The 142,294-nt window shown below is 36.1% G+C and overlaps 13 protein-coding genes and 1 non-coding gene across 18 annotated transcripts; 7 read left to right on the top strand and 7 right to left on the bottom strand.

Annotated features, from left to right (window-relative positions):
* The first annotated feature begins 1,793 nt into the window (after positions 1–1,793).
* On the top strand, positions 1,794–18,501 carry LOC110740231. The gene is made up of 22 exons (XM_021920715.1): positions 1,794–3,038; positions 7,124–7,239; positions 8,514–8,722; positions 9,295–9,414; positions 10,190–10,318; positions 10,432–10,557; positions 11,057–11,112; positions 11,196–11,295; positions 11,379–11,496; positions 11,791–12,000; positions 12,472–12,805; positions 13,457–13,550; positions 14,385–14,493; positions 14,734–15,005; positions 15,233–15,360; positions 15,488–15,722; positions 16,305–16,493; positions 16,614–16,903; positions 17,037–17,241; positions 17,355–17,597; positions 17,857–17,942; positions 18,054–18,501. Exons 1-22 carry the CDS (start codon positions 2,197–2,199, stop codon positions 18,199–18,201), a joined length of 4,359 nt encoding a protein of 1,452 aa, XP_021776407.1. The 5' UTR covers positions 1,794–2,196; the 3' UTR covers positions 18,202–18,501.
* Positions 18,502–19,379: 878 nt separating this feature from the next.
* Positions 19,380–24,313, bottom strand: LOC110740232 (glutamyl-tRNA(Gln) amidotransferase subunit C, chloroplastic/mitochondrial-like). 3 transcript variants are annotated; one of them, XM_021920717.1, is made up of 6 exons: positions 23,891–24,313; positions 22,393–22,661; positions 22,231–22,271; positions 21,560–21,615; positions 19,951–20,002; positions 19,380–19,858 (listed from the first exon to the last, which is right to left on the bottom strand). In XM_021920717.1, the coding sequence occupies exons 2-6, from the start codon at positions 22,603–22,605 to the stop codon at positions 19,783–19,785; spliced, it is 438 nt and encodes a 145-aa protein (XP_021776409.1). In that variant the 5' UTR covers positions 22,606–22,661; positions 23,891–24,313; the 3' UTR covers positions 19,380–19,782. The 3 variants fall into 3 exon arrangements, with proteins under 3 accessions (XP_021776409.1, XP_021776408.1, XP_021776410.1); XM_021920716.1 differs by having other exon boundaries at positions 22,393–22,664; positions 23,895–24,312; XM_021920718.1 differs by lacking the exon at positions 23,891–24,313 and adding an exon at positions 22,766–23,847.
* A 1,185-nt stretch (positions 24,314–25,498) lies between these two features.
* On the bottom strand, positions 25,499–41,907 carry LOC110740233. The gene is made up of 19 exons (XM_021920719.1): positions 41,618–41,907; positions 41,405–41,479; positions 40,455–40,574; positions 40,329–40,369; positions 37,820–38,031; positions 35,822–37,671; positions 33,933–34,148; positions 33,248–33,838; positions 32,903–33,135; positions 32,610–32,820; positions 32,293–32,448; positions 31,672–31,829; positions 31,382–31,574; positions 30,587–30,975; positions 30,212–30,392; positions 27,645–27,877; positions 26,659–27,304; positions 26,060–26,138; positions 25,499–25,892 (listed from the first exon to the last, which is right to left on the bottom strand). Exons 1-19 carry the CDS (start codon positions 41,870–41,872, stop codon positions 25,636–25,638), a joined length of 6,096 nt encoding a protein of 2,031 aa, XP_021776411.1. The 5' UTR covers positions 41,873–41,907; the 3' UTR covers positions 25,499–25,635.
* A 1,054-nt stretch (positions 41,908–42,961) lies between these two features.
* On the bottom strand, positions 42,962–43,034 carry TRNAE-CUC. The gene has a single exon. It is a non-coding gene; the product is annotated as a tRNA-Glu (tRNA).
* Positions 43,035–45,549: 2,515 nt separating this feature from the next.
* LOC110740235 (serine/threonine-protein kinase Aurora-2-like) lies at positions 45,550–48,830 on the top strand. Its single transcript, XM_021920720.1, has 9 exons — positions 45,550–45,783; positions 46,340–46,456; positions 47,033–47,179; positions 47,273–47,368; positions 47,655–47,750; positions 47,850–47,946; positions 48,052–48,169; positions 48,254–48,326; positions 48,410–48,830. The coding sequence occupies exons 1-9, from the start codon at positions 45,748–45,750 to the stop codon at positions 48,509–48,511; spliced, it is 882 nt and encodes a 293-aa protein (XP_021776412.1). The 5' UTR covers positions 45,550–45,747; the 3' UTR covers positions 48,512–48,830.
* A 2,004-nt stretch (positions 48,831–50,834) lies between these two features.
* On the bottom strand, positions 50,835–51,821 carry LOC110740210 (histone-lysine N-methyltransferase, H3 lysine-9 specific SUVH5-like). The gene has a single exon (XM_021920691.1). It carries the CDS (start codon positions 51,819–51,821, stop codon positions 50,835–50,837), a length of 987 nt encoding a protein of 328 aa, XP_021776383.1.
* Positions 51,822–59,117: 7,296 nt separating this feature from the next.
* Positions 59,118–63,592, top strand: LOC110740236. Of its 2 annotated transcripts, none has more exons than XM_021920721.1 (6): positions 59,118–59,343; positions 59,434–60,005; positions 60,246–60,593; positions 61,250–61,636; positions 62,269–62,480; positions 62,739–63,592. In XM_021920721.1, exons 1-6 carry the CDS (start codon positions 59,216–59,218, stop codon positions 62,985–62,987), a joined length of 1,896 nt encoding a protein of 631 aa, XP_021776413.1. In that variant the 5' UTR covers positions 59,118–59,215; the 3' UTR covers positions 62,988–63,592. The 2 variants fall into 2 exon arrangements, with proteins under 2 accessions (XP_021776413.1, XP_021776414.1); XM_021920722.1 differs by having other exon boundaries at positions 59,119–59,343; positions 59,437–60,005.
* Positions 63,593–72,024: 8,432 nt separating this feature from the next.
* LOC110740237 (ATP-dependent 6-phosphofructokinase 6-like) lies at positions 72,025–81,235 on the bottom strand. Its single transcript, XM_021920723.1, has 14 exons — positions 80,522–81,235; positions 79,404–79,509; positions 77,640–77,686; positions 77,500–77,539; positions 77,200–77,262; positions 76,978–77,115; positions 76,015–76,173; positions 75,851–75,904; positions 75,444–75,512; positions 75,183–75,312; positions 74,170–74,426; positions 73,495–73,540; positions 73,232–73,386; positions 72,025–72,941 (listed from the first exon to the last, which is right to left on the bottom strand). The coding sequence occupies exons 2-14, from the start codon at positions 79,497–79,499 to the stop codon at positions 72,525–72,527; spliced, it is 1,671 nt and encodes a 556-aa protein (XP_021776415.1). The 5' UTR covers positions 79,500–79,509; positions 80,522–81,235; the 3' UTR covers positions 72,025–72,524.
* Positions 81,236–82,488: 1,253 nt separating this feature from the next.
* Positions 82,489–83,007, bottom strand: LOC110740211. Its single transcript, XM_021920692.1, has one exon. It carries the CDS (start codon positions 83,005–83,007, stop codon positions 82,489–82,491), a length of 519 nt encoding a protein of 172 aa, XP_021776384.1.
* Positions 83,008–96,895: 13,888 nt separating this feature from the next.
* LOC110740238 (profilin-3-like) lies at positions 96,896–100,051 on the top strand. The gene is made up of 4 exons (XM_021920724.1): positions 96,896–97,249; positions 97,751–97,888; positions 99,205–99,347; positions 99,668–100,051. The coding sequence occupies exons 1-3, from the start codon at positions 97,121–97,123 to the stop codon at positions 99,337–99,339; spliced, it is 402 nt and encodes a 133-aa protein (XP_021776416.1). The 5' UTR covers positions 96,896–97,120; the 3' UTR covers positions 99,340–99,347; positions 99,668–100,051.
* Positions 100,052–113,039: 12,988 nt separating this feature from the next.
* LOC110740239 (profilin) lies at positions 113,040–115,600 on the top strand. Of its 2 annotated transcripts, none has more exons than XM_021920726.1 (4): positions 113,040–113,337; positions 113,842–113,979; positions 114,709–114,851; positions 115,319–115,600. In XM_021920726.1, exons 1-3 carry the CDS (start codon positions 113,209–113,211, stop codon positions 114,841–114,843), a joined length of 402 nt encoding a protein of 133 aa, XP_021776418.1. In that variant the 5' UTR covers positions 113,040–113,208; the 3' UTR covers positions 114,844–114,851; positions 115,319–115,600. The 2 variants fall into 2 exon arrangements, with proteins under 2 accessions (XP_021776418.1, XP_021776417.1); XM_021920725.1 differs by having other exon boundaries at positions 113,042–113,337; positions 115,338–115,600.
* Positions 115,601–116,815: 1,215 nt separating this feature from the next.
* Positions 116,816–119,870, top strand: LOC110740240 (early nodulin-93-like). Its single transcript, XM_021920727.1, has 4 exons — positions 116,816–117,124; positions 117,269–117,330; positions 118,902–118,977; positions 119,394–119,870. Exons 1-4 carry the CDS (start codon positions 116,998–117,000, stop codon positions 119,483–119,485), a joined length of 357 nt encoding a protein of 118 aa, XP_021776419.1. The 5' UTR covers positions 116,816–116,997; the 3' UTR covers positions 119,486–119,870.
* A 370-nt stretch (positions 119,871–120,240) lies between these two features.
* Positions 120,241–128,232, bottom strand: LOC110740241. The gene is made up of 12 exons (XM_021920728.1): positions 127,677–128,232; positions 125,651–125,902; positions 125,482–125,577; positions 124,869–125,046; positions 124,671–124,739; positions 124,482–124,582; positions 123,517–123,609; positions 122,967–123,038; positions 122,733–122,852; positions 122,573–122,623; positions 121,162–121,350; positions 120,241–120,713 (listed from the first exon to the last, which is right to left on the bottom strand). The coding sequence occupies exons 1-12, from the start codon at positions 128,040–128,042 to the stop codon at positions 120,546–120,548; spliced, it is 1,755 nt and encodes a 584-aa protein (XP_021776420.1). The 5' UTR covers positions 128,043–128,232; the 3' UTR covers positions 120,241–120,545.
* A 5,253-nt stretch (positions 128,233–133,485) lies between these two features.
* Positions 133,486–142,035, top strand: LOC110740243 (nuclear poly(A) polymerase 4-like). Its single transcript, XM_021920730.1, is given in 14 exon segments — positions 133,486–134,066; positions 134,168–134,245; positions 134,947–135,054; positions 137,532–137,594; positions 137,733–137,894; positions 138,654–138,767; positions 138,868–138,930; positions 139,006–139,335; positions 139,423–139,587; positions 139,721–140,668; positions 140,769–140,864; positions 141,399–141,481; positions 141,575–141,596; positions 141,598–142,035. Coding segments are annotated over 14 exon segments (2,454 nt in total). The 5' UTR covers positions 133,486–133,931; the 3' UTR covers positions 141,685–142,035.
* The last annotated feature ends 259 nt before the right edge of the window (positions 142,036–142,294 follow it).

Consider the following 142,294-nt stretch of genomic DNA (forward strand, 5'->3'; position numbering starts at 1 on the left):
CATGAATGAAATTTCATGTAATGATACCTTTGAGCTTTAATGAAATAATTAAAATAATCCTAACACTTTTTTTAAAAATAAAAATAAAAATAAAAACTCTATAATATATAACCTGTAAGTTGACGTTTAATAGTCTAAATTAAATACTTTGGATAATAGTGATAAACTATCATCATAAGCTCCTTCATCTTGTACTTGGCACCAACTCATCCACTAATTTTCACTACATTTTATCAAGTCAAAATATTATTTGAATTAATAAAAAAAACCATTAATTTGATTTAGTACACGTGTCGAATTTAGCAAGAAAACGTCATTATTGATCCATACACCTACTTATCATAAATCCTAAAACTACCCGAGTTTAATTATAAATAGAATAATAATTTGTAAAACATATATAAACTCGAACTTCAACCTGAACCCATTTAAACCCTAACAAACCTTGAATTCAGGTCTTAATTTTGTGCACACCTATTAAATTAATTATCATCCCTGTTGGTTTATCACCATATGCCACCTTTGATAATAATAGGAACCTTTGTCATGTCCCTATACAATTTACAACCATTGTGCATCCCATATCCTTATTTCATATGCCTTAATCCAACTTTGTATACCTATTAATTACCCTAGCTAAGTCCCTAAAGCCACAATCTATTCTAAGTATATATATATATATATATATTTTTTTTTTTGACAAAAGCTATTCTAAGTATATATTTGTTAGAAAAAGATGCAGTGATATATTTGTTAGAAATTTTGTGATAAGTCTACATTGCCCCTCCTGCATACACTTCACAACAACATACGAAATAATTACTACAATACTTATGTTTATAAAATCAACAATAGATTAACACCATTACAATCAACTATAACATAATTAATATAAAAAAAAGGCATTGTTATCCTAAACTATTGTAACTAAATCAATTTATTTATGACAATGATATGAATTATAGTGTAATTAATAAATTAGACAAACTAATAAATTGTGCTCCATATCAAAAATTATGACTTATAATAAAATCATAAAAATATATGTACGGAGTTTACACGAGTTTTTTTTTAAGATGAATTTGCCTTTATGCTCTTCCAAAATATTGTCAAAAAATGATATTGACCATTAAAAATGATACTCCCCCTTTTTAAATATCTAACACACTTTGATTTTTAGCATAATTTAATTTTTTTTTTGTTATTATGTGAAATAAAATGTTAATAATTAAGATGTTGGATTGATCTTGATGTATAATCTTATTTATTATTTTTACAAGTACATAATTGAAGGTATTGGTAGTCAAATTATGCTAAAAGGTCAGTGTGTCGGATATTTTGGAACAAAGGAAATATCTTTTTAATTACAGTACTATTTCTAATATCAAAATTTTATTCATTGCTTTTTTTTTCTTTCTTTTTATTTTTTTATTTTTTATAATTAAATGTTTAAAGAAACTAATAACCAAACGAAAATCTTATTATATACTTATATCTAATATCACCTTCAAAACTTTATTGAATAATCTGAATGACATTCATATTTTTTTTTACACGCATCACAATTTATGAAACATATGACAAATTTAATTTAAGATGATCCATAATTATTAATTTTTTGGTATTACAGTTTACACATAATAACCATTTTCTCACCTTTCGTTAATGATAACGAATTACTTATTAGATAGTTGTAGTTAAATTATGAGTAAATTTAATTTCAACGTTACTTTAGACAATGATTCTTTCTGCCTCGCTGACTTGTTTACAATTTTTCAAACCAATTCCACTGTATTCTTTTCTTCAAGTGAAAATTAACTGTCTTAAAAACCACCTTCTTCTCTTTCTCTCTCCTCTTACCACTGTTAACCCAGAGAGCAGATTTCACACCATTTCTAGGGTTTTCTCTGGATGCTCTCTCTTCTCTAAACTCAATCTTCAATTTCCCCCAATTTCTACCCTAATTCATCACTTTTCCAGGTTCTTCAATTCGCCAATTTCGCTTATTTTGATGAAGCAGAAGAAGTTTCCGATTCGATTCGGTCTGATTTTGTCCTCTCTTCTGTTACTGTAATGGCGAATTTCAGTTCCTCGATGATATTATTCTCTCTCTTCTTATTGTTCTTAAACCCTAGATATCTGTTAAATAGTGTTCTTGAATCAAGTTTAGCTTAATCTGTTGTTGTGTTTACTGTAATGTTGAGTTTCCGTTGTTCAATGATTCCACTTTTACTGCTGTTGTTCTTAAACCCTGGATTTCTATCTCCAATTGCTTATGCTTCATCATTCTTGGATGATGGTGGTGGTGGTGTTGATGATGTTGAATTGAGTATGTTGTTATCTCATCATGATTATTCGCCGCCATCGCCGCCGCCTCCTCCGCCTCATCCACCGACTGTATCGTGTGAGGGAGATCTAGATGGTGTTGGTTCTTTGGATACCACTTGTCAAATTGTATCGGATTTGAATCTTACTGATAGTGTGTATATACAAGGGACGGGCAATTTTTTCATCCTCCCTAATGTAAAGCTCAACTGTGCTGAAGCTCCAGGATGTGAGATTGCTATCAATATTACTGGTAATTTTAGTTTAGGCGAAAATTCCACGATTATTGCTGGTACTTTTGATTTAGCTGCTTGGAATGCAACATTTAGTCAAGGGTCAGTGATAAATACCACGGGATTAGCGGGTGATCCCCCGCCCCAGACGAGTGGGTCGCCTGCTTTGTTGGATGGGTCGGGTGGAGGACATGGAGGACGGGGCGCTTGTTGTATGATTGACAATTCGAAGAGTCCTGAGGATTATTGGGGTGGGGATACTTATTCTTGGTCAACGTTGGATAAGCCTTGGAGTTACGGGAGTAAGGGAGGGAGTACGAGTAAAGAGGTTGATTATGGTGGGGGAGGAGGTGGGCGGGTTAGGCTTTGTGTAAAGGAGTATCTTGTGGTGAATGCGGAGGTGTTGGCTGATGGTGGCAATGGGGGAAACAAAGGTGGTGGTGGTTCTGGTGGGAGCATCCACATCATTGCTCACAAAATGTAAATATCTTTAACCCTTCTTTCAAACCTTGTTTTGTTTCACTTTTTTTGTTAGGTTTGTTTTCTAGCAATTGGTTTTTGAACACTCGATAATAGGAGGATACATTTCCAATGCAACTGTCTATTTTTGACAAAACATACCTGCTTGTGTTTAGTTGGTATTGCACAAAACATACCTGCTTGTTTAGATTGGTGATGTGCCATAACCCTTTTAACATTCTCTCTTCAATCAGTTTTGTAGTAGTTGTAATGCAGGTCTCAATTAACTTCAATAACTTGATTGTATCTTATTTAGCTGCAGTGTAATCAGATTTTAAAGATTTGCTGTATTACATATTCATGTTTTAGAGAAATTTTTGAGGGTTCAATCTACGTATAGTTGTGGCATTGGTTGAGGTTTACCTATCACATGTCATTTTTAAGGTTGATTGATTTTTTCTCATGAAGATGATTAGGGTGGGTAGCTTCCCTATCAAACTATCTATCAAGAAATTATTGGCCGGGTGGTGTCTTTTTAAAGCAATGTTGTTTACATTGGCAAGACCTTGGATATTAATTAGTTGGTCCAAAATAACTAGGTTGTTAGGTATGTAGCCCTTGAAGAGATGGGTTTTTCCCTTTTAGTTTAGGAAGTTCAGATTGTCCCCCTAATGTATGCATATGTTCTTTCTTAATCATTTATGCTTCCCTTTTAGCAATGTAATACATTTAAACGTGTGAGAAGTCATTGCTTAAACTTGCAAGTTATGGCTATCATACGCTTTTGGGTTTATGCTAAGAGTAGGAGGGGTGGATTTTAGTTGAGGTGAACTGGATATGATAAGGAAGATGGTAAAGGAATTCAAAAGAAGAATTATTTTTGGAAGACAAAAGGTCTCCTAAAGCTTGCTTCTTTACTTGGCAGCTGTTAGTGAAATGCTTCTGATTGAGGATGCTCTTAACTTCTTAAGAGAAGGGAATTTTACATTGTGAGCATTTATTTTGTACCTTGAGGATTCTTCTTCCCTTGTGTTTTATCCCTTTGGAATTTATCCTTAGCCTTGTTTGAGGTGAATTTGGTTCAACCTTGTTCTTTTACGGAGGCTCGTGTAGCTTAGAAAAGGAGAATGAATAAAGGTTGACTTGCTGTAGTGGAAAATGCTCCTCTTGGCTATTTGGTAGTGTACTTGGAAAGAAATAAATATTCAATCTTTTGAGGGTATAATCTTTTGAGGTTTTATAGCTCATTTTTAGGTTTTTGTATTGCTGGAGTCAAGTATTAGGCTCTGATGATACCTAATGTTACCTTATTTTCTTGTTGTAATTGCTCCATGATAATTTGAGGATGAGCTTTATATTCTTGCCTTCTTTGTACATGGGTGATGCTCATTAGTGTCTTATTAATGTTTCTGATTATTACCTAACTAGATTAGCCCCACGCCCCCCACGTGTTGCATGATTTAATTATATACAGTCAATATTCTTTATTTGGGAAACGTGTAGTCATAATCTCATTAAAGAAATATTATCTAAGTTTTGAAACTTGGAAGGATAAGAAATAAAAATGACGTGTAAGTAGTTTAGGTGGGATATTTTTTCATAAGAAGTTGACATGTGTCAATCAATGATATCTGCAGTGGCTTGTTTTAGTAATAGTTATAGATATTTTTTCCCTCTAAAGTAATGCCATTAATGGTCATAGCGCCAATCAATTATAGACTTTGCCAAGTGACCTGTCTTGTTTGATTCTGCCCATTAAGCCAATCAAGCCAGTTTCTAGTAACTATGAATTTAGAACTTATTAATCCTACCAGGTCATGTGGGAGTTAAGTGTGAGTGCTTATCATTACATTTGGGAGTTTTAAACATCTAAGAGTCTTTACTAAATCTAGCTATTTTGTTTGATGATAGTGGCTGAGTTGCTTTGACTAGTGTATGAGTTTGCACTGTGTATCAGAAGTCAAAAAGGGATTTTCTTGAGGTATTAGTGGATTCTACTTGTGAATGGGACAAAAATAGGCAAATATATAAGGCCTTTATGGCTTCATGATCCATGTGGTTTTGGGTTTGGCCATATTGACTTGTTCCAAATGCTCATCAATAATTTAGACATAACCTACCGATTCTTTTTGTGTTTAAATGTGAAATGACATTCAGTTATCGAGATAATTGTTTATAGAGTTTAATGTTGCAATGCTGATGGCCAGCTTTAGAATGATAGGTTTTTAATGTGTCACTTGCACCCTGTTGTTTTGGGGTTGATTCTTGTCTCTCCATTTTTCCTTTCACCAAGGACTAAGAATATTTGATAATGAATTACTTTTGAATGTTCAATAATATGAAACTCTAGATAGATTTTGTAATCAAATAAGAGTTTACTTGCCCACATGACACAATTTTGGGTTAGAGTTAAGAAGAGGAAAGCAACAGGGTTATCAATTTCAAATACATCCTACAAGGTTATGTAACCCTTAATGCTTTGATTTTCAATCCAACACCTGCATATTTGTCGATATAAAGTTATGAAAAGGAGGGAAAACGAGACAAGTTCATGCAATATATTGTTCGAAGTTAGACTTGAGATAAAAATTCAACAAGAAATATTAAAAAGTCAATTTACAATGTTTGTACTTGTCAGTACTTGTCTTTGTAATGTTGAAAGACCTTGATCTTTTTGTGTTGACATAATGCTTCATGAATGGTGTGTCCTCTTACGAGTGTCCTGTACTCCTGCTCTTGTAGTTCTGTTGGAGGTCTCTGAATTTTTGCTTTTTTAATGATCAATTATACATCATCCTTATAACTTATAAGAGAATTAATCTGGTTTTACGCCTTCAAGATCTATAGTGGAAACTATTTATTTTTCAAGCATTTAACAGAGTATTATAAGTTATAGGATGTACTTAGGGGTTTTTATTGATCTAAAAGTGTTTATGATTGAGTACCTTGCGAACTGTTGTAGGAGATTTATGTTTCGAAAATTCAGGCTGTGGGGTAGGGAGACAATTTTGAGAATGCCAAACCAATTTGTATTTTATATATGTGGGACTTTATCAATGATAAGTTTTGATTCAGGCTCATACTTTTCACAATAGCTCATTATTTTATATGAGTGCATATAGACAATCTAAGTGCATTTCCGTGGCGTATGCTATTTTTCAAGAATTGACATTGGTGGATGTGATATCAAAGCGCCAATGACAAGAACATTAATAGATACCAAACTATCAAAGGTCTGTAAATTGAGTTAATATGGAGTCCTTGGAGTGTATGATTGGGAAAGTTAGGGATGTGTTTGATATATATTTTTAAGATTGGGATATATGCTGCGTATAATGGTAGATTGTTTCAAATATTTGGGGCTTATTGCTCAAGGTAATGATGAGATGAGGATATTGTGTATTGCATCAATGTGGCTGGCTTATATGGACAAGCACCTAAACATACCGCATAAAGTCAAGGTTGAAGTTTATTATGTAGCTACTAGAATGGCCATTGTCTATGGAGCTAAGTGTCAACCAATCATGAAGATGAAGTTCTTTTTTGGGAAAGTTAGTTTTGGGAAAATATTTAAGATTTTGAGTGGTTTAAAAGTTTGACATAGTCAGAACCTCTAATATTGTTGTTTTGTAATTAGTAGGTTGCTAGAGTATGTTGACACTTAGGATTTAACGTGTAGGTTCTGAATTCAGAACCTGCTTGTTTTAAAAGTTTGACATAGTCAGAACCTCTAATATTGGTGTTTTGTAATAAGTAGGATGTTGTGAAATTCTTCTCAACGTGTACTTTCCATGTATGTAATTGTCATAATTTTTCTTAATATGCAACTAAGGATATACAGTAATAATTAACGGATATTTACGAATTAGTCATAATTTCAGAAATAAGTTGTAGAGAACAAGCTTTTGGGAGTTGGAAGTATAAATGTATAATCAAAGGCACAATTTTTTTTGTCCCCTTATTTTGTTACCCTTCTTTTCTCTCCATTATAGTGGTTAGGAGTTGTATGAATGTTTACTATGTGCATTCTTTCTCAAGTTAATTGACTGTATGTTGTGTTGATTTGCATATGTATGGTTTTTGGTGCTTCTTTTGCTCATATGCAGGTCCGGTGATGGTAAAGTGAGTGCATGTGGGGGCAATGGTTTTGGCGGTGGAGGTGGTGGGAGGATTTCCATTGATGTTTTTAGCTGGCGTGATGAGCCAAACACTTATACTCATGGTGAGATATCTGATATTTACTTATCTTTGTTTGATCCACTCTCACTTCATTGAAATTCTTTTATATCTTTGTTTGATTGATTCTTTTTTTTGTTTCATAATCTTTTTCTATGTTGATTTGATTGCTTCTATTTGCCTGCTGCACCTTTTGTTTTCTATGGCTCTCAGAAAAATTCATCGGCTTGCATAAGCTATCTTTGATTTACAATAAGAATTTTTGTGCTGCTATTTTGGTCCAGCCAAAAGTTGGATTTTGTGGGAGCAGCTTTTCTTGGTTATGGATGGCTGGGTCTTCCATATAATAGAAGTACAATGCTCATAAGAATCTAGTTAGGTCACACTATTTCAAGAGGTGTGTCTCATAACTATTGTGGTACCACTGTATTATATCTTGAAACGTTTGGACGTGCTTTGAGTCCTTTGACTCATCTGAAACAAGATAAAATTATTTCGAAGTAGTGTTCTGTTGGAAAATTTACTTTATTATATTCTCAAACTCATTATACCTTCAAAATTGTAACTAAAAAAATCGTTCTTTAATGTTTATGAATATTTTTTTCCTAAATTTTAAACATTTTCGAGTCTTATTCCCTCCATTTCTTATTTTTTAGTTTTTATGAATATTTCTTCCTAAATTTTTAACTTTTTTGCGTCTTATTCCCTCCATTTCTTAATTTTGTTCCTATCTGCTTTTTGCACATTTTCATGTGAGCATCAATTTCTTAAAAACGTACTTTAAAAAGTATAAAAGTTTATATTTTGTAAACACATTGAGATGAATCTAACAAGTTCCCACCTTTGATGTATAAAAGTTTGTATCTCGTCAAATGAAATATTGTAAGTAGGAACAATGTTTAGATAGGGAGTATCCTGTGGATATTGTGGTTTTCTTATGTCATTTTATATGTTACTCTTACTTGAGACTTGGCTTCTCATGTCAGACCTGAAACATCAGATCTTACTGTGATGGTGTAACTGAATAATTAATGGCTATATCTCAGATAATTATGTATGCTGTCTGTTCTGTGACTTGGTTCTTGAAGCTCCACTGAATTAGTGCCATACTTTTGATTACATCATCAAACTTATTTATGTAAACATATAGGATCAATTTTGCGGGAGAGGCTTAACTTTTACTCCATGTTTTCTGTTTTGATGAGATAGTACTGTGAAGATTATAATTACTTTTCGTGAAATGATGACTATCATTTATTTTGTTTAGAGTTGTACAAGTGTTTATTGCTAACTTGACACCTACATCATCACTGCATGCAGGAGGAATTAGTTATGGATGTTCAGATAATGCAGGTGCTGCTGGGACTCTCTATGATGCCGTTCCCCGCAGCCTTATTATTAGTAACCACAATCGTTCTACTGACACAAACACCTTGCTGATGGATTTTCCTAACCAGCCTCTTTGGACCAATGTGTATGTACGAAACCATGCGAAGGCATCTGTTCCATTGCTTTGGAGTCGTGTGCAGGTCAGTTTATTTCGTTCTTTATTTATTTAATGTAGTCAATAACATGCTTAGCATGTTTTATGAGCTATATACTTCCTCCGTTCCATTTTACTCTCAACAATTTGACGTTTGCCACTAATCACATATTTCTGTTTGACCATCTTTAGTGATTAATATGTAAGGCAAAGTATAGTCAAGTGGGATCTTGTCAGATGAGTCCTATGGTATCTTTTCATAGTATCAACCTTTTTTTTTTTTTAAAAAAAAATAAAAAAATAGATCTTTACTTAATCATAATAAAGGATATTAATGGTTGAAAGTTATGCATCGGCAAATGTGTAAATCAAATTGTTTCAAGTAGAATGGAACAAAGGAAGTATGTAATAAAAACAATGAAATGTCTCGGCTTCACTTTCATTCTTCTAATTTGCAGTGTTGGGGGACTGGATCAGTCTATGCCTGCACATCTAATCTATCATAACAGAGAGCTCTAGTCTCATATTGTGCCCTCACCCTTGGATACATGTAGCGTATTACTCTCAGATTTCAGCTTCTGGTATTACGTAAATTAAATTTCATTTTATAATTTTTAGGTTCAAGGCCAAATTAAACTGGAGGCTGGTGGTGAATTGAGCTTTGGGCTGGCAAAGTACGCTTCATCAGAATTTGAATTGTTGGCTGAAGAATTATTGATGAGTGATTCAGTGATCAAGGTTTCTGCTATTTCGGACTTTACCCTCTGGATTCATTTTGAGGAGTTTATTTTTTTTATTGCAATGTCAAATAGTTTATGTAGCAAACTAACGTTGCCAAGAATATCAGTTCTCTGTCTAATTTGAATGTTTTTTGAGTGGAAAGCATAAAAGCATCACATTATTATTATTATTAATTTTTTTTTTGAAAGAAGCATCACAGTACTTTTTAATATAAGTCCCAGGAAGTAAATCTTTTTTTATTTTATTTTATTAACTTGTTTTACAAAATGGGTATTTGTATATAGGAAGTTTAAGGTGCTATCCATTGTGGTTTTTTGATTGTTGAGAGATCTTGCATTTTGGTTTGAAAAGTGGCTATCTTTTTTAGCTAGACCTTGGATGGCCAGACTTCTTATGTTGTCATTTTTGTTTTTTTTTTCACAATTTTGTATATATATATTATGGGGTTTGGGTGCTTTGATTTATCTTTGCAAACATATATCTGGAGCATATTTTACCGAGTGGGTTGATATTCTGGTGGTTCTTAACATCTTATCTTATTTATTATGTCTTTTTTTTTTTTTTTTTTTTTTTTTTTCCTTCCGGCAAACCCTCAACAGATTTGCTTGGGCTTTTTAGTTTCCTTTTAAATTTGATCCATAAAGATATGATCTTCCTATTCCCAGTGTAGAGATTTATTTGTGGTTGATAGCAAAGCATTTTATTATTCTTATTGTTATTAAGTTACTTTCTGTAATTAACTGTGTTTTGCTCAATGTTTAATCAAGCACAGGTGTATGGAGCTCTTCGTATGTCTGTGAAAATGTTTTTGATGTGGAATTCTCAATTGCTAGTAGATGGTGGTTCAGATATCGCAGTTGCGACATCCTTGCTTGAGGCCAGTAATCTGTTGGTTTTAAGGGTACATCCTCCTGTCATGTTGCTTTTTTTTTTTTTTTTTTTTTTTTTTTTTTTTTTTTTTGGATTCATGATCACTTATCCATGTATTGAAATGTACTCTCATTTATATGCCAGGAATCATCTTCCATACACTCTAATGCTAATTTGGGAGTTCATGGGCAAGGTTTGCTGAATTTGACAGGTCCTGGTGATGTGATTGAGGCACAGCGTTTGGTGCTGTCATTATTTTATGGTATCCATGTAAGTTTATGTTTAAAGTTTGCAAGTTATCCATTAAATGCATTGCTCCACCCATGGTGGCGGAAATGATGCAAGAACATTATAGTGGGACGATCAGACATGGGGTCAAGGTTTAAATTTTTAGATGTATGTTGGATCTACCCTCGGCCATAGCAGGTTTCTGTTTTGGATCTGTGACTTGTTGATAATCCTATGCTTTCCTTTTGTGATGGTTTGGATCATGGCTTTAAATCTCATACACGGTCTCAACTGCGGGCAATGTGGGTGGCTTGCGGCTGTTGTGGCCTAATATTTTGGTCTCGGTAAGCTTGAAATTCCTAACAATGCGGTTGTGATGTGCCTGAGATTTAGTACCATGGTTTGGATTATTTTATTTTATTCAGTTAGTACTCATGATTTTACTGAATATTGACTGGTTCATTATTGTATTATTTGGATTATGGTTGAAACATTAAATTATTTTGCCGTGCAATCATTTCATTTTTATAAACTTTTGCAGATTGGGCCAGGATCCTTCTTGCGTGGCCCACTGGAGAGTGAAAAGAAAGATGACATGTGAGTTTTGTTGAACTCTTAACAGTTCAACCTTTTTACCACATCATTTGGTGTCAAAGTGGTTCATTAAGTTTGTCTTGCAGGACACCTAGGCTGTACTGTGATGACAATGACTGTCCTTTAGAATTGCTGCATCCTCCTGAAGATTGTAACGTCAACTCTTCCCTGTCATTCACTCTGCAGGTCTGTATTTTTAAATGAATGCTATTAACAAGATCCGAATATGATCGAATTTGTAAATCTAATTCACTTGGAGTTGTTGACAGGTATGTAGAGTTGAAGACGTGATTGTTGAAGGCTCTATGGAAGGGTCAGTTATTCATTTTCATAGAGCCAGGACTGTAGATGTGGGACCATCTGGAACAATAACTGCATCTGGCTTGGGTACACATCTTTTAAATTCTTCTAGTCTAGGTGTATATCTGGTTATGTGGCTGGATCCTTTTAGAGGTCTGAGATTCAGAAGAGATCCCTAAGCTATAACCTTAGGCAGTATCTGTCGTTTAGTAATTTGCGGTGGTTGATCTGAGATGGACATCAATCCCTTCCTTATATTCCTATTGCTTTCATTTTTTTCTTTATTTATTTTATTTTTATATGTTTGGTTGGGCTGCAATTGGAGGATCTACTAAGTACCCAGTCCTCTGTTTTGAGTAAGGATGTTTTATAATTGTGCAGGTTGCACGGGTGGAATCGGCAGAGGAAAGGTTCTCAGTAATGGGCTCAGTGGTGGTGGTGGTCATGGTGGTAATGGTGGGGCTGGATGTCATGGTGGTACTTGTGTTGAGGGTGGGGTATCATATGGAAATAAATATTTACCTTGCGAACTAGGTAGTGGAAGTGGAAATGATAGCTTAGCTGGTTCCACTGCTGGTGGTGGAATTGTTGGTAAGTACCATGAGCTTAGATGGTATCGTCACCTTATTTTATTGGCTTCTGTTTAGTGTTTATCAAAGCCTTATAACTTTGGTTCTCTAATGTATATTGGCAGTCCAATTTTTCCGTTATTTTATGATACTTCGTATTAGTCAACTTATGTTACATGGACTCTCTATTTCACCTCAAGTACCCATGTCGGACTCCCGAGACTCGGACATGGGTGTGACACTTAGACACTTCACTTTTAGTTCAAAATCATGGAATTTTTTCACAAAATAGCCGAGTCGGAGACTTGGACACGTACCGTGTCGGACATGGGTACCTGAGTCCATGTAACATAGTAGGCAATTATGCATATTTTTGGTTGTTAGCTATTGTAGAATTGATTAATACATTGAAGTTGCTGATTTTGTGTTGTGAGCTTTTCGAACTCCTATTGTATAGTTTTTCACTTTGTGTCCTATCGTCCTTGTGTTGTAGTCATGGGTTCAATGGAGCATCCATTGTCCAGCCTTTCTGTTGAGGGCTCACTGAGAGCTGATGGAGGAAGCTATCAAGATGGAAGTAGGAAAGCTTATTCTATTTTTGACAGCGTTAGTAAGGGTCTTGGGGGTGGATCAGGTGGCACCGTGCTATTATTTTTGAGGACCTTGACTATTGGCAATAATGCCACCCTATCTAGTGTTGGTGGGAATGGTGGTCCACTGGGTGGTGGTGGTGGTGCTGGCGGCAGGGTGCATTTTCACTGGTCTGATATTCCTACCGGTGAATTTTATCAGCCGATTGCCAGCGTTAGGGGAAGAATTATCACTGGGTTTGTTTTAGCTTCCTAATTTGATTATTTCTTTTGCATGTAATTGTAATCTTTATTGTTGTTATTGCTTTGGATTTGCATGCTCTGTTTTGTCACTGTATTGGGTTGTCTTGTGAATGATATGAATATAAATCTGGCATTTGTGTTATTTACTTCTCACTTGCTGTTATGTTATGTACTTAAGTCAAATAGTTCATTCCCTTGGTTTTTTTTTTGGTTGGCATTTACCTCGTCATACTGTCATTTTTGTTTGCATTTTCTCTTATCTGGTTTCATATTTATATAACTCGAGATGATATTTAGCAATTCAGGAAATTGTGGAGCTTTGTTCTTTTCATGTATGGAAGTGGTGCATGTTTGCATTAGAATTTTTTTTTTTTTTGTACAAACTCTCATGTAGAAAATTTTGAAACATCTCTCCCCCCCTCCTCTTTGACACTAATAAAACAAAGAAATAGTTGATGGTTTAAAGTGTGCAGTTAAATATACTTCGTTTGTCTTTCTAATTGATGATCCTTCTTTGATCTCTCTCTCTGGAGCCTGGGGTCTCTTTTGTGGTTATGTGTTTGCTGGAAATTATATGAGAGTTTTGTTCTTTCTGCTCCTTTTTAGTGTTTCCACTGACTTGGATGTGTTATTGCTTTATTATAGGGGAGGATCTGGCGGTGATGAAGGTGGTGTTGGAGAAAATGGAACAATGACAGGAAAAGCTTGCCCAAAAGGTCTCTATGGCACCTTTTGCAAGGTAAATTTGGAAGTGAAGTTCTTGCAGAATTTTCTTTGTAATTTTTATTGAATTGGTTTTACTCTTATTGCTACAATATGCTTAATTAAGTTACTCAAATAAAGTGGCTGTTGAGTCACCCACGTTGCAGTCATGAGTAAATGGCTAATCTTTTGCTAAGAAAAAAAATGCTCAGTAACTTATTAAGTGTGATAGGACTCAATTTCCAAGACATGATAGAAAATTTTAAATCGGATTGGATTGCTGCTGTTATGGAATCATAGTACCTGTTTTTCTAAGCAGTTTTTATCTTTTGATCTTAAATTAATAAAACGGAGGGGATTGGGGAGGCCCCAGCTAACAGCTTGTCTAATTGAAATTTATGTATGATATTTGATCTTTAACTGGAGTTTTGTGGTCTCTTTGGTTGTATAGTTGAAAACTACTTTGTTAGCTGCACGTCTTTTAATGTTGTAGATAATATTATGCATGTGTCCTGATAGATTTTTTTTTTTTTTCCCTTGTATGTTATGGGAAACAACTGACACCACCTAGTTGCTTTTACTCAGTTACATATTACTCATACTAAAAAAAAAAAAAAAAAAAATCATGCCTGATACAAATTTGTTTTCTGGACAAAATTAATGGACGCGTCAAAGGATGCTTTGTTTATTTTTTGTTTTCCATAATTTTGTTTAAATGCGCTCCCTAGCCATTCATATCTCTAAAGCCGTCTATGTGTAAGTGTGCCATTCACACACTAAAATTCATCTTCATTGTTTTGGAGTAGGTTGGCTGTGCACACAACATAATTTTTCTGAGTCCATTTTCCTAGATTAATGCTTTACTTTACAGGAATGCCCCTCTGGCACTTATAAAGATGTCATTGGATCTGAAGAACATCTCTGCCATCATTGTCCATCACTGGAGCTTTCCCATCGTGCTGTTTACATTAGTATCAGAGGTACTTCTAAATCTTGATTCTTTAATGTCAGCACGAGTTTTACAGTTGCTTAGCTGAATTAGTGAAAGGTTATGGCTGTTTTTATGACTGTTGTGATTTCTTGTAATTACTTGTTCAGATTTGGAAATTTCATGTTTAAATTCATTACTCCTGTGCTGATTAACCACTACAAGTTACAATATGGAGGATGTAATGCTTAGATCTTGGCTACTTCATTAATAAACTGATCCTTTCTGATAGGTGGCGCAACTGAAGCTACATGTCCTTACAGATGTGTTTCAGACAGATATCATATGCCACATTGCTATACAGCCCTTGAGGAGCTGATTTATACATTTGGTGGACCCTGGATGTTTGGTCTTATTCTACTGGGCCTCCTTATCTTGTTGGCTCTTGTGCTCAGTGTTGCACGTATGAGGTTTGTTGGGGTCGACGAATTACCTGGTCCTGCTCCAACTCAACATGGCTCTCAGATAGACCACTCTTTCCCTTTCTTGGAGTCGCTCAATGAGGTGCACAATCCTGTCTTCTGATTTTTTATTTTTTTTTGTGTAGAAAGAGAGAGGGAGGGGGGGGGGGACTGGGGAGGGGAGTCTCTAATTAAGTGGACTTGACTTGGTTTAAATTGTGATCTATGGAAGCGATCTTCAATTATCTCTGTTTTTTCGATTTATTTTCTTTTTAATTTTACATTTGCAGTGTTGATACTATTGTCTTGCTTTGCTGTTTCTTGTTGCAGGTCTTGGAAACAAACAGAGCCGAGGAGTCTCAGAGTCATGTTCACAGGATGTATTTTATGGGGCCAAACACTTTTGCTGAACCTTGGCACCTCCCTCACTCCCCACCGGAACAATTAAAAGAGATTGTGTTAGTACTTTCTTTTTTTCAGCCATTATATATTTGATCATTGGATGTACCTGAGGTGGCTTCTAAATGCTCTCCGGTGCTTGAAATCTTTTACAAACTTTAAGGGTATCTTGTTTCATATTTGCAGGTATGAGGGTGCCTTTAATAGATTTGTAGATGAGGTTAATCTTCTTGCAACTTATCAGTGGTGGGAAGGATCAGTATATAGTATCCTTGGTGTTTTAGCATATCCATTGGCTTGGTCTTGGTTACAGTGGCGCCGTAGGATTAAACTGCAGCGACTTCGAGAATTTGTTCGATCAGAATATGATCATGCTTGCTTAAGATCTTGTCGTTCTCGTGCTCTTTATGAAGGGATAAAGGTTAAGCTCTGTACCTGCTTACTTTCTTCTGTTCTGAATGTTTTTGGTGTTTTGGAGTAGGATTGTCTGTTTTTCTTTTTTTTTTCACCAACCTTTATTACGTAATTCCTGTAACAAAACTTGCTTTTTCTTGGATCATTTTGTACTGGTTGCTAATTTTTTTGATATCTTGTTTGTAAGATGTCTTTCTCAATTAAGATATTGATTTATCCGAAAGGTGTAGTTTTTCAGACTTCCTGCGTCTACGGGGTACTGGGGTAGCCGATAGGTTTGTGATAATATGACTGATTAGATTGTTTGATTGTACTCCCCCCGTTTTTATTTATTAATTTAATTTAATTTTTCAGTGTATCGGTTTACCGGTACTTAGTTTTAGGTTGGTGAGTTGAATGGAGTTAATATTGTAAAACAAAGATAGTGGTGGTAATGTAAAACTAGATAAATAATAAAAAGTAGGAGTTGGGGGGTGGGGCGACCATGTGAGGAAATATTAAATATGAGGGATCATGTTCAAAACAGGAAGTGACTTTAGAACAGGTTTTTATTAAAGCTTATTTTTGAACCCACATTTGAATTTAACAGGTTGCTGCTACTCCTGATTTGATGCTTGCATATGTGGATTTTTTCCTTGGTGGTGATGAGAAAAGGAGTGATCTACCTCCTCATCTACTTCAAAGGTTTCCCTTGGCTATACTTTTTGGTGGTGATGGAAGCTATATGGCACCCTTTACTCTTCACAGTGACAATATTCTAACTAGCCTTATGAGTCAGGTATGCCGTTGTAAACTCATGTCTGAGTAGGAATTAAATATTTATAAATATGTTTTGATGCTATGTTTTCCTTAATGTTGATCGTGTGTGTGTGCTCTTTGGGGGTATGATTCCCTTCAGTCTGTCCCTCCAACCTCTTGGTATCGTCTGGTGGCCGGTCTTAATGCGCATCTACGCTTGGTTCGGCGTGGATGCTTAAGGAAATCATTTCGACCTGTTCTTAGGTGGCTTGAAAGTCATGCTAACCCCAAGCTGAAGAACTATGCTCTACGTATTGACCTTGCTTGGTTTCAAGCCACAGCTTGTGGATATTGTCAGTATGGTCTTTTGGTTTGTACTCTTGATGAGAACCTTGAGTCTCTATCCCCTGAGTATCACGATGGGAATATGCAAACTGAGCTACCTTCTAGGTATGTTGTTTTGTTCATTCTTGTTTATTTATTCTTATATTGTTGTATATGTATTTGCACATACTCAGCCTCTGCGTCTAGTATCTTTTAGTTCTGGTGACTGTCTTGATGAATGCTTCTGATCACATAACAGCATCCGGGTAGGGAATTCATCAGGCTATCCCTGGGAAGATGCCCTCTTAGACAATGTTAGCAAAACAGATGAATATTTGATGCGACAGAAGAGGTCATATGGAGCTATTTTGGACATTGAAAATATACGAGATCTGGAGGAAAAGAGAGATATCTTCTTCCCCTTCTCTCTCATTCTTCACAATACTAAGCCTGTAGGGCATCAGGTAATGGATTCTGCTAATTAATTTTGAATTGAGTTATACTGAAAAAATAGTTTACAAGGACCTTCATGGATATTAAACTTACCATCACTATTATATGTATTGTCCTCTTGCAGGATCTTGTTGGTTTGGTTATCTCTATATTGCTTCTGGGGGATTTCAGTCTAGTGCTGCTTACTTTACTCCAGCTATATTCAGTATCAATGGTGGATGTGTTCCTTGTATTATGTTTTTTACCACTGGGTATTCTTCTTCCATTTCCTGCTGGAATTAATGCTTTGTTCAGTCATGGTCCTCGGCGTTCAGCTGGTCTTGCACGTCTGTATGCTCTGTGGAACATCACCTCTTTGGTCAATGTTGTAAGTACAAATTATGGTTTATTTCTTCTTAAAGACCTTGATCTAATAATTTAAAAGAATTTGATGCTTTAAAGAAGTATTTTCTTATCTAGCTCATCCTTTATTGATTTCTCTAGTAAAATCTTCATTAATAACTCTCTACATATCTGGCTCAACCTGCCAATCAGTTTACTTAAGAAGGGTTAACTTGGCAATTTGGATCCTCTTCAGCTCATCCCGTGGCCCTGCTGAATGCTCCCGTCTTTTTAATTGTGAACAGGTGGTTGCATTTATTTGTGGTTATATCCACTACAAGTCCCAAGCATCACGAAGCAAAATGATTCCATATTTGCAGCCATGGGGCTTGTAAGTTAACCTTTTTACTAGATGTTTTCTTTACTCGCTAATTACAGGTAAATAAAGGCTGTCGTCTGCCTGCCTGATAATGATTTCCTTTGTTGCTGGCTGTATTTGCAGGGATGAAGGTGAATGGTGGATTTTTCCAGTGGGACTGCTTTTGTGTAAATGTCTTCAGTCTCGACTGATAAATTGGCATGTTGCAAATTTGGAGATACAAGATCGCTCGTTGTATAGTTCCGACTTTGACGTATTTTGGCAGTCATAAGTCATAACATCATTTACTTTGTCTCTTGCCCAAGTATTAGGTTTTTTGTATGTTGCTCTTGGGCGTAGATGAGAAACACAAAAGAACTGAAAGGAAAAAGAAAACAACAGGAGTAAAAGAAATTATTAGGCCTAGGATAAATGTCAATTCTTTTTGTGTAGCTGATCCATTGTGTAATCTTTTGTATCCCATGTTGTACATAATTGGTACATATGTGCTTCGCTTTTTGATCATGTATGATTCTTCCTGACATTTTGACAAATGTTACCATACTTATTTAACAGAACAATCATATTAACACGGACTTACGCTTCACCCAAACTAACTCAGAATGGAGCTTTTGATTTTAACCATTGAATATGCTTAGGAAATTCATAACTGCTGCAATGGTAGATGGAAATGTTTAATCCATGTGAATATGAACTTTCTTGTAGCAAAATGGATTTAGGGAGGAATGATGATTACTACTTTCTCCTTTTAAAAATATAGTCATGTGAGATTTTATTAAATTTGTCTTATAATATTAATATTTTATAATTTTACTAAAATACAACTTCAGAGGTTAGAAAATGTGCATGGGGAATTGTGAACTCCTCTTTGACTAAAAAAAAAGAACAGGGGAAGTATTCTACTTACTAAATGCACAATATTTTACTTGCAACACTAAGAGTTTCACACTTACTAATGCACAATTAATATTTTTGTTGCGTTTTAGCAAAAATTAGAATTTAATAAATTTTAATGAAGTACAAATTGAGATGAATCTAACAGCGTAATACATGACTATTTTTTACAGTATAAATAATGCCGAAATCCTAATGTTACAACTAAAAAGAACAAAGGAAGTATGCATTTGCAACAGTAATTTCTAAAACTGTGTTACAGTTGAATTGTACTAATCTTTTATATAATTTAAGAGCTAGTTAATCACAGCCCTCCAAAAGCCCAATTCTCAAATGTTAAGCATTTCAGTTTTTTTTCTAAATATATACATGCTACGTACCGTGCGTTTCGCACGGTACACTCTAGTAAAAGTAATAATGGAGAAGATAGTGTTTGTATGATGGGTTGAACTGTAGTCTAAAATTCAAATTGGAACTTAGCAAGTAGTAACACATAGTATAAGGTAGCTCTATTACACCTTCAGTTCCAATAGCTTTGTTTCTGTTGCACCAATCTGAGCATAGCCAGAGTCCATAAACTTGTGGTACTGAACTATAGATTTTTCAGTAAAAAAAATCAACGTACAAAATGAAGAAAACAATTTTAAAGATTTCACAGCCAGAGTCAATACTAGATTGACAACGGGAAAGGAAATCACAGCTTCATAATCACAAGCTGAAACTACACTGGTTTTGGAAAAAAGATGGTCTTCACATTTTACAGGTGGATTCACTCTTAGACAGATTACAATGACTCCCTAGAGATCTGAATTTCTTGAATTCAGCCAAAACACAGACAGGCCACTACTGTGGCAATAACTACAAGTTGAAGCATTTCATTCCTAGTTTCGATTTTGTTCTTCCTAAAATCGTTGAACATCTTCAGAAGATTCTTGATACAAAAAAAACTTATCTGCTGTTACTCTTTGTTCAAAATTTTCGGCACCTTGATGTATGGTTCCTCATAACTGGGAATTGCAGCTATAATAGCTTCTCTGTACAGTAGAAACAGGAGACTTAGTTTACATAAGAAGTTGAAATTTAAGAGCAATCAAAATGGCTACGAAAAAGAATATTTTTTTTTTACCTATTGTCAAATGTTTGAGGGATGTCTTCCCGTAAATTGTCACCATCAATTTCTGCACATATTACATTTTGAAGTTGGATAGGAGATTTGTACATGTCCATATCGTTGCAGGGATATATTCAATGCTTAATCATGCAAAGTAGTTATCTAGATTATCATGTAATTCAACCAATATTCTCAGGTATAATTATGTGAAATTTAATTCTAGCAATCATAACAACGAAATTCTACATGCCAATGACACTTCAATTATTTGGTTTTCACAAATCAGCACAGATAAAGGTCCGAAAGGGCTACAAATTCTCCTAGTGAATCTTTCTTAAAAAGTCAGTCTCAAGATGAAAATTTCAATGCTCATTGCAGAAGAGGGTAAGCAAGATCATCAATATCTACTAGAACAATGTCACATTTTCTGAATCACAATACACTTTCATCAAACTAGTACATTATCAAATTTCTACAGTTCAGGGATGCGGCAAAGGGATAAACATCAGCTCTTTTGTGTGTGTGTGTGTGTGTGTATGTGTGTGTGTGTGTGTGAGACAGAACATCAGCTTTTGAAAATGAACTACAAGAAATGAATCTGACTTTAGAGCTGATCAACTGTCCTCGTAATTTCATCTAAAAAGCCAAGATGCTGATTGACATTAAAAAAAATTCTAGTTTGAAGCTTCTAGAATATACAGAAATGCAAAAGTGAGCATGTCTAAAACAAAGAACCAACCATACTGGCCTAGTGGATAAATTAGAAATTCAGCTGAAGTAGACATAACAGCAACAGGATCATAATGGTACAAAAACACACAACCACACTAAACCAAAGGATTCTTATCTCCAAAAAGACCGAGTGAGATGATAAAGGCTCACCTAGGCTATAGCAACCCAAAATTTGAAAATTAGGGCAATCAAGTAAAAATATCGTAACAAAGATGTCATTTTTCCAACATGTTTGGATGCAATTGTGCAACCTTAATTCTATAAGAATAATGAAGTAAATCAGGATAGGAGTCCTAATTCAATGAATCAGTAAAACTAATTACAGCAAATAGGGAAAGAATGGGCACACAAGTTCATAGGCAGGTGCATAGAGAATGTATGAGGAGAATCCTTGCAAGAAAAAAGCTCATATACTGTGTATCATGCATTTAGGAAGAGGCTATTCACAAAATTTCAGTAAAATGACCACATTGTTTCTTAGACAAGTTGATATATCAGTTTATAAGAGGGGGGCAGTAAAGAGGATTGGAGGAGAAGAATTAGATATTAGAGCTTAGAGACAGCAGTAGTGAAGATAGGTTTGACAAAGATGATAGTATTCGACAAAAAAAAGCATGTGTATTCTCGATAACAGGGATTGAATGCAGACTTCTTTCCACATATTATTTTTGCATAAACACTTGAAGCAAATATATCCTTGTCTTGAAACGAATTTCCACGGATACAATAGTTCTTATATAATTTCCATATGATTTTCCCAAGTCAAAATAATAATGCACTCAGAGGAAATATTTGCAATGTTCTCTTGCAAAGAAAGATTTCTTTGATTACACAAAGAAAGGGGTGTCATATTGCAGAAACTAGAGGGAATTAGAAGAGTAAATACTATTACCTGAACGAATGGATGGCTCAATACTTTCAAGATCAACAGCTTGAAGTTGTCCAAACCTAATAAATAAACCAGGAAAGAAAAAGTAGAAAACCCTGTAAGATGTTTATTACAGCCAAAGCAAATCCTTATTTTGGATCAAGGTTGTCCTTAAGTAAATCATGCAATGATGCAACACACCCAATTACCAAGGTAAGAAAATTTCCTCTTAAAAACTATTTTACCACAAGACAGCATCAATCCATGAACATTAAAAACCTCAAAGGGACAAAGACGAAACAAATAAATTCACAATCCTACGTCATATGTAGATTATTTCAACGAAAAGTAATCAGTAAACGTTCCTAGGTTAGCCTTCCTTACTTCAGCAAATGGAACAAGAATCTACATAAATTATTTATATTCCTCAACCGCCCCTCCTGCCCCCCAAAATAAAAAAATTCCAATTTGATTTTTGAAGGAAAATCAACTTTCAAGTTTCAACAGTAACCCATCACTGCAAGTTCTGAAGCTAATATGACTATGGACGATTTTAGCATCACAACAAGGAAAAGAGACTAATCAGCCATTAAAATGTGGAAACCCCGAATTTAAAAAGTGTAAGCAATCAGCAATCATAAATTACATAAGCTTAAACTGAACGAGTGGATAGTAGGCAAGGAGGAAAGGTTTACCACTCAACGACTTGCTGAATTTTAGGACCAAATTCTTGAACCTAAAACCAGAAGACAAACAGCTTAACAAATCCCGCTCAAGCCGTGAATAATTGTTAAAAGAACAAAAGTAGGTGTGACCAAACTACAGAAAAGAATGTGCTAATATTGTTTTACTTTTACCTCCTGGGGGGTGAGAGAGATACGAGCAGTTTCAGCCAACCGACCCACATCAGGTGGATCAAAAGAGGAAGATTTAATAGAGTAATTACATCTTTCTCGCTTCTTTATGAGCAAACTAGGAATTGCAGTAGTGCTTCTCGTACTACCAACTAGCATGTTTGTTCCTGTTCTAAATGCAACCATTGCTGTGCTGTAGCAGCTTGCCATTTGCATGCACTCTTTTCTTCAACACCGCTAGTTTGTGAATTGATGCCTCACCCACCCCCTAGCTATTTTCGGCGGACACAAATACAAGAACAAGAGCTAAGTAATCAGATAAAGAGCTAACAAAACAGCACGTAATGAATAATACTAACTTTCTATCACAAAATACCATTATTATAATTGTAAAGAGCCAACAAGTAACCAGTGGCGGATCCAGGATTTGATTAACAGGTTGTCCCATCATCGTCCATCGACCGCATAAAGTATCAAAAAATAGTCAAAACTTGTATAATGAAAAAAAAAACATAAAAAAGTTCATTTTATAAAGTAATGCAAATTCGTATTACGACTAAAAAATTACTAATTTTATTACAATTGCTCTCGACGAGTTTTCATATTTTGATAACGATTTACAATATCATCCATGGTAACATTGTAAAACAAATTGAGCACTAGGATCCGAACCACCTTGGGGAAAAGATTGCCCATCTTCATATTGAGGGAAATTGTGAGATGGGGAAGAATGTTGTTCACTTGCATGATGTAAAGGAGTACTTGGTTCACTTTCTTGAGAAGGTAAATCATTTTGTGGAGGAGGAGGATCATTTTGTGGAGGAGGAGGATTTAGAGTAGACACTTTTCTAGTAAAAAAACTTGAAATATCTCGAGTTGTTTTTCTTTTCATTCTGAAATTGAAGTTAAAGGTTGAATTAGATAAATCATACAAGAAGGGTTCTCTCAAGGTTATTAAAACTAATAATATCATCAAAAGAAAGCCCATTAACCTCAATTTCAGTCCACCCTTCAACCCCAAATCTCCAAATTAGCGATTCCCCACTAAATTTCAAACCCAAAACAACAAAATCACCATTCTCAATAGCTAATAAGAAGGTTGGACAACTATTATCATTTACCAATTAAACAGAAATAATACTATAAATCTATAAAGACTATAATAGGGCTCAAATAGTCAAATATCCAGCCACAACTCACATTCACAAATCACAACATTCAAGCTCTAAATCGGCTAAATCAGAGCCCAGTAAATAATACAGAAAACAATCAAATTATCACATTTATGATTTATCAGCTCTCCTGAAACACCCACAATATAAAATCAAGAAATTTCACCCAAAAAAAAAAAAAAAAACAACTCATACAGATAATCTGATAATTTTGATAATTAAACATTTAAACTGCAAGTCTGCAACATACATCAAAGTGCTGATAATCTGATATAGAATCTAATCAATTATAATCTTATTGCAATGTAATTATGTAAATTAAAACTAACCTAAAAAAAAAACGCGAATTTCCACAAAGTATGAGCCACGGACTGACGCCTGACGGACGAACCTTATACCGGCGACGGCGAGAACACGGAGTGACGGAGTACGGAGCTTAAAACCGGCCGGTGAACGGCGGCGGGGCTGCGGCTGGGGTCTGGGGATTCCGATTTAGGGGAGTTAGAGACTTAGGGTTTTACAATTTGGGGGAAATGTTCTGACTTCTAAGTTTTAATTTCTAAATCTCGAAAATTGGAAGTGAGGTTATAAAGCAAAAAAAGAAAAAAATTGTGAGTAGTTGAATGTAGTGACTGGTGCGTGAAGAACATTCAACTGGTGAGTGAAGAATGCGGGGAAGGAGGAGTTGAATGTAGTGACTGGTGAGTGAAGAAGGGCTCATCCACAATGCAAAGAAAATACAAATATTAGGAAGGTAAATAAAAAATGGAAACTAAATTTATTATTTTTCTTTAAAAAATTAATTAGCTAAGTTTCTGAAAAAACTTTTTGAGAACGGAAATAATGTGAAATTATAAAATTTCATAGATTTATTTTCTATAATGTGATTTGATATCTTTTACATTTGCTCTATTTTTTTGATTTTTTTTAAGGTTAATTCAGTTCGAAAGACTTTTCAATGGCTACATGTAATTGTAGATGTTACTATTATACAAAATCTTAACATATTAAAGTGATGGAGCAATCCTATCCATTCAATTTGTTTATTAATTGAAAAAGTTAAAGTAAGAAAATGAAATGAAAGTTAAAAACGGTTTTGCCTACTATAACATACAATAGAAAAAATCAATGTATTCACCATAATTAATAAGCATAATATTGTAATTTACGTTACAATCACTCGTTAATAATCAATTTTCAAGGGTTGCTTGTTATTTTAGTTTAGATAACAAGAGGAAGAAAATGATTAGGGGTTCAGGGTTTTGGATGAGAAGGTCAAAACCTAGTGCTATTCATTTGATATCAAAATGAACATAAATGAATATGTTCTACTATCATAGACGAAATCACGAGTGAGTGCGAATTAAAGGGATTAAGAAAGAGGGAAATCTTCAATATTTTTTTAAATTTATATGTGTAGCCAATTGAATGAAAGGTGGAGATTTAACACTAAAAATGTATGGTTCAGATTAAAAAAGATTGTAGTGGCTATAAAATAATTGTAGCTATCGAAAAATCAATATAAATTATAAAGTTGACTCATACTTTATTACTCACCAAAGTATTCCTTAATTAATTTTACAGGGACTTTACTAGCTAGACTCAAATTGATGGTGGTGATAATGCTAAAGTCATCGGAGTATTAGGCCGGTAATGTTTCTCTTGATTGACAAAAGACTAAAATTATTGCCCACGATAGCACTTATTTTCTTAGTTGGTCGAAAGGAGCAAGAACCAATAGGATAGTACTCTGAAGTTGTATTTTTAGTAATTTAAACAGCGAAATTGTGACCAATTTGATTATTATGTTACACATAACCTTAAGGATTATAAAACGAAAGCAACATTAAAAAACATTCCACATACAACTGAGCCGACCGTGTGATTTTGTCATTTGGAGATTTGATTTGCCAAATTCCAGATAGATTGGGTTCCTAGATAGACTTGCAGAAGCGAAGTAGATACTCAAAATGGAGGGAGTAGATCATATACAATGTGAACGCGAAAATCGCCTTATTTCACTCAATATATATAAATAATGCACAAAAAGGCCAGATTCATCATGTCAAAAATTTCAATCTCTTTCAGGTTCTGCGTCACTATTAAGATCAAAAGTTCTCCTTTCTGAGACAGTAGTATTATTACAATGGTGTAGTTGTTGAGCTGCGGATAGAATCTTTTGGCTGTCATTTGTATTAGGGGAAGTGTTTGCTCCCGAACTTTTACTTGCTTCAGGCAAAATGGAAGATTGTGTATCAGCTAATGGAGCGATTCCTGCAGTTTCACTACACCCAACATGACTTGCCACGCTGTCTTTACAGCCACCAACAACTGGTGTAGCAATACAAAGAAGAAACAATTGGAGAAAGAAAAGAATTTAGAAGCATGAGGAGACCATAAAGAAAGGTGGCCTTTTACCCATAGATAATACAGCATGTAGAGACCTTTTTGTCTTTTAACAATAAGGTTCATAAAATTCATCAATAAGATTTACATACCTGACTGAGCAGTTGGAACAGTTGGCATGCTGGTGGTGGAAGCCGAGGATAAGGCATTGCTTGCTTTTTTGCTTTTTGTCTGGGATAAAAGCATAGCATTAGGTAAAATGAAATTTAAGGTGCAGAACATAACGAAAGAGATTTAGTGGCTCAGGAATTACAATATACAAAGTATAGTTCTTCAAATTACTCAGATTATATCAGTTTTTTAAATCTTTTATTTTTATATATACAATAAGCATTTGAGCAGTAGAGCTCCCATCTAAAAGAAGCTTGCATAGAAAGATGTTTAATTAATAAGCATTAATGACGAGCATGTATTTATTTGAGCTTTGGGCTGTAAACGCTAGGATGAGCCTGAGCTTTGTTCTTGTGTGAGCTAGCTTAGGTTGTATACAACTCAAGGATATATAGCTTTCCCTTAAAATTTTACTCTGTATCCAATTTCATCCAATGGAAAACTTACCAAAATCTAAAAATACAAGGTCACAAGTGCATGCTAAAATACTGAACACAATAAGTTTGCTGATATGAATTATGAATGCATAATTACAAATAAATAAATGATAGCAGAATACGGCAAAATATAGTTCATGTACCTTAACATTTTCTTCGCAGTACTTGACAACAGCAGAGATACTTGGGCATCGTCCGTGCAATAGTGTGTATGCCCACATTAAAAGTTTCCGTGGTACACTCACATCGACAATTTCAACCCCATCTGCACTATGGTTAAACTGCCCAGTTGTGATCAGTCGAGCTGGAACCCAGAAGAGATTCAAACCAGATAGGAGTACTATCGATGAACTATCACGATAAAAGCTGTAAGTAGATCTCAACAGAGAATTTGCCGTTTCCAGATTTTCCTCTGAAGCTTTCTTGACTACAACATGCTCAAAATTTGACAATAATGTATTCCATTTTGTTTCAAGAATTGCAAGGTGAGCTGAATTTCCAAACGAAGGATACCAGAAATCATTGGTTCGCAAATCTAGACACAAAAGCTGCTCATTGTCTGAAGCAGTTGCTTCACCACAGGCACTAGAATGCAATGGTGTGATCTTAACAAGATTGATTACAAGAGATCTGCACCAGGCAACAGAAGCATGTTTGAAAACCCCAGAGCAGCTGCTATCATTTGAAAGTTTTGGATTTCTGCAACGTTTCCGTATCTTCTCATTTAAGCCTTCAAGGACTTCAAGCTTGACATCTTTCTCCAATGAATATAGATATTGGTGGAGATAACTGCATTAAGAGCAGATAAGGGGCCTTAGTTTAAAAGTGAATTCATGATAATTTTGAATTTGACTGCTAATATCGAGTACAATAAGGGGCCTTAGTTTAAAAGTGAATTCATGATAATTGATTACATAGGAGATAACATTAAAGTCAAGCATATTTTTGTGATAGTCTCCATGAAAAATTTAGAATACTGAAAAATATAAAATTGAAAAGGAAAAGAAACAAGCAATAGTAGCATGTAGATATCAAAATAAGCTTGCTGAAGACCGATAAAATAAATTAGTTGTTTTTTTTTTTTTTTTTGTTGGAGGGGAAAAGAAATAAGTAGTTGAACATAAATTACCCATATAATGTTCTTTCTGATAATTCTGGGCACTTAATTTCTGTCGAACTGCAAATATCAGGCCAAAGGCTTGCCTGCTCCATGAACAAAGTAAACATTTTCTCAAGTATCTGCTCAGGAGAGCTTTTTGCAGCAGTAGAGGTAGCACCATCAGTTGATGACATGGATGAGATAAGAGTCTTTAAGTACCTCCCAAGAGCCACAGGAACCAGATCTTCCAAGCATAAGGAGAACTGGATTCAAATAATTTGTTAGATAATATTTCCTTTCTTTCCAGACCAGCGGGCACCAGAAGCCCAAAAATATGTGCATGCCCACAAATGAGGAAAGGAGGTATAACACAAAGGAACCCAAAAAGTGTTCCTCCTCCATGCCGATAACATAAGTTCATGTTGACATTAACATCAAGAAGTTCAATATTTATTTTGGTTAAGCAACTGTTAGCAACAGTTCGGATATTGAAGGAAATGAAGAAGAGCTGAAAATGATGATTTTGATTTATAGAAATTACAGAGATTTGTGATAGATATCAAGAATTTGAGAGACTTGATACTCTCCCAAAGCCGACTAAAGCTAAAATCAACTTCTCAATTCTTCTCATTGCTCTCTCCCCTTTAATCTCTACAATATAAAAAGTCCCCCTTTTCCCCTTTAATCACTCGCTTTCTCTCCAAGCTAATCCTCACATATTATGCACCACCAATATTATCCCTTTCCCTACATCCAATGCAAAGCAATGGTATAGTGGAAGACTGGTCATAGAGAAGTGCGCAGGATCACACCATCACATTATCCCTCAAAAAGAACAGGACTGGAGGTATAGCATTATAAGTTAAGAAAATGATAAGTTCCTATATATACATGAGGGCAGAGTTTGTTCAGGGCTGTCAAGCAAAGGATAAGATCAGAGGCAATACAGGAATATCACAGATAGGTAGTTACTATTTCAAAGTCATTCCTTCTCTCTTCTCTCATTAGAATACAAAAGGTGACACTCTTATACGACTGAGTAAGTAGCTTTAAAAAGGTTTCACAACATTTTATGTTAATAAATAATAGCTACTCCCTCATCCGGAATTGACAGTTTTAGATGAACATTTAAGGTCAAGGTATGCTTTTGACCATCTTTAACTTACAGTCTTACATTATAATATTTCTAGTAAGTTAGTAACTTTATAGAAGATGAACCAAATGAGTTATATTAAGATTATCACTGATCAAATATTGAGAGTTACAACTATTGCATTCTTATTTCAGACAGTCAATTTCGGACCCGAGGAACATGTTTTCATGATTTGGTAAACTTAGTAATTTCATAATGTTGGACTTTTATGAGAGCCAGAAATTTGAATAACTGTGCCATCTTGACTTTTTCAACACTTGACCTGATCTGGTTTCAATTCTTATGAAATAAATTAAGAGCCACCTTCCCCGCCCCCCTCCTTTTTTAATCTCTCCCAGTCTCTAACCACTGGGCCAAGTGGAAGGCTTGGCCAGGAACCCCTAGATCCATATTCCTACGAGTAACTTTTTCAAATCAGCAATGTAGGCATAGCTTTAATCTTATAAGTGAATATTGGCATCAAAATCTCCATAACATAAACAACAGAGAAAAGAAGAAAATAGAAAAAAATCTCTACTTTGTTAAGACAAACTTCAAACCCGGCCTTTCCTTTTCCTTTTTCCAGGACTAAGGAGGAAAAAAGGCAAGAGAAATCCAACTAAATACACGAGCTATATGACTTCTACAGAAAGAACAATGACCCTAGATTTCATAAGCCAAAAATTAAAACAAGACAAAGAAGGAAAATTAAACAAGAAGAAAGAAAAGAAACTGGATTTTTAAAATTCCTTCAACTTGGGTAGGAAGCATGAATCTTGATGAAATGGCAGCCTAGGATAAAATGATGCCAAAGCCTAGGTGGAGGGGGATGGATTCAAAGTTGCTTGTCTTCATTGTGTTCGTTGGGTGCTAGTTAATGGCTGGCTCTATTAAGTTTTAAAATTCTATAACTTTTCAGATCTCTGAATCTCAGCACTTAAGGTACAGTTGTCAGTCCCTAGAGGAATAGATGGGATGAAAGCTGGACTCACACTTCAGAAACAAACCCTTTCAAGTATAAAGGATGGGAAATCGGCTAATTTTCATGAAATCAGCTCTAGAATGTGGTTGTGTTGTGTTAGATGAATAGTCCAGCTACAATTTTGGAGCATTTGCACACACCCCATGTGAGATTTGTTAGAATTTAGGAGTGAAATCTATAAATTTTATGGAGGTCAGCCTTTTCTGCTCTTATTCGAGTGAGTTGCTAGGGGCAGAATCTCAATATGTAGTAGCTTCTCTTCACAGAAGAAAGTAATTAAAACAACCCATCTGGCCCCACTCAATTGAGAATATCTCTTAATCATATGTACAACAAAGTTGGAACATTGTTGGTCTTCAATCCCAGTAACTTCTTTTGTTTCTAATTTAGCCTAGTATTCATTATAAATTAATACTAATTAAAAGGAAGAGATCATAGGCAACAGTACAACATGAGAAAACTAAAAGAATTAATCTACATTACCCGCTTATCTGCTCGGATAGTAACATATGCCCGATCAAGGGTGCAAAGGTCTCCAGTCTCCTCCAGGAGCTTCAAATAGAATAGCAAGTACTTCCTTATGCAAGTTATAAATTTTCTAGAACTTTCTGGCAAGTTAACTTCAAGGACCTTTTTGCTCCCAGCAACAGCAGGTGCTTTTCGTCTGATACCAAAGACAAGACAGGCAAAGCCCCTTTAAATGATTGTACAGCCTATAGAATACCCACAAACTTTTCATGAAGTCTCAAAATAGTAAATTGGGCAACAAATGCTAAAATTTTTACCCCACATAAATGAAAGGCATCATCAAGATTAAGGAGGAAAGGTATATTAATACAGAATGGATGGAGTTTAAACCTTCCTTTTTTTGCAGAGCTATCAATCTCCCACATGTTAATTGTAAAGGAAGAGCGTGATGACTTGAAGCAAAAAGACATCTCATCCTTTGCCTTCTGAAGATCCCCAATTCCACCTCTTTTGTAAAATCCTTGAGCAAGCATGTATCTAGCTTTGTGAAAATGCTTAAGATCCCCTTCCACACATATCTCAAGAGCAGAAAGGCAATCATTGTACAGCATGTGCCAGGGTTCATCCAATTTATGAGCTTTCTCATGGTTAAGGCCATCATGACCAGATAGGATATTCTCCTTCATATCAATTTCTGGCAACTGTGGCCTTTCTACTTTATCAAAGATATTCATTACTTTCTCTTTGGTGGTCTGATTGAAGGAATAAGCTGCGAAAACCTAGATCAAATAGAGCAAAGTCAATTTGCAAAGACTTCAAAAGATAATTTCAGAAACTGTCCAGTGAAGGCTGAAAAGACATATGAGCCAGCAAATCGAGCTTAATTAACAGTATTCCTCAAAGATGCCATGCAAGTGCAAAGACTTTGAGGAAACATGGCATGATAGAGTCAAGACCTACAAAATCACACTATTTACAGAAAGTTCACAGTTTATCAGGTAAACTTTATAAAAACTGATGATTATTTTAGGATGGAAAGAGCAAGATAGTCACACTGCTAGCAGATTAAGAAAATAGCTTCTGAACATATCCTTCCAGTCAAAACATCCCTGTCCATGCCTTTACATAGAATTGGTTGAAAAAATAAAAAATAACAGCTTCTATATAAGATAAATGAGATACCACCTTAAGATCTTCAACATTTGCCCTCTGACATGTGTGAAGTAATTTCAAGCGAGAAGCATGCATCCTATAAATCGCATCAACTGCTGATGGGTTTATAGCAATAGCCTTTTCATAATATGAGAGTGATAGCTCTGGGGAACATTCCAGCTTTTGACAAATTTTCCCCAAATAAAATGCATGTGACCAATCCTGCCTAAACCACAGATCAAAACCCATAAAATTTCCAGAACCAATTCCAAAATTAATAAAACAGGGTATAGATGATGAGGAACAAAAAGACCAGAAGGTACCTGTACGCAAAAGCCTTCTCAAAATGTTTCTTTGCATTTTTACAAAACATCATCCAAGTTGCATCTTTAATTGGCGCAACAGATCTTTGATCATAAAATGGTACTACATTCTGAAGACCATCATAATACACCAGTGCCAACATCTCGTGTATCTCACTCTGTAGTTTACATCGGAAGGATAGCAAAATATAAGAAAGTCAGACCTTGTAGGGTGCCAGTACCTCTAGAAAAAACTGAAAAATAAAATAAAAGAAGAAACTTCCTCCAACCCTCTCCGCGCCCCCCCCCCCCCTCTCTCTCTCCCCAACACCCTCCAATTGGATTGAGAAAAATTTAGTTCTCAAGATAGTATGCATCATAGACTCACTTTGTCATTCCCTTCCTTGACTGTGTGACTAACAATCTAAGCGTCATGACAATCAGATACTCAAATCGAAAAAAATATGGATACTACTACACTACTAGTAGCTGATAAACTCTTACACTTCAATGTCCCAACCTTTACACTTTTGTTTTGAGGCAAGAACACTATACATCTTGGTCAATACAAGGAAGTATGATGGTTGTCAGCTTAAGAAGCTTACCCACAAGGTCAAAGCCATGCCAAAGAAGGCATATTACCTGTTGTTCTGAAGTCTTAGCCAAAGCCAAACTCATTAATAGGCACCGTCGGCTCCTCCTCCTACTTGTCTCCACTCTTTGAGGCAATGAAGCATTCTTTCTCCATCCAGTTACATTTATATTCTTGCTCCCATCATTTAGCAATAAATCTACCTCCTGTTTCAACAAAGAGAGACATTCCTTCAATATACAACAGAAAATATCCCTTTCTTCTCATTTTTCTAAACTAACATTTGCTCATAGAATTAACAGGGGTTAAAAAAAAACTTGTTAAAGAAGGCTTCGGTGGTTTTGACAATAAAACAGATCTGTCTTACCTCATCATAAACATTGGCAAGACGCTGCCAACTCTCAAATCGCAAAGGATTAAATAATATATCATACTTTGAAACATTTGCATTTTGCTCAACATAGTCCTCCCCTTCCTTGGTGAGGACAAAGCCAGGCCATTTGTCAGTAGCACTTGCTTCCTCAGACTGAGCCAAAAGATAGTACAGGTCGCTATAAACCTCCATATAAGGCTCACAGCTGTAGTCAAAATATCACTAGTAAAGATTTATTGAAGAAGAAAGCAAGGGAATAAACTCAAGTAGCAATGCAATTAATTTACCTTCCTATTGAAATCTTTTTCTGGTTGAGGATTCCTGTATCAAGAAATATAGCTTTGACTATTGATTCGAGAAATTCATCAGATCCTGCCACCTCTGAGAGTTTATCTTCACAGAGATTTGGATCATCCAAATATTTATCAATAGGATTTCCAGCAAGAACATCATCTGGTGGCTGCGGAAAATGTTTGCGTATGGCTCTCAGCACTCTTCGGAGCTTGAGCAGCCCTGTTTTCTGAAATGAATGATATTGCAAGCAACAAACATAGAAAAAAAGAGTAGTGACAATAAGTATGCATATGGGCTATTATTTTAAAACATACAGAGTGATTAAGAAAGAAACTGACAGTTGAAGCCTTTGCATATGGCAGTATATATTTGAACACATCAGCACACTGCTCTTTGGACTGATAGTCTGCCTGACTAGTGTTTCTATGCACTGCCAAATCATCCTCAAAGCCTGATTCAGAACGGAGATTTAGACCATAAAGACAAAAAAAGCACTGATTCAAGGCATTATCAATTGCTGATTCAAGTTCTTCTCTTTCATCTTCAGAAAGTTCAGACCCGGCAGGAGAATCCGGCTTGCTTTGTTCTTCCCCATTGCTCAATTTGTTGATCGGAACATCCTCTATGCCATTTCCCTGCTCGCTTTCAGCAGAGGAATAAGTATCTGGAACTATCAATTCATTAGGTCCTGTAAAGACTTCCATAGATGAACTAATTCCTGCACTTGGCCCATCCGCAGACATCCTTGCATCATCATGAGATCCATTAGATTCTTTGCTCAAAGAATGGTGACTAGACTTAAGTTTTATAGCCAACAAATGTTTAATAGCAAGTTTAAGAAATGTTCCATCCACCCCTTCGCCATCTTCACCAACACAACACAACCCATACTCGGCAAGCACATCATGGATTGTTAAAATTAAATCAACCTGATACAAGATGGGTAAAGAACATTGAAGAATTTGCAAAATTGCATGAACCTTAGAAAAATGATCTGGAGAAGATTTTGCACAGATGACTCACTTGAGTTTTAATGGGGATTGTCAGATCCAGGTGTTGAAGCTTGCAGAATGCAATGGCTGCATTGACAAAGAAACATTTTCGCTTCAATTCTCCATGATCTGGACTCGAGACGCCAGAAGGTTTCTTGCAAAAGCTCATTCGTGCAATGTTGCACATCAGTGCCAACAACAAAGCCTGGATATCAGCAATACTGTTTCTTGGGATATTGATATCCCTCTGCAACAATAAATTCAGATATAAGTAGCTGTAAAAGTAACCTTCAAAGCTAGTAGAAGCACGCACATATACAAAAACGGATAATTACAGATTTACCGCTACCATTTCCATGATCTTGTGTATTATTCATAATTTGCATAAACAACTAAGCTAGAAAAAGTGGGTGTCATTAGGATCTAAATTGTCATATCTTAAATTGGTTGAACATTGAATAGTTAAAGCTTGCAAAAGCTAAACATGCATATATAACCACATAATGGTATCAAGATTCAACTTCTACTATGACGTGATCTGTAGATAAAGGGATCATCAATTAACCTTGAGTTGATAGACTTCAGCACAGACACAATACTATCAAATTTGTCATTGGAATTTGAGGTATCTTAAGGTTTATTAGAAAAAAGTTGCCTAGTAAAATAATGCAAGCCATAATTAAGTTGGAAAATTTACGAGTATAATTTCTTTATACACAACTAATTTAGTAATAATGTGCCTGCTACCATTAGACATGCCAGGGAGAAATGAGAAAAGGTTTTTTTTTAAGCCAACATGCACAACAAATTCAAGGCACAATGAACCACACACCCTTTCACAATAAGAAAGCAAACAAATATCTTTGAATGGTACTTTTTCTAAATTAAACTCCAGGTAGTTAATTAATAAAAAGTTCAGAACAGCATTTAAGTAATTGATTGATTAAAAAATTCAGCATCACATTGTTCTATGACAAAGTATACTGTATAGCCCAGAAGGTAATTGGCTAAAACCACACCAAATTACAAACCATCAATATCAGATTAGCTTTCCATAATATCTTTCTTCATCCATTTCATAAGCTACAGAAACCTATATCTCTTCCCACTTGCCAATACACAAGTTGATGGTGTGTATGCATATGAGGATATTTTAAAACTCATCCCAAAACCTAATAGGACAACGTTGTTATTCCTTTTTTTGGTTTGGGTGTGTGTGTGTGTGTGTGGTGGTGGGGGGGGGGGTGGTGGAGGTTGACAGGAAAGAGGGAGCATACAACACTCGATCAACAGCAGCACAAAAACTGACTTCACAAACTATTTAACTTATCTGGAAGTATGACACCGATTTCAACTCCCACCAAATGCACTTAGCTGCAAAATACTACTAGGAAGTAGAAACATGTTATGTAACATAGATGGTTTCTTACAATATCTCCTATGTAAATAAACATTTAGAAAGACCTTTCCTTGAACAGAAAATTTTAAGAATTACGAAGTATTATTTTGGTATGGTGTAAACTCACCTCCAGCGCGGCAGCGCCAAAGCAACATATATATAATTTCCGAAAAAAATCACTTGTTAAAATATTCTAATGCTCGTGTTAGGACATGATACATTATAGAGATTTGGGACATTTTAACACTATATACTCAGGTTCCTTCAAGATATCTGTGTTTTAGAATGACATAATACTCTCTTTATGCTTATCTCCTTCCACAGAGGTATTTGTTATTTTGTTACAAGTTCTTTAATAATGCTGCCCTCTCCAATCAATTATGCACAGATAAGGATGTAAATCAATAGAGACCCTCTAATCTTTTGCTCCCAACAAAATTATAGCAACTTTTTTTTTGCTTGGTGAGACTGAACACGAAGGAAAAGTATGGCAAAGGAATTAATAAGGATACGGTCATTACCAGATCTCTGTGTTGATCAATGAAATTCTTCACCTGAGATGCACATTCTGAAATTGCCTTGACTTGCTCTGCAATTGAATCAAAATAGTTGTTTGATAAAGTATCTTTTGATTCTGTTCCATAAGACATTACTTTTCGAGCCGTCTTCTCACAAGATAGATCACATGAGGCAACAAAGTCTTCCATCCCAGCTGCAACCATGAGTAATTGGAGTTTGCGTTTTTGACAATTCAGGTATACCTCCACATTCAGAGGATTGACCTTTTCACAGGCTTTGATCAAAACATCTAATGCTGATAGTTCACTAGTGGTAACTCCCTCATATTTATCAGTTGCAGGTGCAACATCCACATCAACCCCTTTTGTGGACAACAAAAGTGGAGCAAGCAAGGCTATGCAATCCATATACATTTCTTTCTCGAGCATTTCAGCAACATCATTCTTCAGCAGAAACTGAACTTCTAACAGATTAATTTCATGTAGTATTTTATCAGTAGTCAACTCTTTATTAACCTTGCAGTGAGGCAATTGAACAGAACCAGGTATATCGTTCAAGTTTCTGTTGTTTTCTAAAAGGGATAAAGAAACTGAAAACTCTTCATGAGCCCTCAATCTATTACCTTCCCAGATCGACACAAGACCGCTTAACCAATAAAATCGTACCCAAAAAGAACTTTTCTCAGTCAAAATGCGTGCATGCACTGATGATTTTGGCCGCTGAGGACAGTCAGAGGAACCTTGAACACAGTCTTCAGTAGTCTCACCATCCTTAGAGCAACCTTTACCCCAATTAACACCCAAATCCACAGGCCATTCCAGAGCAACTGATTCTACAATTTTTGATAGATGGAAGGATGCCTCATGCATAAACTCAGCCATTTTAGATGAATTGGGTGAACATGATCCCAGATCATGATATAACTCAGCCAGAAAGAGACTGCATTCAGGCGTTCTATCACATCCCCAAAGCCTCGTCAATTTTTCCATCTCTAAAAATTTCATAAATGCATCACGATATAAAAGTTCTCTTTTTGCAACCTCTTCCAAAAGCAAATGTCCCAAGTGATGAGCCCCATAATTTTTTGAAGTTTGAGTCACAAAATTTTGTACATCTTGCCATTCATTCTCCAGAGAATGAATTGAAGAGTAATCCAAATCCTTAATCTGCTGTCCACTTATGATGAAAGGTTGTAAAGAATGAATTACAACTTTCTCCATGTCTTTATTCCCAGAAAATTCTGCATCTTCCTTTCCTGTTTTCTGACTCCTAAGGCTTACCAAACGAGTGCTTCGTCTTTCATATATTTGTTCTTCAGAATAATGCAATTCTTTTCTATCAGTAATATTTTCCTCTCTTGTATCACAATCACCATTTGAGATGTTTTGAGAAGAAGAGACGAAAGGCATTTCGGCATCTTCCTGTTTTGAAGATAAGCAGATTGCTATTCTCATATTTCCAGACAAATTAGAATTTTCAACTGCTGTCTCAGAATTTGATCCATCAAGTGAATTCAAGAGTCCCAAGATAATATCTGCAAGAGCTGTCCACGAGAGTTCATTAAGCTGTAATTCAATCGTCTGATTCAACCTCTTTGGAACATTGTCCATGTCCAGATCACTGTTAGATGCTTTTCTCTTGTCAATAAATTTAAGTCTGGCATGCTCTGGTTCCAGCTTATCAATGCCTCTAGGAGCAAAAGGTACTGGTTCTGACTCTTCGATAGTTCTCTTGACGTGTGAAGCTCGAGCATGCGATGGCCAATGGCGCAAAATTAATTCTGCAACAGCAAGGCTTGCAACTTCATCTCCAATAGCAATAAGCACCTCTAAAAGTTTCTCCATGCAATTCCCTGAATACACCATTAAAAAAGGCAAAATAACGTTTCTTTCTTGACAAATAGAAAAGGCAAAAGTACTTGTAGAAGCAGCAAACCAGTTCAATTAATAGCATGTATCAGTAAAGAACGTCAGCTGTAAAAGGGACCGAGTAGTGCTTACAATTGTTAGGACTGCAAAAAAGCCCTTGCTCAAATGCCCATCGAGATATACTCAATAAACCCATGGAACAAGCCAGTGTACCCAGCTGATTCCAGACAACAGAATCTTTAGTATCAATCTCCACTGCTTGCAGATAACAGTGCAATGCACTTTCATAATGTGCAGAACCTTGTTGCAAGAAAACAGTGGCAAGGTTCTTCAGGGCCAAAAACCTATCAGAAATGAGATTAAAAAAATAATTAGAAAATGAATAAAAAATAAGATTAAAAAATGAATCAACATGGATATATCTCGTGGAACTGCTAAATGACTGGCCGGATGACATTAATCAATAAAAAAGCAATACATTGCTGCAGATATCTATTTACTCAAAAGGCCATAAACTTTAAGGAATTTAATAAAAGTGGAGGATTGTATCATCATAAAATGCTTACATTACATTTATCCACTTAATGCCTTGTTCTCCTCAGCTTATTTTTGCTAACAAAAAAAAAAAAAAAAAAAAAAGGTATTTTTTCTAAACTTAACTTACTTTTGCTGATCTTGACTCATTTTTACGAACTTATTTTCTTTGAACAAAACTCATTTTTGCAACTACTATATAAATAAGTTGAGGAGAACATAGCTTAAATCCATCATTATTTTGTCAAAACACAGAGCTATGCATCTCTCATCAACAGATTGAGGATAGCAGAATTACATGATGACGACCACTTTATACATATGGCTGAACGGTTGAACCTAAAAATTATTTTTGATGTATGAGCACAAGCTTAAATTCTATGAATATCAATCTTTTGCAGCATGTCAAATACTGCATAGGAGTAATAATCAGTAACATCTGGACCTCTCTAGCTCCCAATGCCATACTTTATAATAATTACCCTATAGTTAGCATTTCACTCTATAAACAGATAGCCTTAATCAACTATAGATTTAGCATTTCTAAGTATATTACCTGTAACTCAGTTAGACATGCCGCAATAAATTAGGGACTGTTTTGATTCAGCATTTTCTGAATTAAGAATACTATTGCAAAGAGATGGTTCCCTTCTATTATCTTTTGATTTTACTTTATTTGCATTTTTCCTCCCCTTTATAAATAATCAGCCCCACCAAGCATCATTAACATTGATTATAATCCCCACTTTGGGGTTAAGTTTCCCTTTCTAGGCAAGACAAAAAGTGAAAATCAAAATAAGAAGAAAGTTCGTCCTTGCTATCATTGCTTCCATGAAACTATAAATGACCATGCATAGGGGAGATGCAGAGGACAATACGTCAAAAATCTCATTGTGGCCATGATATTCAAGCCAACAAACCAACAATGGTCTGATGCATAACACAACTATAAATGGCCATGATCTGTTGTTTTACCATAACCCCACCCCCAACACAACTTCTGAGTTCTGATGCACCAGGCCACTATAAATGAAGATGGGCCAAGGGGTTCAATGAAGGAATTCCATCTTGAATGAGGTCATGATGGTAACATGGTCGCAAAACCACTATTGCAAGCAATGTGGATGGTTGTCCCCGCAGTTGCAATCAAATATCAGGGGTCAGAGTAGGTTCCAAAACCTTATAATGTGGTGATGCACCCAGGACCAAACCCTAGAACTTATCTATTTAAAACTTCTTAAAAAAAACCAGGGGAGGAAAAATGGTGTGAAAAACTAAGTTAATGAAGTACACAACGAATAAGCCACAAATCAGGTCACAAACTGTAGTTCTTGCTTAATAAAGATTACCTGTTAACCACGGTGAAAAAAGGGTTGACACTAATGATGGTATACTGGTAGGAGGATGAGAGAGGTTCAAACAGACAGTCAGACATTAAGAGAGTTATATACAGTTAACAATTTTAACATTATTTTGATCTAAGGGTCCAGAATATGGATCTTATCCATACTAGTTGAATTTTTTAGTTAGCTCCAGATCAATGAAGAAATGGGGAAATTAAATTCCAATAATTATATACCAAACTTAAAGCCAATGCAAGAACTAAACTTAGTTATATAAACAGCACACAACTTCTGGGAAAGGTGACTGCAAAATTTTATAATTACTGCTGGTGTCTGGTAACTGTTAAAAAATATGATGCTTCAAGTTCTAGCACCAGAGTTGCATGGGAGAGGTAAAGTCTTGCATGATTACAAAAACAAGCACTCTTCACAAGTCACAACCTTTAGAGAAGATGGAGTATGAGATAAACGATACAAATTTATAATATGAAATAAAGTAAATTGTAACCAAAAATTGTTCAATAGATTATAAGAGGATATGATACAGTTTATTTAAAACGTAGCTAGGTCATACAGTCAGTTCATAATCATGAAGAAAACTGTACAAACCTAGAGGAAAAGAAAAAAAAAGAAGGGAAAGATAAGAAGGCAATGATTACTCTAGGAAGATACGGATCTAAAACGAATTGGAAAACGACCAAAGCATACACACATTCACGCAGAGAGATATTGTGTCAGTATATTAAGGGGTTGCAACAGCTTACTTGAGTTGTAAGAGATGGCCATCACTTGCAGTACTCTCCACCTAAGGATAAAAATGACCTCATGACTCCTCATCCAAGCTTACAAGGAAGCTATACTTATATCAAAACATATGAGTGAAGAATCACCTGAGTAGTAGACACCAAAGGATCTTTGACAACAGCTTCCAGATATTCACGTGCCTTTTTATAGTCTTTAGCTTGCAACTTCAAGAGTCCATCATGATAAGTTTGCGTAAGGTGGAACTCCTGTACCGAACAGAATCATGAGAGTGAATTTTGTTTGAAAAGGATGCCTCATCTACTATGGTCAGAATTCAAGAACACAAGGAGCTAGCTTAACATAAGGAGATTTAGAATTAAAAAAAAAAAAAACTAAGTTAACAAGAACCAACTATAAATCAGCACCAAATCCTTAGGTCCTCATGTTAAAAACTAACAAGGCAATAAAAAAAACTAAGTTAACAAGAACCAACTTTATTTTGTTTTTTTCTTTAGAAAACTCATTTCATCCAAAATCCTATGCACACCAATTTTATATATATTGAAATCCCCTCTTTTAATTGAGAAAACTCACATAACTAAAGTAATTAACAGCATACAACTTCAATAATCAGCAAAACGCCCTTTACAATGATATCATAACAGCACAACGCCCTTTAAAATAATATGAGTATTATATCAGCTTATTTAAAGTCACATTGTCGGCCAAATTAGGGTTTCATCAGGAAAAGTTCTAAAATGCATCAGATGATCAGACCCAAAACAACCTAAACTGCCACAGCCGAAAACACAAGTCACCCTCAACTTTACAAGAAAATTTTCACCAACAACATATGATAATCTACCAATCAACCAGATAGCTATTATAGTATCAATCACAGAACTCAGAACAAAATTCAAATATCAAACACAAAATATAAGCAATGCCCCTCACAAATATCTCAAACATGATCAAATGAAAAAACCCAAAAATAATATAGCACAAAAAACAGAAATTAGTATAAAAGGGCAGCATAAATTGATAGAACTAAATAAACCCAGATAATAAAAAGTAATTTAACCCCAGAAAAGGGTACCTGAGCTTCCTTGGTAGGAGCTAATGGCTCCCACTGGTTCTTCGAATCTGTATCATTAATGGCGGAAATTGCAAACTGCAAAAAAAAAGGATGTTTTTAATTTTTCACATATTTTCAGCATAAAATCGATTTCAAGCCCAAATTATGATTCAGTCGATAAATTAACATGAACAAAAAATGATGACAAAATTACTAATATATGATTCAAATTACCATTGTTCCTGATGTTGTGTGATTGTAGGGTTTATAGAAATTGAACAGCCATAGTTGGAATTTGGGAATTGCTAGATTTGTTCGTAAATTTTTTTTCTGGAGTCGGGAGAATTTTAGGCGCGGAATTGAGTGCACAAAAGAGTTAAGAACTGGAACTTGGTATTTTTGGCAACTGAAGTTTTCGTCCGAAAAATTACGGGGTTTGTCTTTTTTGGGAAACAAGAGAATGAAGATAGAGATTAGTAAATGGGACATTATTTACACTAATAAGTAATAACATTATGCATCTTTATAGAAACTCTTTGGCAAAATTATCCAATAACGAACGTTTTCGTATCGGCATGTGTGAAATATAGTATCGGTATGTTTTACATGTAATATATATTGATGCATGAATTATTATGCCGACATGTGAGATGCACACGCTGATTATGAGATTATACGAAACACTATGGTCTTGCATGATTTTTGCCAAAGTAAAAAAATATTTGGTAGCTTTTAAAAAAAAAAAAAAATTACAGTGGTAGAACACAAAAGATTTCACAAAATTAGAATGACAGTAAAAGTAAGTCTACACTATTTGCTAGTTGGTGTATTCATACTAAGTTATTACCTACCTACTTGTTTGGAAACAATTACCTACCTACTTTTAAAACAATGCAATACTGTTGTAAAACAGACTTCACCCCATTAGAGAGCTTGATAACAATATAAAACCTCTTCCATTATGCGCTTCCACCTACTCCGTACTAAGAACCTCCTTATTCCATTTTTTTGGACCAAGTTCCTTAATGACAAGCTAATTAATAGTTGACAATAAGCTTGCTTTTTAAAGGCACATCGATGGAAATTGAACCAAAAACCTTTGTTTTGTTTGCCTTTATTGTAGTTACCATTGAGCCACAGTTCATCCATATCATTTTATTACTGAATATTAGTACATACGAAGTATTATTGTATATATTTTAAAGTTTATATGAGGCTCTAATTGAGACCTGGAAATATGTTTTATACTATATCATGCCCCTTTAGAAGTGTGGATACAACATGAGCCCTCTTCATACTCAGCGCTTAATATTCTATTTGGAAATGGGGGGTGAATGAGATTCGAACCTATAACCTTTGTGTCACGTTGACTCTAATACCATGTTAAAGGACCAACTCAACCAAAAACTTAAACTAATAGTTGATGCCCGAAAATATGTTTTATATTCTATCATATATTTCACTTTGACTATTGAAACTACTTCACTTTCTTTGACTATTGACACTATTTACTAATCTCATTTACTAGTTGTTGCTAAACACTGCCAGAGCCAGATTCGCAAAAAAATAAAAACAAAATTCCGTTGCCGGGACTTGAACCCGGGTCTCTCGGGTGAGAGCCGAGTATCCTGACCAACTAGACTACAACGGATTTGTTGATGACAGTTATAGTTTAATAAAATTTAACACTTAACATACGATTAATAAATATTTCTCAGATTAATATAAATTTATATAGTACCCCCCTCCAACAGGTGTTGGAAGACTTAAGAGATTATACAAAGGTTATAAATTCCTTCACACAAAGTAGTGTAATTTAATTTATGCAACATATAATTAATTGTCACTAGATTATTCATTTATATATTTATTATATATAGTGTAGTTTGAGCTATTAGTATAATGCATCGACAATAATAATTAGCATGAAATAACATAATTTTTGACAGTACAATTAACAAATTAATCAAAATACTTGGAACATATTTCAAAATCATTTCCTATTCATACACTTTTCTCACTACCACATGGCACATACAGCTTTAATTTGCCTTACCACCCAAAAAAAAAAAAAGATACTTCTTCTACAACCAAAATGAAAGGAAAAAACACTAAATCAAAATAAAACAACACAAAAAAGGGGGCGGTGCAAAAATAAAACCCTATAATATACTAAGAAGTTTGTGCTTGACTAGCTCGAAAAGTGCTATGATCAGTTGTACTACTAGTAGTAGTAGCCTCTTGAGCCTTATGTTGTACGTATTGCAAATTCTCCTTAGCCTTCTCCTTAACCTCCCAAGCCGCGTTACCAATCCTCATCCGAGCACTATCCAATTGATCAGCACCGGGCGGGTGCTTCCCCGTCGTATACTGATAAATCCACGACAAAGCCGATAGGGCCGCAACACCACACCCACCCGAGAACACGAAGCCAGATGCTATTAAAAAGGTTGTGATTAGGGCAGGAACGAGTATAGGACTAAAGAGTACTAGGACGGGTGTGGCTAATACAAGGGCTAAGACGGTGCCGGTTAAGGTGAGACCGGATAGGACTAAGAGGACGGTGCCGATGGTCGAGGCGGTTAGGAACTTGACGGTTTGACGGGTGGTTGGGCTAATTGGGTGGTGTTGGTGTTGGTGTAGCGGCCTTTGTTGTTCATAAGATGGCATGTTGGTTTGCATGTTGTTATGTTTGTGTGTTGTTTGGTGTTGGTTTTGTAATTTTGGCGAGTGTAGTAGTGTTTAAGATGGGAGGGAGTGTGAGTCTGTGAGAGGGATACATCGTAAGGAAAGGGGGTGTACGTGGAAGAGGGTTAAAATGAGGGTTTGGAATGGTGTGGCAAGTGTTTATTTGCATGCATGGGATTTTGTGGGAGTTTGACATGTGGAGGACTTGGTTCTTCCTTTGGTGTCACCATTAAATTATAAATTGTATATTGGTGTTTTTGGTGTTGGTGTGTTTGATTTTAGAATAAATGTTCCAGAGTACAAAATTTGTTGACATTAATGTATTTCCTCCGTTTTTATTTACTTGAAACAATCTTAAAATGAAAATATCATATATTCATATTACTTAATTAACCTATATTATGGTAGGCTTTTGATAGACAAATTGTCTAAAATTCCTCTTATAAAGTGCATATGGGGAAAACTTTTGTGGGTAATAAAGTAAGTCACATGCAACAAGGGCCACAAAAACACAAACTATAATTTCTCTCTCTTCTCCTTAAAAATTGTGTTATAGCCTATATGTTAAAATACATAGAAACGGAAAAAGTAATAAGTAGAGTTGTTCATCATCGGGTACCCATTTTGTGCGTTTGATTTTAGAATAAATGTTATATACAAAATCTATCGATGTAATAGTTAAGGGTGTTCATAATTAATCAGGAACCAAGAGTTCCGAGTTGTGAATTAGCCGGCTCATGACCTGACCCAACTCTCTTCATTTTTACCAAATTGGGTACATAACTCGTGAAATTATTAACAATAGAGAAACCCATTTAAAGATTTATAAATGAGACTCACTGTCAATACAACTCATTACATTCATCAAAATAAAAATAGAGAAAGTAATTAATTTTTTTAAATAAAGACATCCGACAAATTAAACTCCACTTGTCAGCATGTAAAACAAATGGAAGCAAATGTAAACCGATTTGCATTTACAAAGCTCTTAATTTTTACGTTTATCAACAATAAAAGGTTTGTCCACAAACATGTAAAAATGTAATACTCCGTATAAACCTCTAGACAAATCTTATTTAGTTCAACAATAAGAGGTTTGTCCACAAATTTGTAAAAACGTTATACAAACCTCTAGACAAGCCTTTTATTGCTATTGTCTTTAATGATACAAGCTAGATAGATCTACACAGAACTCCAAATCTTGTTTGGTTAAATCATTTCTTTCAAGATTTTTACTATATTATAGATGACTTAAGTAAATTATATTTCGGCTAAGATTTGGTTTTAATAAATTAATTAACAATTTTGAAAGAATAAATTAATTAACAATTACACACACACATTTGGTCAATAATTTCTTTGATCCAACTCAAACTCCATCACCACCGTCAATACAACTGTAAGACCTTAACAATCAATGGCCACAATACGCTAAGATCGACTCAAACACGCTCATCCTAATCAAATCAAACAAAGAAATTACAAAAAGGAAATTTGAATTGCCGAATAATTCTGATTGGACCACGTGTCCACCCCAAAAATTCGACCGTTGTAGAAAACATTCAATTTCTTCCCCTCCTAATCCTCCCTCCCCTCTCCACCGTTGAACAACCACTGTCATTTTCTCTCTTTCTTCTTTCTCTCTCTACTTTCTCTCTCTTATTTCTCTCTCTTCAATGGCGATTGCTGCGGAAAATCAGGCTGAGGAGAAGGTGAGTTAAAGATTTTGATTTTCAATTTCTCGGATTATTAAAAAGTTAGGGTTGAATTTGTTCTTGAATTGTGAAATTAGGATATTTTTGTTTGACAAACAATTGGTGATTTTTGATTTGCTTGAGATGATGCTAGGGTTTTGCAGAAATTGATGCTAAATTTTCAAATGTATAGTTTCTAATTTCTGGTGCTAATTTTGTTTCTTTGTTTCGATTTGTTCATTCTTTAGTACAGAAATTGAATTAAAAATTGGCGATAATTTTTGAAATTCGATGTATTTATTGAATCTATAGAATGAAGATTTATTGCTGATGAGTTCAAATTCATCTTTCCGTTTGATTCTATGCAATGTGCGAAAATCTGCACTTGATTCTTTGACATGCTTATATTCATTTCGATTTCGTTGTGATTTGCTAATTTCCACTTCGATTGGTCGATTTTGATGAATTGACTGATATCTAGTTTAGGAAGTCTGGAATTTTGAGGTTTATGGATTTTTTTTTTTTTTTTTTTTTTTTGGGTGCTGAATGTGTGTATCTGTGTGAGTTTATTCAGGCATCTGCAGAGGTTCCTGCAGCGGAGAAGCAACGGTGGGTGCTAAACGATTTCGATATCGGAAAGCCGCTTGGTCGAGGGAAGTTCGGTCATGTCTACTTGGCAAGAGAGAAGAGAGTATGCCATTTAATCTTGCTCCTTTTTTTTCAAGTAGGAAGTTTTAGTTGTAATGTTTCTGTTGTATGTCTAAATTGAATGATAATGCATAGACTTAATCTAACCTCGATATATGATGATCTAATCTTAATTCAAAACAAGTGTGAATAATAACTAAAATAAGCTAATTTCAAGAAATGATGATGAAAGAAAATCCACATAACTTTATATTAGGCTATTGCTTCAAACTATGGTATTGAATCTCGGCCGCATCACCCCATCACGGTGGCATGTAAATGGGAGGGTATACATAAGTTATCGAATCTCGGCTGCATAACTGCATCGCGATCGCATTGTATTGAAACTGTCAAGGATTTGCTTCTTTGACATCACAAGTTGAAAAAACACCAAATTTGAGTCTATTATCAATTACCTGTCATTAGCATAGTCATGTTTGATTTAATTTTGTTGCCTCATCCTCCATTTTTGTACACTGTGATTGGTGTTAAATGCACCTTTATTTATTATCCCTTTGACAAGATCTTGGCCTAATGGTGGATTTTGAGAATTTTACTAATTTGCTTATTATTGGAGCAGAGCAATCATATAGTGGCATTGAAAGTACTTTTCAAGAGCCAGCTAAAACAATCACAAGTTGAGCACCAGATTCGTCGAGAAGTTGAAATTCAAAGCCATCTTCGCCATCCAAACATACTACGTCTCTATGGATACTTCTATGATCAGGTACTGCTTTATGTTTATGTAATGATGTTGGCTAGCTCAGATGAGACATTGTTCCATACAAAGGTGAAATGACTCGATATATTATCTATGCAGAAACGTGTGTATCTGATTCTTGAATATGCACCGAAAGGAGAGCTGTACAAAGAGCTTCAGAAATGCAAGTACTTTGGTGAAAAGCGCGCAGCAACTGTAAGTTACTTCCATAGCATGTAATAAAATTTTGAAGTACTTGGTAGGAATGGTTCTAGGATGTCTGATCTGATAGCAATTCCAGCTCAGACTTATATGTTGTTCTTCATAATTTTCGAGTTGAGTTCAACACACCATATCTTACGTCTTTTGCAAAATTCCAAAGCTTGTTCGATAGCTATATGACAGAGGACAGCAATTGTACTTCTACTGATTTAAAGCCACTTCATTCAGCATGTCAAAAGTGCTAACTAGTGTCTTTTATACCTTTTTCATTTGTCTGCAGTATATTGCATCATTAGCCCGGGCTCTTATTTACTGTCACGGAAAACACGTGATTCACAGAGATATCAAGCCAGAGAACCTCCTTATAGGGGCACAGGTGACAAGCACAACTAGGCTTCCATTTTAGTTTTCCTCAGGCTTCCATATCCGCAAGATTTGTGCTAATATTGAAAATTGTACTGGTTTACTCTGTCAGGGGGAACTCAAGATAGCGGACTTTGGTTGGGCAGTTCATACATTTAACCGCAGGAAGACCATGTGTGGGACACTTGACTATCTTCCTCCAGAGATGGGTATGCATTCTGTGAACAATCTTGATTACAGCAGAATTTTTAGAGTGTTTATTTTGGGTTAGATATTCACATGATTTATTTTGTGCTTCCTATTTGCCTTGACAGTTGAGAGTGTAGAACATGATGCAAGTGTTGACATATGGAGCCTTGGCATCCTTTGTTACGAGTTTCTGTATGGTTTCCCTCCTTTTGAGGCTAAAGAACATTCAGACACATATAGGAGGTGAGAACATAAATGTTGTCTGTTTGAAAGAAGTAATCTTGTATCAGCTCCCATTAACATAAAAAAGAACACATCTTTCTGCAGGATTGTGCTAGTTGATTTAAAGTTTCCCCCCAAACCCATTGTATCTTCAGCTGCAAAGGACCTGATTAGTAAGGTAAGCATCATTTTATAGTGCTGATAAATCGTTTTTCAAACCTGCAATATCTAAGTGACCCCTCTTACCCTCATCATAATCAGATGCTCGTTAAAGACTCAGCAGACCGTCTTCCATTGCACAAGCTTCTGGAACATCCTTGGATAGTACAAAATGCAGATCCTTCAGGTCTTTACAAGTTCTAATACGTGCTCTTTGGCTCCATAGTGATACGCCATTATAACAAGAACAAGTACTTAATTTGTAAAATTTTCATCTAATGCATGTTTCCTAGGATGGCTAATCTGTATAATAACCATGTCTGATGTCCCCTCTAAATTTATGTAGCTGCCATCCTCCTAGGGGTGTAGACATTTTTCAGGTGAATATTATTTGTTCTCCATATTATATTGTAGCTATAAGAATTCTTTTGTTCGTTTATTACAGATCTATGCTCTTATATGTACTAAACTCAAAGGCTAGGATAATAATATATCGAATATAGATCACTCTCTCAAGTGCTTCTCCTCTATTATTTGATGGGCTATTGCTTTTTACAACCAGATCAAACATATACTGTACATTATCGGATCATCCCCTCGAGGGATTACACCTTGCAGTCATTTTCTCTAGTCCTATTCCGAGTTGAAATCATGTCAAAAAAACAGCAGATTGCTATGGATACCAACAGTATTGAGTAAAACTAAGCTACTTAAAAAGGCCTGCCACCTTAACAACTTCAATTCTTCCATGGAAAATTTTTCCTATTCTCAAACAGTAGTTTGCATTTGGGTTTGAAACTATCAGCATATCCCATTTGGAAATGTGGTCTTTCCCTTCAATTTGTACTAACGTTTTTACTTTCTCTGTTCTTACAACAGAGTTTGCTGTATCTTAAATACTAACTACAAAATTAGTATATGTAACACCAAAACTAAACTATAGTTTACACTGGGGTCTTTAGCCTATTTGCAACATAATTGGTTTCAGTAGAGTTGAATGAATATTGTAAACAAAAAGCAGTAATTGTCTTGTATGAGAATGGAACTTCTTCGCATTAGGTTGAATGACACTGAATCAAGGTAGCCCTCTTACAATTTTGAGAGCAGCATATATAAAAATAGTAGAGAAAAGGAATTCGATGCAACGAATGGACCCAATAATATAAGCACTTAAGCCACAGTGATTAACTGATTTGAAACCATTGACCCCTGCATCCAAAACCTGCCAAATGGTTATCCGACTTATCCCACAGACCAATCTCAATGAATCTGAACTCATAGGATAATGGATTTCTTAACTGTTTGAATCTTGAGAACATAACTAGGCCTTGAGTATTAACAGTGCCTAAATGCTATGTGAGTAGAAACAGGTGAGCTTTTATTCATGATGCATGCAAGGAACTATAAAATGATGCGTCCAACAAAGACTGCACAGAATATTAGAATAAGTTCTAGCAAGAGCTATTGCTATAAGCAGAAACAGAAGCCAACTCCGGGAGCATTCACCTCACAAAGGAATCAAGAAGGTAGAATAATTGATATAGGGAAGATGCAACACAAAACTATAAAAGTATATGCTCAGAATGATGGAATCTAACCTCAATATCTCAGGATATAGAGCACGAAGTATCAGATGACACCGTCATCTCACTTTCCTGCTAAATACAAGAAGGTAAAATAGACTAGGGAAGGAAGTGATAACCTGAAAATCATGAAAAAGAGAACTGCCCAATGCCTAATATCTATGGAGAATAAAGCAGGGCATCAATCAAAGCTATCAACTTAAAGAATGTATTTTGATGTACGAATTTGGTGCAGGACCTTTTACTGCACAACACATTTTGTTATTCTAAGCTCCCTTGATCTCCAACCTCAACAAACCCCCCCCTCCCCCCTCTTCCCCCTAACACACAGTCACATACTAATATACTATACTAATTATTCGAGGCACATTCGAAGAATGCTCCATCGTTTGCATAATGTTTCATAAAAAACAACAATTTATACCTACCAACTGCAGTAGCACAGAAGATGATGGCGAACATGATCATTGCTAATGCAGAGCTCGATTTGATCTAATGCTTACAAGTAGCACAATTACCTCAATTTTTTTTATGCCAGTATTTCACATAATTATCCCTCTGTTCCTCTTTACAGTTACCCTCCTAGCCAAATAAATAATAAAAACAGGTGTAAATTATTACTAAGAAGAATCCGAGATTATAAACTTGAAAACTGAATCAAGTAATCAACAATGAAGAAGCTCCTTCTATTTCATTCACTGTATTACAAAAAACCTTGACAGTTACATTTTTCAGTCTCTACACATACTAGCTTCAATTCAACAAGTGTGAAAGCCTATCATGTCAGTACAATGATACTTCTTGAGCTGCATACATCAAGAATATATCATGCAAGAACAAACTACAATTAAAGGAACTAATATCTTCCTAAATGAAGCAAAACAAGTAAACAAAAAGCTCAACCATTGCATTCACCAATCTGCACAATAGCACAATCTAAACCCTCAAAACTGGTACCGCCTACACGATTGCCACGGAACAGCAGGCTGTCCAGCACACCGAGTCAATTGAAACTCGTAAATCATGTTCCCGCTTGGCCCTTTCTTCTTAATACATGTCTGCACCTCATACAGTCCATCATACACATACAAGATCTTTTGACCATACCTTCTATCCAATGTAAGCCCCCTGACCACCCTAACCGGCTTATTCTCTTCCTTGTTATTCCACAAAGCTTTATTTCCTCCCTTAAGCTCCTGATCAGGAGGTTTCCCGGTCTTGTTCCGCCTCAAAACCCCTCCTTCCCCAATGTAAACCAGAGCATTGGGATCATTCATTTTGTCCAAATGTCTCTCACTAGCTACAATACAAGTAGCCAATCTCCCTCCACCCCACTCCATTGTATCGATATCGCGCTCGTAATGCTTATGCAGCCCTACAAAGGCCAATTCCACCCTGTAATGAAATTTATCACCAACTTCTACACCAGGTACAGCTCCAATCATCAATGTAGATTGGTTTGAAATCTTCCCTTCCTTCCTCAATTCAGCACAAGCTACTGTATTAATCCTTCTAATTCCTCTTCCACTCATTGAAATTTCCTTACACCTCTTCCTAAACAATTCCACCATTTCCAACACTTTCCCCCTTTCCCTAGAAATGTTCTGGGATTTCTTCATCTCATCCACCTTCTCCTTCTTCCTATCTCCTGCACTTCTCTCAGTAAATGCGTCGAAACCCAAACCCGGCAACGCTTTTCCCTTCACATTCTGAGGGATTTTCACAGCAACCCCATCATCAATTGGTGGTTTACTTCTCACAGCAGGCACAGAGCGTCTCCAAGCAGTGGAATTACTGCAAAATCCAGGAATTTTCTCACTCTCAGCAGGTTTTTCAGAGGGTTTTTGATTGGTTTTGGGGGAATTTGAGCCACACCCAGGAGGAAAATCTCTAGCATAATGATGAACTCTCTTCACAGTTGAAAATTCCATAAAGGGTGGGTTTGAAATCCCAAATTGTGGCGGGAAATCCCGGACAATGAAACCCTAGATCTCTTACTTCCATGGTTTTCAGCTTCCATTATTAGAAATTTTGAAAAAACAGGGGAAGGGGGAAAATGGGTATGAATTCAAACTCAATGTGAGTAAAACTATGAGAAATTTAAAGATTTATAGCTCGAAATTTTGTAAAGAACAGCGAAAACCCAATGAATAACCCAGAATAATTCCAGGTTAAATGCAAAAGTGAAGGAAATTTTGGGATTTTTCAAGTTTCTCGGTTGTTGTGTGTTCAAAATGTGTGGATTATAATAAAGGAGTGAAAATGATAAAAGTTGTGAGAAGGAATTGAAGGGTTTTCTTTAATAGGGTGGTTTCAGGAGAGAGAAAGTTGTCATTGTAAACGCCATTGATAAGAGGTTTGAGAGCTCAACAGAAGAGGAGGGAAAGAAATGAAGTGTGTGTATAACTAACTGTATTTTTGACTCTGAAGACGCAGATTCTATTTATTACTACTTTTGGCTTTTAGTGATTTTTTCTTTTTTTTTTTTTTGAGGTGATTTTTTGCCAAATGAGTAAATTGAATTTCCAACTGTCTTCCCCCCCCCCCCCCCTCAAAAAATAAAAAATAAAAAATATCTAAAAGATCGGCTAATACTCTACGCGTTTTGTAATAACCAACGTAATTAGTACTCTATCCATTTTGCCTTTAATCTTTACCTTAATGTTTCTGCTTTTCGAAACAAAAGGAAAATAAGAAAGAAAGAAACTAAACAATGTAATTAATGTGGCGATTGAGAAAAGAGAATGAAGTTTAAAATAAATTGAAATTTTGCAGGGAAAAAATTATTTAGTGAAAAATTGTTTTAAAAAATGTATAAAAAGAGAGAAAAAAGTAATAAAATTTTGGGACACTCACCAAATTGCATTAGATCATACATAAGAAAATTGATGGGAATTTTTCTGACTATATACAGAAATATTTCAAATGAGAATAACTTTTTTAACGTAATAATCAAGAAACAAGTACATAACAATTAGGAAGTATATAGTACAGTGGTGGGATAGTCTTTTTTATTCATAGAATGATACTCCCTTCATCTCATAATATAGTTCCTATTGTGTTTTTTTTTCACAATATTTACGAAATGAGAGGAGAAGTGGAAAAAGTACATTAAAAGTGGAAAGAAGCTAGACAAGTGGATAATTTAAGAGAAAAAAAAGTGAAAAGTACAATTATAGATAGAAGTTAGAGAGAGAAAGTGGAAAAAAGTACAATGCAAGTGGATAATTTAAGGGTAAATTAAAAAGTTAAATGAATAAAGTTAAAAAAATGAGGGTATAATGGTCTTTACATGTTATCCAGAAATAGAAACAAGAACAACATTTTGGGTCTCCAAAATAGAAAAACAGGAACTATATTGTGGGACAGAGATGGGGAAGGAGGAAAAAAAAAGAAAAAAAAAAAAACAAGGGTACAGTTTTGCAAATATATTAAAGTAAAATATATAGGGGTACTTAAGTTGTTTTTAGCTTAGGAGTGTGTCAAATATTAAAAATCGACCAAATATAAAAAGTGTGTTATTTATTATGAAACGGAGGAAAAGTAAAGTATATTAAAGAACAATCAAGAAACCATGCCAAAACAAGTATAAGAAAATGTAAAGGGACACTTCAAAATATTATGCTCTTATAAGACAATCCTTAAGGACTAAGAAGAGTATATATAGTGTAACTTATTGTATCGATGAAGTTGCTTTCAAACATAAGTCTTTATGAACATTCATCTTGATTTGATCTTCTGGTTATTATTACTCCATCCCTTTTTCTGGTTCAGTGACACATCTTCTGATCACATTTTGCATCCCACTATAATTATTTTACATACTTCATATTACTGATATTAGGTTTGACTTAATTTTTTTAGTTATATTTAATAATATAATGTTGTTGTATACTCCGTAATATATTGTCGTATAAGTTACAATATATATTTCTTCATAATATTAATTATATAAAAAATTTACACAAATGTTCAAGCATATGTCTCAGCATGTGAGAAAAGTGCTAGTGTATCACTTGAATAAAAGAGTGAATATGAAAGTAGCAAAAAATGATGTATAGGATAAAAGAATTTTGGTACGTAGGGTTAAGTTTGCATGTGTATAGTCTTTTTTTTATTTTTTATTTTAATTTAGAATCATGTAATGTTTATTCAAAATAAATGAATAAAAATAAAACAAAATATATGTAAGGTAAAAAAAACTAAATAATGTTATCTATTTTGCTCATATAATTTCAAGATTTTATATGTTCAGATCATATGCATACAATGAGAAGAAAAAAAATATATATATCTCTCAACCACTAAAACTTAATGTTTGGCGAAAATTGCATGGATATGCAATTAGACAACTATGTTAGGGATGTTTCATCATATTTGCAACTAAAAAAAGAAATAGTGGGTGATTGAGGTCTAACAGTAGAAATTTATGTATATAAGAAATTACTTATAAACATTGTTTCGGATAAAAACAATAGGTCCTTTGTCTAGACCTTACTTGTAGGCTGAAGATTGGACTCGGACCAAGTGATGAATGGGACAAGGGTTTCCTGCACAGCAAACACACGTAAACTGGCCTCGGGGGTTGTGCCGAGGAAGACCCCTCCGATGCCAAAGTCAGTACAGTGTTTAGAGAGAGAAAGCTATGCAAGAGAGTTAATGCATGAGGCTTGAAGTGAATGAATTGAGAGAGAGAAGTCAAGGCTTTTATATACCTTACTCAAATGGATAAATTGGGCCTTGAGGTCAAATGGGTTTGCCATGTTGGCCGGGCCTTCGACTGACTTGACATGTATTAGGAGAGTTGAATCTTTTTTTGGGCTTTGTAATTGAATCATTTATGGACCGGCCTAATTGGAATAAATTGGATCCAAACAAACATAATACTGAGTAATGTAATTAGTAAAAAGAGATGTCTAAAGTCATAACAAGTACTCCATTAAAAAATTAAAAATTAAAAATTAAAAATTAAAAATGATTTTTGTCATTTCATTTTGCTGGCCTTTCAAGGATAAGTTAGATGATCTGGTCGAAGATTTAAAGTCATGAAACACAAGTCTTAATTATTTTTTTTGTTACACCAATTCTTAATTTTATTATGTTAATGAAATTGTAGTAAAAACTAATTATATGAAGTCTCGCAATTTCAAACATACACCTAACTGGACTTTATCTTCAACAATTAGTACACATAAGTTGTGTGCAAAAAACACACTAGCACATGTAATGTGTGCGCTATATATGCCATAATATGCATGAAAGTCTGAGGACACATAAAGCATGTATTACTAATGTGCATGAAGGCCATGCACTATATATGAATTGAATTATTGAAGCTCTTAGAGGAATTGGTAATGCACCATAATAGTTGCATATATATACAAATTACTTATAAAGGGTTTCTTCCATCTTCAAGTTGCATTCCTTATCAAAATCATGATAGGTGTGGTATAGCACATAATCGTGTGTTGCTGAATCCATCACCATTCTCTCGATGCCTTAGAACCTGCATATAATAGACCATGTACAATATTATGCGCTATAAAACATTTCAAGAATCATAATCAGAAAACTTAATTAAACTGTTATATCAACATTGAAGTTCAGAAACTTTCATAATTTGATTACTAAGTACACAAGATTGTAGATACATACATATAACAAAGTCTCATAATTACAATTTACAAAGTAGGACAAATTTTTCGAACAGTAACAATACATAGATTGTGACTAGATAACATATCGTAAGTTTTATCGGTTTTATTTTCACTTTGAAAATTTATACAAACTCTTCTCATTCAGTTGCCAGAAATCGACATTAACATATATGAATTACTTAGTATAATAAATCATCGTTCATCATTACTCCGATCCTACAGCGCTAGCCTATCAAACTCCCAAACCCTTTTTGAGACATACACTAGTTAAGTTTTGTTTGGAACAATAGTTTTACAGAAATCAATGGGCTCTCATGTGAAGGGGCGTGATAGAGTATATAAATCGATCCTGGGCTTCAACTATCAGTTTAAGCTTTTGGTTGAGTTGGTCCGCTAACATGGTATCAAGAACCAGCGTGACACAAAGGTCACGGGTTTGAATATTAAACGCTAGGTATGGTGGGGCTCATGTTGCATCCACACTTCAAGCTCAATGGGCTCTCATGTGAGGGGGCGTGATAGATTATAAAACTTATTTATGGGTTTCAACCATCATCTTAAACTTTTGGTTGAGTTGGTCCTCTAACAAGATGTATACAAGTTGACAACTTTGAAGAAAATAGCACACTGGTAGGAGAAGCTGGGGCGCTGGGCTCAACCTTTAGCAAAAATCTCGGCGAGCTAGAGTTGCAAACATTGCAGTAAAACCTGCAATTAGAAAGAGAGTCAAGCCACTGTCAACAAATGATAAACGAGCCTGGCCACACCCGTCACAAGTGTTCACTGTACAAGTACAAGAAGGTTCCACCTCAAAACCATATGACAATGAGGGGAGTAGCCCCTTAGCCTTATAAAGTAGACACAACATTCTTGTTTCTTCAATATGGGATACTTTCCAACACTTTCAATATGGAACAATACTTTCAGTCACATGTGGGTTTGCTCATGGGCTCAACACTCCCCCTCACATGTGAGTTGTCCATAATACTGGCCCAAATTACAACACAACCCAACCTGAGCTCTGATACCATGACAAATTAGGGTGAAGAGAGAATAGAATGGCTTATTATTATTGATCATCAATAGGCTATTTATAATAGCAACATAACATTCGTAAATACTCTAAACCCTAAACTTCCTTATAAGATAATATTTCAATTTCAATACTTAACCTAATTCTATGTATCTTAAAATATCACAAAAGATATATTATTTTCTCCTAAATAATATCATAAGATCTGTGAAAAATATATCACAATAATATATTTTCCTATATTCCTAACACCCTCCCGCAATCGTAACGGCAGTAACACGAAAGTTACGATTGGAAATTCCACTTTGTTGAAGTCGAGATGCATGTCGCCTTCATTTTTTTTTTTCCTTCAATGATGAGAACATTCATCTTTTTCGAACTCATCAGTCAATCAAGCATGAACGTCATTCTTTTCGAACCTGCAAATATAACAATTTTGGTTTTTCCAGTGCAAAAACGAGCTCCAATCAAATATTGGTTTTTCAGAGTAAACCACACTCAAATCTCTTATTGGTTTTTCAGAGTAAACCACACTCAAATCTCTTATTGGTTTTTCAGAGTAAACCACACTCAAATCTCTTATTGGTTTTATTTTAGAGCAAAACCAAACTCATATCCAAAAGAGCAAAATCATGCTCGAATCAACTCACAAAAAATCACCCCATTCTTAAAGAGTGACAAAAGTCACGCATGTTGATGTAATTACATCAAGACATCACCATATTCACCAACAAATGCTTAAATTGCATTCACGTACTTGCGAAAATATTATATATATATATATATATATATATATATATATATATATATATATATATATATATATATATATATATATATATATATATATAATCGGCAAGGGGAAAATTTTTGTGAACGGTCCCAAGATTTAACCTGCTCTTGATACCATGTTAAATTATGGGGAAAATATTTCTCTGTATTTTCTTTTTCCTTGTATTTTCCCATTTCTAATATATTCGGCCACATTATAATATATATAGACAATAGGAATACCTAACCCTAATATTCCTTAATATCTTAACTTCCTAAAATCTATCACAATATACCACATATATCTTTTCACAATAAGATCTCATATGATATTATTCTCATAATATCATATCACAATATACTCCTATCTCAATACCCTCCCTCAAGTCGGAGGTGTAGATCTCGAACGTCCGACTTGGACAATAAAAGAAAATCTTCATCTTGTTGTCATCATCAAGCTGCAATATGTAATCATTAAACGATCCTTCAAAAATCACCAAAAAAAATCTTCTTGAACTTGAATACTTGATCATGCGACGTTCTTGATCTTGATTTCTTTTATAATCAGCACAATAATATATTTTCCTATATTCCTAATAACAAACGATGGATTTTTTTTTCAACAACTGCTAAATGATATATTTATTATTTGAGCATACTCCGAATACAAGATCGATATTTAAATTTTAAACTAGACATATGGGCATGTGTTCACAGATCGATATATAATGTCTAGTAGGCAGTGGTCATGTTGAACATTTTATACACAGATCGAGCTTAGTTATACACTTAGCTATATGTTCATCAGTGTGTAACCAAAGAATATATCCTCTTTAAAGAATATATATCATAGTTGTCAAGTGATGATAAGATCAGTAACAGCTACAAGTACATCATTCACGAGCACTAAAAACACAAAGTTTCAGCACACTCGTTGCATAATGACCATGATTAAAACAAGTTTATAGAGAGTCGGAGATTCAAGAAATCCATAAATTAAATTCTAATTGTTCAATAACACTAATAATAATATTTTCAACATTTATAAAAGAAGAAAAACACAGAAATGAAAGGAGAAAAAAAAAAAAAAAGAATCTTCCTACCTACCAGCAAGGTAACCCAATTTCTTCACTTGTAGTCTAGGGCTTTGCTTACCATTGGGCTTCGTTGCTTTCTTGGTCTTGGATTGAACCTAAAGCCTTACAAACTTACTGCATATTTAAGACACTCAATGATTAAAGCACTTGATGACAAGCACAAAATTTCATATATGAGCACCGTGTGGTCGGGGTTACTTATTCAGAGTTACTCAGCCGGTCAGGGGTTTCTTGGTCATGGCTTACTTATTCAATGGTTACTCTCATACAGAAAACGCACTAACCGACTGAGTAACCCCAAAATAAGTAACCCTTGATCAACTAAGTAACCCCTAAATAAGTAACCCCGGCCATACGGTGTGACCAGTCACACTGAAAAGCAGTTTCATGGCCTCACTCTATTTTTCCAACGGTGGAGATTCTGCTAGAGGTAGTCTTTTACAACGATATTTTACATTCTTTTATTTCTCACATCATTTTTTTAGGTAGTTTCTCATAAAATTTGGATTTTATTAGGAAATTTCCGACAAAAAAAAATCCTATTAGAAACTGTTTTCGGGATGAAAAAGAAAAAAAAAATTTGAAAAATAAAAGCTAGCAATATTGACCGAAAAGATTGAAACGTGTTGAAAGCAACCAACCAAATAAAAGCAAATTGCTTTCTTTTTTATTATTTGGGTTGGGATACTTTAAAGTGTAAGAGAGTAAGATAATACAGGTAGGAGTCTCATTAGTTAGTGCAAATTAAAGGAAGTTAAAAATAAAGAATGCCATGTTCAAGAAAAGAAGCAGTTGTTAAGCTCTTCTACAATGTCACAACCATTGCAAAGTTCTTCTTTCTCTTCTTCTATCTCTTCTCTCTCTTTGTCGCAAAGATCTTCACTTACTTTTTCAGGTTATTAATTCCTCATTATTTACATTCAATTATACATAAAAAAAAATGAAAATGATTTAACATGTACTAACTGTAACGTTGTTAATCTAGCAGAACAGAAGATGATGATGAATACGAAGATGAGATGTTATATGAAGACGAAGACGAAGAAGAAGAGGAAATAACAACAACAACGGAGGTGGAAGACGAAGAAGATGAACTAGTACAAGAGTATATGCGGTATTCATATGTGGGTGAAGAAGATCATCTTGTTGCTCATGTAGTAAATGACGGCGAGGCCTTAGTTTTCGTTCCGAAAGATAGCTTGCATGATCATAGTAACTCCGATGAGAGCGTATTTCAAGATCCTGTTGAAGTTTTTAAGGAAGAGGTGTCCTGTTTTGAGAGCTCGTCTATTAGCTCTTCAGAATTCGATGGTGGTTGTAATAATGATGATATTGTTCAGAGCAATGCTTATGAGGTTGAAAATGAAGATTATGCATTAGATTACGACAAATCCAATTATTTGAATGATCAAATAATCTCTGGTTTCCGAGAAGAAGATGAGAGCAACATCAAAAATGACCAAATCTACGAGGACTTTCGTCGAAAATCTCCAATTGAGCTTTTGAAATATGGCTTCGAGGAGAATAATAATGATGCCACTGATAATAAAAATCATGGTATGTATATATGTTCTCTGTCCCTTATGTATGTTTTTGCACGGTCCCTAGCGTATAGACTAAATTTGATTATTAATATTTTTGGTTGCGTATAAATAAGATTGTTTAATTTGTGTATATGTTCTCTATCCCTTATGTTTGTTTTTGCACAATCCCTAACCTATAGTCTAAATTTGATTATTAGTATTTTTGGTTGCGTATAATTAAGATTGTTTAATTTGACTGTCCTCGATCTTGTAGGAGAAAAGAGTGAAGAGAAAATTGAAGTAGCAAAAAAGGAAGACGCGAATTTCACAAGGGATGACAAATTTCTAATATTCGCCCCACCAAAATCCGATTCAAAGAAAATGAACGTAGACATGGAAAAAGAGAAAGAGAGGATGTTCGAGGACACGTACACGATTGGATCAACCTCTAAGAGTTCCTCCGAATGGAGAAGTTCAATAAGGGATTCGTGTACAGATGATCCCTTCTCTTCCTCGTCTAGGAGGAGCTGCCCTAAATGGGAGTCTTATGCCGTGTATCAAAAATATGATGAGGAGATGATGTTTCTCGACAGAATTAGCGCACAAAAGCTTCATGAAACTGGTATGTTATACATCAATAGTTGTTATTACGTACCAACATAATTTACTCCATTGTAGTTTAATTTTGATGGATCTATTTAATTAATTTTTTTTTTTTTTTTTTTTTTTTTTTGGTGAGAATTTATATTTTTATCCCAATTCTAAAATCCTAATTTATTTTGTGAGCAAGTAATTGTTTGTCAAGCATACTCCTCTAGTAAAAATTAAGATATCTATTGATTAGCGTGAGATTGGTATAATTGTTATAAATGTACTTCATATTTTATATAAGATCCACCCGATTCCTTATTACAAGGGATTATGTCTAAAAGGTGGTTATAATGGTACCACATAGATTCTCCTATATTGAGTAACTTGCATTTTAAAACGAAAGAAAATGACCATTTTACCCACATTACTTCTAAGTTAAGCATTGAACTACCAAAGCATTACAATAGTTTCGTCAACTTGGAACTTGTTCCCTTCCCTTCAAATAAGATGATTTGATCTGAATATTTTAAGATATAGTCTAGTATTTTAATAAGTCTATCTAATATGATGTGAATATTTCTGGTCTAATTTGAACAAAAATCTGAAATAATAAGTATATATTTGAAATAATAAGCTGAAGAGAACAAGTTCTTGCTTAATTGATTAATTTTACAATTGATTGTGTAGAATCATTGAAGTCATTCCAAGTGGAACCAAGATCAATATCCCAAAGAATTGTACACAAACTTGGTAACAAGAAGAAGCCAAGTTCAGGCGACGAAATCTACAAGAACAACCCTTATAATGAACTAGAGGTTGCATATGTTGCTCAAATATGTTTAACGTGGGAGGCGCTTAACTGGAACTACGTAACCTTCAAGCGGAAGCTCGTGTCGAAAACCGAACTAGTAGACCCTGGTTGCCCGGCTTATATTGCACAGCAATTCCAGCAATTTCAAGTACTTCTTCAAAGGTACAATGAAAATGAGCCTTATCAACGCGGTAAAAGGCCAGAAATTTATGCGCGAATGAGGGGCCATGCTCCTAAATTGCTTCAAGTACCTGAATATCATGGTGAGTTTCATTTTTAATTTTTCAAAAACTTTTAATCTTGGAACCAAATTTACATGACTTGTATGGCTTGACTAACAATTTTTAAGGAAAACATTAGCGTAACATCTAATAATTGAGAGTGAGCGAGAGATACCTCAAGTGGTTAGAGCTTCCCTTCTAGTGTTACTTGTTGGTTACTTGCCTTTTTGTGTTATTCTAGTTAAATTTGAGTACAAGGTAATAATGAAGAATCTTGATAATTTAGTGCACGGTCGATCTTAATAAAGTTTACTTCATAATAATGCGTGAGAATTAGCCTAATCATAACCAATCATTGGTTCAACACATTGATATATCCTATTGTTATTCAAGAGTACATGAATCATATATTATGAAATCATAATGCAAAATGTGCCAAGAGTTCAACCAAAGAAAAGGTTTCGTGTATTTTTAGTTTTGTACTAGCCGAGGTACAATTCTTTAGCCATATTAGTTGCTTGTCGTCTTTTAGAAAATTGAGAATTTATGACAAAACAGATAGCAAGTTGTTCAAACGGTCTAACAATTTTATGTAGTTATGTCCATTATGAACCCGAATATATTATTGCTTCTTACAGAGTAGTTCTTACATCATTAAATTGTTCAAATTACAGATTATGAAGGAGAAGAAAAGGAATTAAGTGGAGGAAGAATAGCATCAACATTGTTCCTTGAGATACTAGAAGATTCAATTCAAACATTTATGAACTTTCTTAAAGCAGATAGAGAGAGTCATTGTCAAGTTATCACTTCTTTTTTTAAAATACGTCCAAGAGGATCAATCGATCCTACCGTTCTCAAAGTGTTCAAGAAATGCAACAAAAAGGTCAGCTCAAGCATCAATATATATATGTCAATAACATATATCTATTTTTTAATAATTTCGTTAAAATTTATTTAAAGATATTAATGACTAAAATTGTGCATTCACTCATGTATTAGTGAAAGTGTGAAACTGTTACACTTATTCAAATACAGATGAATATCTCTTATTAAATTTTATAATGTTTGTTCATACACTTTTTATAAAATAATGATGCATATACGTAACATATTCTAATATATTGTGAATGTATATTTGCAGAAGAAGCTGAAGCTGAATGAATTACAACGTTCGTGTATATGCTTCAAAAAGAGGAATCTAACAAGGGAAGAAGAAATGGAGATTTTGATGAGTTTAATCGATTTAAAAGTGGTATCAAGAGTTTTAAGAATGGCAGAAATAACACAAGAACAATTACATTGGTGTGAAGATAAGATGGGCAAAATAAGAATTTTTGAAGGGAAGAAATTACAAAGAGATTCCTCCCCTCTTTTCTTTCCTGCTCATTGACCCAATTTAAATAAAATAACATGCTTTTGCTTTGGTGACTAGACTTTGCATCTTCATTGAATATATGAATATCCCTTTGGAAGTCCCATTTGCTTTTGGGTTTATCATACAGGTTATTTACCATAAATAAATTATGGGGCTGCCAAACACGTTAAACTTTTGACACATACATACAAAGACCTGATCAAGTGTGGCCCGACCCAACCCGATTTTTGTTTGGCCGGGTTTGAAAATGCGTTTTTATGCATATTTAGTTGATTTTTTAGGTCCGACACTCCGACTCGAAAAGCCCGCACGGCCCAACCATTTTGGACAGGTTTGGACACAAAAATTCCGGCCCGAAAAGTGGGCATAATGTTTTAACTCCAACCTGGCCGGCCCGACGTTTGATCAGGTCTACATACAATATAGTAAGTTTGGAAAAGCGTTATCTCCACTGACGTGTGTAATTGACACACTTATCTGTAATCAGTACCCTATATAGGTGGAAATAAAAATCTAGTTTAACCCCTTGTACTTTCTAAAAAAATTATTTTTAGGGTAACGTTATACTCTGTATATAGTCTTTACTAAGAATAAGCGTTGTATAAATTTTCTAGTTTGGCATTAATTTAAGAATGTATGTCAAAATCACGCGCAAATTATTGTAATTTAATGTTGTATTTTTTTCATTTTTAACGTCTTATATGTAGTCCTAAAGGTTGTGTACTTATGTATATCAATTTCCTTATTTGTATTTGTAATTTTTTTTTGTTTGTGGTCCACAATATAGACTTTTTTTTAAAAATGGAATAGGGAGGGATGATTTTAATAAATAATAATAGTCATTCGTCACTTACAATCATCCCTTAAGAGATCTAAATTTTCAATACAAAGATTAAATACCCCTAAACTAATGGCATCGCTTCTGAACTGTTCCTGAATAATTTTAGATGTATTTGCATCGTTATTGACGAAGCTCCATTGATGTATAGTAGTAAAAGTGATAAAACTTAATTGACCATCAAGATCTGCAAATTTGCAAAACGAATCTTCTAAATCTGCACCCCTATACCAACAGACCCACAATTCCACAAATTTACAAGATGAATCTTCCAAATATGTATCTCTGCACACACAAAAAACAAACAAACAAATAATACTAAACCCTACATGGAGGGATTAGGATTGACTATAATCACCATATTGTTGGTGATCTTTATTGGCTAAAAACAATAAATTGAAGAAGAATTTGGGGCTTACTATCGATAAAAATCGATGGCACCCCCTAAGTTTTACTATAATAGCTAGGTTTGAAGAGAGAGAATAGAGAAGTTTTTAGGGTTTTTTTTGGTCCACAATAGGTGATAAACCTTTAAAAGGAATTTTCTTGAATATCCTTACTGAATAACCCTTTTTTGTAAGGAAAAAAAAAAGGAGAAAGTGGAGTAATATATTAAGGGATCCTTCGTGCGTGCATGCCCACAAATCAAAGGGAAAAATAAATGAAGTGGATGAGATGACCAAAAAAGATTTGAAGGAATCTAAAAAAGATAGAAGAGTCGGAGTATAACTTTGTTTTGGGCTCCTTGATGATGTTCTTAACGTGGAAAGTGAATGAACATGCAAAGAGACAAGTATTGCTTTAGCTTTAGCTTTAACTTTTTTTCATAAGGATTGTTTGTTACATTTTGGATTTGTGAAATAAAAGGTTGTTGCATGTAGAGTAGTGGGAATAAATAGGTTGCTCGTGTTACACTCAAACATTAACAACCCTTTCCTTACAAACTCTTAAATAAACCTGCTAAACTTAGTACTGTCAAAAAAACCGAACCAAACCAGTTAAACCGAACCGATTCAAACCGATCCGAATGAGAACCGAACCGCTTAAAAATCGATTTTTTGAAACCGAAAACCAACCCGAACCGCATTTTAGTAAACCCGAAACCGAACCGATCCGAGTAACATTAAACCATTTAAGAACCGAACCAAATCTAAACCGAACTGAAAGGAAACCGAACCGAAAATGAACCGAACCGTTTCTAACCCGAAACCGTTTGAACTGGCATAAAACCGTTTACATCGAACCGTTAACAAACTGCAAACCGTTTTCACCGAACCGTTTATAAACCGAACCATTTATAAACCGAATCGCTTATAAACCGAACTGTTTATGAACCGAATTGCTTATAAATCGAACCGTTTACAAACCACTTACAACAACTCATCAAATCATGATTATGACACTATTAACTAAATGATCAAAAAAGAAGCAGATAATAATCTGATAGTAAAACAATAATACATTAATGCACTAAACTTTTATAATCTACTTCGTAATAAACTCGTAAGATCAGTATGGCTAAACTTGAAATATAACATGATATGTATTTATAAAATTAATGAGAATTTGCATATAATATGATGCCTCAATATGAAGTGATGAAGTCTCAGCTTGATATAAAACTTGTTAACCAACAAAAAGTTAGAAAGTAGTATAAAATTTCAAACCAAAACTGTTTAATTGTCCGAATCCAAACGACTCGATAAAAAACCGACTTTTTGAAATCAAAAACAGACCTGAACCATAATTTAGTAAGCCTGAAATAAAACCGATCCAAATAATGTTAAATCGTAGAAGAACCGAACCCGTTAACGACCCGAACTAAAATAAAACTGAACCAAAAAAGAACTGAACCGTTTCTAACCCGAAACTGTTTGAACCGGGATAAAAACCGTTTACACCAAACCGTTAACAAACCGCAACCCGTCTGCACTGAACCGTTTACAACACGAACCGAATTTAAACCGGGATAAAAACTGTTTACACCGAACTGTTAACAAATCGCAACCCGTCTGCACCGAACCGTTTACTACCCGGACTGTTTACAACCCGAACCGAATTTAAACCGTTCAAGAATAAACCGAAACCGAATCGAACCAATAATTATTTAAATCAAACTGAAATCGACCCGTAAGACATTTGAACCGATTTCAAACCGACCCGATTTCAAATCGAACCGATTTCAAACCGAACCGAAACCGAACTGTCAAACCGTTTTGACAGTACTGCCTAAACTGGTTCACATTCATTTATTGTGGATCATTAAAAAAGTCAATATGTTAAAATAAATTTATTATGTCAAAATAAAAGTTATTGTTATGTGTGAGATTATTTTGTTTTTAATGAAAGTTTTAATATATTGGTCAATATGAATAATAAAGGTCACTTTGTTAGAATTAAGGTCACTATATTTAATATAACGTCGGATGACACATATATATTTCAGGTTTACAATAATATTAAAAGTCATACAAGTTTTTATCTATTTATTTTGAACACACACAAGTTTTAAATAAAGGTCATTATATTAAATTGAGGGCCACTATGTTTAACATAATGCCACTTATGTACATATGGACCTTAGGTCCACATGCAATACAAGTTTATTTACCCCTTCTAATCCCTAAAATATCAATAAGAAAAATTAAAACTCGTAATGGTTATGCAACCCAGGTTTTACGCAAAATTAAAGTGAAGGAAATTTTGGGATGTTTCAAGTTTCGGGTTTTTTGGTGTTCAAACTTTGTGGAGAAAAATATAGAGGAGTGAAGATGATACAAGTTGTGAGAAGGGATTGAAGGGTTTTGTTATGTACAAAGGATTAAATAGGGTTTTGTTATTTACAAAGCCACCAAGGATAAAATCTAAAAGTTTGGGATTACTCGGCTAATATTATAGGTTTAACTTTGTTAGGGTAATAGAGATTACTTAGTTTGTTGTAGGTATTATTCTAAGTGTTGTAGGGGTTACTCTGTTAGTGCGTATTAAGGGGATTTCTTTGTTTTTTACAAGCGGCCACACAGTGTTGCCAACACAACTGCACAAAAAACGTGGTGAATGTTTATTCAAAATAAATAAATATCTAGATAAAAAATTAAATAAAAATAAAACAAAAATATATGTAAGGTTAATAACTCAATGTTATCCATTTTGTTCATATAATTTGAAGATTTTATATGTTCATATGCATACAATGAGAAGGAAAAAAAACCTCTCACAGTTGCTAAAACTTAATGTTTTATCTTTTGGCGAATATGTGGATATGCAATTACACAATTATGTTAGGATGCTTCATCATATATGCAACAGAAATAGTGGGTGATTGAGGTATAATAGTAGAAATTAATGTACATAAAAAATTAACATTAACATTATAATAATACTTAGCATAGTGACCAATGTAATAAGTAGAAAGAGATATCTAAAGACATACGGAGTAACAAATACAATACTTATACAAGTAAAAAAAAATAATAGTATTTGTCACTCTGTAATCATATTTATTGAGCTTGTCAGGATAAGTTAATTAGGTCAAAGATTTAAAGTGATTTAACACAAGTAATTCATAATTTTATTATGTGAATGAAATTGTAGTACAAACTTATTATATGAAGTCTCGCAATTTTTAACATACTCCTAATTGTACTTGATCTCCAACAATTACTACACATAAGTTGTGTGCAAAAAACTAGAAAAATTACCAAAGTGAGTTTCTTTAAAAAACTGGAAAAATTACCAAAGTGAGTTTCTTTAGTTTAGTATAATGGGACCTGTCACTGCCGTACCACGTATTGGGAGTCGTGTCAGTATCGCCACATCTCGGAGCGTGACGGTGGCCTCCCCAACTGGTAGATGGAAGGAATGAGTCTCCTGTCTCCATCTTTCAAACGAGCGCAGCAATTAGCGGTCGATCTATAGGTGTGAAGGCCATCCTGTGAAATCCGCGAAAACCCACAAAATCGATATAATGTAGTACACGCGGGTCGACGACCCAATCTTCTACCGCCTTGCCAATGTGGTGCCTGCAAAGCAAGAACCACCATGCTTGATCAACCTGTACAACCAACAAAATTACATTGTTAGATCAATTAACATAAAAATTGCCAAAAACATTAAAGATTTGGTAGATGAAAACTTACTGACTGCTCCCATATGTCACGGCTCCGATGGGTGCCCTGAAGTTTCAGGACAGAAGGGTCAGCTGGTCCTGGGTCAGCTCGTGGCGGTCCTTGATCGTGTCCCTCCATGATCTCTGTTCATTGCACAATGTAAAACAAGAAATCAGCTATATCCTAAGTGAAACATACACACACATATTATTAAACTAAGACATAAACTAAGACCAATACCAGTCACCGCCCGTTCGTAACAGACAAGTTCTCTTATTGTGTCCTTCCTGATGACAACGACCACATTTGCTTGGTGGACGGTTAGTCTGATCATCCATTTCATTTTGTATACGCTTCGACTTTGGTCGACCATGTCCTCGGACCATGTTCTCATCAGGAATGATTTTAGGCCCTCTGTATGTCCTCCACGTCGTCTCACAAGGAATAGGCCAGAAGTGTGGGGCATAAGTATTCATATACGCCTCTGATCGTAGGAAATTGTCCACCCATGGTTCAGTACTTAAGACACACGGCTTGAACATGAGAACACGGTAGGTAAAATATCATAGGCTTGTTGCATGTACATGTTCTCAAATTGAAGTTAACGGTATGCTTATGACCTCCTTTTCTGCCTATCCTGTCTCCCCGGTGTGTTTTTACTTGGTATATACCAAGTTGACGGCTATAAACATCCACTGTATGGTATTTTGCTTTTCCGTTATTCTTCTCCAAAATGGAAGTGACCTTAGGTGAGTATGCATATCCGTCGGCACGCCTAGCAAGTGAACTATCCCTTCTTAAATTAAAATACTTGTTAACTCTGTGGAAATTTAACTCGACTTGGGACATGATCAACAGAAAACGAGCTCCCTTCAACACATTGTTAAATGTTCCTAAGAAATTTGTAGTACATATTCCATACCTACGACCAGCGTCATAAAACAAGGACCACCTGCGAAACGGCACATCCATAATGTACTCTAGGGACTTGACACAAGATTCATCGATAGAACGCATATCATCAGTCAATTTTTTTTCTTGGCGTTGGTAAGCAGCAGCCTTGAACATATATCTCATGTTGTTGTTCTTCACATGAGTCCTCAAGTTAGAGGCCATTTGTCGAACACAAAACCTGTGAAAGGCCCGTGGCTCATGAAATCCAACATTCAGGTTAGTCATTGCAGCAATAATCCCAGCATGTCGGTCAGATATAACACATAAGCCATCTCAATTAGTAACATGAACCCGAATGCAGCTTAGAAACCAAGACCAACTGGAGGTGTTTTCCCCTTCAATTATTGCAAATGCTAGAGGAAATACTTGAAAATTAGCATCAACACTTGTAGCAACCAAAAGTGTGCCTTTATATTTCCCATACAAGTGTGTCCCATCAATAGAGAATACAGGCGTGCAATGTTAAACCCATCGATGCAAGGTTTGAAGGCCCAAAACACTCATTCAAACACCTCCATGTTGCCGTAATAAATGCCTTCAGCAATAGCTTTGTATTTCCATAAAACTACGGTGCCCGGGTTTGACTCTTGGAGGGCTTGCATGAAACAAGGAAGTCTTTTGTACGAACTCTCCCAATCCCCAAAAATTTCCGCAATAAATTTCTGTTTGGCATACCATGCTCTTCGATAGGGAACATCGAATTGAAATTTGTTGGAGATGAGATGTTGTATGAATTCAAATCTCAAATATGGATCTTTCTGCACAAACGACTTCACATAGTCACAGATTATGGAGGAGTCCAAGTGTCGGTGATCGCTGGGCGGAACTTCATTCACGCAGTTCTCATGATGTGGGCCCTTGTAAGATACGATCTTAAAGGCATGTGTGGTCAAATTTGTTTTTGTACCATGTAGCGACCAACCACACTCCCTCTTGCATTTAAGATGAAGGACATTCTCATTCGACGTCACCGTGGTGTAGAACTGATTCCGTTCTATGGAATACAATTTTACCATTTCCTGGAGCACTTTCTTACTGTCGAAAGTCATGCCCTTCTCAAATTCTCCCCCGACAACAAACGAAGTCTGGCTCCCCAGATCAGCCCAATACATGTCCACCTCATAGTTCTCGTTTATTTGAGTGAACCAAGGCAATGGAGTTCTAGCCACAGCATCATCAACAGACAATTCGTTGTTTATAACATCTTCCTCATCTCCGCCTTCACCCTCGCCGTTTGTATCATCATACATATCAAGAACAGACAATTCATTGTTTACAACAGCTTCATCATTCACCAAAGTTTGAGACAGTGTTGCTTGAACATGTTTATGCGTAGGAGAGTAATTTTGCAACTGCATCGGTGATGAAATGTCATTGTTTGAGGTGGATGGACCAGGTTGCTGCAACATTGACACCGACGCCCCTTCATGTACAAGTGCAGTAAAATGTGAAATGAATGGAATGTCAAATCGATCATCGTGTAACATTCTACTGAAAGATCCCATTCCATATTCAAATGACGGAATGTTGTATGAGGGCATTTGTAACGAGCTTGTGTTGTATGAGGGAAGATATGTAGGTTGTTGCTCTGTCAAGCGAATAGTCTGTTGAGTACATATAGGCACCATTTCAACATACAAACCAGTGGGAAGAGATCGACCCCATTGCAACGACACCCCTCAAAACCTCCAAATGGTCGTCATTCAAAACAAGTAAGATTTGAACCCCACTGACACTCTCAAACCTCATTTTAATGTTCAGTTCAATATTCGTTGGGTTTGAAGCAGTTATAGTATAAACCTTCTTCAACAAATCATTGTAAGTCATACAAGGTTTTAATGCCAACGGTTCCATTTTTCCTCCTCTATACTCGACGTTCGATCCGACACACAAAATTTCACCCCCCTAACGGCATAACAAAACAATTAATTGTGAAGACACGTTCTACATAACAATCGGAACACATATTAGATGACACAAATACACAACACAACTAAAACGACAATGATTCCATTAAATCCTCAAGCTAAGCGTATATACAACTTAGTGTTCAACAATGTACTTATTTACCTAGTTAATCAACAATGTAGTATATATTTAAATGTACCTAATTCAACAATGTAGTTCGTAAACATACTTGAAATTTACACACTAAGTATGAAGAATAATGTATGCTTCATATACATGATTTGAAATTAAACAACATACATATAAATATACTTAATTTCAATAATTAAACAACAATGTATTATGTAGTTATACTTATTTCGCATACTTGAACAACAATATAGTACATACATTATAAATTACAAACATAAATTCCCAAAAAAATCATAAACAAGTAAAATAGTTAAATTCAATACATACCTCAAATTCAATCAATGTACAGCGTAAAAGTGTTGAACAAAGAAGGAGGAATAATGTTTAGTGACTATGATGAAGATCTAAACAATGGAATGTGATGAACTTGCTGCAAATATGGAGGATTGGGCGAGCAATGAGGCGCGGGTTAGGGTTTGGAATTTGGGGGTTTTGCGTTTTGTTGAAGAAAAATGAAAAAAATAACAGTACTGCCTGAAATACCCGATACAAAAATACCAACCAGGTTGGCGTTTTTGGTACAACAGTAAAACGCCAGCCTGGTTAGCGTTTTTACCTTGGCAAATTTTCTTAGAAAATTCAGTCAAGGTAAAACGCCAACCAGGCTGGCATTTTTCCCTACACTGAAATTTTTTTTTTAAAAAAAAAGGCCAGAGTAAAAACGCCACCCTGGATGACGTTTTACCCTGAAAGCTTAGTTTGGTAAATAATTTTGCCACGCGTTTACTTTGAAAAATAGTTTCTTAACGAAACTCACTTTGGTAATTTAAAAAAAAATAAAAATAAAAAATAATAAAATTGTATGCGTGCCCAACATATGCCATTAGACCCATAGTGTGCATGAAAGTGTGAGGACACATAAAGCATGTGCCATGATGTAGGTTAGTAATAATAAGGTGCATGAAGATCATGCATGCAATCTATATGAATTGAACTATCGAAGCTCTTAGAGGAATTGGTAATGCACCATAATAGTTATAAAAGGGTGTCTTCCTTCTTCAAGTTGCATTCCTCATCAAAATCATGATAGGTGTTGTATAGCACATAACACTGTTGCTGAAAAGACTGTAGATTATGACTTGAGAAAAGACTGTGGGTTCTATCTGTTTTATTTTCACTGTGAAAACTTATACAAATTCTCCTCATTCACAAGACAAAAATCGACATTAACATATACTTCGTACAGTAAATCATCATTCATCAATACTCCGATCATACAGCCTTTCAAACTCCCACACCCTATTCAAGACACTAAGTTTTGTTTGGAACAATAGTTGTACCGAAACCAAAAGATGTATACAAGTTAACTGGTTTCAAAGAAAATGGCACTGGTAAGAGAAGCAGGGCTCAACCTTTAGCAAAAATCCCATTGAAACAGTAAAATCACCGAGCAGGAAGACAAAAGCACATTGTCTTGGTTTTCATTCCTAGCCTCTTCTTAGATTTCTTACCTACCAAATGGGAAAAGAAGAAAAAAAAGACTTATTCAATCTAAGTGACTCAAAGAATTAGGATTTGACACAAGCTGAAGTACAGGATTTTGTTAGTGTGTCATGCATTAAGAATGTAAGCAGCAGAATTGTTTTTACAGTTCTCTCCCTTCGATGGCTGCGCAACACTCTCCTCTTCCGCAGCATTGCCTTTACATATCTCTCCCTTTGATGGCTGAGCAACACTTTTCTCTTCCGCAGAATTGTTTCTACAGTTCTCTACCGTAGATGACTGAGCAGCACTCTCTTTTGCAGAATCGTTCTTACAGTTCTCTCCCTTCGGTAACTTAGCAACACTGTCCTCTTCTGCAGAATTGTTTTTACAGTTCTCTCCCTCCAATGACTGAGCAGCATTCTCATTTTCCTTGGCGTTTGCAACTTCTATGGCCCCCAAGAAGCTTGGTTGATTGGTCGATGAAAGAAGCCTAGCCCACATCCTATCGGTTATAACAACCTGATTCTGCTGCTCAGTGATGCGCTGCATACAATTCAAGGCAGCATATGTCATCCTAGATAAATTAGCTAAAATTCTACAGGGATTTGTATATGGTGGAAAAGAGCTGGCCACTGGGGGTAACCAAGTTAGCTATGCAACCATCTTTACTTAAATGAGGCCAAGGTTGAGATGCACTGAAAAAATTGAAACCTTGGCCTCATTTAAGGAAAATAAAGAAAATTGGAGCCAATTAATACTCGCAAAAGTTTTCAGTTAAACCCAAGTTTCTGAATTTGGAGAAACAGAGGTCATATACTAAATACAGAACTCACATTGAAAGGAATATATGTTTGCCTTCCATTAACAAGCCCAACTGTGAATCCTGTAAATCCTGCCATAGCTCCATGTACAGCACTTTGAGCAAGATGTGTGCAATATACATTATCAGATGCATTACTGGGAACAGCACGGATCATGTAGGTAGGATCTGCAAACAACTAGCTCAAGTCATTCTCCTTTCTGTATTTCTTTCTTAATCTGTTTCAGAATGGACTATACCCTAAATAACGAATCATACAAAAACCAAATGACTGACCTATGTATTTTAGATTTAGGACCATTTTATTTCGAGTAAAATGTTCCTACAGTCATAAACAAGAATCATTAAGAATCTAGAAGATTTAGCATAATCCTTTCATCATAATATCAAGAAATTAGTTCCTACTTCTCAATAAACACATGCATTACAGGCATAACTGAAATTGATATAACTGGTACAATTTGAAAACAATGTGGAGTAAGGAATGTTAAACATGACAACAAAGTCATAAACAGAACTTAAAGAGCTTTCATCATTTCACGAAGTAGCATTCAACAAAGTTAAATCTAACAAAATCAAATCAGGTATCAAAAAGAAGTTCTAGCGTTTCACAACTTAGCAAGTTAGCAAAGAACTAGTCCCTCGAGAATTTAAGTTAATTAAGAAGAAAAATCATAATGTGATGCAAGCACCAAAGCTGAAAACACAACATTTATAGAATGGCTTTGTTAAATTCAAAGAAACATGATTGAAATTCATTGAAAACATTGCATGGCATGTGGCATGTTCCATGTGAATATCTAGGGTTACCTACCTAATACATACTCGCTTCAACACGTAAGATGAGTATAAGATTGCAATACGCTACCTAATTATGTTAATTTAGCCCAAAAATGTTCCACTGTGCTAGTACACATGTTCCAATAGTGTGGATAACATGAAGATACAAACCTTAATTTTATGTGACATCCACAGGCCAACATCTTTCAGCAACTTGTTGCCTGAAGCATCTTTCTCATTCCAATTTTGTGATAAGAGCTCCTGCCCAGTTCCTTCAGCAATTACGATGACTATATGCCCATTTTCTTTGAGTCTTTTCTCAATGTATTCAAAAAGCCCACCCTTGCCTTCAAGATAAAAAGGTGACTCTGGAATCAAGCAACAATCAACATCTCGGCTAGCAAGAGTTGCAAACATTGCAATAAAACCTGCGATTAGAAAACCCCATGAAGAGGAGTAAGAGAGAAGGAAAGAAACAGAGTTAAGCCACGTACTGTCGATGATCGATTTTGACTATACATAAATGTTTCCAACAACTGCTAAATGACATGGGAATTATTTGAGCATGCTCTGAATACAAGAAATATTTAAACTAGACAAATGGCATGAATGATTTCTAAAAGCATCCTCTTAAACCTCAAAAAAGGATGCAAAAAAGAAGACTGATTAATGAACAGGATCAACATTGAAGATTATAAATTATAATGCCTCATTTATAAAAGTACAAGAGCCTGAAAATAAACATGTGTTTCACTAGTATTATGCATAGTAGTCAGTGGTCATGTTGAACATTTTATTCACAGAGCTTACTACACTAATTTACTTTACTCTGGATTGACTTTCTCAAAGAACCACGGAGAAAGAAAATCCCTACATAATTTGGAGAACCTCCTTTAATGATCAGCTTGAAATGCAAGGTTCTTAATCAGAACAATCTTGCTTAGGTGATTAAATAAGGCACAAGTGAGCAAAAAAATCATACGTAGTATGATATAACAGCAGATAAATGATCCTAGTAGCAAATCTTATACCAAGATGATAGCTAAAGCTAAAAGACACTAACAGATCGAGAGGTACCACCGTATCAGGAAAAGAGACTTGCAAATACTAACTTTTCAGTATTTCAAGCACACAAAATTTTCCATTATATGTCAAATAATTTCAATAAAAAAGAGATAACTAACCACTGTAGCGGCCCATCAATTTCACCAGACCAATACCATTCTCCATGCTTTCAGCTTCTACATGGGCAGCATCTATTGCACGTTGAGCTTCCTCTACAGCAGTATCAAAGCCAAAAGACCTATCAATAACCTGGAAAGGACAAACCATAACTCCATAAGGCATAAGCCAAAGCAATCATATTCAATAAAACCAACATCTAAAATTAAGACACATATACCAGCTAGAAAACAATAAAATGAGTTCCAAATGCTGTTAAGTACCGGAATGTCATTATCAATCGTTTTAGGGATTCCAGCTACTGCAACTTTAAGGCCTCGTCGTCTAATTTCCTGCATAATTACATATCAGAAAGCAATAATATTTCGGGCATACATCAAGAAGCATCTTTAATACACATTAGTCAAAATCTGAACAGAATGAACTAGGCCACCATACCATGACCATTTAGTTATATCTTAAACTATTTTAAATAAAATATATTTCATGCCAGAAAATTTTTATCATCCTCCTAGAACATCTGAGATCATTTATCAAATGTTTAAACTTTTGTTATTATAAAGAAGATAAAATAAGTAAATAACAGTATTCCAATTTGCTATCTAAAGATGCCACCATTTAATAATTGACATACTTAACAAATTAAGTCTTTGTCACTAATAAATGGTACCTCATAGATCACAGCTGCTCCTTTCTGTGTGCCATCACCTCCAATTATGTAAACCTGAATAGTTCAAAGACACATTAGCTTAGCACCACAAAATATATCACAAAGGACCACCGACCTAGTAAATGCAATTGAGCTTACAAGAAAAGCATATTATCACTTAATACCTGGTTTATTCCACGGTCTTGAATGCTATCAACTATTTTTTTGGTATCATGACCACCTCGAGAAGTTCCAATTACTGTACCACCGCGCTTATGGATGTCATTGACAAACTTAGGGTTGAAAGGAATAGTATTTTTAGCATAAAAACCCTTATATCCTCCCTAAAGAATATACATCACATTGTCAGATGATAATATCAGTAACAGCTACAAGTACATCATTCATGAGCACAAAAAACACAAAGTTTCAACACACTGGGTGCATAATGACCATGATTAAAAGAATTTTCAGAGAGTGTCAGAGAATAAAGTATTCCATAAATTAAATTCTAATTGTTCAATAACACTTAATACTTTAAAAGGAACCCCATGTTAACAACAACACAAATTTTTCAGCATTTATGAAAGAAGAAAAACACAAAAATGAAGGAAAAAATAATCTCCTTATCAGCAAAGTATGCCTTACAAACTTACTGCAGATTTAAGACACTGAATGATTAAAGCATTTGATGTAGATAAAGAGTTTCACACCCTCTATTTTCCAAAGAAAAGACTCGTATCAAAACCACAAAACTGCCACACCAGGTTCAGGCATTCAATTTATATTGCAAACATAAAAATATTGCGTATCAAAGGATAAAAAAAACATGTAGTAAATCCAAATTGTTGGACATAAACTCAAAGAAACAAAAAAAAAAAAAAAAAAGATGCAGCAAGCCAGTAACCAAGGATCTTAGCTCTTGAAGCAAAATTCATATTATCTATGATTTTTTCAGCACCATACACCCACAAATGTTCAATCATATCTAGTTTTCTTTCCTTCTTTGCTCCTTTACCTGGTTAGGGCTATAAACATGATACCATAAATTACAGAAGAATCGAACTGACTGATAAAAGACTTATCATGCTATGATGACATGAAAATCGGAAAATCACTGTAACTTATAAAAGACTTATCATACTTACGTTAATTCCAATAACTTTGCTGACACCATACATGTGGTAGAGGCCGCAGACAATTTCTCTGATGACAGTGTTAAGTCCAGGGCAAAGACCTCCGCATGTCACAATGCACGCATGCACTTCACCAGAATTAAAGTACACCTGGGCTATGAAAAGGTTTTGATTTTTATGACATCCAGAAAATTACTCCCACAGCATCTACATAACAGGCATAAGAGAATGTACCTTCTGCCTTGGACCTGCACGCCTGAAATGTATACCCCTTTGCGAATCCTTGTGAACTACTATCTAGAGAAGGAAAAAGAAAAATTAAAATTAAGCTAGTAGCTCTTCTGTTGCTAAATTTTTTTTTTTTTAACAAAAACCAACACTCCGTATTAATTTTCAAGACCTCATCCTAACATATTGTACAAATCACTTGCACGCTGTCTGGAAAATATCAGAACAGACTCTGCAGTGGAAAATGTACATATATAAACTACTATGGCTATGTGACATTGTGACAAATATATATACGGGGAATACCTTCTGTATCACCGTAGCATCCTCATGAACAAAATATTGCCTGGAAAAAGAGAGAGAGAGAGATAGATCAATAGCTTATCAACCCAAGCTTGGTAAGAAATTTCATTGGTAAAGGAGCCATCAGGAAGGAACTGGCTTACCTAACAACTGAATAGGCAGGATTATCTTGTAAAGGATTGGGGTAGGTCTGCAAACAAGGTAAAACATGTAAGTAAAACAAGAAAATCTGACTACAAGTACAAAACAATAACATAAAGTCATAGGCAAACAAATCTATAGCATTAACAATCAAGTGTCTCACTGTGCTGTAGATTAACCACAACAAAACCTTACTATATTTTTTAATTTTCATTATCATTTTGGTTATGTTTCATATATGATTCTGATTTCATACATAACACAGAAATATAAATTTTGAAGTTTTCTTCACAGTCCCAATTATGCACAATGGTTGAACATATGGCTCCTTGTGATTAAAAATTGAAAACCCCACATTCAATGATTATAATTCTCACTCTAACCATTATACTTAGAAAAGAGCTCGATGTTCAGGGCTGTGCTACAGTTATTCAAGCATTAGCTTATTCATACAATAATACAATCAATCTAGCACCAATTTTCCCCAAAGGAAAAAGAAACTATTGTCAAGGGAGACAGATGTATTTTCCTCAAGACTTGGCATACCAACGGCTTCTTTGTTATATAGGTATGCTAGAGAAAAACTCTGTTAAGAAAAGCACCATCCTCGCTAGTTAGGAGGATAGCACAATACACATAACTACTTACAAATATTCCACTACATTGTGAGACTTTACAAAGTTTACACAGTGGAAACTTTATAGGGCACAAAGTAGCAATCTCTTGTGAGCCCCCTCACAAACATTGCAACCTTTAAACTAGCAACATTATAAATCCGTACCAGTATTGGAGCACACTTTTAATCCTACAGTCGACAAAACAGAAAATAGATGCTAAAATGCATAACAAAAGCAATCTCTTGTAGTCTTGTGAGCCCCCTCACAAACATTGCAAACTTTAAACTAGCAACATTATAAACCCATACAGGCATTGGAGCACGCTTTTAATCCGACAAACAGAAGATAGATGCTAAGATGTAAAGATGCATAACAAACATTATGCTTTTAAAAGGAAGTATAATTGTAAGGGACACATTGATCATTTAAAGGGTGTTTTTAGAACCATTAAGAAAATTCACTCTAGAAAAATAGGGAGCATTTTGGAATGTTTGGACTTTGGAGGTGCAACAATCTGATAACTATTATGCACTTATACTTTCTCGTGGTCAAATGTCGCATCTCACAAATTCTCTATAATGTAACCAAAAAAAAATCTCCTAATTATGATTCAATCCACTACAATTTCGACGTTTACATAATCTTTGACATTTTTTGTGATTATTTTATGTCTTACCATATGTACCTCGATCAATTAATTACAGAAAATTAACCAAAATCCATGATAGAATTATCCAATATAATAACATTTCAATTAATTTCTTATAAAATGCTCAAAAATCCATGATATAATTAGCCATTACAATAGTCAAATCCTCAAAAAAAAAAAAAAAAAAAAAACCACCAAAATTCATATATCAGCCATTATAACAACATTGCAATCAACTTCTTAAAAACAGCACCAAAATTCAATTTCCAAATTGCATGAGAATTATTTCAACACATATTGAAGAAATATGATTAGCAATAACTAATTTCAACGATATCTCCATGATTACACACAATGCCAACTTTAAATCCCGTAATTTTGACCAAATCAACCCAAAAACAAACACAATCAAACGTTTCACAATGATCAACCATAACAATACACAAAATACAATCAAACTATAAAATTTTTTTTTTAAAAAAAAAAAAAGGAAAACGTACTGGAAGATTCGGAATGTAATCTGATAAATGAGGAACATCTTCAAGGACGTATCCATCTTCGCCATTAACGACCTTCATGTGGACCTCATTCTCCATTTTCTCTGTCCTAAAATTTTCGACGGAAATTTGTGTCAAAACAGGAAATGACGTTTTTCAGAACGCTTTAAAAATTGGGCGCCTCTTGCTGAATATTTGTATGTGGGGGAGTACTCCTTCCACAAGAAAACCAGTTGGCACTGCCGTTAAATTTTTCTTTACCATTATGGTAAAAAATTAAATTTGCTTATCCTTTTCGATAAAATTATACGACGTACTTTGTAGTCCGTACTTTGATGACTCGTGGTCGAGCTATTTGTTATGTTTAATTAAAGTTATGATTATGAAATACTCCGTACTAAATTTTTTAAATGTCAACTATTTGGTTAAAGTATTGAGAATTGTATTTAAGATCAAATTCCATTACTTATACATTGTTGCCCATATGAACAAGAAATTGTAAAAAAAAAAAAAAAATATACGTATATACATTGTGTCATAGCAATGAAAAACCATGAATGTCTACTTCACAGGACCAAAGGAATTCTTTTATGCTTCAAGATCTTGCTTACACACCGAGTCCAACCCTCACCTTAGTTAAGGCTAGGGAGGGTCCGATCCCCTTGACATTTGTTAAGTCATTACACAACAAAGATCTGTTGCTATAAAGTAACCATTGAGAGAAGTTATGGCATAGTGGTTGGACATTCAAATTTAAACTAGAAGATTAGGTGATCAAATCTATTATCTATAGACCTTATTGGTCAAAGAGTGATAAAAAAAAAATTAGGTCGAAATTGTAATTTACTTTAGGTAAAGGTCTATCAAGGTTCAAATAAACAGAGTACATTATCGCATAAAAATATAGAACAAAAAGGTGAAAAAATATTTTTACATAATAATCATACCTATACCTATGGCCAAGCAATCAACAAAAGTATTGGAAAATTTAATACTAAATAATTTTTTAGAAATTTTGACTTTTGGTATCTCGAAAAGGACCCCTATTGATTTTTGGTACCCATCTAAAATTTTATTTTATTTTGGTACTCATCAAAGTTACAAAATATAGGTTTTGGTACCTCCGTCCAACTTCCGTTAAACTTTCCGTTAGTGAGGCCCTGCCACCTTCCAGCCACCCCTTAGCCACCTTCAAGCCGGTAGCAACCAGGCACGCAGCCACCTCACCTCACCACCATGACTGCAACCACCGTTAGCCGCCGAATTAACCACCACCACCTCCAATTCGCACCACAACAACCACCAATTTGAGCGGTCACACACAATTAAACGGGTTTGGTTTTTCAGGTTGTTTCAGGTGGGTTTTAGGGTTTCGAGGGCCGACAAAAAGGGGAGGGTGGTTGTTTCAGGGAAGGAGGGGGTCGGCGAACAGGGGAGGGGGGTTGTTTCGGCGGACGGTGGTTGTTTTGGAAGGGCAACTGCTGTTGTGCGGCGGTTTTGCGGCTGAGATCAAAGGCGGGAAAGGGAAGAGGTGGGCTCGCCGGCGCCAGGGGAATGTTTAGGCACCGGCAGCCGGCGCGGGGAGGGGGAAGGGTGGCTGACGGGGTGGGGGGAGGGGTGGCAATGGCTAGTTGTTTTTTTTTTTTTTTAAGTTTTTTTTTTAAAAAAATTTATTTTTTTTAAATAAATTAAATCATTAAATAATTAGATAACGGGCCCCACTTAACGGATCTCTAACGGATTCTGTTAATTGGTATCAAAACCTATATTTTGTAAAATAAAATTTGAGGTACCAAAAGTCAATAGGGGTCATTTTCGAGGTACCAAAAGTCAAAATTTCCTAATTTGTTATTTTATTTTTGAAAACAATATAGTAACATTCCAATATTCCATGGTTGCAATACTAAGGAAAATTTAAAAATAATTATCCGCTTGCTATGGTTAGAATGGAAGGAGTCAAGATTGCCCAGGTTTCTCTTTTATTCAAAGAGGTGTTGGTTTAGATGGAGGATTGTGCCATGCATGTATTACCTCGTGTCTAGGCTGACAATTTTTTATCAAATTAAATTTAATCAAATTGGCTTGTTCTTCCATAAGTACATACCTCCATATTTGATATTTATAATCAAATAAATAAAGGAAAAATTGTCAGATATTACACGCTGAATAGGTGAAATTGTCAACAACTACTCGCTAAAAAATTTTATCAAAAAAACTACCCCTAAATTTAAAAAGTTAGAGTAGCACTACCCATTTTTATTTTTCGGCAACAAACTCCGACGTGTGGGACCCACCTTTTCATTTCCCTCCAAAAAAAAACTGAGACACCCAACCTCCCCTGCCTCCCAAAAAACCAACCTAAAAAATCAATTGCAATGATAGTAGAATACACATTAACTCCATGTTTAGCTACAAGTTTTGTAACCACATATGGATAGTGGCTAGTAAACATGGTGTGCTTTTGTTATGTATGATATGAATTATGAAATGAAAAGGTAAGCTTTGTTTTGATCCAAAAGGTTGTTTTTGAGTTTTTCAATATAATTACAACTCAAAAACAAGGGCTCTTACCCACAATCATCTTGTAAACTACTGTTTGTCAACACATGACCCAAAAATATAAGTTTCTAAGTAACTAGAGTGGAACATCAACTCAATGCATGTTTGATAACAAAATACAACTCATTGAACTAAACTTTCCAAATAGCTTGTACTTTGGCTTTAGACTTGACAGGGAAACTTTGGTTTGGGAGGAACTTTTGTCTTTGGAGGAGCTTTTTGCCTTTCCTGTTGCCTTCCCTTGAGTGCTTGTTGAAGGTTGAGATGCAGTTTGTTGTGTTGTTGCCTGGCTACTTTGAGGATTAGTAAGTGGGGCAGACTTTTTAGCTTAAAGACTAGACAGGAGTTGCTCATCTTGTTCCTGCAATAAAAGGATTTTAATGTCATAAAATACAAAGAATACACACAATAAAACCAGGGAGAAGAGCTAGGGCAGCTATTGCATTTTACCTTTCTAAGTGCCCTTTCCTTGTTTTTGTTCCTCCTAGAAACTGACCAAGCATCAGTTGAGTATGGCCTGCCACCTAAGTCAATCTCTTGGGGTGGGGGCTAGAGGATTTTTGCACTTGGTTGCATAATGTCCAGTTTGTCCACATTTTGAACACTTAAACACCCTCTTTGGCCTTTTGATAGCTCCTGAATCCTTAACTTCTCCCTGCTCCTTCTTTCTCTTCTTTAGAGATGGTCGTCCAGGCATCTTTCTCATTAGAGGAGGTAGTGGTTGAACCATATCTGACCTTTCCCACTGCTTCACCCCACGCAAAGGTTTTATGCTTGGTGTGTAAGCTTTTAGGTAAGTGGACTTGGTGTAGCACTCATGGACATATGCCTCAGGTCTTTCTCTCTTCTTAATGATACAAGCCCAAGCATCGGCACATGGAATACCATTGAGCTCCCATTTAAAGCATATGCAGGTGTTTTTATTGAGGTTCACTACATATTTGTCAGAATAATGATCCACCTCCCAAACATCCAACCTGGCTGGCACAATTGAACATTTTGTAGCTGATTCTGCCACCCATTTGAATACATTGGTGATGTAAGGCATGAATCTGCCCTTATGTTTCTGAGCTCCCTCCTACTTTTCAGCATTCCTTTTCATCACATATCTTCTAATCCATTTTAAACAAGTGATGACATGTTTATCTCTTGAACTCCTCAAAACAGCATTGAAAGTTTCACAAATATTGTTCAGGAGCATATTTGGTTTTGATGTTGTACTAAATGCATGCCTAGACCAATGTCTTGGTGGGATTGAATTCAAACAATTAAAAGCATCTTCATCTAACTCCCTAATGTATGCTAACTCAGCATCAAAATCAACCTAGATTATATGAAGAATGTTTAGAAAATGCTGGTAAATCAACTACACTACAAAAGAAAGAATAAAAATTGGATTAATTAGAACTAGGTTACCTTTGTAGTGGATTTAGCAATTCTCCAAAAATGCTCTTTAAATGTTGAGCCACTGAATTGGAGCTTAAAATTTGCCCAAATGTGCCTTGCACATAACCAAGTTTCTGCTTTAGGAACAACCAATTCAAATGCCTCCAGCAACCCCTACATGAAAAAGCATCAAAATTAGGATCAAACTCATACATTAACACATAAACTAGTAGTTAACTAATCAATTTACCTTTTGCCTATCTGAAATCACTATCAAGCCATGTCCTTCAAACTCAATGTCTTTGATTTACAATTCCAAAAACCAGGTCCAGCTGTCTTTGTTCTTTGTCTCCACCACAGCCCAAGCAACTGGGTAGATATTATTATTATTCCCATCTTTACCCACTGCCACCAAATCATCCCAGGAAAAGCACCCTTAAGGTGACAGTCATCCACACCAATTAGTGGCCTGCAACCCTTCTTGAAACCTACTTTGCAAGCCTCTAAACATACATATATCCTCTTAAAAAATGGTGGAGGTCTCTCTATCCCTTCTATGACAACTATAACTGAAGAACCTGAATTATACTTTAGAATTGCAAAACCATAGTCAAAGATCCTAGCATATTCCTCAGCTGAATCACCATACAAGATTAATTTTTCCCTTGCCCTTGCAAACCATGCCTTGTAATACCCTATATGCACCTCTATATCCTTATATACCCTGTCTAACCTAGCTAACTTCCAAGATGGATCTGATCTCTACTCATCTAAGTACCTTTCAGCTAAATAGTCTGAAGTTACTTTTGTGCTAGCATGAAAAAAGCCACTAGTGTGAGTTAGGTTCATGCTCTTAATCTGCATGGTATCTTCCCCTGGTATTTGCCTTATACAGATTTTGAACCTACACTTATTCTCATCCTCACATTTGCAATCCCTCAACTTCCCATGTTTCTTATCCCAAGGGCAACTACTACACCTATATTTGCAATACACATACACCTTCTTCTTACTATTGTGCAATAAATAGTAATCATATGAATTCTCAATGCTATGAGACCTAATTGCCTATCTCACAATATAAACGTTAGGGAATTTAAGGCCTTTACTTAACCTTACTTTAGTCTTGAAGTCAACATCTGGATTAAAAGAGGGATAAGGGTCTACCTCTTCATTTGAACCTTGCAAGCTCCTCAAATCATCTGAATCATAGTCAACTTCCTCAACTAACCCTAAGTTATCAGGTTCTTCCCTCACTTGCTCTGAATCTGCAGCATTCTGTTTCTTTTAATTTTCCCCTTCAAATCTGAGCTTGTACCCTCCTCCTGGTAAGTTAAGTATAGCTCACCACCTTCCTACTCTTGCTTATCTTCTTCGTCTAACTCAAAATTCACATCAGATCCAGACAAATTTGAATTAGACCAGTCCACTTCCCCACTACAATCTGAATCTGCACCTAAACTAGTAACCCATTTAAACTTTTCTTGTGTTACTGCCTTCCCTTTCTTCCCTCCCTTCTCTTTCTTAATTGCCTCCGTTCCCTTTCTGAACTCCCTTCACTTTCTAAACTCCCTTCCCTGGCTTCACACTACTTGCTGAAGGGATGATAGGCTCTAAGTTAGGGTTTTTCAATGGAAATAGATCTGTGGAGGGAGCTGCATCTGTAGATGTTGAAGGTCGGATCTGTTGGAGGGGAGTTTTATCTGGACTAATAACATGTGTGAGGGGAGGGGTGTTTGGTTTGGATTTTTTTTTTATTATTTGCAACTTGCCTCATGTGTCTTCTATACTCAGCTGGGGTCACCACAACAGCATCTAAGTCAGCTAATTCCTTAGCCTTCTGTGGGGACAACCTACTGCTTCTCTTGACAGGTAATTTCTCTACTTTAACAGGCTTCGTTTTAGCAGGTTGTGCATTTGGTTCTAATTTGACCATGTACTGGTGTAACTGGCTTGTTGTTGCAGGCCTAGGTGGGATATAACTCTGGTATTTGGATCTCACAGTTTATGGGCTAGTTGGTTCCACTAAGGCCCAAATAATCACCTTGACATTATAATCCCTAGAATTCACCAAGCTCATCAAGTCCTCTTCTGTTTTAATCTTCTTCCTACCATTTGTCAAACTTTTCCTTAGCATCCTATACCACACACTAAAGTTCATAGGAACGAACCTTCTGCATCACTGCCCTCCTCAAACTACTACAACTCAGCTGATGTATAAAGAAATGCATTTTCATGAACATCCCTCCCCCATGTACTCAATTTTCCCCTTATTACATACAAAATCCCCACCAACCCATATGTTAATGTCCACATATTTAGGAGGAGCCCTACAATTAATAAATTTAAATCAATTAAACCAGTGTAAACAATCACACCAAATCCATAAAATAAGGAACTGTGCAATCATAGAACACAAAAGACCGCAAGGAATTGTGCAATCATTGGAAATTCCTGGATGGAAATGGGATTGTATTTCAATGGACTTTGTGACTTGCCTCCCAAAGTCAAAGAGTGGAAATGACACCATTTGGGTAGTGGTGGATATACTTACAAAATCTGTAGTGTTTATACCAATGAAGGAGACCTGGAAGATGGAGCAACATGCAAAAGCTTACATAAAAAATGTGGTGAGATTACATGGAGTTCCAAAAGATATTGTGTCTGGCAGAGATTCTAGGTTTCTTTCAAGGTTCTGGAAGAGTGTGCAGGAAAACTTTGGTACACCACTTAAGATGAGTACAACATTTCACCCTGCCACAGATGGGCAGAGAACCATTCAAACCTTGGAAAACATGTTGAAGGCTTGTGTTATAGATTTCCAAGGGGGACGGGAAGATAGCTTGGACTTAATTGAATTTTTCTATAATAATAGCTACCAAGCAAGCATTGGCATGGCTCCGTTTGAGGCATTATATGGAAGGAAGTGTCGCAGTCCGATCTATTGGAACGACATAAGTGAAACAATGATTTTAGGGCCTCAAATGATTAAGGATACAGTTAAGCAAGTAAGGGAGATTCAAGCTAAGATTCAAGCGGCGCAAGATCGCCAAAAGATCTACGCGGACTTGAAGCATAGAGAGGAGGAATTTGAGGTCGGTGACAAAGTATTGTTAAAGGTGTCACCAATGAAAGGTGTAATGAGATTTGGAAAGAAATGAAAGCTTAGCCCAAAGTATATTGGTCCATATGAAGTATTGCAAAGGATAGGCAAAATAGCTTATAGGTTGGTCTTACCTATGGAGCTAAGTAAAGTGCATGATGTATTTCATGTATCTCAGTTAAGAAGGTATATCCCTGATAAATCACATGTGCTACGTACAACCCGAAACCATTGAGTGAGATCAAAGCTTAACTTATGAGGAAAAGACCTGTTAAGATCCTTGACAATAAAGTGCGTAGTACACGGAATAAAGAAGTTAAGATTGTTAAAGTGCTATGGTCTAACCAAGAGTATGAAGAAGCAACTTGGGAAGCCGAGGATGAGATGAAAAAGAAATATCCCGAGTTGTTTAAGTTATGGTGAGTTATGGGGACGTAACTCATTTTCTTTAAGGGAGGTAGAATGCGGTAGAATTTGGCGCTTTTTCCCTAAATTTTCAGTTATTTTTGTGCTTTTTTGCACTTTCGAGTAATTTTGATTTCAAAGAGACATTAAAGGCAAAAGTATGACAAAAGAGTACAACAATACTATACAAAGTGAGGAAAAAAGTTTGAATTTCGTTACCCAAGTTTCGGGATGAAACTTCTTTTAAGGGGGTAGACTGTAATACCCCGTATTTTTATACATATCTTAACTTAAATAAGTATTTCTTAAAGTATTTAAATAATTCGAAATGAATTATTTATGGTGTTCCATTAATTTAAAAAGAATTATTTTAATTTAAAGTTTATTTTTAATTATTTAACAATAATCTTGAAAATATTTTATTTCAATATTTTGGAAACTTTGGGGCATATTATTCTATAAAAGGAAATTTTAAAGTCTTAAGGAAAGTCAAAATACTAGTTTGAATAGGAAAAGGATCATTAAGAGTAGTAAAGGAATTTTAAGTAGGAGGGTTATTGAGAGAGGGTATAAATACCCATCATATGAGCAAAATCAAACTTTGCTCAAAGTGGAGAATACTCAACAGTAAACTTTCTCTCTCACCTCTTATTTCTTTTTTCCCTTAATTTTTCCCCTTCCCCTCTATTTTTATTTTTGTTTCAATCACCACCCACGCACACACCACCACCGGCCGGCTTCCACCACCAGCGAGCGCCAGCAGTAGCAGCACCGACCGGCAGGCGCGGCAGCAGCCTTGCTGCGGTGGTGCTGTGCGCACACCTTAAAAAAAAATTCTTCCTTTTTGATTTTAATTAAATCCACCCTTGATCTAATTATTGTTTTTGGGTTTTGTGATGAGTTTTATGATGTTTGATAATAAGTATTTTGTATATAAATTTTCAGATTTGGTTTTGAATTAAAAAGCCCCAAATTATAAACCCTAGGTTTCTAAGTTTATGTATATTGATGGAAATTGTTTATGGGTGATTTAAATTATTAAAATAAGTGTTTTAAAACACAATTACAGCAATTTTAGATGATTTAATAAAGCTGAAATTTTTATATATAAGCCATAATTATGTTTCTTGAAAGGATTTTTAATTACCCATTAATAGGGAATAAAAGTAAGGGTTTAAAATTAAATTTTAGCTTGTTTTAGAGGGTTTATGAGTGATTAATGAGTGTATATATTGTTGGAAATTTGTGTGGAATAGGTATTAATGCCTCTTTGTAATTTTGGTTTGTAGGAGGTTTCCAAGTGAGTGATTTTATTTAGTCGTGACGATTTTGAGATCATATTCAAGGTACGTTCGCGTACTTGGTAATTATTTGAATATGTAGTAGCATGCTAGGCTTTGATAAATTAACTCCAAGTAGTACCATGATAGGTGTTGGTTGGAACTTGTTGATTGGATTGATGTTGGTAAATGATTTGTGTTGTATGAATTATTTATGATGAATTGGTGATTGGAATTAATTATGTTGGCATGTTGATTATGAACCACACTTTTATTATTGGTATGATAGAGAGCATGTTTAATTAAACTAAATGTTTAATTTGGTTTGGAATGTGAAAAGGAAATTTTATTATGGTACATGTAATTTTTATTGATGCTATAAGCATGAGGAAGGAGCTATTTAAGTGTTTAAGTACACGAGGATTAAATTATATTTTTGTGCCTAAGTGCACTTAAGGTGTTTCTAACACCGAGGGATAGGATTTGCAGCGCATTATGCGTTTAAGGTGTCTTTGACACTAAGGTAGACTAAAAAGGGTTCAACATTAAAGATTATGTGGTCACTAATTATTCAAGAATTAAATTGGTATGCTTGATTGCTTGAATGAATTATAATGTTTGATTTTGTTATGGTTTGAGAGTCATCACCAAGTATAATAATATGTAAATAACGTAAAGTGAAAGAGATTACGCACCAAAACTCTTAGAACGTATATACCTTGAGTATGAACATATGGGGGGAGTTATGCGACTTTATATTTAACCATAACTTCTACTGGGAGTACGAGACGCTGTATATTCCTTTTTATTATGCGCAGGAATTCCGCCACTTACGAGTGGTTCTTTTATACTGCCACGGTTAGCTCCCGTGTTAGTACCCCTTTATTGGGGCAGGTTAGGGGGAAACTCGTTCGATGCGTAATCAAATTTATGCCTATTAAGACCTTTTTTTTCTAAATGCACCCTCCTAGAATTATTTTTTAAACAAAGAGGGCGACTTTAATTTTGCCCTTAGATTTTTATCAAAGAGGGCGAAAATTTTTGTCCTCTTAGATTTTGATCAAAGAGGGCGAAAAACTTTGTCCTCTTTGATTTTGATCAAAGATGGCGAAATTTTTTGCCTTTATTGATCTTTAACAAAGAGGACGAAAGATTATAGTTGCCCTTTGAATCTAATAGGGCAACTTAGGGGCGATTTTAAAATCGCCCTCTTTGGTCTTATTTGTTGTAGTGAGAAGCTTTAAATAATTCAAGTATTTAGAATATTCATCATTTTTCCCTACTAAAATGATAATTAAAATTCTTATTACATAAAAAGAGGAACCGGACCTCGGAGCTCAGTGAGAACGATAAGTTAAAGGCTTACAGGTTTTGAAGGTTATTTATATCTCTAAATATATTACTCATGACTTGCGGGATGATAAACGTGTTTATTGATGTATTTCTGTCATATGATTCTATATGAACGATTTTATGAATATATGTAACGCCCCCAAATCTCCCTCTACGTAGATACTATAATTATACGTACAAAATATCGTAGAGATAGATTTGGGTGTATTACCGCCACGTGAAAACGTAAGGCTTTTTAACTACTATTAATGACAACGGAAAAATAACTGACTTTATTAATAATGTAATAACCACATTATATAGTTTGAAAAAAAAATACTCCAAATAATACATGTTTTACTTGTGAATGAATAAACTCCTAACTAAGTGATCCCAATCCCGACTCAAGTATGCGCACGATCAACTTCACACCTGAAATCAAAACTACTTACTAATAATGGTAAACAGGGCAAACCAAAACAAAAGGAAAATGAATTAGCAAAAACGTTAAGTACATATAAGTGCAAGGCATGTAAATGCTTTTATTAGACAAACATGCTTTTGAAACAATTATTCCAATTCAAACTTGCCAAAGGTCACTTTCCAAAAATTAGACTTTCCAAATTTAAGTCTTCTAAAAGTAGTAACGTCCATTAATAGAAATTTTCCAATTTTAGACGAATTTCCAAAATCATTTTTCTTCACCTAAGTGTGCACACCCCCAAGCAAGTTAAACTATACTCGAGGAAAGACCAGATCATACAAAGCTCATGGTCTTACTTAACCAACCGGGTAGAGGGACAATTAAAATAATAAATACTCAGGCCCATAATGAGCTACAAGTCTAAATTAATTTTTTTAATTTAATAGCTTGAAATCCAGTGATCCATAAACAACTTTTATTGAGTTAAACTACACTTTTAAAAATCAAACCTTTAAATCGTAAAATTTATATTTTAGCTCAACATGAAAACCATTAACTTAAATCTTCCATACGCAACATTTATTCGAACAACCATTAAAATAAACATTTACTAAAACATGCATTCAAACTTGTATCAAGGACCTAGCCACCTATACATACCTTGATCACGAGAACAATTAAGGTATGACTTCTATACTTGACCACGATCAAGGGAATCCTACTACACAATAAAGTAACCTTAATTAATATAAGGTTTAACAAAACAAACACAAAATAATACTCTACTTGTGCATGAACCATCTAGATATTAATCTTTATAAAATTATTTTTTAATAGCAAATTATATATTTTATCATCAAAATAACAATCTTAGTATCATAATAGTGTTATAAAATTGATATAAATAATCATAATATGATTAATAATAAGAGTAAAAGAGAAGTATATTTTTTTATTTTTATTTTTTATCAACTAGGTGCATGCGGCAATAGGTGAAAGAAAGAAGGTGCTGTTCGCACCTTCTGGCAGCAGCTCAAGGCAGCGGCTTCCGGCAGATTATTGGCGGCAATTGGGTGGTTGCAGGCGGCAAGGATGGTGACAGCAGTGGTGGTTGTTCGGTGGGCAGCACTTGGTGTTTATTTTAGCTAGGAGGAGGAAGAAGTAGGCGTGAGTTAGGGAGTTGAAAAGAGGATTTTTCTGGCTTTTTTTTTTTTGGTGTGAATGAATGAAGGGGATTAAGAGTCTATTTATAGGTGATTAAGGGTGGAAAAGATAGAGTTCAAGAGAGTGTAGAATTAAAATAAGTTTGGTTAGTTAAGTGAATTTGAATGCAATTTAGCCTAGGTTAATTATATGGGAAATTAAATGAAAAGATGAGGAGAGAAATAGGATAAGTGTTGATTTGGTTGAAGTAAAGATTGAAATCAAGATTATCTTAGAAAAATAAAATACTATCATCCAATATTAGGCCTCAATTAGTACGTGAAATTTTCTTTTTTTTTTTTTTTTTTTTTTTGAAAATCATATTTAAATGGGTAAAATAATTGAATTTGATATTTAAATCAAGTTATTATATAAATATATAAATGTTTTAGATAATATCAAAACTAAAATTTGTTGTAAATCATAATATATATTAGGTATTATCTTTAAAACTCTTGAAATAACATACACATTGAATAAATTATGGACTGACCTTTAAATGATAATTAAACCAATATTATTAATTTAGAAATCCGAAAATAATTAATTATTCAAATGATTAAATGCTTTTATTTGGCGCCAAAATTTAAAATTCATTTTGGCTCCAAATTAAATAATTCAAGAAATTATTAAATATTTTCCCAAAATTCAGGGTATTACAATATACGATGTTTTGTTGATCTTTGGATCTCACGAAAGTATGTTATGAATCTATGAATGATCTGTGTAAAAGTTACACAACATGATAAATAATAGTGAAAGACCTAGTCCGTGTGGCAGTATATGTTTACAAGTTACTTTTTCGGTCATGCATGTACCCATGGGGCATTAGCCCAACTATGCCGAGCATCTGCTCTATGTTATGGGCACCTGCCCATCGCGAAAGACATTCCGCCATGTCATACTTGCCAGCGACTAGCATGTTAATTAAAAGGTTATGAATATATGAAATTTATTAAATGTTTTACGATATTCCATTCTCTCTGTTTTGTTAACTAAAATGAATTGAAATGATGTTACACTATTAGAGTAGTACATTACTGAGTCTTCGGCTCACCGTTTTTATATTTTTATGTTTTAGGTACTGCTGGGAATGATGGAGACGAGTAGTGGCGAGGATCTTATTTTCAGCTACCACTTAGTTGTTTACAGTTTTAAGTTGTTTAATTTGAATAGTATGACTAAATTACTTTAGTAAGTTTATGTTATGATAGGATCTGCTATTAAGAGACAAGAATAATGTTTGTAATAAATAGATCTCTATGATTTATAAATAAAGTTTGTTAATTAAGTATGATTGTTGCCTTGTAACTCTCGAGAGGGAGTTACGGCAGTGACGTCCCGACCGAATTAGGTTAATTTCGCCGCTAAGATTCTCTTAATAACTGAATTAGAGGTCGGGGTGTTACAGAAACAAGAAAAGAGATTGAAGGATGAAAGAGATTCGAAGAAAGATGATGGTGATGGTGGTCCTGTTGGAGTAGAAATCACGGGAAGGAGAGAGAAATGACAGAGGGAGGTAGTTGGAGTAGTAAATGAAGATAAGGGCAAAACTGTAATTGCGTTGTGTGTTTTGGAGGGAAATGAAAAGGTGGGCCCTACATGCCGAAAAATGAAAATGGAAATGGGTAGTGCTACCCTAATTTTTTAAATTTAGGGGGTAGTTTTTTTTATTAAATTTTTTAGCGAGTAGTTGTTGACAAATTCACCTGTTCAGCGTGTAGTTCCGGACAATTTTTCCATAAATAAATAAATAAAAATAGATAAATAATCGAGAGAGGAGAGTTTAATATCAATGCATTTATTTGTTTAAACTTTAAGAAATTAAATTATTTGTTAATTTCCTTATGATTGACTATAAAAACAAGTAACACTATCGCTTATATAGTAACTCATGCACACATTACATTTCGAACAATCAAATACTCAGAGGATAAAATAAAGAATGTAAATATAGATTGTATATATCATATAATCTACAGTTATGTAATTATGGAGTAGCCAAATAAAAGTTGGTAAAGGCAATCATTTTATATTCTTATGAATCATGACCTCAATTCCATTAAATGGACTATATGCTTTTCAATGTTTGAAGCTAGGAGTGCTTTGATTTCTTTTAATTGACCGTAACACATGAGGTAACAAATTTGATCAACATTTGGAAATTGTCAAATCCTCTTACAGTTAGTGTCACAGTCCCCACATATACCTAAATCTTAATATTTGAGGCAAATTTACCGCATTATTTTATTTTTTTCCACTACACCAGCGATAAACTGACAATATTACTTACTTATTATATATATATATATATAGGGAGGTTCCGCTAAAAACAGAGCTTATGGTGAAAACTAAAAACAAGCAATCTTAGCCATTCATTACTAGCACAAAAGATCAGACGGTTCTAAAGCTCTAAGATCATTCCAACCTTACATATAATCAATTCAACCGTTTAAAAGGTCACTACATGCTTAAAATAAGGTAACTTCATCTAAATTGACGATATTTACATAGAGTCACTATATATAAAAATAACGTAACTATATACAAAAATAGGGTAGCTATATCAATTTTTACAATATTTACATTAAGGTCACTATATACAAAAATAGGGTAACTATTTCAATTTTGACCATATTTACATAGAGGTCACTATATACAAAAATAGGATAACTATAACAATTTTTACAGCATTTACATAAAGGTCACTATATACAAAAATAAAGTAACTATATCGACTGAGTTTTTGACACCATTTACATAAAGGTCACTATATACAAAAATAAAGATCACTATATATAAAAATAAGGTGACTGAAACAAAATTTAAAGCATTTCCATAATTCTAAGGTCATTATATCGAAAATAAGGTAACTATATATGAACTTCGGGTAATTATATCAATTTGACACCATTTACCCAAAGGTCAATAAATATAAAAATAAGTATTAAAAAAGTCCATGTAGGATTCGAACCTACATCCCGTGATTACACGGTGCTCGACCAATTGACTAATAGGCTTTCAACATGCCAAAACAGCCAATAAAAGCATACCAACATCACAGACCAACATCATACAGACTTCATACAGACTGAAGCAAAACAAGCTTGACAAGATCAACGTTTTAAGGACAGAAGCAGAGGCAAATGAAAGCATACCAGGAAATCATGATACAAGCAAGCCACCTGTATATGAGGAATCCCGACAAAATGTAGATATTGAACAGGCAGGCACCAAAAATCATACAATCAGAGATAAATCTTCACAAAGGCTGAAGAAGGTTACTACACTAACTCCAGCTGACAAGGTAAGATCAGGAATGATAGAGCTCGCAATAACGCAAACTAGCATACTCGAGTTCTAGAAATAAATTTCTAAAGACACACTTCTACCATTTAACTAACATGTCCTTTACCCTGCATGTTTCAGGATGATAATAAAGTATCAACAGTTATTGAAGATCAAAGGGAAAAATTGATACCTGGTGAAGTACAAATCATGATTCAGATAACAGAAAAAGGTAAGCAAATACATGCCTAAAATTTCAAGAGCAATTCTTAAAAAAAGACTCCAATTCCCCAATAAAAGAATATACCATCAGAGACTAGAGGATATGTATCCTCTACGAGTTTCTTATCCAAACAAATCTATTCATTTCCTGTCCATATTCTTTTTTCCATTTGATTCTTACACATATATATTACAATGTTCAAACACCATTTAAACCACAATTACAAGAACAACCATCAATGTTCTTGGTTAAAGAAAGAAACAAACAAGCTTATCAAACATCCTATAGTTCATCAAATATTATCTTCCTAATATCTGATCAAGAAAAACAGATTTTCAAAACTAATTTATATGTTTTAACGAAAAAGAAATAGATACTAATCCTTCACATTTTACACTGCAGATGTCCAAGAGGAATGCGATAATAACTCCTGTAATCAACAACAGAAGCACCAGGAGCCTATAAAGATGGTAAAACAAGAGCCACTCACAGAAGATGAGTTGTTCTTGAAGTAGAAACTCATAAAGAGCTTATCAAATTCTTGAATATTCCTCAATGATTCCAGCAAAATGCAAATATCATAGCAAATCAACGCAAAAATCACAAACAAAAACCAAATCCAAACCCTAATTAACAGATCTACCAAACAAAAAAAAGGAAAAAATTAATTAAACCTGAGCAGCCTTGTAGGCTGTGAGAATACTCTCAGCGGCTTCTTTCCTCTCAGCACCAGTCTTAAACTCAGCCGCAAATACCTATGATAATCTCCCATCATCTTCAAATAAAATACCTTAGAATCACCACTACTAGCAGGAGGAATAAGCTTAGTGTCCAGAAGCTTCAAAATACCGTCACAAATATCAGAAAGCTAATTCTCAATGCGAGTGAAAAATCGTGAAAGCTGTAGATCTTCTTCTACTTAGATCTCCGTCTCATCTATCGGCGCTTCCTCTTCAATCTCCTCATACGCTTCTTCTTCCACTGCAAAAATCAATCAAATCAACAAGTTGAACTTCAAATTAGTTAACAATGGTGGAAAAACTCAACTGAACCGAACAAATCAATGAAATTAAGGAAGAAACTAAAGTTAATCGATTAGTAAAACAGGAAATCGAACTAAATTGAACAAAATCGAACAGAAAATCGCAAAATCAAACAAAATCGAACAAAATTGATGAAAATTTCAAAAACCTTAAAACCTCAAATCATGCAAAAAATAGCGAAATTAACACAAAGAACTCACCTGGTAATAGATCGTAGAGCTGAAAAATTGCTGAAATCAAAGTAATTGAAGCTGAATTTGAAAAAAGTAGCGTGAAAATTGGGGGAAAAAATGTCGAGAAATTAGGAGAGAGAAAGCAGGAGAGAGGAGGGAGAGGAGGAAGAAAATAACGGAGGAGAGAGAAATTGTTTTCGTGGGAGGAGAGAGAAAATTAGTATATAAACGTTAGATGTCATCCGCTAGATTATAATCTACGGCTAGGATGAATCGTTTTCAGTTTTCACCCTAACATTTGTTTTCACATTATCCATACTCTATATATATATATATATATATATATATATATATATATATATATATATATATATATATATATATATATATATATAATGGGTGATATGCTATGATATTTTCTAATACATCACAAGAGAAGGAAAATTAAAATTATCAAATTAAGTAGCTAAATAAAATTCAAACTAAACATCTTATGAATTACTCGAGTTATTTTGCTAGGATCGTCGTTTCACCTATAGCGATAAAAATCACATTATCTACATTAGACTAGAACACGTTTTACACTAATTTATGATCAATGAAGATGAGCTAAACTCACAACAAAAGGCAACTACTCCATATTATATCATGCAATAATTGTCACGAGTAAAACATATAAGGTCAATAAGCGTGTAATCAGTAGTGTATAAGTGATGTAACATCATATAGGTTATAATATCTACATAATTTGATCTCAGATTTTAAGTACAATCACTAAATATTTTACCAACTAAACTAGTTAACATTCACACGGATAAGCATTCAGTAAACCGAACAAATGATTGGTTCTAATTGAGCATAATCAACAAATCAAAAGAAAACCACTAACAAAAATCAAAATCAGAATAACATTTATCAATGGACTAAATCAAGATCCGTCAAAGCAACAACGTCCATTATTCCCATAATCAACTCCATTAGTTATTCTTTTTCTTTTTATTAGTGATGCAACAACATCCATCACCAAAAGAAAAGCTAAAAATAGGCAAATACATGGAAAAACTAACAATATTTACGGCAAAAATTTGGGAGTTTGTGACCCAAATCATATGTTCTTCTTACACCCTGACACACACCATCCGCTTCATTCTTACGCCAACTTTTTTGTCCCTTAATTCGAATCTCATCTCCCTCTATTTCTCTCCCATTTCTCATTCTCTCAATCTCATTCTCATTCTTATTCTCTCTCCTATTTTCAAAACAAACCCAGAAATTCTTTCGATCAAAGAAGAAGAAGAAAGATGTCGTGGCAAACTTACGTTGATGATCACTTGATGTGTGAGATTGATGGGACTGGTCACTATCTTACTGCTGCAGCAATTCTGGGTATTGATGGAAGTGTTTGGGCTCAGAGTTCTACCTTCCCTCAGGTTGAATTTTATGTTTTTTCCTTTGTTGATTTTGGTGGGATTTTTTGGATTTAATTTTATGTGGGTATGATTGTTTTTGGTTGATCTGACGTTTTAGGGTCATTTTGTTTTGATGATTATTTTTATGGGTTGGCTTTGATTTTGTTTTCAGTTTTGTTCATTTGATTTAATCGTGGTTTAGGTTTCGATTATGGTGTTTGTTGAATTTGAATTGCTTGGATCAAGGAATTGTTGTTGGTTTGATTGTGTGTGAATTTAATTTAATTTAATTATTTGGGTGTGATCCTATAAGTAGGGTGGAGGAATTGTTATATGATTGTTGAATGAATGGGTAATTACATACATTTAGATGATATTTTTGTGGGATTTATAGTTGCAAATTTTGGTAAAAAGCGACGAAAATGTAACTTGTGCACTGTCATTCTCTTATATGTTTATGTCCGCTGAAATAATTGGACTTGGACATAATTTCGATGTGGTTTGTGTTTCATGGAATTACAGTTTAAGCCAGATGAAATAGCTGCTGTTGTGAAGGATTTCGAGGAGCCCGGTACCCTTGCACCGACCGGGTTGCACCTTGGTGGGGCTAAGTACATGGTTATTCAAGGTGAACCTGGGGCTGTTATTCGTGGAAAGAAGGTATAGAATGATACTGATTGATTCTTGATGGTTTGATCTGAGTTTGAGTTCTGGTTTTGCTGGTGTTTTGTTTTTTTCTTTGCTCATACGTTGCATGTCACTCTTCGCATGATCTAGAGGCGTTCTTGGAAATAGATACTGGTACATAAGGAATCATTAGTGTTAGAGGTCCTGTTTTCTCTATCAAGATGCCACGGTATTAGATTCGGTGAGCTGAAGTACGGAGTAGCATTTATCTTTGGTTGGAATGTGTTTGAACTACTATGACCTTATTGTTATGGATTTGTGCTTTGGTAGTAAAACATATGGGCAGGCTTTAAAATCAAATAGCTTTGATGAATTTGATGGTTCTTTTGTTTCTAAATTGCTGATTGGTAATGAATTTTATGTGATCATACTTGTCTCCGATCTTCTTTGTTGAGGTATGATATAGGATTGATTATCATTGATCTGAATTATGGTAATTCAAGAAGAGTAATTACCAACAAGAGAAAATTGTAGGAAGACCAAGACCGCGAAAGTTAAATTATGGCGTAGTGCAATTCCTTGCTATCAACATAATTCTATGATCAATAAATGATGCTGGATATGCTCCTCTATTAAATACAACTATACAAGTATGATTTTTGTCGCCTCTTTTCTGTGGCAATGTTGTTTTAAACTAGGAAAAGAATCCAAAAGGTTTGCTCCACTATTAAAATTAGTGAGCACAGCCACTATAGTACGTAGCTTATAAGGAAACAAAAAGAGCTAAATCTGAAAATGAAAAGTATTAGAAATATTACGTATCTAGTTTCTATGTAACCTGAAAAATGATCCTTCAAAATTAGCCTATGGAGTTGGGAGCAGTCACTACTCACTAGCTTTACATATTCAATGCTATTAAACCTGCTTTCTTTATTTTAACTGAATTTAGATATTTGTTGCTGGTAGATTGGATAATCTAATGTATCAGACTGAAGACTTTGTGAGGTCTGAACAATGTTTCCTTTGGAAACAACAATTGAAAATTAAATGTAGATGTGTACCCAACAAGTGCCGTCTCATTAAAAGGCTTACTATGTGGGTTGTGCTGATGTTGATGATTAGTTTTGTACTAATCAAGTTTGATGCCTTTTTGTTATTTAAATCTTACTGTCTTGTGATCTGTTGTACGTAATGAAAACTGGAACTTTCTTCTGTTTCAAATGTTTCATCGCATGAATTTCTGAGGCCTCAGATAAATATCAAAAGACTTCATGATTCAGCTACTTTTTACAGAAAAATTATGATGTTAATTCCTGGTTGCTTATTGTAAGTCATTGTGTATTCTTCAGGGCCCCGGTGGAATTTGTGTTAAGAAGACCGATCAGGCTTTGGTCGTTGGTATCTATGATGAGCCTGTTACCCCTGGTCAGTGCAACATAATTGTTGAAAGGCTGGGTGATTATCTCATTGAACAGGGCCTCTAAATATTTTGGTATGCTCTCTCCTTCATACCCACCTCTCTGGAAAAATGAACATCCAATTCATGCTCCTTACCTCTCGTCTTTATTAAATCATGTTTCAGGCTGTTCAGTCAGCTCTTTTTCTAAAACAGCTGAAGTAGGGGAAGTTTTATTAAAGTAAAACATTTGTTATCCTTCCCTTACTCTACTTTGGAGGGAGCTCAGTGTTCTGGGCTGTGCTTTTCAAAGGAAAAATATTACGTAGTATATTAAAAACTGATACATACATAGTTGACAATCAATTTTGTTTCACTATCAACTGATCCTAACAGATTTTAAATTTCTTTTGAAGGTTAATATTTACATATTTGACATACACAACGAGCTTGGTGTGGATTGCTGCTCGGGATTGGCATTTTAATTTTTTTTTTTTGTTTTCTATTTTTCTTTTTCGCTCCTTAGAAGGGGTAAATGTTAGATTGTCTGGCATAAGTTTATGACAGGAAAGGTTTTGGTGTTTCTTGTATGAATTATTTGCCATTATCATGAATCATGATGTATTGATCCTTATGATTCTCATTTCTTAGAACATTTGCTTCCTAAAAAGTTTGAAAGTACATACTCTTGTTCAGAGTGAGAAATCAATGTCATGGAACTGGCAACTTTTTTGTGAATTTTTTTATTAGTATTGTTAAAGGCATAGTTAATCAAAGCAACATCAACTTTGTGTATGAAATAACATTATGCAGATGGCATTTGTTTTAATGATTGACTACTTTTCTGATCATAAGATCTATTAGTGAACAATAATGTTGATTCCTTTTGTGCATTATTGATTCTGTAAAATATGTTGGCCCAACTAATGAGATTATATAAGAAAAAGGAAAGGGAATAAATGAACCGCAAAGGAACAAACACGAAAAAAAAAAAGAAAAAAAAAAAGTTTAATTGTTTCACGTACATGTACACTCGATTGTATATATATTGTATATATGTAATGAAAGAAATAGCGTAATTTTCTTTTGGACAAGCTAGTTGATAATATATTAATATACCAAGCAAAACTTGGTGGGGAACTCACCTTGTGACTTTGAGGTCACAAATTCGAGCGCCACCAACTGCATTTTCTTGGGAGTAGGGGGGTTCCCTTACCTCCCCCTCTACTCTCAAGCGTTAAACTGCGGAGCTGGGTTGGCTTAACTTATGAGATGTGCCGAAAAAAAAAAATTCTAGTTGATAATATTTTCAATATTCTTTTTTATTGAATAATTAATGCAGTATTTTATTTATTTTATTTTATTTTATTTATACAATGAAATAATGGATATTGTTATGAAATTACTTAAAAGCTTAAATGAGAGTTTTACCATTGGAAGTTAAGTTTTGGGGGGAAAATGCTACAGATTTGCAATTTTTTAGTCTTACCATTATTATAATCTTAATGTGCATAGAAAACTAAACAATTACGGAGTATAAGAAAGCGAAAACAGCTTAACTACTTAAGTGATTTTAGAAAAGGGAATGGGATGTAAACAAATGAGAAAATGAAAGGGTAAGGTTAGACCGTTACCTTTTTTTGGTTGCATTAGATAATAAGGGAAAGCCATGACTAGACCGCCTTACTAGCGTCTGTAGCTACTAGAAAATTGGTCGTGAGCTCGTGGCTACTGTTTCGGGGTTATTTGATGTGTCCTGCGGGAGAGTTACAATTCCAAGAATGCCCTTCGACGCCTGTGCCTGCAAAATCACGAAGACTCCTGGGGGTAGGAGCTCCGCCTCCGACGATCAAGTTAGTAAAGATACGGGAGGTAGAATGCACGTAATGTAGAAGTTACTTCTCGCGTAATGGGAGAATTCTGCAATTAATGTTGCTCGGGGTAAGTGTTTTTCTTTTTGAGGAGTATTCAATGTGAACAACAAATGTTCCAGCCCCCCATTAATGAGGGTCCTTCCACTATTTATAGTGGGGAAGGGATGGTTCCCCTTTTAGGGTTTAGAGGACACGTGTCAGCAGAGGATTGGAGCCCTGCTGACCAACGGCTGGATGCCACGTGTCACTAGGCCATTGGGCCACGTGTTTAGGGTATTTTTACCCCAAACATTTGCCCCTCACTGGTGCTGACGTGGCAGGGTGCCACGTGGCGCCGGTGAAAGGTTTTTTTTTTTTATTTTTTTTTTTTTTTACAACTCTTCAGATTCTTTTTGAAGGATGGAAAAGAAGAAGGCGAAGAGTCACGACTTTTCACCTTCTGGGACAAATTCTATAAATAGGAGAAGATGTCCCCCGAGCTCTCATTTACAAACTTTGCCAAATTTCTGAAAATTTGAGAGCAGCCGGCAATTTGAGAGTTGAGAGCATTCGGAGTTGAGATTCGTTGAGAGCAACCGGTCTACAGACCGTCTGGGTCGTTGCAAGCTAGCCAAAGGTTTTCGAGAGGGTAATCAGAGAAACCCAGCCGGATTTTGAACCGCCAACGTCTTCGCAAGCATCCCAAAGAATTTCCAGATTTTCTTCTAGGTACCGTCTCTATTCTTTCTAGCTTTTTCATGTATTTCCGTTTGAGTCTTTTACTCGCATTTTTGTTCATTGGTCCCATAAGTAGATGGACCCCTTATACCCATACCCGGAACCTAGCTGTGAACTCAGCCGGTTTATTAGTACGGCTGAGTCTAGAACTGGGTCTGCCGCCTCTGTTCTTTGGGACAACCCTTTTTCAACACCCATATCGACCGACTCTGTGTCTGTGCAGGACACAATGGCCAGAATCCGGTCTACTGCCAGAGATCCCAACTACAGAAGTGGGAGCTCAGATGAGCAGCCGCCTGAGGTCCCAGCTTCAGGCGGTGAGGTAGAGCAAGGAGAGGTAGAGCAGAGAGGCTCACCCGGGGGCGCTCCTAGCACCCCGGGTGATAGCATTTTAAACGAAGAGACTGCTCCCCTCCAGGAGACCAGAGAGCGGGTAGGCTCTGATAAGGAGGTCTCTAACTCCCCAGCCGGCTCTGATGCCGGTCACGTTCAAAGTAGCAGTAGCAGCTACTTAACCGAATCTGAGGATAGCGAGGAGGCGGAGAGGCCTTCTTGGGATAATAGGAACGATCCCCTCATGATCGCCGTCTCCTCTAAGGACCGCGAGCTCATGCGGGCTGCGCTGCCAGATTTTATCAAACGGCGGCCGCTGGGGGGTGACTATACAATAAAAATCCCGGCTGAACTGGGAACAATATGGTGGGAGGATGGACAACCGAACGCGAACGCTTGGTTCAGGTGCTACGAGGCGGCCTTCGTGGCCGGAGTCCGCTTCCCTCTCCACGACACAATAAAAGCCATACTTAGGGGGTATGGCCTAGGTCTCTGGCAATTAACCCCCAACTCATGGGTAAATATTTTAGGGTATATCGCCGCCTGCGAGATGCAGGGCCTCAACCCCGGCTGGGAGGCGTTTACCCACATGCATTACTTGAGTAGGAGCCCAGGCGGCTGGAGAGCCTGGTATACCTTGACCACCCAGCCCAAATACCTTATGACCTTGGACAAGCCATCCAAATGGTCGGACTGGAAGCACCGGTTCTACTTGGTTAAGGCCCCAACTACGGCAGAGAACAGAGAATTCCGGATCTACAACCGGAAACCAGAACTCTTGGGGACCAAGTGCTGCCTGCCCCCTGTCCCGGAGGATGATAGAGAGACCATCCTTGACTCCGGGTTTTTTGAGTTAGTTCCTGACACCCTCTCATCCGGAGAGATAGTAAGGGTACCTAGAAACTGGGTGCCCAAACATGAATTTTTTAGGGACGAATGCTTCTTGTCCGCTTGTGGTCTAAGCAGCATGTTTAAAAAAACGTATGTATTCGGAACTCAGCCGGTTTCTTTCGAACCGGATGCTTTTATTTCCTTGCTTATTTATTATTCTAACCGTGTGCCTTCCTCTGCAGAAGAAGCCAAGAAAATGCTGCCCACCGAGAAGACACCGGCTAGGTCGGCTGCCGACATCCGGAAAGCCAATCTCGAGAAAAAACTTGCTGCCCAGGCGGCGAGGAAGGTATAACCGTCTGATCCTTCTCGTTTATTTCAATCCTTTTATCCCATAACTTATATTTTTCTCGTTTATAGGACGGGAAGCAGATGCCCCGGTCCCTTCAAAAACAGGTCAGGCCTCCGCCGACCCAACAAGAGTCTGCATCCAAGGTGCAGAAGACAGCCGACCGGCAAACTACCGGCGGCAAATCAATAAAGGTCCCAGGCGGGCCTGGATCTGCGGATGTGCTTTCTGCCATCCCATTGAGGGCCGCAACCGGTCCCTCTGAAGGCCGTTCGGGCCGCCAAGGTAACTTCGACCTTACACTGCTTGACCTGCCCATGCGGGTCAAGTCTTACTCACAGTCTCGATCGCAGCCGGGGGATTCTCCAATCAGCCGGCAATCTATAGGCAGAGCATATGCGAGTTTCTCACCGTCTCTTTCTGGTGCAGATAATTCTCCCCGCTGGCCGGACGGGGCACAATATGCCCGGGCCATGCTGAAAGCCGTCCCCAGGGACGAGAAGGAGGCGATCCCTGGGATCAACTCCTTTAATGCCGACCGGGTGCTGGTCGACCTGGCCGACGTATGCTCCAACAACCATGCGGTAATTTTCTTGACGTGCATTTTTAAATATGCAGTATTAACCGGCTGTATTTTTGCAGGCTATGCTGCGCGTAGAGGGGCTCAAACGAGCTTATACCCGCAAGTCTGAAGAGGTAAGGAGAAGCAAACGGGCTGTTGATGACGCCCATAATGTTGCTGACTACTCTTTGTACATGCATGGCTTAGAATCTAAATCTATACGCATGGAACAGGCGGAGAAGACCAAGGCCCTCCAACAGCAGATTGATCAGCTGAAAAACCAAGTTGACCAACTGCAGGCGTCCCTGGATGATGCCAATAAAAAGTTAGAGGAACAGAAAGAGCCCCTCCAACGGCTGAGCAAGGCGGAGACTGAAAATGGCCGCCTTGCCAAAGAGAATGAGCGCCTGCGCAAAGAGGCGGCTGCTGCCAATGAGAACTTCAAGGCCACCTTGGAGTCGGAGCAGGAGAGGCTCATTGAAGAGAATGAGCATGACTGTGCAAACCGGATGCAACGGGCGTTTTCCCTCATTCACCCGGAGGCGAATGAGCCGGGGCTAGGACCCTATGACGCTTGGGTTAGAGAGGAGATTGCGCGACGGCAGGCGGAGGCTGCTGAAGAGGAAGAAATTGTTCCTGAAGCCGACGCAGCCGCTCACCCTGATCCAACCCAGAACCAACCGGAAGAGGACCGGTTCACTGTTCGCCTGGAGTAGCAACTACTTCCCGGCCTGCGCGCCTTGCATTATCTTGTAATAGCACCGGATGAGATGGGCTAAGCTGTAATAATTTTTATTTTGAATATTAACATTTTCACCGGCTGAGCCGGCTTTTGAATGCTTTTTATGTTTCTGCACTTCCATACTAGAATTCTTGTTATTTTTTTATACATATTTCTGCGAGGATAACCAAAAGAACCCCGCCGGTAACACTATCGCTTGGGTCTTCGCAAACAGCAAAGAAATTTGCAAAGGTTGCCAAGAGGACCCCACCGGTAACACTGCCGTCTGGGTCTTCGCAAACTAGGCGAAGAAATTTGCAAGGGTTGCCAAGAAGACCCCACCGGTAACACTGTCGTCTGGGTCTTCGCAAACTAGGCGAAGAAATTTACTAGGGTTGCCAAGAAGACCCCACCGGTAACACTGCCGTCTGGGTCTTCGCAAACTAGGCGAAGAAATTTACTAGGGTTGCCAAGAAGACCCCACCGGTAACACTGCCGTCTGGGTCTTCGCAAACTAGGCAAAGAAATTTACTAGGGTTGCCAAGAAGACCCCACCGGGAACACTGCCGTCTGGGTCTTCGCAAACTAGGCGAAGAAATTTCGACCCAAAACCAAACCGGATGGCGTCTGGGTAATTGACTAGGGTTGCCAAGAAGACCCCACCGGTAACACTGCCGTCTGGGTCTTCGCAAACTAGGCGAAGAAATTTAGACCCAAAACCAAACCGGATGGCGTCTGGGTAATTGCCCCTGGATAGCGGTCTGGGTCTTTGCAAGCCAGGCGACTATCCATATGATATAGCTCGAATATACACTAAGTGCCAACATTAGATTCGGGAGCCAGTCGGTTTATACTGAATTACCGGTCGGGACTTCGCAAAAGAATCACGCCAGATTAGGATGTCCATTCACCGGTTGGGCTTTTGCAAGCATACCCCTGAATGAATTATGGCCTAGACCAAATGTTTTTAGGCCTGCTCTTAGAGAGTCAGGCGGCGGTATTGAGTACCGGCTGTCCTTCCAAAAAGTGAGCCGGCTGCAAGTTTGGGGTTGCTAGCCTGCCCTTTTTTGGTGCGAAGGATCGTCAGGCGGATTTGTCCGCCTGTGTGATCGCTTAGAACAATTTACCACCCAAATGGGAGATGTTCTCTTCGATGAATTCACCCGTATGGGTGTCACCGGATGAAAAAATTAGTTACTGGTGCCGCTTGTGGTAGGCACAGTCCTTCCAAAAAGTGAGCCGGCTGCAAGTTTGGGGTTGCTAGCCTGCCCTTTTTTGGTGCGAAGGATCGTCAGGCGGATTTGTCCGCCTGTGTGATCGCTTAGAACAATTTACCACCCAAATGGGAGATGTTCTCTTCGATGAATTCACCCGTATGGGTGTCACCGGATGAAAAAATTAGTTACTGGTGCCGCTTGTGGTAGGCACAAGACATGGCGGCTGTATACAAAATTGAATGTAATTCTCATTAATCATTTGAAAATTTTTAAAAGATGTACAATACTTAGAAGTAGTATTTTTTGAGGTTATCTACATTCCAAGTTCTAGGCAACTTTCTTCCGTCTGGAGTTTCCAGGCGGTAAGTGCCGTCTCGTACTTCTTCAAAGATCCGGTAGGGTCCCTCCCAATTTGGGGTTAATTTGCCTTGTTCATTGGCCCTACCGGTTGCCTCCATTTTGCGAAGCACAAAATCTCCTTCTTTCAAAGGTCTTTTACGAACCCGCTTGTTGTAGGCTCTAGTCATACGCAGACGGTAGATCTCATGACGCAAGGCAGCATTCCCCCTTCGCTCTGGAAGAGCGTCTAATGCCAACCGCATGGCTTCCCAGTTAGCCTCCTCATCATATAACATAATGCGTAGAGTAGGCTCATAATGTTCAATGGGAAGAACTGCTTCAGTGTCGTATGTCATGAGAAATGGGGTCTCACCGGTTGCCCCCTTTTCGGTTGTCCGGATAGCCCAAAGGACATGAGGTAATTCCTCTGCCCATAGTCCACCGGCTCTTTATACTTTCTTCTTTATCCCGTCTGAGATCAACTTGTTAAAAGCCTCAACTTGACCGTTTGCCTGAGGACGGCCAACGGATGCAAAACAATGGGAAATTCCTTGGTCTCCCAACCAGGTCTTCAGGACAGGCGTTTCGAACTGCGGTCCGTTGTCGAAAACCATGGACATTGGAACCCCGAACCGGGTGATGACGTTTCTCCAGATGAAAGAAATCACGTCTTTCGTTTTGATCCCTTTTACCGCCTCTGCCTCAACCCATTTGGTGAAGTAGTCTACTGCTACAAGAATGTAGCGGCGGCCGCCTGATGCAGGCGTATAAGGTCCCAGAATGTCCATGCCCCATTTAGCAAACGGAACCGGACTATGGATTGCCGTGAGTTCTGTTGCCGGTTGATGTATCAACTTAGCGAATTTTTGGCACTTGTCGCATCTCTTTACTAGATCCATGGCATCCGCTTCAAGAGTGGGCCAGAAGTACCCTTGCCGTCTGGTTCTTCTGGCCAGGGACCTGCCGCCAATATGCGAGGCACAAAACCCCGCGTGCAGATCTTCCAAAACTTCTCTCCCCCTATCCGGGGTTACACATTTCAAAAACGGCTGCAGGTATCCCTTCCGGAGGAGTTCCCCTTGATGCATAACAAAACTTGAAGCACGCTTCTTGAGCGCTGATGCTTCTGGAGGGTCATCCGGCAAGGTACCATCCGTCAAAAAGGACCGGATGGGATCCATCCAGGTAGCAGTTCTGTCCAAGACTCCAATGGGATCATTCTGAATACTTCGTTTTTCAATGACTTCCCAAAAGACCGTCCTAGGAGCATCACCGGAGGCTGATGATGCCAACTTTGAGAGGGCATCCGCCTGATTGTTTTCAGACCGGGGCACCTGTCGCAGATGAAATTCATCGAAGGACCCAGCCTCCTCTTTGACCGCCTGCAAATATTTGATCATAGCCGGATGGGTGGCTTCGTAGTCACCGAGGTATTGGCTAACGATCAGCTGTGAATCTGAGCAGGCGTCGACCTTTCTTGCACCGGCTGCCTTACACATGCGCAATCCGGCTAGCAGGGTTTCATACTCTGCCTCATTGTTGGAGGCTTGGAACTTAAACCGTAGTGCATATTCAAACTTATCCCCTTCCGGGGAATGACAGATAACACCTGCACCACAGCCGTTCACCGTAGAGCTGCCGTCTACAAATAACTTCGAGACCTGATCAGGGTTTTCCGGGTGCACCGGCCTAGTCATCTCGACAATAAAGTCGGCAAACGCCTGACCTTTCACTGCCCGCCTGGGTTCAAAAGTTATCTCAAGGCCTTGTATTTCAACAGCCCACTTGATCATTCTACCGGATGACTCTATAGCAGTCATCGTACGCTTGAGCGGCTGATCTGTGTATACCACAACCGGATGTGCCAAAAAATAAGGCTTCAACCGCTTGACTGCTACGAATAAGGCCAACCCAAATTTTTCGATCATGGGGTACCGGAGCTCAGCATTTTTAAAGACATGGCTGATGAAGTACACCGGCAGCTGAATGCCGTCTCTCTCAGCGAGGAGAACGGCACTAAGGGCGTGATCAGAGACGGCTAGGTACATGTACAGAACCTCCCGGGGTAGGGGGCTCACTAGCCTTGGCAAAGAATGCAAGTGCTGCTTAAGCCTCTGGAATGCCGCCTCTGCTTCTTCACCCCATTCAAACCTTGACCTCTTCCTGATTGCCTGGAAGAAATAGAGGCACTTGTCACCTGACCGGCTGAGGAACCTCCCCAATGCCGCCAGACAACCGGTCAACTTCTGGACCTCTTTTACAGTGCGAGGAGACTTCATGTCAATTACCGCCTGTATTTTTTCCGGATTAGCTTCGATGCCTCTTTGGTCAATCAAGAATCCGAGAAACTTCCCAGACTCAACACCAAATACGCATTTCTTTGGGTTAAGCATGACCCGGTGCCGCCTGAGTGTGGTGAAGGTTTCTCGCAGGTCTGCTAGGTGATCCGTCTGTAGCTTGGATTTGACTATCATGTCATCGATATACGCCTCTACATTCCTGCCAATCTGGTTGATAAAAACAGTGTTTATCATGCGCTGGAATGTAGCCGGTGCATTCTTCAACCCAAACGGCATCACCGTATAGCAGAATAACCCCTGATCAGTGACAAAAGCCGTCTTCTCCTGATCTTTCTTCCAGAGAGGTATTTGATGGAAGCCACAATAAGCATCCATAAAGCTCATTAACGCATGGCCGGCTGTTGAGTCGACTAGGCTGTCAATCTTTGGAAGCGGGTAGCTATCTTTTGGGCATGCTTTGTTCAGATCTGTGTAATCCACACACATCCGCCAAGTACCGTTCGGCTTCTTTACTAGAACGACATTTGCCACCCAATCCGGGTAGTAGCATTGCCTAATGAACCCAGCATCCAACAGCTTTTTGACCTCAGCCGCTGCCGCTTGAGATCTTTCTCCACCATGATCCCTCTTTTTCTGCCTAACCGGCTGCTTTTTGGGATCTACGGCTAGCTTGTGGACAGCAAGATCCGGGCTGACGCCTGGCATCTCTTCCACTTCAAAGGCAAAGATGTCTTTGAATTCCTTCAGCAGCTGGAGCAAGCCTTCTCCCAACCGTTCGAAGGCTACCGTCCCGACCTTGACTGTTCTTTCAGGACGGCTGTCATCTAGGATGACATCAAGGCAGTCACCAGCCGGCTGAGGTCGTTGGTCATCTGACCTTTCCCCGGCTAGTGATTGCTATTTCTCCTTTTTGACGGGTGCCAGTTGGTCCGCCTTTCTTTTCATACCGGCTGCCCTTAGAGCCGGGACTGCTGGGTCGCAGTTATCAATATTTATGGGCTCGCCCTGGCCGGCTGCACCCATAGTTGTCTTGACGTCAGAGAGATAGCACTCTCTTGCCGTCTTCTGGTCCCCGCTTAGGGCACCGACTGTACCATCATCCTTTTGAAATTTGATCAACATGAGGGACGGGATGATGACAGCCTTAGATGCGTTGAGGGTAGGACGGCCAAATATCATGTTGTAAGCGGACAGCTCCTCCACAACTAAAAACTTGACTATCATGTGGCGTCCTTGCCCCTTTTCACCCAGCCGGATCGGAAGATCTATGCTTCCGACCGGATGCACTACTCCACCCCCAAAACCGACTAGTGGGTGAGGAGCCTGGTGCATGTTACCGGATGTGTACTTGAGCTTGGTCAAGCACTGATAACTGATTAGGTCAGACGAGCTCCCGGTGTCTATTAGGATTCGGCCAACCTTCTGGTTGGCAACCTTGCATTCGATGACGATGGGGTCATCATGAGGCCGCCTGACCTTGCCCCGGTCCTTTTCAGAAATAAGGACCTCAGGAAAGATGTCTTTCGACGCCTGACCCTCATCCACTGAGTTGACCAGCTTCCTGATGTTGTCTTTGGTGCCCCGGATGGTAGGACCCCCTCCGGCAAAACCGCCTGCTATTGTGAAGATGGTCTCTTCATCCGTCTCGGAGTTTGCTGGGCCGGTTTTTGCCGCCTGCCCTTTCTTGGCCTGGGTATTACCCTTAGCCTTGGGTAGGTAGGATTTTAGGGCCCCCTCATCTGCCAGACGGTCCAATAGCCGCCTGAGGCTATAGCAGCCATCGGTGTCGTGGCCGACATCCTCGTGGTATTGGCAATACTTGCTCTTGTCCCGTTTATTCACGGGGCTTTTCATTTCAGCCGGTTTGTCGAGAGACATCCGGTCTTTGATTTCCAGGAGGATGGTGGAGCAATCTTTTGCGAACTCGTATTTGGGAGCATACGGTTCTGACTTCCGCCTGATCTTCTGGGCCGGCTGTCCTGATCGGTCAGCTGCCCAGACCCCTTTTCTCTTTTCTTCCTTTCTTGCCGGCTGATGTTGTTGCCGGCTCTCTTTTTTGTCAGACTTTTTATAATCTGACGGCTGCTTGACAGCACAAAGCTCCGTCGCCTGTATATAGGCTTCAGCTTCAATTAACGCCTCTTGGAGGGTAGCAACCCTCTTCCGGACGAGGTCAAACTTAAAGGTCGACCCATCCTTCAGACCTCGAAAGAAGTCTGTATAGGCCACTTCGTCTGATAGTCCTGGAATCTGAATTCTCATCAGATTGAACCGTCTGACGTATGACCGGAGGCCCTCCCGGTCGCCCTGCTGTATTGCCCCTAGGTCGAGGCTAGTCTTTTTGGCAGGAATATTCATTGAGAAATTTGACGTAAACAAGTACGCCAAAGTTCGAAAGCTGTTGATGCAACCGGCTGGTAGGTTACCAAACCACCGCTGGGCTATGCCCTTGAGGGTAGCCGGGAAGCATCGACACCAGACGGCATCATCTAACCCCTGGAGGTACATGAGGTTAGAGTAGGCCATTAGATGGTCTTCTGGGTTGGTGGTGCCGTCATAGGCCCCCACCAAAACATTCTTGATCTTAGGCGGCTGTGCCGCCTGGGTTATCTCTGGTGAGAACGCCGTTGGCTGTTCCCCCAAATTTAGCAGGCGCAGCTGCCAGTCCGTGGGTTGGAACGGCTGCTGCGCTTGCCCACCGAAAAGACCCGGTGACATAAAAGGGGATCCACCCAACCCATTCGGTGTGCCGAATAGGCCAGGCTGGATCACTTTGGGTCCAGACCGGGCAGAAGCTTCGCCCGTCTGGCTCCCAAGGTTCGTCCCCGTACGCCTGTGTGAGACGTCATGGAAACTGTCTGGGAAGGTCGACGTTGAGGCCGACGCAGACGCCTGACCTCGCTTCTCTTGGAGAAATGTGCGGGCGTCTGAGAATGTTTTCTTGGAGCCATCCGGCTGTACGTGCCGGATGGACTTTCGCAGCTCCCCTTGAGGAAAACGGAGTCTGCTTGGATCAAACCTTAAGCCCTCCCCCTCCTTTGGCTTGGGATGAGGGGTAGGAACTCGTTCTTTGACCGCCTTCTTTCCAGAAGGCTTCTTGGCCGGCTGACCCTTCTTTGGAGTAGCTGACCGGATGAGGCTCTTGATCTCACCCTTGAAACTATTCATGAAAGACATGAGTTCGTTTCTTGTAACGGGGGTTGAGCCCTCCACCGTTTGGGCAATTCCAGCCGGTTTCCCGGCTGGGTTGCTGGGAGCAGCTTGGCTGATTTCCCGTTCTCTTCTATCGTTAGCACGAGGGTGCTTCGTTCTGAAAGACCCATCCGGGGCCACATATGTTTCAATTTCGTCTCCACTTTCATGGTCCGTCTGGACCTCAGGCTCGACCACAGGCCGTTTGCCCTGATTCGGTGACACAGTATCAGAAGTCATCTTAGAAGTACCCTCCCCACAGACGGCGCCAAATGTTTCGGGGTTATTTGATGTGTCCTGCGGGAGAGTTACAATTCCAAGAATGCCCTTCGACGCCTGTGCCTGCAAAATCACGAAGACTCCTGGGGGTAGGAGCTCCGCCTCCGACGATCAAGTTAGTAAAGATACGGGAGGTAGAATGCACGTAATGTAGAAGTTACTTCTCGCGTAATGGGAGAATTCTGCAATTAACGTTGCTCGGGGTAAGTGTTTTTCTTTTTGAGGAGTATTCAATGTGAACAACAAATGTTCCAGCCCCCCATTAATGAGGGTCCTTCCACTATTTATAGTGGGGAAGGGATGGTTTCCCTTTTAGGGTTTAGAGGACACGTGTCAGCAGAGGATTGGAGCCCTGCTGACCAACGGCTGGATGCCACGTGTCACTAGGCCATTGGGCCACGTGTTTAGGGTATTTTTACCCCAAACAGCTACTACAGATCTAGTGACCTTAAAATAGAAATATTATACAAAATGGTAATACTTATCTTCTGAAAATGGATTATCCACCTCCCAAAACAAAATAATAGGTCATACAACGATGGAAAACCGCTTATCAATTTCATTTTCAGCACTAAAATAAATACTACACATATTACTTTGTAACGTTAGTATGATTTTGTCCGAGTACCATATCCTAAAAAGAAAGTATACCACATTCTCTTTTAAATTGAAATTAACAAGTTTTAAAATTTTGAATCCCAAACCATTAGAGCATTACATTAATTTTAGCCAACAATTAAAGCAGGCACACAACTTATACTTAAAATATGGAACAGAAGATACAGATTACAGACTCATTAATCAAATAATGGACGACCACCAACAAGCTAACTCCACCATCAACATCATATTATTAATGCATTAATCAACCAATAAATCTATTATCAAGTGGCTAAAGGAGAGCTCTAACAATATTGATATTAATATCAAATTATGTGAACACACCAAAAAAATCTCAAATTCTTGTAATAATAGAATTTTTGTCATTACCAAAAAAAAAAAAAAAAAAAAAAAAAAATAAAATAAAATAAAAAAATTGGTAAATTAAAAGACAAAAAATACAGATTATCATAGGCCATAGTAGCTCAGAGCCCAATCTGCAAAAGACCAAAAATACCCTTCCCTCAGTCCCTCCCATCTACCTACTTCTTCCACATTTCGTCATTTCTCTCTCAATCACACACACTCTCTTTCTCTCTCCTCTCTTTCACTGAATCTGCTCTAGTCAAGAAGAAGAGCAAAAATGTCGTGGCAAGCTTACGTCGATGACCATTTGATGTGCGAGATCGAGGGGACCAATAACCACCTCTCCGCCGCCGCTATTCTCGGTCTTGACGGCAGCGTCTGGGCTCAAAGTGCCACTTTTCCTCAGGTTTAATCTTCATCCATCTGCTTTTTTTGGGAATTTTATCTAATTCATAGATCTAGTTGGTGTTTAATTTCATGTGGGTTTGATTGATTTTGCTTGATCTGATGTTGTTATCATCTGGGTATTTTTTGTTTAATCGATTCCTTTGATGGGTCGGTTTTAATTTTTGATTATTAATTTTTACTGTAAATTTTGGTTGTTTTTCTGTGTTTGAGCTGAATTGTGTGCTGATTTTGTATTTCTTTTGTGGATGATATAAGTGAATAATAGTGGAATTTAGGGTTGATTATGGCCACTGATTCATCAAAAGAACTGTGTGAATTTTGGAAGTTGATAAAATGATGAGATCTTGTGAGTAGTTTAGGTAGAATTTGGGGAAGAGTGGCATTTTTTTGTTAATGACGTGAAATATATACAAGTATATAAGTATATAACTAGCAATTGTACATATTTATGGAGTTTGATTTTTTATTGTGCTCATATGTTTTATGTTTCTTGATACTGCAGTTCAAACCAGATGAAATCGTTGCTATTTCCAAGGATTTTGATGAGCCTGGAACCCTTGCGCCCACCGGGCTTTACCTTGGTGGAACCAAGTACATGGTTATTCAAGGGGAACCCGGGGCTGTTATCCGTGGCAAGAAGGTAACGATTGATTATTCTGGAACCATTTTTAGGGCGATGTTGTTACAGGCTTGATGGTTTCCCTTGCTTAGTTTGTTATGTGTGCCTGTATCTCTATCCACTATTCCATGGTTTCGTTTCCTAAATGAAACGAAATGGGAATAATTGCTTTGTTATACCTGCATGCAGTCCTATAAAGAATGTCTCTTGTATATGGTTTTTGTTTGTGAAAAGTATAATGTACGATAATTAACGCAATTTGCAAAATAATTTTGGATTTTGATTGGGTGGGAATAATATATGGTCGGAACCTAGCCTCTCTTTTGTTTTGGCATGAAGGTTGCCCCTTGTATCTCCTTGTTTATGATTCTTTTCGGTAGGTCTTTCATAGTGTAATGTCATATGGGCTAGTCAATCTGATATTATAATATTAAGAATGTGGTCAAATTGGATTGAGTAATCTTGAATTTTTGTTCGGTTGCGCTTCCTTCAGTCTCGACGTACTATATCTTTTACGTGCCTGGCATAATTCTCTCTTCATTCAAGGCCCTGTTTGCAGTAATTGTGTTTGTAACAACACTTCAATCGAGTGATACTCATTTTCGTTCTTTGTTGTCACTACCTTTTTTGTTCCATAGTAGTAGAGAAGGCATCTTCAATTAGTTGAAGTATTGCGTACATAGTGCTTCAGTTATAGGTTGTATCATTGTTAAGCTGGTCCTTACTGTTTCTTTATCGTACATACTACAGGGTGCAGGTGGCATTTGTGTGAAGAAGACTGGAATGGCCTTTGTTATTGGTATATATGATGAACCAGTGACTCCTGGTCAGTGCAACATGATTGTTGAAAGGCTGGGTGATTATCTCATTGAGCAGGGTCTCTAAATAGTTTGGTATGTCCAATCCTTGTTACCTAAGTATGTGCTCATTTTAAGTACAGTATACTTTTAGATTGACGTGATCATGTTAAATACAATTATCTACCCTGTATAATCATATTTCCATGCTAAAATTCTTTAATTTTGGCAATTTATTTTAGCATCAATTTCACAATGACGTCGATTAAGTTTTTGTGAATAACATGTCGCTCTTATCCCAGGCTTTGATTGCACCTTTGTTGATAATATTTTCCCTCCGTGTCACAATGAAGTTCCTTGTAGCCAAATCGAAATCAATGAAATGTTGTTGAAAAGATAATGCCCCTCTATTATATTCAAGTGAAATCCCCTGACAATTTACTCTTAATAAATCATGTCAAAGTCAATTTCGAACTTCTTTGTGAAATGGAAGGAGTAATGTAATACTTGTATAAAATCTATAGTTTATCATGTCTCATTCTCAATTTGCTTTTTCTGAATAGGTCGAAATCTTCTGTGTAGGTTGATAATTACATATTTGATGTACACAAAGGAGCTTGGTGTGGATTTGCTGCTCTATATACTGGGGATTGGCTTTCTATTGTGAACTATTTATCTTTTGTGCTTTTTCCCTTGAAGGGTTTGTGTTAATTTTTTGTATGAACTGTTTGCGTTGATCTTGGAGATGGTTGATCCATACAGCGGCTTATGTTTTCAAATATGGAATAATAATTGTAATTCTGCAAATGCCTATTTATTTAAATGGCTATCAAGCGTTTCATATTGTCAGGGTTAGTTAATGATAATGGGAGGCTTCCTAGCAAAATCGACAATCTCCTACAACGTTATCTGATTGGAGTGCAATTGTAAAGATCTAATACAGTTTTTCAAGAATGATTACATATGATCAATTCTAATCTGTCATGGTCAGTTGTGATTTGAAAATTATATTGATCAAATCTAATGACCTTAGTTTGGTGGTTCTTGGTCCCTGCCTAGTAATAATCAGAACTTTGTAAGACAGAGCATGAACCATGTGATGTTGTAAGATGGCACATGAGTCGGGGGTGACATACTGCCGTGTGTATCTTAACTTCTCAAGCTGGCCTAGGGGAACGGTGCATAACTTCATATAAATCTATGTTCAATCTATGTTACTCGGATTCTTTATTTTAAGTTCTTGTATTTGGATCTCCTATATGTCTAATGTGTTAGATACGTAATTGAAGTCATCTGAAAAATGAACACAATCAAGGTTATAAATCTTTCCAATTTAGAGAAGAGGTGGAAATTAAACTATCAAACTTTAACTAGACTTTTATCCAGATTAAAAAGTAAGTACATGTACTACAAATCCAACTTGTTAGTCAATTACATAATTGACACTCAGACTTTAAGACTATAAAACTCAACATGAAATAACTAACCCACATTCGGCACCAGGAAAAAACCCCAGATCAAGTCATTTTAATAAGATTGTTAATACAAGTATATCCTTCTGTATCATTTTTAATTGGAAAAAGGTGATTTTTGAATGAATTGTTGAATTAGAATTATTGTTCTAGTACTTTACCAGTGAACGCCAACTAACGGACTATGTAAAATCTTGAGGAGAGGTATTCGATTTATGTTCTACTCTTATTAATGTCGTTCGTGGACTCTATAAAATAAAAAAATAAAAAAAATCCAATTTTCTTAAGCTCTAACCAGCGTTCAAAATTTAAAATTATACTATTGTATACTACGTCTGTATACCATATCGATGAAGGGTTTTATTGAGCCAAACCCCCTCACGGGTCAATCCAGCTCAAGTTAGAAAGCTAGACAATTTGGAAGAGTATATAGTAATTGTACATTCTGGTACTATAACTGTGTTTCTTTGGCCCCTTGTATTATTATAACGGAATACTCTATAATACGTAGACTTACCTTGAAATTGACTAAAATAGAAATGCGGCCTATTATTTAATACGATTAGTATAACAATTAGTGATACCAGTACCAGCCCACCGAAATTGGCCATCCATGGGAATGATTAGTGAACAAATACAACTCACCTTCTCTACCACCTCCTTCCAAACTCCAAATATATATTTCTAATTTTCTATAAACCAATTTCAACCTTTGGCAGTTCATTCGCTACAACAGAAGAAATCGAATTTCTGCAATAAGAGAGACAAAAATGGGAATTCTAAGCGCAATGACTGGTCAAAAAAATAAGTCCATCATCAACAACAACAACAGCAGCCAATCTATATTGATTCCTGCTCCTCTTGAAGCACACCAAATTAAAGCCGAATGTGCTCGAGGTATTCTCGGATCTTATTCTTTATCTTTTCTTGATTTGGGTTTTTGATTTGATTAATAAGTTTCATTAATTTTTCTTTATGAATTTCAATTGTTTATATGGGTGATTAAATTTTGCGTTTTTTTTCCTGGGTTTAATTTGGCAGAGGCAACTCGAGCTGGATTTAAAGCGGCTGCAATTGCTTCTGTTATTGCTACTGTTACTGTGGTATGTGTTTGAATTCATAATTGTCTTTATTATTTTTCTTGTTTAATTTGTAATTTTAGTGGAATGAAATTTTTGTATGTTGTTAGTTTCATGAAATTAAGTTACTGGGTAAATTACTAATTATGTATACCATTGAAAACCCAGAAGCATTGCAACTAATATATAGAGTAAGAGAATCAGAGCCGAAAAATTTGAGGATCATGAATGTATAGTTGCCCTTAGTGAATTTAGTTTAGAACATATTTTGGAATTTGATATGATGGGGAATTTTCGGTATCTGTATATGGGGCAATGGTATTGATTGGGTTCATGGCGAAAGAAGGAACTGAGAGGGATTTAAAGTTATAATTTCGTGAGCTTGAAGCTTATGTTGATAAAAGGGTGTATGCAAAATGAGCTTTGAAGAATATAGAATAGGATAGTGGTTTCGTTATTGAGGATGACATTGATCGCAACAAAATGTGTCCAATCTCGGCAATATGCAAGACTGAATGTTGAGTGCCAATTCCCTATACTACACTAGGTCCAGCTTGATATTAACTTGTTGATAGAGCGAATAGATCTTCCAGAGAGGTGGCTGTCTAGAATTTAGGTGGTAAACTAATAGCCATCCTAATCTTGTTTCCCACCTACCAAAGTGAGAGTCCTGAATCCTGTAAATAAGTTTTGAAATTGTGTGTTTACTCAAGCCTATCTCATCTATTCTGGTAGAGGACATATTCTGAAATCCTTATTCTAGTGAGAATTCGATAACCATCTTCACTTGAGCAAAATTAAGAATAGAACTAAGCTGCGCTGTAGGAATTATATACAGTCATTTCCTTGCAATTTGGGCTTGAACGTCTGAGATCAGTCTCTCTTAGCCGTTACTGCTTTACCATATCCTAAAGAGTCTCCATGAAGTACATGTTAAAAAATCATATTGATAAAGACTACTTTGATAAAAGTAGGGAAGTCATTCTGCTGAAAGTAATTGCAAGTCCTTGTGGAATCGCGAATGATTTTGTATAAAAATGCATTCACATACTGTCAATTGTTTGTAATACTGAAGAATGGATGTAAATGGCCACCTTTCATAGATTTTCTGGCAAGATTCTCATTCTCCTAAGATGGTACTTCTTCATCCGGATATATATATATGTGACATTGTTTAACTTCATCACAACATAGGATTTAATATGAGCTCTCCTTGATAGCTCTCCAAGTACCCACCCTCTCTTTCTCACTTTTTTTTTCCAATATGAATATTATCGGAATTTTATTATGAGCTTTGGATTTAGGAAGTGTTATTAAGGCAGTTATTTGTAAGACTTGGTTAAGAATCATTCTAATTGTTAAATACTCTAGATATACTGGAAGCACTTTTTTCTGAAGCATTTTTACTATGTCTGGTACAGTCCACCTGATTAACACCCTTCAAGATCCCTCCTCCCAATCCCTTATGTTGAACCTAGACAATGGGCATGGGATGCCTCAATTGGTTATACAAAATATAGAGTGCATATATAATATGGTTTCGTGCGTATCAAATTTTTTGTCTTGTTGATTTTGTACCTCTTTCAAAATTACAGATAGGTGGTTGTCGAGTCAACCCATGGGCGAAGGCCAACCTTAATTATAGTGCACAGGCACTCCTTATATCTGCAGGTAATACTTGTTAAATAATTGCTTAAGTTATCTCTAGCTTTGCATCTCAAATCATTTTCATTTTCCAAATGTTGAGTATAATTAATGTTTGACGCTTTAACCTATTAACTTTTCATTTTTAATGTTCATTTAGCTATATAATAGTGATATATTATCTCATATATCTGTCTAATTTAGTAGATTCCTTAGTCCTTTGAATCAAACAATTCACTATGACCTCATTTCTGTGGCATGTATGAGAAACAGTTAACATGGATTATAATATCTCTTAATATTGTATAAATGAAAAAGTAGTAGTAGTGTTTGTTGCTGTAACATCATATCTTAAAAAGGATAGGTGCAGTTTGTTGTACTACTAGCTATTTTTGTTAACGCCCTATTGTACAATTTGTGACGAACATAATTTCTGTGTGCAGCAACCATTTCTTCTTACTTCATTACCGCTGACAAAACTATTCTGGAATGTGCTACAAGACATGCAAAATATGATGCTTCAAAATATGAATAATTGAGCTTGCGTCGCAAATTGCTATCAGATTCTCCAAGTGAAAACATCCTGTATGAAGTAATCTGATTAGCATGTTTTGTAATGGTACTACCGTCAAGCCAGAAGTTTATTGTGAAGGAAAATTGGCCTGTCAATACCAGCCTTTGTTGTAAAGTTTAGTTAAACTACAGAAGATGATTTTTGATGTTATTTTTCTAGGCATGCCTATCGTGTTGTTGCTGGGATTGGTAATGCTTGTTTGTTTAGACATCAAAAGCCTCTGTACGCGATTGACGATTATTATTTGGTGTAATGCTCAAGACTTGAGTTGATCAGAATGCAACTTCTCCCTTATACTACATTCTTTGTAAGTCGCAACATTTGAAGTTTCATGTTTGCTAATGCACATATTTTCTTAACATCTTAAATTTTCAATTAGCAAAAATTATTAATAATTGATATTTTTAGCGTTTATACTATAAATCTAGACAAATCTAATAAGATTTCACATAATTTTTCCAAATGTATAAATCTCGAAAGATGATCATAGAACTGTTTGTGAATAGTGTAAATTTTAAACGTTGTGATTAAAAAGAACGGAGGAAGTATGTATATACAATATTAGAATGCAACATGATTACTTCCAGTCTGATATACTATAATACTATTTTTCAAGGTGCATTGCTATTCATCTTTCTTTGGAGATTGACAATAGTCTAACTTTGATCAAGATTTTGAAGTTTCAAGTACAAGAGAGAGCAGCATCGAGTGAGGTTCATTTATAATGCAACGAGCAACTGCCAGATAAAATTCATGGGGAAAAATGTATTCATTTCAAGATGACGTTGCCAAAAAAAAATTTATCAAGTGTTACATTACAAAACTTTGGCATCCTAAATCAATGAAATTATGTATATCAGTATATGTATTTCTGTTACCCTAGCAACAGGTATATTGGACTATTCTTTGTTGGAATCAAAGAATGAATACAACGATATTATGAAGGAAACATAGAAATGGGAATGTGAAGGATAGAAAGTTATGGCTAGTAACGCCATCATTCTTATGTTCTTCATCAAGTTCAAAATGCATAACGATAGATAGCATCAGCAACTCCATGTTCATCATTGCTAAGACCAATCACATCAGCAACGGCTTTTGTCTTCTCTGCTCCATTACTTAGAGCTATTCCAAGTTTAGCCAACTTGAGCATTTCAATGTCATTTTCCCCATCACCAATCGCCATAATCTAGAAATAATTAATTGAAATGATTCAGCTTTATGATAGCAACATTAAGAAAAAAGAACCATCTGTACTGTAGTAATAGAAATTAGAAAGTAAAAGCTAATAGCTTAAAATGAAATAATTTATAGACTATGGCTTCATTCTTTTCACCTAAAAATATGCTGATGTGAAATTCAAGTAATCATAAAATTTGAACTTGGGTAGCCCTCTTCTGAATTTCGGTGGGTTGCCCTTATCAAAGCCTATCTAAATTTTTATTTCATGTTACTTATTTTCTAAAGGTGAAAAGTACTTGTCATTTATGGTCAACTTGATTGAATATCAGAAGCTCCCAGTAAAAAGCCTCAAACAAAAACTTATTGTAGATTTGCAGTGATAGTCCCCTTACACACCTCATGATGATGGCTTTGTAAGTTTGTATAGCATAGAAAATAATAAATTGATGACATACCTCTTCCGCTGACACTCCCAGATGTTGAAGCAGCCATTTCACACCATTTCCTTTTGAAGTCCCATGGGGAACAATTTCAAGCATGTCTGGAATAGCTTGTACAACACTAGCATGATTTCCGGCTGCTTCTGACCAATATGGCCTTATAGCAGTCTCCACTCTCTCAGCAGTGTCTAAAAACACCAGTTTCTGCGGGAGTCAAAAGATTAGTACAAGTGTATAACGAAGGGAATAAAAGACAACAAATCTGAAACTATCTGGATAAGAAACACAGATAGAAAGTTAACATTTTCTTCCTAGCCAGATCACTAATTTAACTAGACTTAAATTCCGTGGCGGCAACAAATGATGGAATTTTACTGATCTTCCAGGACTGTTAATTATCATGCAACAGGACTTCTTGGGTTCTATTCCTGATTCTGGAGAAAAGGTGCTATTCAAGTTAGACTTGATTCAAATACAATTGTATATTCCACCAGCTAAAAGTCCACTACAACTAACCAAGGTTTATGATGTCTAGAAGATGTGATGGAATTATTGAAATATTGAGAATGTCCTCTCTAGAGTATTCTTCACAGGATAGTCGATGCCAGCTTACAACCATGTCGATTGAAAGAATTTCTGCAATTTGCTGTATCCTGTGGATTTTTTCATGGTAGCTAATCATGCCCAGCCTCAAAAAGAAAACGTTCAAACATTCAGGGACAATTGCCTGAATTCCCTACCTACAATGGAGTTTGTATAGTGTTTCTCATTACTAAAGTAAGCTGCAAATAGCCTAGGTACATGCCTCTTATTCAAAGTCAAAGTGAGACTTGATTCGGAACACATAGATCAAAGGCAAGAGTTAACTATTTCCAGAAATTTAATAACAGCATTCATGCAATTATGTCAGTTTCGTGGATGACACTGGGTGCTATAGATTCTTATCACATTACCTTCATCTACAAATAATTTTCATATTATCTAAACCATTATGATGGTTAAGAATTTGGGTCATTTCCACACTCTCAACCAACGCTAAATATAAGAGTATCTTAATAAAATCAAACTTTTCCAAACTTTCCAAAATAGTATACGTGACTAGTTTCCGAAGGGAAAGTTGAAATAGTATATGTGACTTATCTACAAGAAACATCTTATTTAGCTACACGGATGGTTAGATATTGCTGTTTTCTCATGTTGCCTGGATAATGAGACTATTGAATTTGCTTCTTTCCCATCATCCCAAGGCACCAATTACCTGTAACCCCCACCATGCCACATGCATCGATAGACCTGCTCATCTACTTCGTATAAGCTAGTTTTTGAGGCCAAAACATTTCTTCTTTGATTAGTCCTATAATAATTCTATGTCGGGTTTTATCTTTAGTACATAGTACCTATATCATGGGAAGCTCAAGTATCTTACCTGTACTTCGGCAGCAGCCAATAGTTGATCAACTGAAGCCATAGTCTCCGCCTGCAGGAATTCAATACAAAAATATCAGCTTCCCTAGCAAAAAACTTTATTTATGCACAAATCCCGGGGGAAGATGTTGAACACAGAAGCTGATATCACTGCCAGGTACCTTTGGCTCACGGTATACACTATGGAGCGAGTCTACAAGTGGGTGATCAAACAATGTTAAGCAACGATCGCCACAGAATGCAACAAGAGGGATTTGGTGCTCCCAAGAGTAGGAGAAGGCCTAATTTTAGAAAGAAAAGAGCATTTTCATTATCATCAAAATCCTCCAAATACCTAATGCAAGTATACAACAGATTATGTTACTTTTGAGGTAGCTTTGAAAGATAGTTCATACCTCCCTGCAGAAGTCTGGGTCCAAATTCCTTCTAAAAATTTCACGGCCTTGTATTCCATAAACAAGCAATCCCTGGGTGGAAATCAGAACAGCTAATTAATATCACAAATACGAGACACAGGGTTTCCTGACTTGGCAGCAAAGATGAAATAAATTGTATAGTCCATTTTGTTTCCAGGTAAGTGTACATCTTAATACATAAGCTTTTTTTATATACCTGTAAATGAGAATCAAGTTTGATGGTCATTTTATTTATGTGCCTACTTTTATACTTTTACGACACAAATACTGCTCTAATTTTATTCTGAAGATTGGTCTCAGAGAAAGTGGAGGCACGTTTGTCTGTATTCTCATATATTATATAGCCTGGAACTAAGACAGGAGTCACAGGACTTATATGCTCATGCACCAAAGACTGCAATTTAGCGAAAAATAGGTAAACACTTGACACAAGTTTCTCAATTGATAAATGACAAAAATATTCACAGGAATAAACAAACAAAAGTTACGGCAGGAATGCCATCAAATTGAGACAAGTACTGAGGTGTACCTGTAAGAAAACACCTGGTGATGATTCAGAGACAATGCCATCTCTTCCAACCAAATCAGCAGTCTTCAATACGTCTATGGCACCAGGACGAGCCTACAAGCATGACATCAATAAAATTCATAACTTGAAAAGCCAAATCCATTTAATCCAAGTCCAAAATGGAATGGAATTTACTTGGGCAAAACCCAAAATTACCCAGCCAACAAAAAGATTAAGGTGTAAAAGATATAGAAAAGCCATATAGAATTACAGATGAAAATCATGAATACCCAATATCTACTTCCTCTGTCTCAATTGATGCATCATAGAGAAATGACACACAAACCAATAAGGAGAAAGAATGGAGAGATTTACATATTTGTTCATGTGATAAGCTGTAAAGTAAAAGTAGAGAGATGGTCCCCACTATTTTTGAGGACAAGATAGTAATTTCGGACATAAAACCTAAGAAATGATGCACCTAATGTGAAACATCCCAAAAAGGAATTTGATGCATATATTGAGAAACAAAGGAAGTATATACTATTATACTGCAATGTTGTTGAGGAAATTAATGCATAAAGCCTGTATGGTTTAAAATGCCACAAGGACCTAGCCTCAGTCACTTTTTATAGCACATTCATCTCCAACGTATGTTTTTTCATTGTTACATCAGTAGCAAGGCTTAAGTTTGGCCTTTACTCCAATAGATACTCAAGTACCAACATTAAAAAAAAAAAAAAAAAAAAAAAAAAAAAAAAAAAAAAACCTCAGTACAAGAGTCATCAGGTGTCTACCACATTCTAACAGCTGAAGATTGGAAGGCAGTTTATATATTCCACCTTAACTATCCATATCAATATTTAACATTATAGTATTTATTATCACAAGCCTCATCTAATATGTTGTAGACATGCAGTTGAAAGATACAGGTTACTTAAAGACATGCAAAAGAGATAGAGGAATTAACAAACATAAATTCTTACTTTTCCAGTGGCAATGACTACTTGAACACCCCTTGACAATGCCTCCCTGACAGCATTTGCATTTGCTGAAGAAATTTGACTCTTGCTATTCAGCAGAGTGCCTTATACATTAGAAATTTCAGGAAGAAGTATTAGCCACAATAAACTAAGAAAGAAAAATAACATTTGAAGTGGCCATATAAATCTCACCATCCATGTCACAGAAAATATATTTGAACTTTGGTCTATAGAATCGAAGACTTCCTTCTTTCTTCCTGTCTTTTAGCAATCAGCGTGTAAGATTCTCATCACTGCAGACTAGTACAAGAAAATTCAAAAATGAACAAAGCATGCAGCTGATATGCTCATATTTGTCCGGAAAAAGGGTAAGCAATAAATTAGAATTACCATCAGAATCTTTAACTTGAAGACTCCCATTATTTTCTGCATCACATGCACTCTTTATTAACCCTTTGCCTTCCCAGCCAAGATTTTTTAAAAGTAGTTCTTCCTCCTTTTCCATTTCCGCCTCTGCTTCTTCACTTAGTTCATGATCAAAACCCAAAAGATGCAGTAGGCCATGAACCTGAAAATAATCCCACTCAAGCTCATAGAACATTGGAATATAGGATTTAATGTACTTTAATAAATATACGTCAATGCCAAATGGAAAAAGAAAGAGCTGTTCCATTATCATCATTACCCCCCCCCCCTATTTGTTCAGGTTTTTTTTATGGGAATGGGGCACAGGACCAACCTGCATACAAGACGTTGTCTAGGGTGCACAGGATCAACAAAAAGTGCATAGTGAATATTCTGACAACTCAAAATATCCAGAAGATTCGACAAAAATATCATCGCATTTCGGAAAAATTCCAATGTTAGTTCATTATAGAGTGAATTTGAAGAAGTCAAGAAGCCAAAAACTCTACCAAGCAAAATCACATTCAGCATACAGTAATTGTTAAGGCAAAAATCATCACAGCCAAATCATGGGGGAGGAACTAAAAGTAGAACCAACCAGAAGAATGCGTATCTCATCAAGTAGTGTATGGCCACGTTCTTCTGCTTGCCTAGCAGCTGTCTCGACAGAAATCACAATATCACCTAACATAAGCTGAAACAAGAACATACTGGTCAAAAAAATTCCATAAGGATTTTAGTCAAAAACTAAATTTTTCATCACTTACAATAGGTAGCTTAAGTTCTGGAATATGTTGGGACATTGATAGAACATCAGTGGCATGGTCTTCATCCCTCCAATCTTTATTAAGTTCTCGAATGAACTCATCATTGCATAGAAGTAAAGACAGCTCAATGGTTTCATATCCAGCAACATCATCTATTGTTGTATCTCTGGTTTTGTAATCTGAATTGTTCAGTCCATCTAATGCCAACTTCATTGCCATCGGAGCATTTAGCCTGAGCATTTCAGAAATACTCTACAAAATGAAAAAGATTAAAAGAATAAACTGACAAAAGAACCAGAAATCATAAATACGATAAACATGACTATGTAGGCAAAATTTGCAAGCAGCAGCCTGATTTAATATGACTTCATATTTTCATGAGTTGAGAAATTTCTATGAATTCTAACTGGCTATTACCATATATTTCCTCCACTCAAAAGTGGTGGAGGATAAAAGATTTAAGCTTTGCAGGAGGACTTTTATTAGCACACAACATACTTTGCGAAGCAAGCAGTGAAGCATTCAAAGCAGAGTTTCCTCAAAGTTCAGAACCACGAAAAAATAAGGTTTCTTTCCCTCCCAGGTCTTGCAGTCACCAATTGAAAATCTTACAGCTCGTTTGGTAGGTCATAAGAAATGTAGATAATGAGAACCAATTTATATATAACTCTGCAAGGAAAGTATTTCATTGATGTCCATGGTAATGCAACCCCTTCAAAAAATTTCAATTAACACCCCTTAAGTGATAATGAATGGTGATGAAAATTTATGAAGATTAAAGACACTTTGAGGTAAACTAACATTAACATGGGGAATGGCATAGAACTTTTCCTTACAAATTTACATACAAATTCATTCTCATTACCACAATTAATTGCCACCTACCAAACGTGAATTTAGAGTAATGATTTAGAAACTAGAAAGAGATAACTAGATCCAAACATGTCATCCAAAACATTGATCCAAATTCATTCCCCTTTGATAACTGATCTAGTGGATTATGAGCCTTTCAGCAAGATCCCCAGTCTTAACTCTTTGGTTCCAATCCAAACTAACCCACCAAAGTAAAGCTCTTCTCGTCCCATCTTATTTGAAACAGAATGACATTGCTCACCAAAGCTGCTTGTCTTTATCACCAAATCAACTGTCATATAAAGATTAGCATACATGATAGGATGGAAATGATGATAAAATCCTAACTCACAAACAGAAGGATTTGATCATCCTTTTTGGTATACCCAATATAGTCATGCCATCAGTAACAGTTTTAAACTCCAAAGTTCCCCATCTTAAACACCATGATATATCTCAAACATAACTTTCCTGCACACTACAATATTCCCCCAATCCCCCTTACTACTCAAAAGAATGTCTCCCTTAAGAAAACGCAAATATAATCTTGATAAGAAAATTCATCATGAAATTTCTTTTGTATACGTGCCCCTTGCAATCAGCAAACAGTACTCCCTCAGACAATAGTAAAGTATAAGTGGACAATATATTGAAGATAAAACTTTCGTCGAACTATACTGCTAATGGAAGCTAAACTAGCTACAATTCAACCTCTAGTAGCTGTAGCTTCAGCCAGGCTTCAACAACAATAAAAGATAGCCCTTTGCTGATTCAAGATTCCATAATACAGCTTTGAATACATAGGCTAATTAACCAATGTTCTAGAATCAAAACTTCTACAAGATTACAGTTATTCATATGACAACACACACAAAGATTGAGCCAATCCTCGCGAAACAAAGAACATATATAAAAATAAAAAAATGCATATCATTAACACATACCACATACAAAGACTTATCCCAGCAACATTTTTCTTGTACATTGCAAGAAAGATACATAAGTACAATACCGGTAATTCATACGTAGTAACAATTACATTCAATCATAAGACTAATTAAATATCTCATTCAATCATAAGACTAATCAAACAATCAATGAAAAGGCAATTAACATATAACAAGAGAAACATTAAAAATACCCTTTAAAATAGATATGAAGAAAAGATAATTACCAAAACTTCAGGGTCATTGGGCAAACCCTCCTCAATAAGAATCTTAACACTAAGCTCCAACTCCTTAGCTTTCTTCTTACTCTTCACAACCTTCCTCCTAACCTTCCTATACCCTCTTTCCCCACCCCCAAAACCAACACCGCTGCCGCCGATGCCGCCGCAGTAAACACTCATTCCAGGACTTCTCAAAGCCCTCCATCCTCCGCCATTGCTAAATTCATTTCCTACCCATAATAACCCAGAAATGGGTGAAGATTTTAGGGAAGGATTAGCTCTGAAATGGGGTGGTGTAAAAGTGAGAAAGCGGGGTTTTGAGAAGGTGGGTTTTAGGGAAAATGGGATGGCGCGGGTCATGGCGCGCGCCATTGGAGAGGAGAGAGATTGGAGGGGATGAAGAACTCGGCAGAGGAGGTGATGAGTGGTGGTAGACTGGTAGATGTGAGCATTCAGGTGTTGCTCTTTGTAGATTTATTGAGTGATTGTAGCCTTGGATTATTGAAGGAGGTCCTATGGGATTGGGGACTTGGGGTTAGCTGCTTGTGTCTTGAAACCACTTTATCCTATGATCGGTGTTTGACTCGGGTCATGTTTCGAGCTAATATTCTATTTATGGACTTTTTAGAGAGACTATGGAGGTTAACGTGCACATGCGTCATAGCTAGCCATTTTTAGAGTGTTTTAAGTTGTTGGTAATATAATGAGAAAAAAAATATATAAACAAATTAGGGGTAAAAATGTATGTATAGTGCACAGTATTCTTAAGAGTTTTTATAAAGACAATTAACGTTAATAATGAAAAATAGGTAAATAAACATTTTAGAGGGTATATATATAATTCTTCAAACACTATTCATAAGAGTTATATCTTAAATCACACAAGGAAAAAGGTTAGAGGCAATTAACATCATATCAATAGGAGCATATAGGTAAACAAACATTTTAAAGGATATAATTGTCCTCACACTATTCCTAAGTATTTTCTCATACTTTTTAAAAGATAGGGATAGGTTTAAATTATCTCCATTGCGTGTTTGAGGTGCATTTGAAACTATGAGTAACATGTCTTTCTATAATCCAGTTCAAGTTTGATTAGATTTATTAGGTTACTAGGTTAATCCCGTGCGATGCACGGTTTTAACATAAAAAATGAATTATGGCTTTTTAGCATATATTGAAAGAAGACAACTACTTCCTCCGTTTTCCTAATTACTTAATAGTTAAATATGAAAAAAAAAATCCAAAATCCATCATTTTCATATTTAATTAGGAAAAATCAATCAAAATATATCTATAACTATTACTAAAATAACAACCGCTGACATCATCCCTTCTCCTAACTGTACACATGTCAACTTGCGGTAGAAAATTTTCCCGCCTAAAATATATATGTGATGTCATCCTTTACTTTATATCTTTTTAGTTAAAAATTTTGGTCATCTATTTCAATGTTTGAAAATTTAGTTAATAAAGGGTCTTTTCTATTCAGCTTAATTTCAGTTCAGTTCAATTCAGTTCCAATCAGTTCAGTTCATTTCCTAATTTTCTTCTCTCATAAACAATTCATTTCTATTCAGTTCAGTTCAGCCCCAATCAGTTCAGTTGATTTCAGTAAATCGAAACAGGCCCTAAGTAATATCCAAATTTAGTCTAATAACTTTGTAAGTGTGACAATATAACAAATTTAGTTGTCAAAATCGTGCATCGCACGAGATTAATCTAGTTATTAACTATTTTTAACAACTACTCGCAAAAATTATATTATGCATAGAAAATCCAATATTTAAAACCCTGTTAAAAAAAAGGAAAAATCAAATAAATTCCCACAAAATTAAGCAATCAACAAACAATCAAATTACATTAAAACACTTTTCTAAAAAAAAATACATAAAAACACAATCAAATTACCATATTATACTCAATCGACAATCGTACAATGAAATAAAAAAAATTGTGTAACATTTTTCAAATAGTATAAGAAGAAAAAAAGATTTAGAAAAGAAGAAGAAACCATCTTTCAATAAAAAAAAGACGAAACTGATAAAAAAAATGGGGGCATAAGACTTGATTAAAGGGGGGGGGGAACCAACAAATTTCACACACAAAACCCAAATAATCGAAAATATTCTAAAATGACAGCACAATAAACAATCTAAGAATAATTATAAAGAAGATAAAGAAAGAAGAAGATATACCAGTGCAAGAGAAATATTAAACAATTAAAACTTAAATTATAAAATCATAATCAAAATACAATACGTTAAAGGAAAATGAAAAAACAAAATTATGGCTAAGAATTGAGTAAATGGAGTAGATTTGAAATACAAGTAAAATTAAAGAAATGGGAGTAGGAGGTCATTTATTATTGTGACAGTCAAAATTGTTTCAATTTCCTAGGATAAGATGATAAGTTGTATTCGTAATATAGAAGCTAAGCTTGGAATATAATTTCAAAGTAATGTTAAATAGAGTAGCTTAAAAAAAGGGGGAAAAAAATTACATTATCTTTGTATTTAGGTGGGAAATTTTTTTATAAAAAAAGTGACACGGAGACAATGATGACATCAACGGTTGTTACTTTAGCATTATTTATAGATAGTTGATTTTTGACATATCTAAACAACACTTTTCTAACAAAAGCCACTAACAATTTCTTGTATTTACGTGAGTTTACACGTTTTTGTCAATTTCTATTACTCCGTACAAAGTAATTAAACTTCTTTGACTATTGTATCAATGGACCTAATCCATAATTCATTAGTTAATTTAAAATTTAATACCAAGAAGATTTAAGTTTTAAATAACCAATTTGAAAAGGGGGCATAAGACTCAAAAAAGAGGTCTTAGCCTACTATTAAGGATGTTATGAGTTCATGATATAAGAAGTAAAGTAAGAATCTTTCGCTTTTAATAAAAGTTCACCTCTCCTAAGCCTAGCTCTCTCTACATAAAAGAATAACACCTTAACCATTAAATTATTTTCAATATCATATACAAGTATAAGGACTTAATTTGTTAGTTAATTTCAAACTTAAAATCAAGAGGACTTGGATCATTCTGAACAAGTCATCAATTTATTAACGCCTTTTATTTCTAAAATAATACTACAATTGATAATTTAGTAAAGTTAATGTAAATAAATCAAATTGAAGTTCAACTCAATAACGGACTCATTAGGTGGACCTATTCAAGTTAAGGTATGCTTTAGTCACCTCAAAGCTGGTCCTAATAAGCCTCAATGCTTGGATGGATCGGAGCTGAGTTGAATCAACTTAACCTAATGATCTCCGATAGCCCTCGATAAGATCTACACATTAATCAAATTAATCATTATCAACTACCCTCTTACATAGAATTTTGTAACAATATAGCCCTATTGAGTTGTGGTGTATACAAAGTGTTGCTTCATAGATTTGTGTCCTTAAATGTTTAAACACACAAGAAAATAAGTGAAACATTGAATCAATGATTAATCAAGTTGTCACCTCGTTTTAACAAAAATCTCCTTCCTTCTCATACCAATTAAAAACATGTTTTGTATGATTTATTCATTTTTTCTTTTTAATATGTAGTTGGAGTATGGCATGATTTTGACCTCTTTGTAATCATACCTAATATAGTTATGAAATACTCACTCCGTCTCATAATACAATACCTCTTTGGGTTTTTACACGGAAATTAAGAAAGTTGTTGATTCCTTAAAACTAATGATTAAAAGTAAATATGTGCATGTCGGGTTAGAGAGAGATAGAGAGAAAGAAAAAATAGTTGTGAATAATTGAAGAGATAAAACAAGAAAGTATTGGAAATTGATGTCAAAAGTACAAAAAAGAAAAAGGACAAAAGATGACAACTCATAAAAAAGAGGGTAATAATGTTAAAAGGTACAACCTTTAAATAGAAAGAGACATTATATTGTGGTTTACCCAAAAAAGAAAAGAGGCATTGTATTATGAGACGGAGGAAGTACATTGAACTCCAAGGTGTTTAGTTAAACCATGACGCTACATCATTCATGGGAGGATATATAAGGGAATCCTCTACTCCCAAGTAACGTAGGTCATGGGGTTCAAACTTGTTACCTCAAACTCATAAGGTGAGTTCCCCACCTTCTCCAACAAACATGCTTAGTTAACATATTGCGTAATTAGTTTGATTTAATTTTGAACTAGGTAGTGACCCGGGCAATGCCCCGGGTTTGTTTCTATTCTTCATATTTAATTACATGACAAATAATTACATGCATTATATCCTTTTTACAAAAATAAATAAATAAATAATTACATGCATTATACCCTTTCTAGATTGGATGCACAAATGAACCATCAAACCAATATTCAACCACCAAGCATAAGTAGTGAATAATGAAGAATTTTACACACACTAACCTTGAGAGCTTTGAGTGAACTATAAAGCAAATCAACCAATGGAATCTCATATTAAAATATAGCAAATCATATTACACAATCATCAAATCAAAATGCTACTTATAGCTTAAAACATATATAGGCCATAATTAATTTGGGGTGATTTATTAAAAGTGTAAAAATATGAGTTAAGCATGGAAAATAAATCCACTGCATGCCAAGTAAGGTATAGTAAACGAATACTCACCTAACACAATACTCACCCAGTAATGTTTCTCCAAGAGGTTTACACCGTTTAGTGTATCATTTCTTTGGGTAGTTAATTTAAAGGGATAAATATATTTAATATATATCGATTACAATTTCACAAATTAAATGGGTTAAAGCAATGTGACCAAAATAAATACTGATAATGGCTAGTTTATTGGTTTGCAAGTAATACCTTTTCTTTCTTTAAAGATGAAATTAATAACTTTAATTGTGCCTAAATCAAGATGAAAACTTAATTTGGGTAATAAAAGTTGATTTAATATTTTTTTTTTGAAACAATTGACTTAAATTTTTCTTTTTTGGGTTCATATGAGCCACTTAGGGTGGGGATGAGAATCGATCCTATGATCACCTGGAACCAGGAGGAAAGCTCTTACCAACTGAGCTATCCCTCACTCTCAAACAATTGACTTAATTAATTTATTATACAATTGATCATTTTTCTAAGTTGTAAATCAAACACATTTAAATACAATAATACAATTGCTTCAAAAAAAAAATACAATAATACAATTGCAAAAGTGACGCGGCAAAAAATTAAAAGTGACGTGGCGAAATGAAACCAAAAATATCGACACATGGCAAAATGCCACTCCTTGCCTTGGAGTTTTAAGAGCATCCACATTTATTGGAAATTAGGGTCCTTATTTAACAAAAAATGAAAATGGGGACCTTTTCACCAATGTTGCTACTTTTCCATTTGCTAAATATTTTTGGGATGTTAATTTGATGGAAAGCCTCCCAAAAATTTGCACAATTGGATGTCAAATATTGGTGGGGTATGGAAAGTAGGAGGGAGAAGAGATGGTGAGGTATGGAAAAATAGGAGAGAGAAAGTAAATGAGGAGGTTAATGAATACAAGTAGGAATTGTAAAATGAAAAGGATATGTGATAAAGTTAGTGAAAAGTGATAATAGACTAATGAGGTGAGAAGAGAGAAATTATGAAGAGCCCCATCAATATTAATGCTCTAATAATAATATTAATGCTCAAAATCCATACCGTATTACATGGTTTAATTTATCACCCCAAATCAAATAGGACCGCAAACGCCCCTATTCAATGATATTTTTTGTGGTGGGGTGAAATAATAATAACAATTAAAAAATGTTGATATTTTTTTTGTTATTATACTCGTACAAAGAGAGTGGGGTCTAACATAGTAGTACGTGCCTTCGCTTACCAAACACGGCCTAACATCAGAATTCACACTCTCTTTGACCTTCCTTTTTTCCGTTTTCCCCAGATTCTTCTCCCCTTCTTCCTCTCTTTCATCTCACTCTTTCAGATCTCTCTCCTCTGTCTTTGTCCCATTCTTCTCACTCTTACCAAATCATTTCATCAATCATCTTAAACCCTAATTAAATACCCAAATTAAATAAAAAAAAACCAAAATTATCTCTACTCCCATTGTTGGCAAATCTATAAAGCTTAATTTCATCACCCATTTCTTTTTTTTTTTTGTCTGTTTTTTGTTCCTTTTACATCCCTTTTATGGGGAGAGAGAATGCTTAATTGATGCTCAATTTCGGAAGGAATTGAGCTGTTTTTGAATTAACTTTCAATCTTTGGTGGTTTAGGGTTAGGGTTTTTGATTGGGATTTTTTTGGTGGTGTTCAAATGGTGGGGGGATCTGAGCAGCAGCTTAATAGTAGTTCTTCTTCGTTGCCGGCGAAAAAGCATGGCATTAATAAGCCGATTTCACTTGCGGGTCCCACTGAGATTGATCTTATGCGGAATGCTGAATTAGAGAAGGTAATTGCCTCTTTAATTGGTTTTTTGGTTTTTGTTAATTTAATTTTTTGCTCAAATCAAGTAAATCCATAATTTTTGAATAATTGATGTTGATTTTGTAGTTTTTGATTGATTCGGGGCTATATGAGAGCAGTGAGGAAGGAGATAAGAGAGAAGAGGTCCTAAATCGAATTCGCGAGGTAATTATCTTCCCTGTATTGTCGGCTTATTGTTAAATTATTGATATTGAATGTCAATTACTCTCAAATTATGTACTTGTAAGGTTGATTATGTTAAATTGCTTGTAGTTTTTTCAATACAGTAGTACGGAGTAATTTGTCATAGACAATTAATCAGTTTATTTTGAGATAAATTTGTGGTCAAATTCTAAGTAAGAGAAAAGGGTGATACATGATTTAGATTGGAGGGACAGAGTAATTGCCTTATGTGCTATGATTACTGATGTAGTGATACAAGAATGGCTTTCACTTTCTTTATTTAATGCTGACTTTTGTCTTTGTTGTATTGCATATTAGCATTATATACCAGTTGGTATTTGGTAATCAGGCAAAGTATATTTTGGTTGTTATAATGGCATTGCGAAGTAGTTCAATCAAACTAGATGTAGTTCTTGATGCCCTTAAAATTTTTATTTACTGTTCTTTGTTTTTGTTATAGAATTGGTTTAGTACTAGATTCACATCCCTGGAAGTCCTGATTTTGAAAATTGATTGATGATCATTGCATAACTCACATGGCAGGCTAAGAATTATTCTTCTGAATACCAAGTAAATATTAAAGGATTTTTTTGTTGCATTGCTTTTTTCACAGAGTTATTACATGGAGCTATCATTCATGAATAGAATACCAGTGTAAATTGTTGTTATAATTTGTCATGCAGATTGTGAAAGGGTGGGTAAAGCAGCTGACTCGCCAAAGAGGATACACAGATCAAATGGTTGACGATGCGAATGCTCTCATTTTTACTTTTGGGTCGTATCGACTGGGGGTAATTAGTTTTTTATTCTCTAATTTAAAATGTTTGCCTTTCGGCTGCACCATGAGTTTTCCTTACATCTCCTTTATCATCTCTTGTGTGTTACAAATTTTCACTTATTCATGAAAAGAGGATAAGGGTCGTCATCTCTTATTGCTTAGATCACTCTGCCAAATAATTGTAGTATACAGAGGTATCAGCAAGTTAATCTCATCAGATAACTATGAAGAATTGGGGATGTTATAATTTTGTTTGGTGTGTATCTGACTGACATTGGGGGGGGGGGGGATACATCTGAAAGTTCTGGTCCTTTCGATCACTTTTTTGTTATTATTTTTTTTTATTGATATCTGTGTGTTGAGCTTTTAGTGCTACTTTTTTTTGTTTAATTTTGGAAACTTTGATGGATTTTGGCATGCTACTGCGATAACACCTTTAATGCTCTTCTCTTTGGGCTAGATTAGGTTAATCTAATTAACTATCATTAAATGTTTGGAGTCTTTTTCTATCAAAAGGAGGAGAGGGTGGAGAAGATCAGAAGACTTGGAGAAAAGAGCAATACCACTTGAATTTTTTTTTTTGCTTATTAAGGTTTTGGTTGATGTATAAAGTGTAAGCGCCTCAAAAGTCCTAGTTATTCTTCTCTAATGTTTTGAGAATATGTATCCAGTAAGGCAATTTTTATGAGTGATAAAACTTGAAAGCGTGTCCGACTGTTCGTCTAGTTACTAACTTTCTCTGTTCAATAAGGGTATAGATAATTGGGCCCATTTTTTCTTTTGTTTGCTGACAGTAAGATTTTCTTCATCTTCTTTTTATCTTCCCTATTTCCCCCCAATCAGCGGAGAAAGTGTTTAAACCTTTAACCTCATAGGCATACTTAAGACTAGTGGCTTATCTACTTTGGTTGGGATTTTGGTATCTTAAATTGCCTTAGTTCTACTTTTTGCCTTGAATGCAATTCTTGTCATTATGGCCGGTCTTATTGACCGTAGCTTCTTGCCATATGTAGCGTCTCTTTGACCAAAAAATAGACTGAAATTTCTATTTTTCAAACATCTTTATGTTGCTCAACAATTTTCTTTCTTGTTCCTTGCTGAACAAACTAAGAATTCTTTTTCTCAAATATTAAGGGGTATTTTCGCGTCTGAATTTGCTCTCTTGTTTTCATCAAATTATAGAGATAATTTTCTCTGAAAATAAGAGAAGGATATCATTGATTAAGAGAGACATGTCTGTTGAATCCTCCAACTAAAGCTAAAGAATAGGTCCCTTGTTTGACCTTTTGGTAATAAAGAAAATTTTCATTTCCATAAAGAGTAAACCTTTATCCTGTCCCATCAATTGCAGCAATGAAGCTGACAACCCAGCTGGAAACTAGCTCAACACGATCTCAGTTATCCAAATTGAGTTGATTTTAGGGTGTTTGCATTTGAGTCAAGAAAAGTGGATTAGCTTGAGACATTTGAGGGCTCATACTTGAGCGCAAAATTAAGCTATTAAGTAGCAAAAATGGCCTTTTTTATTTTTTTTATTTTGGGGGGGGGGGGGGAGGTGGCAAATACGTGAGATATAATGTTGTGGAAGTCTCCAGAGAAAAGGGTGCGCCCAGTTGGGGTATATTGATTTTCTTTTGTTTGTGGTGGGAGTAATTAGTTATTGGTAGATGATTTTTTTTATTAATAACAGTAAAAATAGGCAGCACTAATGTAGTTTTAGTAAGGTAATAAATATACAAGGCAACATTTCTTAAAAAAGGGAAATGATGCAACAAATATAGAACTTCCTAAAAAGGTAAACATTATGGATTTTTTTTCCTTGGTGACTAGGAAGCTTGTTATATATATATATATATACACACAAGCACGCGCGTGCACGCACACACTTATTTTTTTATTTTTTTACTTTCAGTTGGGGTATATTGATTTTCTTTTGTTTGTGGTGGGAGTAATTAGTTATTGGTAGATGATTTTTTTTATTAACAACAGTAAAAATAGGCAGCACTAATGTAGTTTTAGTAAGGTAATAAATAACAAGGCAACATTTCTTAAAAAAGGGAAATGATGCAACAAATATAGAACTTCCTAAAAAGGTAAACATTATGGATTTTTTTTCCTTGGTGACTAGGAAGCTTGTTATATATATATATACACACACAAGCACGCGCGCGCGCGTGCACGCACACACTTATTTTTTTATTTTTTTACTTTCAATATTTTCTATATATGTTTGGCGATGCATAACTTCAGTTGTTGTTATCATCAATTTTTAAAAATTATAAAAATTAAATTTCAATTACTTACACATTGGCAGGGGTCTAACAAAAATCACATGACTCTGCTTTTCTCCAAGTATAAATCACAAAATGTAATTGAAGTGGAGTGTGTAAATAGTGTACACTGTAGAAATGTTGCAAGTAAAAAAAATAAAAATAAAACTGAGGAAGTATATTGTTATAACAAATTAAGATAACTGGTGACTTATGGCAGGTACACGGACCTGGGGCAGACATTGATACCCTGTGCGTTGGGCCTTCGTATGTAAACCGTGATGTAAGTAATGACTGTATTAGTTGAGATGTTATCATCCGGAAAATGAACTTAAACTTGTTTAGTCATTTTCTTGAAGCTATTATTGCTCTTAGACATGCCTAAAGGAGACACTCAACCTGTTGAGGTTTTGTCATTCAGGAAGACTTCTTTATAATACTGCACGACATTCTGGCTGAATTAGAAGAAGTCACTGAGCTTCAGCCAGTCCCTGATGCTCATGTCCCTGTAATGAAATTCAAATTTCTAGGAGTTTCTGTTGACCTCCTCTATGCAAGTGTTTCGATGCTGATTGTTCCTGATGTAAGCAACATGCCACTCCATATTTTTCTATCACTTGGATTATTTTCTTTACCGTTTTATTTTCACTCTTTGCTTATTTCGACCTTGAATCATTCTATATTTGCATGTTGCTGTATACGTTCTACTTGGTTTTTGTTGGTTACACTTGAGAAGACTATAAAAAAGAACAAAATTATGCTTCTCTATGTTTTGTCAATTGTTCGTCATTTGGATCCTGTATCTTATTTTGAGAATTGTAATATCAGCACCCTCCCAATTGTTTGAGCTACCATCTTTACTCTATTGTTTTATTTTCCTTCTCCTGTGGCTCCAAGAGAATGGAACCCTGCATGCATGATATTAGGTTTTTCATTCTGAATTTCTGATCTGCATGAAATATCATAAAGTAATAAGGTACAACACCCTCTGCTGCTTCTTTCACTTGTTATGAGAATGCGGATGTTGGTTTTTCTTGAATGGTGTGGCTCAGATTTCTCCTGGTTTGTGTTGTCATTCTTGATCCATTGGCCAGAAAAGTCAAGAGGCAGATACGCGATGTGCTGTATGGACTCTGATGTGGATTGACTCTGATATTTGAGAGTGCTTTATGCTGTTGAATATGTTTAGCCACTGAAGTTTTCTTTCATGCTCTTATTTGGTTATGCTCACTTCGAAAGTGGTTTAATAATCGTTCAGATTAGTTTCATAATGTAAATGTTTTCACACTCCTTTATTTATGTTGATTTGTTTACTATTTTACTAATGTAATTTTTTTTCCAGGACTTGGATATATCACAGGGTTCCGTACTTCACAATGTTGATGAGCAAACAGTTCGTAGTCTGAATGGATGTCGAGTTGCGGACCAAATCCTTAAGCTGGTTCCTAATATTGAGGTGAATGCTCGATATTCTTGTAGCCAGTTTTACTTTTTGTGGACTTTTTTTTTTTTGCTGTTTTTGATGATGCTTCTTAACCTCTGTGCAATTGCTATAGCATTTCCGGACAACGCTAAGGTGTCTCAAATTTTGGGCTAAGCGACGGGGTGTCTATTCAAATGTAAGATTTATCTTGCTTATCAGTGACAAATTGGTTGTGTAGTAGTTTGAACATCTCACATTCCTCCGGATGTAGGTGACTGGATTTTTAGGTGGGGTGAACTGGGCTCTTTTAGTTGCTAGAGTATGCCAACTATATCCGAACGCTATTCCTAGCATGTTACTATCTCGATTTTTTAGAGTTTATACTCAATGGCGCTGGCCAAATCCTGTGATGCTCTGTCCAATTGAAGAAGAGGATCTTGGTTTCCCTGTGTGGGACCCTCGTAAAAATCCTAGGGACCGCACTCATCATATGCCAATTATTACTCCTGCATACCCGTGCATGAATTCTAGCTACAATGTCTCAACAAGTACACTCCGTGTTATGATGGAGCAGTTTGAGCATGGCAATAAAATTTGTCAGGTAAGAGCATATGTGATTCTTTTGTCTGTCTTTATCCCCTTTGATGACATGCTATTTATGGATTGTTGTGCATGTGTCCCTGTGCAGGATATTGAGCTTACAAAGGCCCAATGGAGTACCCTCTTTGAGCCATACCTTTTCTTTGAGTCGTACAAAAATTACTTGCAAGTTGATATCGTTGCAGATGATGCAGATGATTTGCTGGCTTGGAAAGGCTGGGTAGAATCTCGACTTCGGCAGCTTACCTTGAAGGTAATATGGAGTAATTGCTTTAGCTGAACTTTCAAGTTGGACCTGGTACCTTAGTAGTTACGACTTTACGTCTCATTAAGCTTGTAGGTAGTATCATATGTTATTCTTATTGATTATTACTTGTAATCTGCAGATAGAGAGAGACACATTTGGCATGTTACAGTGCCATCCTTATCCATATGAATTTGTAGACACATCTAAGGAATGTGCCCATTGTGCTTTCTTCATGGGCTTGCAGAGGAAACAAGGGGTGAAAGTCAAAGAAGGTCAGCAGTTTGATATTCGAGGAACTGTTGATGAGTTCAGGCAGGAGGTTAATATGTATATGTATTGGAAACCTGGCATGGATATATTTGTGTCACATGTTCGTAGAAAGCAGCTTCCTCCATATGTTTTTCCTGAAGGCTATAAACGACCTCGAAGACACATGAGTCACCAGGTTGAAAAAATGTGTGGTGATGCTGAAGGGAATATCCCCGGGTCTACTGATAGACCACTCAAGAGGCGTACGGATTCTGAGATGGGGGATCTGACACCATCACGTCTTGAGAAGAAGGCATCTATCAGTCCGCAACGACTGGAAACTCTTTCTCCAGAGTTCAATTCTAGATATTACACTCCGTCACCTTTGAGCTCTACCTCAGACATGCTTTGCCACGTGCAAGATACAGCATCATTTTTGGATGGTGACACAAGTATGAACTCGCACAATGTGCTGCTAGACAGTACCAATCATAGTACCATTCTGCTGGAGAAGCAGGATATCACTAATAATATTTCTGTGGTTGATAATGAAGCACGTACAATGGATGCACTGTCGCAGGACGTCTCCAGCCAGGAGAATCTTGCTTCATTTGACATCTGTAATCGAATTATGGATGCTTGTCTGGTTAGAAAGGATGAAGAGATTTCTGACTCTCAGAATTCTCAAACTGAATCTTTCCGTAGAGCAAAGGACCTAATAGAGAGGGCTGCAAAGGATGATATTGATGAAGTAAAGGATCATTGTGAGCAGATCAAGGGAGCTGAAAATGGGGTCCATTTTGAGTCCAGCTCTGGCACTCAGACTCTCAATCATGAGGTGAGTTACTCTGTTATGAGGACTTTGGGTTAAGAAACTGGCAGATGGCATGAGAATAGTAAAGTTTCGAAATTAGTGAGGGAAAAAGGGGTCTTTGCAGGATGATCTATGTGGGGCTGATCCTGGTTTGCATTCTGATAATGGATTTCTGGACGGGACTGATGTTTTGCAGGGTGGATCGACGGAAGAGCTAGAGGTTTGAGGCTTTCATCATATCCTCTGGATTATTTTTAATTACTTGAGACTTTTTTTGTCGTGGTTTTGTTGTCAGTCTCTTTTTCATGATTTCACTGTTTAGGATGTGTAGACTTTGGACTGTTGTGAAAAGGAAGCTCTTGCCTTTAAGCACCTCTGGGTTCTCCTATATATTGATGCCTTCCTCCCCCGGTCTGATCTTATCTCTAGTTCTTTTCAATTAAAGAAAGGACAGATCCTGAAGAATCAATCTTTCATTTTTTTATTACTCTATTCTATTGATTAGTGTTGTAATATTTTGAATCTGCATTACCATCAATCTATATGTAGAGTATCTAGAAGTTTCTTTCTAATGGCTTTTCTAGCCGTCTCTTCAGTTTTTTTCTAGCTACGAATATGTAGATTCAATCAGTAACATAATATGTTACCGGTCCTGGTTTTGCCTAGGGCCCAACAATAGTCATTTGTTTATTTGATTATCTTCCTTATTGTTGAACCTAACAACATTTTTTTTACTCTTGTCATTGTTTTGTAGTCAAGTACTGCTGTCGGCATGGCCATAGAAACTCGAGGTAGAACTACATATTCCACAAAAGTTGTGCAGAAGCCAATCACAAGGCATGAAATTAATACCTCATTCTCTTTTATTGCAAAATTTAGTGACCACGTATTGTGTTGTTTGGTTCTCTGGCCTTTCTTTTCTTCTAGCAGGTTGAACCTGAGATTGATGGCAACAGAATATTAGAAATACTCATCATGAAGCACTTGTAAATAGAAGTCCAGCAGCTTCGGTAAGTTCCAAAAATTTACTGCTGGATTAAATTATGGTTTTCCAGGTGCACTGGAATCTTGTTGTGCGGAAGAAAAGAACTGCAATTTTCTGAGTTCACATGCCCGTAATTTGTGATATATGTATGATTATGGATGTGGTGTAGTTCGTGCGGACCCCTTGTAGCAGGTCTCTCTGGCCCTCTAGGCAGCTTGCTTGTTCTAAAGCTGCTTCAGAGCGTCACACCTGTTGCTGTGGATGTGTGAAGACTGTGAACCCTTAACCATGGTCATCGGCAGGAGATAACTGAGACCAGACTAAATTGGGATCTCCGGCTCTCCGCTACATCTTGTAGGAAGTGAATTTATGTATTGTAGCCAAAAAAAAAAAAAAAAAAAAAAAATTAACAAAAAAGAAAAAAGATGAAAAATGAAAGTTAAAAAAAAAAAAAAAAGGTTTGTTACAATGAAGAGTGACTGAGAAGTTTGATTTATTGCGGCATTAGTACCTAGATTTTAAGTGATGAATTTAGTTTGTAAACTTGGGTTATGTACCATCTCTGATGAGATTATAAAAATGTTAGTACTGGAATTTTCTTCTTTTACTTGGCTTGCTGCATTTTCTGACTTTGATGTATGAATTTAGTGGATGATCAATGTGAT

Source organism: Chenopodium quinoa, unplaced genomic scaffold (assembly GCF_001683475.1).
Source record: "Chenopodium quinoa cultivar QQ74 unplaced genomic scaffold, ASM168347v1, whole genome shotgun sequence".
In the NCBI taxonomy this organism is placed as follows: domain Eukaryota; kingdom Viridiplantae; phylum Streptophyta; class Magnoliopsida; order Caryophyllales; family Amaranthaceae; genus Chenopodium; species Chenopodium quinoa.

Excerpts from the sequence above, each read along its gene's own strand:
- LOC110740237 (XM_021920723.1), bottom strand. The coding sequence starts at position 79,499 with ATGGAGAATGAGGTCCACATGAAGGTCGTTAATGGCGAAGATGGATAC. Across the intron at positions 77,687-79,403 it reads ATTACATTCCGAATCTTCCA|ACCTACCCCAATCCTTTACA; the intron begins GTACGTTTTCCT and ends CCTTGTTTGCAG. Across the intron at positions 77,263-77,499 it reads ATGCTACGGTGATACAGAAG|ATAGTAGTTCACAAGGATTC; the intron begins GTATTCCCCGTA and ends TTCCTTCTCTAG.
- LOC110740241 (XM_021920728.1), bottom strand. The coding sequence starts at position 128,042 with ATGGCGCGCGCCATGACCCGCGCCATCCCATTTTCCCTAAAACCCACC. Across the intron at positions 125,903-127,676 it reads CCAATGACCCTGAAGTTTTG|AGTATTTCTGAAATGCTCAG; the intron begins GTAATTATCTTT and ends TTCATTTTGTAG. Across the intron at positions 125,578-125,650 it reads CAGAACTTAAGCTACCTATT|CTTATGTTAGGTGATATTGT; the intron begins GTAAGTGATGAA and ends TTCTTGTTTCAG.
- LOC110740238 (XM_021920724.1), top strand. The coding sequence starts at position 97,121 with ATGTCGTGGCAAACTTACGTTGATGATCACTTGATGTGTGAGATTGAT. Across the intron at positions 97,250-97,750 it reads AGAGTTCTACCTTCCCTCAG|TTTAAGCCAGATGAAATAGC; the intron begins GTTGAATTTTAT and ends ATGGAATTACAG. Across the intron at positions 97,889-99,204 it reads CTGTTATTCGTGGAAAGAAG|GGCCCCGGTGGAATTTGTGT; the intron begins GTATAGAATGAT and ends TGTATTCTTCAG.
- LOC110740211 (XM_021920692.1), bottom strand. The coding sequence starts at position 83,007 with ATGCCTTACATCACCAATGTATTCAAATGGGTGGCAGAATCAGCTACA.
- LOC110740239 (XM_021920726.1), top strand. The coding sequence starts at position 113,209 with ATGTCGTGGCAAGCTTACGTCGATGACCATTTGATGTGCGAGATCGAG. Across the intron at positions 113,338-113,841 it reads AAAGTGCCACTTTTCCTCAG|TTCAAACCAGATGAAATCGT; the intron begins GTTTAATCTTCA and ends TTGATACTGCAG. Across the intron at positions 113,980-114,708 it reads CTGTTATCCGTGGCAAGAAG|GGTGCAGGTGGCATTTGTGT; the intron begins GTAACGATTGAT and ends TACATACTACAG.
- LOC110740232 (XM_021920717.1), bottom strand. The coding sequence starts at position 22,605 with ATGCAAATGGCAAGCTGCTACAGCACAGCAATGGTTGCATTTAGAACA. Across the intron at positions 22,272-22,392 it reads TCTCTCTCACCCCCCAGGAG|GTTCAAGAATTTGGTCCTAA; the intron begins GTAAAAGTAAAA and ends TTCTGGTTTTAG. Across the intron at positions 19,859-19,950 it reads CCTCAAACATTTGACAATAG|AGAAGCTATTATAGCTGCAA; the intron begins GTAAAAAAAAAA and ends TCTACTGTACAG.
- LOC110740231 (XM_021920715.1), top strand. The coding sequence starts at position 2,197 with ATGTTGAGTTTCCGTTGTTCAATGATTCCACTTTTACTGCTGTTGTTC. Across the intron at positions 10,558-11,056 it reads CATTATTTTATGGTATCCAT|ATTGGGCCAGGATCCTTCTT; the intron begins GTAAGTTTATGT and ends AAACTTTTGCAG. Across the intron at positions 13,551-14,384 it reads TCTATGGCACCTTTTGCAAG|GAATGCCCCTCTGGCACTTA; the intron begins GTAAATTTGGAA and ends TTTACTTTACAG.
- LOC110740235 (XM_021920720.1), top strand. The coding sequence starts at position 45,748 with ATGGCGATTGCTGCGGAAAATCAGGCTGAGGAGAAG. Across the intron at positions 45,784-46,339 it reads AAAATCAGGCTGAGGAGAAG|GCATCTGCAGAGGTTCCTGC; the intron begins GTGAGTTAAAGA and ends GAGTTTATTCAG. Across the intron at positions 47,751-47,849 it reads ACCTCCTTATAGGGGCACAG|GGGGAACTCAAGATAGCGGA; the intron begins GTGACAAGCACA and ends TTACTCTGTCAG.
- LOC110740240 (XM_021920727.1), top strand. The coding sequence starts at position 116,998 with ATGGGAATTCTAAGCGCAATGACTGGTCAAAAAAATAAGTCCATCATC. Across the intron at positions 117,125-117,268 it reads TAAAGCCGAATGTGCTCGAG|AGGCAACTCGAGCTGGATTT; the intron begins GTATTCTCGGAT and ends TTAATTTGGCAG. Across the intron at positions 118,978-119,393 it reads GGCACTCCTTATATCTGCAG|CAACCATTTCTTCTTACTTC; the intron begins GTAATACTTGTT and ends TTCTGTGTGCAG.
- LOC110740233 (XM_021920719.1), bottom strand. The coding sequence starts at position 41,872 with ATGTCCCATTTACTAATCTCTATCTTCATTCTCTTGTTTCCCAAAAAA. Across the intron at positions 41,480-41,617 it reads ACACAACATCAGGAACAATG|TTTGCAATTTCCGCCATTAA; the intron begins GTAATTTGAATC and ends TTTTTTTTGCAG. Across the intron at positions 40,370-40,454 it reads CTTTGGTGTCTACTACTCAG|GTGGAGAGTACTGCAAGTGA; the intron begins GTGATTCTTCAC and ends TTTTATCCTTAG.
- LOC110740236 (XM_021920721.1), top strand. The coding sequence starts at position 59,216 with ATGCCATGTTCAAGAAAAGAAGCAGTTGTTAAGCTCTTCTACAATGTC. Across the intron at positions 59,344-59,433 it reads ATCTTCACTTACTTTTTCAG|CAGAACAGAAGATGATGATG; the intron begins GTTATTAATTCC and ends TTGTTAATCTAG. Across the intron at positions 61,637-62,268 it reads TCAAGTACCTGAATATCATG|ATTATGAAGGAGAAGAAAAG; the intron begins GTGAGTTTCATT and ends TTCAAATTACAG.
- LOC110740210 (XM_021920691.1), bottom strand. The coding sequence starts at position 51,821 with ATGGAATTTTCAACTGTGAAGAGAGTTCATCATTATGCTAGAGATTTT.